This window comes from Anabrus simplex, chromosome 3 (genome assembly GCF_040414725.1).
Source record: "Anabrus simplex isolate iqAnaSimp1 chromosome 3, ASM4041472v1, whole genome shotgun sequence".
Taxonomy (NCBI): domain Eukaryota; kingdom Metazoa; phylum Arthropoda; class Insecta; order Orthoptera; family Tettigoniidae; genus Anabrus; species Anabrus simplex.
In genome coordinates this window covers 6,821,113-6,940,676 of record NC_090267.1, presented here as the reverse complement: position 1 = coordinate 6,940,676, position 119,564 = coordinate 6,821,113, and the positions used below count along the sequence as shown (strand labels likewise).

At 39.3% G+C, this 119,564-nt stretch overlaps 1 protein-coding gene across 1 annotated transcript; it reads right to left on the bottom strand.

Annotated features, from left to right (window-relative positions):
* Positions 1-45,370: 45,370 nt before the first annotated feature.
* On the bottom strand, positions 45,371-105,781 carry LOC136865919 (zinc finger protein 39). The gene is made up of 5 exons (XM_068226910.1): positions 105,776-105,781; positions 101,190-101,319; positions 88,996-89,091; positions 79,893-79,975; positions 45,371-48,588 (listed from the first exon to the last, which is right to left on the bottom strand). The coding sequence occupies exons 2-5, from the start codon at positions 101,253-101,255 to the stop codon at positions 47,589-47,591; spliced, it is 1,245 nt and encodes a 414-aa protein (XP_068083011.1). The 5' UTR covers positions 101,256-101,319; positions 105,776-105,781; the 3' UTR covers positions 45,371-47,588.
* Positions 105,782-119,564: the final 13,783 nt, after the last annotated feature.

Sequence of the window (119,564 nt, the reverse complement as noted above, 5' to 3'; positions counted from 1 at the left end):
CCGAAGGTTGCCCTTGCTGACTTGACTTCCGTGATGTAGATGCAGGCTCGGTAGGAGTAGCAGGTATCAAACGCACTACTGGAGTGCCAGAATGTTCTGGAACCGTCTTCATATTACTTATCAAATTCAGATATGATGCCCTGTCATAACCTGGTTTAACGGGTGGGCGGGGAGGGTTACTAACCACCATAGTAAATTTACGCTTTCGAAGGAGAGTTTCTTCCGATTGGGAAGGTCTATTGGGTAAAGGAGGGAAATGTTGTGGCATCATAAGGGGGTTGGATATGGACTCTAATGGGGCAAAATAGCTTTTTACTTCTAAATATGATTTGTTTCCAACACTCATAATGCGTTTGATTTCTTTCTCTTGTTTGTGGATTTCACAACGTTCATCAGCCGCAGGATGATTTTCTGCACAATTAGCGCATTTAACTAGTTGGTGAGTACAATCTTCGGTAGAGTGATTAAGGGAACATCTTCCACATCTCGGCTCCCTGGAACGACAATTAGTAGCGGTATGTCCATACCGCTGGCATCGATTGCATAATAAGGGAGAGAATATAAAGGCCTGAACCTCTAAAATGACCTTAAAAATGGACACACTTTTCGGAAGTTATTGACTTTCAAATACAACTTTCACAGTACCTGTAGGGATATATTTAGTTTTTCCCTTTTTGTATGATCGTCTATTTAGACGTTGTACTTTCACTACAGGATATGGCGATTCTAAATAGGTGAGAATGTCGGATTCGGAAATAGCAGTGTCTACTCCCCGTACTGCCCCTACTCGATGAATATTCGAGGACGGAATAAAAGCTTTCAATTTCTTTTCCTTAAGAATGGGATGAGAAAGAAAGGCGTTTGTAGCCTTACTAGACATGAAAGTAATTTGAATCCTATTTCTTCCCTTCTTATGGATGGCCTTGACTTCACCAATTTGCCTCTCATAGAAAATCCGACCTAGAGTCATGGGGTGAATATGTCCTATTTTATTTTGAGATTCGGTCGATTCTACATAAACTATGTAGAGGCCAAAATTAGTGTTAGAATATGTAGATACAGGAACGTGCTGGCGCTGATCCATGTCACGTATTGTATCTTGAGAACTGTTTCGTTGGGTATCAGTATTACTAGCGTCCATGTGTAAGTCCTCACTCAGGGAATCATTGCCAATATCAGGAGGTCTTCCTAAAGGGCCACCGCCACTATCTATAGACATAGTACACCGAAAGGTGATTACACTATACTAGCACCGAAACAACTACAAGAGAAAACTTACTAGGACACAAACACAAACACAAAACACTCTACTTATCTACAGACGTGAAATAGCCGCTGCACCAGTGACTGGATAGAGACGTGTGCACTGCACAACAGCCGAACACCAAAAATGTCTCAAGCTTACCTGATGTTCTAATTCTTCTTCTACTTCTGATTATTTGAATGCTCTTGGCATCTGACACCCAGTTCCAATATATATAAGAATAAAACACTTAACAACACTATCAACCACAATTTATGATGGTTGATAAAACACTGTACCACAATTTCCGTATTTGACAAAAACTGTGAACGTCTTGGTAAAGGCTGTATAGGGGGTTTCTCATTAGTATGTGGGATTAAGGCAACTATGCAGAAAGTACTCTGATCTAGTGGTGGGGATGGAGCGAGTAGAACTACAGAGTAACTCGTTTCTTCAGGTTTACGTGACGTCACAGCGGAGCACCGATTCAACTCGAATAATCCGTACAGCGCTGCGGATGCTTCAGTAAACCTTCCAGCCAGGCTACACTCGCAACACCACTGTGCTGTTGTTCAGACTCCAGACTCAGACCTCTGTTCTATTTGTGTTTCCTTATACTACATATATCTTTGTTTAAAGTTGTTGCGCTATATTTTACCTATATTTGTAATAAGAAAGAAGCAAAAGTGCCGTGAAAGTCCTCCCAAGAATAGCAGTATTTTACTAGCAGTCCAGGTAGAAACTTCGTTACTTGTAAAATGTTCAATCAAATTCATTGTACAGGTGGAGGAACGTCAAATTTACGGAATCACATAAAACGGGCCCATCGTAAGGACAAGGTACAAATACAGTTGCACATCGTGAAAGTAAATCCATTCCTACGTATGGATGAGACAGTGCAGGAAAAACGAAATTTGCATAGGAGTTTGGTTAGAACACTTTTGTATGCGAAGACATGCATTTACCGAGGGTTGTAGAGGATAGAGCGAGAACTGTAGCTTAGATCCTTTCCAGGAGAACAAGAAAGAGCTAGGCCACCATAGTTCAATTGGTAGAGCTATCAACGCGAACTCTGGAAGTTGTGGGTTCGGATCCCACTGGTGTCTGTTTGGCCATTTTTTTCTGTACATAACATATCTTCAACACGTACTAAATGTACGTATCACGACCTAATAGGTTGAAAGTCGATTTCGATTACAATGCGGCCTTGAAAATTCAATATTCATAGACCCTTAAGTGAACTTGCTCTTGCTTACCTTAGCGTACCTACTACATCTGTGCCCGCATAGCAGGTGTTTTCATGTGCTGGACAAATTCTTTCAGCCCGAAGGTCGTCGCTTTCTGCAAAACGAGATGAAACTCTGATATTTCTGAATGGAAATGCCTCCTATATAACACCTGTTCCATGTAATACAGAACACTAACGCTCTGTCTGTGTACAAGGTGTTGTGTCGTGATTTTAATGCTTGTCACAAGATGAAGAATTGAGTTCATTTGTATACTATACTTATTTCCATTACTGATGTTATCTTAATATATTGTTCATTTAACTCCTTAGCACGTAGTTATAAATGAAATGTGTGACGTTATATGAGTTTAGGTACATTTCGTCAATTATCACATTATGAAATACGGTACGTTTATTCATATGCATTAATATTTATAGTATTTACACTGACTGACAGAGCAAATGCAACACCAAGAAGGAGTGGTCAGAACTTTATGCCAATTGCAGGGTAGACTGACGTCACTGAGGTATGCTCATGATGTGAAATGCGCCGCTGTGCTGCGCACGTAGCGAACGATGAATGGGACACGGCGTTGGCGAATGGCCCACTTCGTACGGTGATTTCTCAGCCGACAGTCATTGTAGAACGTGTTGTCGTGTGCCACAGGACACGTGTATAGCTAAGAATGCCAGGCCGCCGTCAACAGAGGCATTTCCAGCAGACAGACGACTTTACGAGGGGTACGGTGATCGGGCTGAGAAGGGCAGGTTGGTCGCTTCGTCAAATCGCAGCCGATACCCATAGATGTGTCCACGGTGCAGCGCCTGTGGCGAAGATGGTTGGCGCAGGGACATGTGGCACGTGCGAGGGGTCCAGGCGCAGCCCGAGTGACGTCAGCACGCGAGGATCGGCGCATCCGCCGCCAAGCGGTGGCAGCCCCGCACGCCACGTCAACCGCCATTCTTCAGCATGTGCAAGACACCCTGGCTGTTCCAATATCGACCAGAACAATTTCCCGTCGATTGGTTGAAGGAGGCCTGCACTCCCGGCGTCCGCTCAGAAGACTACCATTGACTCCACAGCATAGACGTGCACGCCTGGCATGGTGCCGGGCTAGAGCGACTTGGATGAGGGAATGGCGGAACGTCGTGTTCTCCGATGAGTCACGCTTCTGTTCTGTCAGTGATAGTCACCGCAGACAAGTGTGGCGACGGCGTAGAGAAAGGTCAAATCCGGCAGTAACTGTGGAGCGCCCTACCGCTAGACAACGCGGCATCATGGTTTCGGGCGCTATTGCGTATGATTCTACGTCACCTCTAGTGCGTATTCAAGGCACGTTAAATGCCCACCGCTACGTGCAGCATGTGCTGCGGCCGGTGGCACTCCCGTACCTTCAGGAGCTGCCCAATGCTCTGTTTCAGCAGGATAATGCCCGCCCACACACTGCTCGCATCTCCCAACAGGCTCTACGAGGTGTACAGATGCTTCCGTGGCCAGCGTACTCTCCGGATCTCTCACCAATCGAACACGTGTGGGATCTCATTGGACGCCGTTTGCAAACTCTGCCCCAGCCTCGTACGGACGACCAACTGTGGCAAATGGTTGACAGAGAATGGAGAACCATCCCTTAGGACACCATCCGCACTCTTATTGACTCTGTACCTCGACGTGTTTCTGCGTGCATCGCCGCTCGCGGTGGTCCTACATCCTACTGAGTCGATGCCGTGCGCATTGTGTAACCTGCATATCGGTTTGAAATAAACATCAATTATTCGTCCGTGCCGTCTCTGGTTTTCCCCAACTTTCGTCCCTTTCGAACCACTCCTTCTTGGTGTTGCATTTGCTCTGTCAGTCAGTGTATTTATTCATTTGTATGTTTATTTCTTTATTTACGTCCACTTGATATGCCTCATATTAAGCACAGATTTTTAATTACACTATTTGTTACGTTATGTGTTAAATTTATATTACATTCTAAAAATTATCCAAATAACCAATAATAGATAGTTCGGAGCATTGCACCAGTGCTAATAATTGGTAATCTTCTTTATGAATGTTAACTGTAGTTTGCAGGGCAATATAAAGTTTTAATTTACCGCTATTAAGTTGTACTCGGTTGTGTACTCGGTTTTACCGAGTAATGACGTCACAGTACCGCTCCGCCCCACCACTACACTGATCCTATAATCTCTATACTGAAAGTCAAGTCAAGATCTTAGGAAAAGTATCCTTCCGCATGTGAGCACGTCCCCTATTCCCCCTTCCCGTCTCCGCCACTGTGAGAAACCAGTAATATGTGTTCCTTGTGTGGTTTACTTCCTTGAACTTGGTGATGTACTCTTTGGAAATGGAGAACTCGGGGAGTGTGTAAAAAGAAAATGGTGTGATTGTTTGTGGTTTGTGGATGTCTGGAGAATTAAATCTCGTGTGAAAGTATGTTCTGTCTTTTGAACTGTGTTTGCATATATTGATGACGTCCTGTAGTTATTAATGTTGGTGCAAGGATCTGTGACTCGGGTAGTGCGCGAGTGTCTAACCCAGCATTTAATTTGGTGACCCCGACGTGATGAGTATAACTGTACGTACCACAGTGGAGAATTTGTGTAAGAAACAATAAACTGTGAGGATATCATTCTCGAAAACCTCCCGACTTTTACTAGATGAGCTAAATAAAGGCGCGATAAATGACGCAGATGTTAGGTTAATGTCCGTAAAATTGGAACGGTTATTTCAAGAACTTTCGATGTTAGATGAGCAAATACTGGACTTGGTTTTGCAGGAAGAAGGGAGTGATAAGAAATATGAAGATGAGTATACCAATATTGAAGAATATAGGGAAAATATGGACGCTATGAGATTCAAAATAGAAGCACACACTCAGAGGTTAGGTGTAACCCAAGAAAATGATAGGTTTGAGATGGCATGTTCCGTTGATTCACACAAAAAGAAGATTAAATTACCAAAAATAGAGTTACTTAAATTTAGCGGGGACATAAAGGACTGGCTTTCCTTTTGGAGTCAGTTTCGAAGAATTCATGAAGATGAAGACATAGCAGCAGAAGACAAATTCCAGTACCTCATCCATCCGACAATTCCAGGAATAAGAGACGAGAACTCATCGACAGCGATCCACCGACTGCAGAAAACTATCAGAAGGCAGTGGATGGACTGACTGAAAGATTTGGTAAGAAGGAGTTGCTGACAGAGTTCTACATCAGAGAGCTCCTAGGTTTGGTCATAAAAAATGCCACCAGTGTGAAAGGTAAGGAACATACTTTACAACTGTACGATAAACTTGAGTGTTACTTAAGAGCGCTGGAATCCATTGAAGTGACTTTTGACAAGCATGTTGCAATTTTGTTTCCACTTGTTGAATCAAGCATTCCAGAGGAGTTTTTGAGAGTCTGGATGAGGAGTAGTTCAAGTGGGACTCAGGCAAGTGATTACAGTGAAAAATTGAAGATGTTGGTAGAATTTCTAAAGGCTGAGGTGGAAGGGGAGAAGAGGATAATGTTAGCTAAAACTGGGTTTAAATTGACTCATAGATCAGGTAAAACCTCCATTGAAAGAAAAGATTCAGAGGATGAAAGTGTACCTACTGCATATAATCTGTTGACTGGTGAAAAACAGAATACACGATCAAATGCTTGTGTATTTTATGAGAAGTTTCATGAAAGTAAGGAGTGTTTTAAAGCCCAAAGGATGTCTCTTAGGGAAAAGACAGACATGTTCAAATCTAAACGGGCTTGTTTCACATGTTTAAAACCCGGACACAGGTCTGTAAGGTGCAAATCCTCACTAAAATGTTTGATCTGTGGGAAAAAACATTATCCGATAATGTGTTCTGATCTGCCTAGAAATAACGAGAAACCAATATTGTCAGAAGAAAATAGGAGGGAAAACACGAATGTCGTTGGTACAAACCACTGTTGTTCTCCAGATGTCCTGCTGCAGACTCTAATGGTAGTTATCACAGCTAAGGGTTGTCAACGTGTGGTAAGGGCGATAATAGATACGGGATCTAACGAAATACAGGGCATGGTAACGCGGCTAACCTGGTAACATCCTTACTAACACATAGTGAAGATCGGGCAAGACTCTGGAGGTTAGATGTGCTCGGAATTACAGATCCAGCAGACAGGAAAAACAGAGAGGAGGTGGAGTTAGCAGTTCTGAATCATTTCAAGAGAACAGTCGCTGTTAACAAAGATGGTAGATATGAAGTCTGTCTACCCTGATGTGAAAGAAGATAGGATCTTGAGAATAACAGAATGGTGGCAGAGAAAAGACTTGCATCGATGACTTCAAAACTTGTCTCCGAGAACAGATACGAAGAATATCATTCAGTATTACAAGACTGGCTACAAGAAAATATAACTGAAGAAGTTGATGATGACGTTGGAAACAACAGGGATACTTTATGCCTCATCGTGGAGTTTTCAAGAGTGATTCAACTACGACGTGCCGACCCGTGTTTGATGATTCCAGCAAACAAGGAGGAAAGCTGTCCCTAAATGACTGTTTGGAGAAAGGCCCCAACTTGCTGGAACTTCTACCATCCATCCTGCTCCGATTTCGAGAAAGGGAAATAGGAGTAGTGTCAGATATAAAGAAGGCATTTCTGCAAAGCTCTGTTGTCGGGGATTGAGACGCCCTCTATGTCCTCTATCAGTGTAGCATTCTATGACAGAGACTACAGGGAGTTGTCTATCTGTAAAACCAGAGAGTTTGTACTTACTAACAATGATAAAGGGATTTGTTTATAACTTGTAAACGGTCGTTACTCGCGAGGAACAAAATATATAATACTGGTGCCGAAAACCCCGGGAACGAAGAATCATCAACACTGGCATTAAAGAAGACTACAATGAACGGATATCTGTAAGAGATTTTCCTTTCTTTCACGCCGCGAGTATTTATATCACAAGAGAATCAACATCACGACAGACGGCAGATGAGTAGATCGCATTCTATTTATTCTGTAATAGTTAATTAGGAATGTTGTTGTAAAGGAAATAACGTTGAATGAAAAGGGTTGTAGTAAAGGGAAGCATGCCTATTGAGAAATGGTCAAGCTTACATCGCAATAGAAGTTTATAAGTGCATGATATCTTAGAAGCAGAGAGCAGCCATCTTGAATATTATTACATACGTAATCTGCTGTTATACGAAGGTCATCCACGAATCAGTAAGGTACAGGTGCTGCCATCTGTCGGAAAGCAATACAATTACATTTCATAAACATCTATCAGCGCACACTCACAAACTTCTCCATCACTGCCATACTAGCCCACCTCAGGTCAACTTTCCCTTGAGTTTCACGATGACGGAAAATGAACAGCTTCTTAAAAAACTTAAAAGGACACGAATGACCCACCGGTCGACTGTTACACGTTTCTCCACGTACCTGAATGAAGTTAACGACTCGACGGAACAGGATGAAATAGCTCACGCTCTTGACCGCTTACAAGACACTCTACAAAAACTATTAATCCTAGACGAACAAGTACACGATTTGTTGAATGATGATGAGTACGAGACGGACGCACAGGATTGCGAGCAATATATTGACCGCACGAAGCGTGCAATACGGAAGGCCACTAATCTCATTAAAGAGAAGCGTGAGGACATCACTCAAGCCACCGCTGATTCAATTACACAACCTCCAATCACTCAAGACGTTAAACTACCTACTATCAGACTTGAACCTTTCACAGGCGATATCGAGACATGGCCCAGGTTCTGGGAACAATTCCAGTCTTCTGTGGACAACAACGCGCGTCTTTCAACCATAAATAAACACGTGTTTCTCCGAGGTTACCTAGAGGGTGAACCTAAGCTCCTGGTTGACGGAATAGCGGTCACGGCAGATAACTACGACCGAACGAAGCGGATTCTTCACTCGAGATACGGCGACACGGACCGAATCATACAAAGCCACCTAGATTTCTTGGAAAATTTAGAACCCGCCACCTCGGATAGCCCAGCGATGTTAAACACTACCTACATTGAGTGCCATCGACGTTTAGAAGCACTAAGAGCACTAGGGGAAAACATAGACGCGTTCGGACGGATATTAGCACCCAAACTGTTGAGAGCATTCCCAGAAGACCTTTGCCGCCGCTGGCTAATTCATGCAAAAAGAAATGGCTTACAAGAAGACAACCTTACACGTTTAATGGAATTTTTAAATGAAGAAATTCAAGGAGCTCTAGCCGCTCAAAAGATACGTGGTGATGCTACTCAACCACTGAACTACATGCCAACGGCAGCCGCTCTTCAAGTAAATACGAAGACCAATAAGAGTAAGAAAGGGGTCAATTCCACACTACAGCCTTTCTGCGTGTATTGTGAGAAGAATTCCGGACATTGGGGTCAAGACTGTCATCAAATGAAAGATATCCGGTCTAGAATCGAAAAAATGAGAGCTACGAATCGTTGTTTTCTATGCTTAAGGCGAGGCCACAACAAAGGCCAATGTTTCAAACGCGGGAAGGCATTCTGCACTAAATGTAAAGAGCAACACCATGTCTCCATCTGCAATAGAAACGACAGCTTGCAGACATCAGTTGGTAAGATTTCAGTTACGACTCCAAACTTCACGTACTTACAAACAGCCCGCATATGGATCAAAGGCCCAACAGGGAGAAATAAACTAACGCGCTGCATACTGGATTCGGGAAGCCAGTCGAGCTTCATTCATAGTTCCTTAATACATTCACTGGAACTTCATGTCACCAGTAACACGAGTCTAGAAATCACTGCTTTTGAAGCGCCCTCTAGCACTGCAGAAAAAAAGAAGAGAAGTCAGCTTTGACATCATGGGATACTCAACAAAGGCTTTGATTACCGTTAAGGCTTTCGAAAGTAATAACACATATTCAGCGCAACCAACACCGCCGCAAGACATCGGAGTTCTGGCTGCGGTCAGGAAGGTAAAACTAGCTGATCCACGAGATGAATCTAACGAAGACCTACCTATAGAAGTTCTTATAGGTGCGGATTACTATTGGAAGATCGTGACTTCAAAACAGCCAATTAGAGTGTCACCTTCACTGGTCCTGATTTCCACAATTTTCGGACACATACTTAGTGGGAACAGATCAAGTACTACAGTCAAACAAACCACAGTACATCACATTTCATTGCACGAAGACGTGATATTGGACAACGTCGTTAGACAGTTCTGGGAGCTAGAGTCTAACGGGATACAAGAGAAGGCCACCAGGACACCCCTGGCGAAAGATAAGCTTATCCTTCATGAGTTTCATGACAGTTATTGCATTAAAGATGGAAGGAGAGTAGTGTCACTTCCTAGGAAGAAGGATGTTCAGTTTTCAAATAATCTCCCCACAGCAAGAAAACGGTTTCAAGCCCTAGAGATGAGACTGAAGAGAGATGGAGATTTTCGCGACATGTATCACAAGCATATGCTAGACTACTTTGCTAAAGACCAGATAGAGAGCGTGCCTGCAAACGATTCATCTGAAAATGTGTTCTACTTGCCACATCATGCCGTGAAGAAGAAAACTGGTAATGTTACTAAGTTCAGGATTGTATTTGATGCGTCATCACATGAAAAGGGGTCACCGTCCTTAAATGATGCCCTAGAAACTGGACCAAACTTACTGCCCGAAATTCTTGCTACCCTATTACGTTTTCGGCAGTATCGTAATGCAATCGTTTCAGATGGAAGCCAAGCATTTCTCCAACTTTATCTAAATGAGAAAGACCGCAACTTAACTAGATTTCTGTGGTATCGCATAAATTCAGATGGCTCCGGAGACTATCAGGTGACGGAAGAGATCATAGCATATCGCTTCACACGCCTTCCCTTCGGTCTGGCAAGCAGCCCATTTCTATTATCTGCCACTTTAAGGGAACTAGCTTCACTTCATAAGGAAACGTACCCATTAGCGACAGCTCTTATTGACAAATCAACCTTCATGGATGATTTCACAATCAGCCTAGAAGATAACAACGAAGTGATCACAACCTACTACGAGTTGAATAGTCTTCTGAGACTAATAAAACTCCCGCTTTCAAAATGGGCTACGAACTCAATACCACTTAAGGAGATATGGAAAGCAGAGGGCAGGGAAACAAAAAACGAAACTACTGTACTTGGAGTTAGTTGGGATACAGACAAAGATTCCCTGACATTCGATTTCAAGCACATCTTAGAATATCTGGCAGAAGAGCCTGGAACCAAACGTAGCGTTTTAAAGGGAACAGCTAAATTCTATGATCCCTTAGGTTTACTTGCACCGATACTCATCACGGCGAAGATCATCTTTCAAGACACTTGGCGTCGAGGACTCGCATGGGAAGAAATTCTCCCACCAGATCTGGCGCAAAGATGGCAATGTTGGTTGTCAGAACTAATTCACTTATCACCAATATACGTTTCCCGATGGATTGGCATTTCAAAAGGCAAAGGGAACACTGAGATACATGTATTTTGTGACGCAAGTGAGAAGGCATATGGTGCTGCACTATATTTGAGGTCAGAGTCTGATAAGTTGTGTTCCGTATGCCTTGTTTGCAGCAAGGCACGACTAGCTCCTGTGAGGAAAGTAACGATTCCCAGATTAGAATTGCTTGCTGCTCTAATTGGTACACGCCTCCTCTACTACATCTGCGCGGAGACCGATCTCAGCATAAACAAGGCCACGCTATGGAGCGACAGTAAGATAACGCTTGGTTGGATTCGCAGTGACCCAAATAGGTGGAACCCTTTCGTTGCTAACAGGGTTAATGAAATTCTAAGCTATACAGCCCCTAGTCAATGGCGACATTGCCCCGGCGACACTAATCCCGCAGACTACCTCTCGCGGGGACTCTCGACAAATGACTTACGCTCAAATGATACTTGGTGGCATGGTCCTTCTTGGCTCGTTGGTGAACACACGTCATGGCCATTGGAAAACCCGTCAGACATAACATCTCTACCAGATGCGAAAAAACCAACTAAGCAAATTCTACTAATCACTTCGCATGAATCACTGCTAGACACATCACAATTCAGTTCGTACTGGAAACTGATACATGTTACTTGTTGGGTTCTACGTTTTATCAGAGTGATGAAAGAAAGAGTACGATACCCCAAGTATCTCACAGAAATAGATATAAATAACGCTCGACTTTACTGGATACGTCAGACTCAAGAAGAATGTTTCGGTATGGAACTCACCGCTTTGAGGCGAAACATTCCGCTTCCAAATAAGTCCAAGATTGCAAGATTCAATCCATACATCCAAGACGACATCATTCGACTTGGTGGACGACTTCAATACGCAGACCTGACGCATAGAGAAAGGCATCCAATCCTTTTGGATGGATCCCACATTTTTACCAGACTTTTTATAAGGCAGACACACATCAGGCTTCTTCACTTAGGTGTACGGATAGTGCTGTCAGAGCTACGATCAGAATATTGGATTCTTCGCGCCAGACAAGCCATAAAGAAAGTTCTGCGCACTTGTCTGCCGTGTAAAATGGCGCACAACAAATTTGGTGAAGCTATTGAAGCACCCTTGCCACCTGACCGTGTAAAGCCCTTACGGCCATTCGAAGTGACTGGCATTGACTTTGCAGGCCCCTTATATATCAAGGTGGGGAATGAGTCGAAGAAATGTTATATTGGTCTCTTCACGTGTGCATCAACGAGGGCCTTACACCTAGAATTATGTTCAGACATGACCACTGAAACATTCATCCTCGCATTACAAAGATTTGCAGGAAGACGAGGGTTGCCGCATTTAATCTACACGGACAACGCTAAGACATTCCACGCTACAAACATAGAATTGTCTTCACTCTGGCAATACCTCACCGCATCTTCCGTCCACCAGTACCTAGCACATCATTCTATCAAATGGAGGTTCATTCCTCCACGGGCGGCTTGGTGGGGAGGATGGTGGGAGAGGATGGTTGGCACTGCAAAACGATGCCTGAGGAAGGTGTTAGGCAAGGCGTTGATAACCGAGGAAAGGCTTAACACCATTCTAGTAAATATTGAAGCCGTTATCAACTCACGACCCATCTCTCAGAAAGAAGATGAAACAGAAGCTCTGACTCCCGCCCATTTCTTGACCGGACAAAGATTAACGGCCATACCAACTGGACCAGAACCAGCATTAAGGACGAACCTGACAAAGGAGTTAGCAGTACGACAAAATATCTCAGAGGACTTCTGGAAGCGCTGGACTAAGGAATACCTCATGGAGCTGAGGAACTTTCACGAAGTAACAGACCACAACTGAGAGTTGGAGACGTAGCACTCCTTCAAGAAGACAACCAATCACGACACATGTGGAAGAAGGCCCGCGCTGGAAGAGACGGAGTGATCCGAACCGTGATTCTTAAGGATTCAAAGGGGACTGTGATAACTCGTCCAGTGCAGCTGGTCATCCCCCTGGAGATAGAGCAGGGTGGGGAGGATGTCGGGGATTGAGACGCCCTCTATGTCCTCTATCAGTGTAGCATTCTATGACAGAGACTACAGGGAGTTGTCTATCTGTAAAACCAGAGAGTTTGTACTTACTAACAATGATAAAGGGATTTGTTTATAACGTGTAAACGGTAGATTTTGAGAGTCTGGATGAGGAGTAGTTCAAGTGGGACTCAGGCAAGTGATTACAGTGAAAAATTGAAGATGTTGCTAGAATTTCTAAAGGCTGAGGTGGAAGGGGAGGAGAGGATAATGTTAGCTAAAACTGGGTTTAAATTGACTCATAGATCAGGTAAAACCTCCATTGAAAGAAAAGATTCAGAGGATGAAAGTGTACCTACTGCATATAATCTGTTGACTGGTGAAAAACAGAATACACGATCAAATGCTTGTGTATTTTGTGAGAAGTTTCATGAGAGTAAGGAGTGTTTTAAAGCCCAAAGGATGTCTCTTAGGGAAAAGACAGACATGTTCAAATCTAAACGGGCTTGTTTCACATGTTTAAAACCCGGACACAGGTCTGTAAGGTGTAAATCCTCACTAAAATGTTTGATCTGTGGGAAAAAACATTATCCGATAATGTGTTCTGATCTGCCTAGAAATAACGAGAAACCAATATTGTCAGAAGAAAATAGGAGGGAAAACACGAATGTCGTTGGTACAAACCACTGTTGTTCTCCAGATGTCCTGCTGCAGACTCTAATGGTAGTTATCACAGCTAAGGGTTGTCAACGTGTGGTAAGGGCGATAATAGATACGGGATCTAACGAAATACAGGGCATGGTAACGCGGCTAACCTGGTAACATCCTTACTAACACATAGTGAAGATCTGGCAAGACTCTGGAGGTTAGATGTGCTCGGGATTACATATCCAGCAGACAGGAAAAACAGAGAGGAGGTGGAGTTAGCAGTTCTGAATCATTTCAAGAGAACAGTCGCTGTTAACAAAGATGGTAGATATGAAGTCTGTCTACCCTGATGTGAAAGAACAGAGGATCTTGAGAATAACAGAATGGTGGCAGAGAAAAGACTTGCATCGATGACTTCAAAACTTGTCTCCGAGAACAGATACGAAGAATATCATTCAGTACTACAAGACTGGCTACAAGAAAATATAACTGAAGAAGTTGATGATGACATTGGAAACAAGCAGGGATACTTTATGCCTCATCGTGGAGTTTTCAAGAGTGATTCAACTACGACGTGCCGATCCGTGTTTGATGCTTCCAGCAAACAAAGAGGAAAGCTCTCCCTAAATGACTGTTTGGAGAAAGGCCCCAACTTGCTGGAACTTCTACCATCCATCCTGCTCCGATTTCGAGAAAGGCAAATAGGAGTAGTGTCAGATATAAAGAAGGCATTTCTGCAAATCTCTGTGAACGAAGTGGACCGTAATTATCCGGAATTCCTTTGGTGGGATGATTATGCGACTAGGAAGATTACGATTTTTCAGCACTGCTGCGTTGTATTTGGTGTAAATTGTAGCCGGTTCATTCTAGGAGCTGTTATAGAGCATCATCTTGATAACTGTCCTGCTGGTTACCGCGAAACTGCAGAAAAACTCAAGCATTCATTTTATGTGGACAACTGTGTTGCTTCAGTCAGTTCGAAAGAAGAATTAAACTGTTTTATACAGGAGGCTTCTCTTTTGATGACCACGGCAAAGTTTGAGTTAAGAGGTTGGGCGAGTACTGCACTAAATGAAAACGATGCGATTCAAGAAACCATACCGGTACTCGGATTACTATGGAACAGAACAACTGATAGCCTGTCTTGTGTAGGGAAAATACAAAATATAGAGCCACCTGTAACAAGAAGAAAGATTTTGTCTGTCTGTCAGGCAGTATTTGATCCTGTAGGGTATACATGTCCCGTCACTGTTGTACCGAAAAAACTATTGCAGAAAAGTTGGAAAGAGAAGACAAGCTGGGATGCTGAGGTCTCGGAAGATCTGCAAAGAAACTTCGAGAGGTGGTTAGAAGAATTGCATTGTTTGGCTGATGCTGAAATTCCTAGACGATTTACTTCAAGCAGCGATCGAACATCATACACTTTACATGTCTTCTGTGATGCTAGTGCTTCAGCCTATGCTGCTGTTGTATTTTTAAGAAGTGAAAGTAACTGTGGGATGACAGTGCAGTTGTTACTAGCGAAGTCACGAGTTGCACCGGTGAAGAAAGTAACTATGCCTAGACTAGAATTGTTATCTTGCTGCATTGGTGTCCGACTGCTAGTCACTGTCAAGAACAGTTTAGGTCTCATCGAGACTCCTCAATATTGTTGGAACTATTCGACTATTGTATTGAGTTGGATTACGAGGGATGGAAGATGGGGAACCTTCGTAGAGAATAGAATAAAGGAGATACTAAACTTCACACAAAGGAACGAGTGGAACCACGTTCCTGGGAAACAAAATCCTGCTGACTTGCCGTCGCGAGAATGGTCGGCTAAAGAACTCTTAGAATCTGCCTGGTGGGAGGGACCAGCATGGCTAAGGCTACCTGAGGAGGAATGGCCTAGTAATATGGCTGTGGACATAGAGTCCTCTTGTCAGGAAGAGGAGAAAGGGGTAGTGATGACAGTTAGTAGTACTACCTCATGGTTTCTGGAGTACTTTTCGAAGTATATCAAGATAGTGCAGATGGTGGCATGGATATTCAGATTTGTGAAGAATAGTGCAAAACAAACAAATGAAAGATATAATGGGAAGTTAACAGTGCAAGAGATAGAAAGGGCTGAAAAGAAGCTTATACAACTGGTACAAGAGGAAACGTTCACCAAAGAAAGGGTTTCTAGTTTGAAATCTCTATGTGTCTTCAAGAATGCAGAAGGAATCCTGCGGGTGAGGACGAAATTTGTGGAAAGGAACTTCAAATATCCCGTTGTATTGCCAAACAAGCATAAACTAGTTCAGCTTTTGATTCAGGAGGAACATGAAAGAGTGCTTCATAGTGGAACTCATATACTACTAGCTCACTTGCGCCAGAGATACTGGATACTGAAAGGTCAAAGAACTGTTAGAAATGTGACTGCATCGTGCAAGAAACGCAGACGACATGAAGCCAAAGGTATGGTTCCAGAAGTGCAGTGCCCTCTTCCAGAAGATAGAGTGAAGGACGCACCGGTGTTTGAAGTTGTGGGAACAGACCTTGCAGGTCCACTAATCTTCAAGGGAGGACAGAAGTCGTGGATTGTACTATTCACTTGTGCCGTGTATAGGGCAGTTCATCTAGAACTAATAACCACTCTGTCAACAAATGGGTTTATTATGAGTCTTCGTAGGTTCATTGCGCGAAGAGGAAGCCCAAAGATAATTTACAGCGACAACGGAAGCAACTTTGTTGGGAGTAATAACCTGCTCAGATCCATTGACTGGAGCAAGATAGAAGAAGATGCCCCGTAGCTACGAATCCAGTGGAACTTCAACCCTCCAACCGTTCCCTGGTGGGGAGGTTGGTGGGAACGGATCATCCAAACAATCAAAAGAGCCCTTCGTCGTGTGCTGGGAAGAGCGTCTCTAAACTACGAAGAACTACTGAGTATAATATGTGACTGCGAGGCTCGACCTCTCACTTACACGTCAGAAAATCCTGAAGATTTGAGTCCAGTCACGCCTAGCATGCTTCTACAAGACCTGCCTAATGTGAGTACTCCTGATTTGGACTTGATAGATGAGAAGTGTTTAACAAAAAGGGTGAGATATATTCAGCAACTACGTCAGGACTTGAGGAAGCGATTCAGGGATGAATATCTGGGTCAGCTTGTACATTGTCATCAGAAATCAAGTGGTGAAACTACAAAAATCAAGGAAGGGGACATTGTGCTCTTTGGTTGCGACCAGAAAAGGCGGATCGAGTGGCCTATTGCCAAGGTGCTTGAGGTATATCCTGGAAGAGATGGTGTGGTACGAGTGGTACGGTTGAAGACTTCTTCTGGTGAACTTACCCGCCCTTTACAGAGACTCTACTTGTTGGAGAGATCTTCACCTTCAGATGTTAGTCCTGTCATTGATGTTGGTGACAGAGTCCGACAACCTTCAATGTCTCCACTGAGGGAGGTACATGTGACGAGAAGCGGAAGGAGAGTAAAATTTCCTGAGAAACTGAACCTTTGAGCATAGTTGATTGTTGCTTCGTGCAACAATCAAGGGGGAGGATGTGAGAAACCAGTAACATGTGTTCTTTGTGTTGTTTACTTCCTTGAACTTGGTTATGTACTCTTTGGAAATGGAGAACTCTGGGAGTGTGTAAAAGGAAAATGGTGTGATTGTTTGTAGTTTGTAAATGTCTGGAGAATTAAATCTCGTGTGAAAGTATGTTCTGTGTTTTGAACTGTGTTTGCATGTGTACATGACGTCCTCTAGTTATTAATGTTGGTGCAAGGATCTGTGACACGGGTAGTGCGCGAGTGTCTAACCCCCACAACCAGTTTATTTTTAACGTCGCGCGTCTATCTGACAAGTACTTCATTCTCAAATAGTGAGCATCAAAAGAAATCACTTCTTTTCACATAGCTGTACTTTGATTACGTACCATACCTATTTATTGCTTTATTGACCATATAAAACCTACAGGTTACCGACGAATATCGAGGCAAGTGAAGCAAGGTTTATTTTTATTTCATAAAGCAATTTGTGTGAGGCACATGGGGGCTTACAAGTATATGGTTCCGCTCTCGTACAACGACTGTCAGTGGCAGTTTCTCACAGTTCAATAAGCTGAAAAACCCACCTGTGAGTGGGATTGCGAAATACAATGTTTCCAGGATTCTTGTTAATATTGTAGTCTCGTCATTCGGAAGGTAAAACGAACTCATGATTCCCTCGTGACAACATTTCTGCAGGTAGAGGGTGGTTACGAATATAAAGTACAAATTATTATTATTATTATTATTATTATTATTATTATTATTATTATTATTATTATTATTATTATTAGATGCGAAAAAGACCAGAAAACTGATTACGCAAAGCTCACTTAGAAGTTGTGCATTTCCTTCTTTGCCAGGCAGCCTTCAGTTTTTCTCTCATCGTGGTTCTTCGTTCTTCTGTCCACTTAGCTCCTGTCTTCTTCTTGTGGTTTCTCTCTGACTCTACCTCCCACTTGTTGATTTTCGTTCTCTAGCAGCTTCGGTCAGCGATGTCGGCCACTTTGATTCCTGATTTTTACAGGTCTTGGCGGATTTCCGTTGTCCACCTATTTGTTTTGATGTTTTCTGTTGCCTCAAGTAAGATTCTTGTCAGTCTGTTTTCTGGAAGGCGTTTGATGTGTCCGTAAAATTTCAGGCGTCTTTTTCTGATGTCGACCGCACGGTTTGAGAGCTCCTCGGTTTTTGTACGAGATTGCAGTCTACATCCTTCGTCATTTTACGTTCCTCTTTCAGGATGTCTTCGAGTAGGCTACTGTTTTCCTGTAGAGATCCAGTGTTTCACTAGCGTATAGTATTTCAGGTTTGATCACAGTGTTGTAATGTCGAATTTTGATAAATATTGAAAGGCATTTTTTGTTGTAAAGGTTTTGTGTTATTTTTATTATTATTATTATTATTATTATTATTATTATTATTATTATTATTATTATTATTATTATTATTATTATTATCGAATACCCCAAGGATCATATTCCCATATCGTGTTAAGGCATTTCCTGTTTTATTTCCGGCGAGTGCATAGTTCGAACTGAACTGACACATAGGCCTACTGACGTACAGCCAAACGACCAAACGTTTCCCTTCACATAAATGTGGCATGCAGCTTAGTTGCGCGCCATTTTCCTTATCACTTTGATTGCTTGTTTACACAAACGTGTCATCAGAAAGATTCACGACATATTATATAAACAGCCACAGGAGAGCATACGATATAGTACCGTACCACAAGAAAACATAAGAATTCCCTATCGACCTTTCGCTGGAGACTTGGATTTTCCGTGGAGTTTAAATTCCACGCGAGCGGCGTAAACACTGTACCGGTACACAGAAATGCCGATCAGCTGCGCTGCCTTTTCACGTCTTCAACAATCCAGAGCGGATTCTAATCTCGTAGGCTACTGTAAACGTTTAACACAATTTGTTTAGTTTTCCTAATTATTTTCACTCCACTTTAGTTAGCTTTAAAGTATTTTACAGGGGAATCAAGCGCCACAGCATCACACACATGTTGAATAGTAATGCTATTTGCTTTACGTCCCACTAACTACTTCTTCGGTCTTCGGAGACGCCGAGGTGCCGGAATTTAGTCCCGCAGAAGTTCTTTTACGTGCCAGTAAATCTACCGACACGAGGCTGACGTATTTGAGCACTTTCAAATACCACCGGACTGAGCCAGGATCGAACCTGCCAAGTTGGGGTCAGAAGGCCAGCGCCTCAACCGTCTGAGCCACTCAGCCCGGCACACACATGTTGATCACACCTGGCAGCCATTATGAGTACTGAACCTGCTGTTGCAACCAGTATTGCCAACAGTTTTCTGAGATCCATCTTCAACGTCGCAACTATTATGAGAACTTGTCAGCAATGGAATGAACTCGAACATAGCTTACAAGTACACAGTACGATAAGATATCAATCTCATACTAAATTAGTATTAGTTTGCAACATGCACCACTGAGAACAATAACTATTCATTGCTATCTACGTATGAAATATAAGAGTTGGTAACGAACCCGAATAACATACAATCTGGGATATATTTCCCATATTTATACAGGGCAAAAGTTTTTAATTCGTCAAGTCAGTTCACCCGAATATCTAACCATACTGAAGGAATCTCCTGACTTCAGAAACAAGTAAGAAACCTAGGGAAGTATTTAGCGCTGCGGAGCCTTTTCACCCACCAGAAGTCTGACTAAGGTCTTCAGTTGACTCTCAGTAGGAGCGAGAATCAAGAGAAAGCACATGGACAAAATATTCTACCCTTTACGCCGAAGTGATCCACACGAACATTGGGACAGGAGACACCGACATTACAGGAGTTCATTTTGGGGAGGGATGACATTTATGTAATGGTCAAGGCATATGTGAAAAGTACCGGAAGGGTGTGTTCTGAAGATCGACTTGATACCCTAAAGACGTAACGAATAATGTTTGGTCTGGCTGACAAAAGAATGACTCACCAAAACACGTGTGGTAGGATTGACAAAAGACGGTAGCAATGCAACGAGAGTCGCAGTAGCTGCAGTAGGTATGGAGAAAATAAAAGAACCGAAATGAAACCAGAATTGGCGAAAATTACAAAGAAGATGTGAGAAGATTTCAAGGACAAGACTACCCATTAGTGAGAAAGGTACAGCATAATTTCAGCTTTATCCAGAAATCTGTTTAACATGTGTAGTATCTCGGGAGTAGCGTTGCAAACCGTGTTCGAGCGGGGTTACGTAACGAGCATTGTAAAATCAGATGATTTGAGTCCTCATCAGTTGAACCGTATGTCAATACATACAGGCTGGTTGACAATGTTGATGATGATGATGCTTGTTGTTTAAAGGGGCCTAACATCGAAGGTCATCGGCCCCGGTTAACAATGTTGAAGCGATATTTATAGAGGTGTGAGGGCATGGTTGAAACGTAGACGAATTATATTAATTATATGACGCCTTGTGTATGTTGTCTGTTGATACCAGTGTGTGGTACGAAGGGAAGGTTGGAGTCTGTGATAGAATTTCCCGTTTGTACAGGCGGATTCATTCCAGAACTGTTGCCATGATGATGTCTGATTTCTCTTGAGCACCGGTATTAAATCAGTTCCTGGAACCATAAATGTCATGGGAGTAGTGGTGAGCATTGAAGCTTCTTTGGCGGATTTATCCGCTGTTTCGTTACCCGGAATGTTTTTATGAGCCGGAATCCATATAAGCGTAATATGTACGCCAGATGTATGCAATTCACATAGTAGCTGCTTAACATTATAAACATACCATTTAGGAGTGAATTTAGAGGACGTTATTGACTGTGACGCTGATAGGGAATCTGTGAAGATACTTGCATTTGATGTTCTAATTAAGAACTGCTTAAGTAAATAGTCACGGTGTATGGGGACGCCTTCGCCGAGACCAAGGTTCACAGAGAAAATGCTTCATTGTTTTACCACATAATACAAGGCCTTGACAGGAGCCAGAAAAAACCAACCGCCTTGCATTGCTCACTTAAGTCGCAGACATGTTACGCATTCACCCGTTCCACTGGAGTTGTATTGAATTATTTCCCACATGGTTGAGAAATTACGGACAAAATATTGTAATTATTAATAACAATAATAATTTATTTATTCTCGGCTGTGGTCAACTTAGGGCCCGTAAAATAACCCACTGCATTCATTTTCGTGTGTTTCTTGATTCCTTTCTTCCATTCTTCATTATTTCACTGTGACTTTTCCGCTGTGCTGATGATATTATATTCCTTCTTTTCTTTCTCCTGGAAATCGTTGAAATTTTTTATGAATCTCCTGAAACGTAATTTCTCCTGCATTCAGAGTTGAGAAGTAATTACGGTACCTAAGTGGAAGTCAATTGCGTAGCCAGGATCGATGGGGGGATTGTTTATAGTCACAAAATGCTGATAGAACATAGTGAAGTTGCGTGTATACTTGTCACCGAGGTGACGTGTTTTGACCTCTCCCCACTACATTTTGGTCCGGCTATTTCGCCGTTGAAATCTGTGTCATTTGAGAATTACTCTGACTTGTGTTCTCCTGCAATTTTCTGTGCGGCTCTATGTCGTTAATTTTTTTCGTATCCACTCCGCCCTAGGAGTTACATTCTACCTTAATGTCTTGTGTATTTATCTACTCACCAACAGTTATATTCTGGCGGCCCGTATCGGGTCTCCTTTGGAGCGAGTCTATCTGGAGGCTTGTCTTTGCTCCAGCCAATCAGATTCGCTTGTTTCGGCCCGGAGTGGCTTCTTCCTGATCGGCTTGCTTGCCGAGCTAAGTTGATTGTTAGCCCAGTTCGCCTTGCACAGTGGTAGTGTGCGGTTGTGTCGTGTGACATAGTGCAAGCCTTTCGATAGTGGGGGTGGCGGTACTAACACTTCACCGGACATGGACATCACGCCAGCTCTCGATGGTGAACAACCCTCATCCAATATGCAAGCTGACAAGACCATTACTACTATCCAGGACATCGCGGTCCGTCTGTAATCTATGTGGAGTCGGCTGGTGAGATACATGTCGGTAATATTCAGCCCATGGCGCTTGGTAGGCTTTTCTAGGATAATCACATTGTAGGTATAACATCTATCAAACCGAAAGGTACAAAGCGCATTCAATTTAACTCAGCTGATAATGCCAACCTTTTTCTAACACACCACATTTTGGATTCTCATCACCTTAAAGCTTTCATCCTGGAATCCAGCGTGTTTCGCATTGGATTAATTCGGGATTTCGATAAGAATTTAACCGGGGAGAACATTATCAAATACACTGAATCCCCCGTTCCTATAGTTAAGGCCCAACGGCTCAGCAGACGTGTGACAGTTGATGGACAAACTAACTCTGTTCCCACGGGAATGATAAAACTAACCTGCAAATGCCAAACTTTATACCAGGATTCGTTGCTCTTTTCCACGTAATACTAGAGGTCCAGATATTCATTTTCGACCTTACTATCTGAGGTAAGTTTCAACGCTATGGGCACCCAGCCAGGAACTGCAGAACAAAACTACCGCGATGCGGTAACTGCTCTATGTCTCACGAAAATCACAACTGCTCCGGTGCAATGCGTAAATGCCTACATTATGGGCTGAATCACAGTGTAGGATCCAATAGATGTGAAGTCCATAAGCAACAAATTGCAACCAAACGCATGATGTGTGTGGACAATGTTTCCTTCCAGGAAGCCCGCTCCACCCGAAAGGGTTTTCGTCCCTTAGCGTCCCACATCTCCTTCCACAGCTTACTGCAAGCAATTTGCCGTCTCCACGTAAGAATCCCCGCAAACGAAAATTCACTGAATTGACCCAAATACCAATTCGACCAACTCCCCTGCCAGGATTTGATAGATCAGGCTATCATGCGATATTGCAAAATCCTATCTTGGAGCATGCTCCACGGGTATCTAGTTCGCAGCGCCAAAGCCAAAGGTGCAAGTGGAACCGTCAACTAGCACATCCTCCCTTTCAGCGTATCATCCGAATCCATCCGATCGCACTACACTCCAGCGATTAACTAAGAATGTTCAAGCAGAAATTCAGCGCGATTTCAAGCGATTAGACGAAATCTTGGGTGAACAACCTCAATAGGCTCATTTATTAAAAATCCTCTTTACCAAAGTTAGTCAGATGTTCGTAGAGGAGGATGCGAATACTGTAATGGAACAGTAGGAGTATTACTCCAAAAAATCATGAATTAATACTCCTCATTTAAGAATATAATCCCCATATTATCATATTACAAGAGTCATGAATAAAACCTGAATCTACTTTTTCCGTAACGGGTTATAATGTTGAGCGACTGGATGACTGTGGGTATGGAGGTGTACTCACTTCAATAGCATCGAATATACCATATACTACCATCTTTCTACCTTATGCGATTCCTAACACATACTCCTTGGCTGTGAGGGTACACTATTTCGTTATCGTGAACCTCTATTGTCACCTTCAATGTAAGGCAACGCCCTTCAATGGCCTCAATATTTTTCCTAGTTTCCACCCCAACATCGTTAAATAATAGCAGATGATCTCAACGGACATCACACTGACTGGGGATGTGTCGATAGCATAACAAAAGGTCCTAATATTTTTAATGGAGTCTTAGGCTCCCCTACGCGGCTATCACCACCCGGCCACCCTAATAGCGCAGTAGATCTATCAATTTATTCCGAAAATATCGCCTATAAATCAATGTGGTCTACGCACAAAGACACTCATCTAAGTGATCATTTTCCGTCATTATCGACATTACTACACAACTTCATCCGCAGAACATAGCTGCCAAATCTAAGCGTATAACTCGGAATATGCAAGATTTTTATTTCGGCCTATTTCTCGATTATTTTTTAAACCAGATTAAAATTCGCATCACAAACATCTTCCAGCTATACTTCCTTATATCAGCATATTCAAAACTACCTAGATATATATCACACCCTTTTCATTTTCGAACCTATGGCAATACTACTAGAAGTCCTAATATTCACTGGTGGAATAAGAAATACGCTGCTATGGTGAAACGAAGACGAAGCCTGCTCAAAAGTTTCATATCAAAATTTCACACCTGACAAATATGAGCAATATAAAAAGTACACTGCTCACATTAGAAATTTTTTCCACGATTGACGCAGAGAATCTTGGAAATCTTTTATTAGCTCCCTCAGTAGAAACACCTGCTTAAGGATATTTGGACCGCTTTCAAAAAAACTAGCTCATACGGGATGCAACAAAATCGACCAACCACACTTCGAAAGCCTCTCTCAATTTTATGACACCTTAACACCGGATTTTGTTGTCCAAGTATACAGGCAATATACTACAGCGCCCCTTCCTGATAAATTTCTCACGGTCTCCCAACCTATATGTTATCTAGAATTCTTTAACCTACTCCACAAGAAACCTACTTCTGCTCCTGGACCAGACTATATTACCTATAAAATGCTCAACCATCTTCCATAACATGCACACGCAATAATCGTCGCATATTACAATCAAATACTAAACTCAGTCGTCCCTCCTTCTGCACGGAATACATTTACGTTCGTGCCCATACCGAAACCTAAACTCCCGACCTTAAATCTCATCGAATTTGGAGGAATCTGTTTAGAGTCATGTATACGGAAGGTCTTCCTCAGTATTATGTTGGAAAGGCTTCTATGGTGTCTCGCTTATTACAATTTGCTACCCACATATAAACGTGCCTTTATCAAAGGGAGAAGTACAGCGGACCCCATTAATATATTATTAACGGATCTATTGTTAGCAAACACGGCACAGTTGCTGCTCTTCTTGATATCAAAGCTGCCTATGACAACGTGCCCGTACACATGTTACTGTCACAACTCCCTGATAACTTTCTCAAAATGCTCCAACATCTCCTATATTTTCGGCGAATGGAAATCACATGCCACACCTGCACTAATAATGTACGATATGCGTCTAATGGGTTGCCTCAGGGTGACATTTTGAGCGACCTATTATTCGCTCTATACTTAAAAGGTTTAGAAGGTATCGTAACACGCGATGCAAGAATACTACTTTATGCAGATGATATTTTAATTTGTTCTTCTAATGAAAGTCTGGAAGACTGCAGAAGTAATATCACTAGAGCTTTAACTAATGCTAAGGCAAGGTTAAATGAGCACGGCTTGGAATTATTCTCTACCATATGGCCATGATTTTTACACATAAACGCAACTGTAATACAGACTCTTTCAGAAGCCCAAATATTACAATTCCAATCGTAAGGATGCACAAATATTTAGGTATTTATTTAGATAATAAACTGTCCTGGAGATCCCATTTTGAATACCTTTCGAAGAAGACTAAAAAATTACCAATCTATTGAAAATGACAGTTCGAAGGAAATGGGGTGCTGATCGCGTAACGGCTTTACTTTACCGGCATACCATACGCTCGCTTTTGGATTATGGATCCTTTTATTTTAATGTTGCTTCATCCACTCTTTTTCACAAGCTCAACGTAATTCAACATCGAGCACTACGATTATGTATAGGCGCTTTAACCTCTATTCCGACTAATGCGCTACTTGTTGAAACATGTGCAATGCCTGTACATTATCGCTGCTTGTATGTAGCTTCTAAATTTTTCCTGCAAAGAATGGCGCTAGCTAAACATCCTATCCTACCCAAACTAAAATTACTGGCGGAATATCGACAACGTTCACACCAGCAATCACGAACTCCTGCTTTGTTAGACGCCTTCCAATTGACGAGACAATATCCCAATAGCATTCAACAAAATATTTCGCTTCCACAGAATACAATGCCATACAATGTTGTGCAGTGCAAACCTAATAATTTAGAGTCTCAGCAGATTTCTTTTAATAACGGTACAATGCAACTTTCCGATATACCTAACCCACCAGTTAAAATGGCGATAAATAATCTCACCCCTAATCTCATAATATATACAGATGGGTCCGAACAAAATATCGGCACGGGGGCCGCATATTACATTCCGCAGTTCAACGTCAGTGAGCAATATGTTCTTCCAAAAAACGCCTCAATATTTACTGCCGAGGATTTCGCTATCCGGCATGCGTTGCTATACCTAAAACACCACAACTTCATCGAAGCGATCATTTTTACAGATTCCTTCAGTGTACTTCAAAGCTTAAATTCACACAAGTCCTATAAAAATTGGTACATCTGCAACATTCGACGACTATTATTTGAACTGGGTGAAAATTGAGCTGATATAACTTTAATATGGATCAAGGGACATTCGAACATCGCCGGTAATGATCAGGCCGCATCTACGCTTCCACTGCCCTCCCCTACACAGACTTCACCCTGACCATAAAACTTGATATTCAAAACAAATGGCAGCACAATTGGTCACAATCGGCGAAACTAAAGGGAAAATATTATTATCAACTGCAACCGAACATTGCTGGTCACCCATAGTTTTCAAAAACAAAATATTCACGCAGACACATTACTACAATTATCAGATTACGCTTTAAACACGCATTGACTCCGGATTATAAATTCAGATTAAAACCGACGGCTTCACCCATGTGTTCATGTAATCATAGCATGGCCGACGCCAATCATATTTTCCTTCACTGTTCCCATTTCACCCTACAAAAAAGCGATTTTTCCAAACTGTACGCTCGCAAAACATCCAAGTACTCACAACAGTAGCCAGCCTCGTTCAACAACCTTTCTTTCTATTCTGGAATTCTTGGATAACTGTAACATTAACATCTAAATTCGTTTGACTAGTGAGGTAGTGAGTATTATGAGCTTATTCAAGTCGCATCCGCCTATACATAACTGTAACACTACGACGTCGTCAAGTTCTCGTCAGATAATCCTAGTGTCTCTACAAGTGGTGAACAAATCCATCTATCGCCAGTAAAAATCAAAGTCTGTTTCTCTGAAGATACGCGAAAACAAGTGTAGTGACTGGGTGATGGCTTTACAGCAGCACTCAAGAAATTCCTCATAAGAAGAAGAAGAACAACAAAATTGTTAGCGATGATGAAAGACGGATGTGGTGTGCGGCCGCTGGAGCGCAAGGCTTCGACCTACGACATAATGCCTGGTTAAGGCATTTGGAAGCATGGCTTTAAGCCCTGGGGTTTTTTGATGTTTTTTCGTTGGTGACGTCCTCATCCTTATTTATTGTATCCTGAATTCCCGGGCCTGAGTGAGTAACTGCATCACTAACGCCAAGGCGTTAGTAATTTTCCAAGGACTCCATGTATGTTATACTACTTCAAGCTTATCCTTCCTCCTGGGATGGTCAGAAACGGCTCGGATTTAATCTGTTCGTCGGAAATGTTTTTGACCTTTGAAAATCAATGAAATTTGCAACTTTCGTTCGAACTTCTATTCAATTAAATTATATAAAATTTGGTAAAATATAAATAGACTACTGTATTATGATTTATACTGTTAAAACCCCCTAAAGACTGAGGGTAAATTCGAATTCTGTGTGTTACTACATTCTTCTGGGAAATTATGCTTCGTTATTGACGTCAGAAAAGTTGGATGGCGCAGCCACGCGGTAGAATGTTGAAGCTGCAACAAAGTGACTGGTGAGGTTTATTTACATGGCGAAGCATTGACGTCGTGGTGGAAACAGAAAGAAAATTGTCAAATTTGAGGACGTACTGCTCTGTATAAGGTTGCAAATCGTATAAAACGGATGCGAAATCTGTTCACTACTTTCCTGTACAAAAAGTTCAGAGTGAAAGATGGGTTTTGGCGCTGTCAATTGGAAAACTCGTTACGCGATACATGACAGTGTGCAGACTGCATTATCGTGAAGACGACTTCTTTGCACAGCGTAGGTACCGGTACTGTCTATTGTACTCATTGATAGTTATTGTCGCTAATCTGTATTCACAAAGATTTAGCTACATCAAAAATACTGATAAACTTGTAGCCTAATACTTCTGTGCCGCACATAGAATGTAATCCGCTCTTTGTAAACTTCTTCATATGTGTAACAGCCGGCAGTAAATTAACTATCTACATGTGAGTAATATCTTTAACTGGTAGTAATTAAGCACTGCATTTAAATTGCCTATAAAATACTTCTATCAATGACAGAAAATATGTAGTATTTTGCCATCATAAATGAGCTTTTTTTGCTATTTGTTTTACGTCACACCGACACAGATAGGTCTTATGGCGACGGTGGGACAGGAAATGTCTAGGAATGGGAAGGAAGCGGTACAGCCCCAGCATTTGCCTGGTGTGAAAATGGGAAACCACGGAAAACCATCTCCAGAGCTGCCGACAGTAGGGTTCGAACCCACTATCTCCCGGATGCGAGCTCACAGCTGTACGCTCCTAACCGCACGGCCAACTCGCCCGGTCATCATAAATTAGAAGCCATAACCTAATTATTTGGTAGAATTGGACAAACCAAGTATTCTTCAACCCCAAACAGCTGTGACTGTAGAGGTTATAGTACTCTTAAATTATAATTTTCCAATTTTGCTCTGCATATTCTGTAGGTAGTTATAATTTTTATACTTATTGTTCTCGGTTCTAAGTTCTATATTTTGTGCTGATGGTAAAAATGGAAGAACATTAAGTTAATGTGGGCTGTTCCAACACAAGCCTGTATAAAGCCTAGGATTTATTTGCTCTACAACATTTACTTAGTAGAATTATTATTTTCTTTCTTCCCCAAAATTACAGTTTACAAAACAGGTAACTCCCCCGTAACCTGGCTAAAGCTTTGGCATGGACCAAATCAGCAAGAACCATAACCATAACCATAACCTCTAATAGTGGAAAATTACAGTAGCTTAACTGTTAAGGTGAATTAGCGTGTCAACGGTAACATTTCTCTGACAATCCCGCTTTACATATACAGTTGCACTTCACATTTTCACCCCCTTGTTCAAGACAACATTAACTTTGTGTGGTTTTGAATCGGTGTGGGATGATTGCAAACACAACGCTACAACACCAGTTTCATGCTCTGTTTCAAACTTTTTACCTACACATATCAAGTAATTACGCTTGAATATTTCTTCCCCTTCCACTAATGGACACGTGAAATCTCCGACAACTCTCAACAATTGCGCATACGACACCAAAGACATTTTGAACACTTAATAAATCCTACAGACGCACACCCGTCATCGAGAAATTTAAAATATTAGGATTAAAAATCAAAGATTAATATTCAAAGGCTAGAATTCCTTGTAAATAGTGTAAATAATTCTCGTGTGCCTTATTGTGAATGCTGTGTGTGTGATTGATATTATTTCAATGCATTGTGATACTTTCGTTGACCATGATTTGGACCAGACCACGTGCTCGTTACGTTGAGACCTGGTTGTTTGTGTTAGCATAACTTTTTGAAATTGAAATCTTTAGTGAATTTTAATTGGTATTAAATAAAGGAAGGTTCAGAGTGTCACACGGTAATGAATAAGGAAGGATCATTTCCGTGGACTTGGTTCACTATTTAATTTTGTAAAGCATACGATGTTAGAATTATCTGTAAAAGTGTCAAATACCAAAGATTGACTTTACGTTTGTCAAACGGAATATTAGAGGAAGATTGAGAGGAATAAGGCACAATGGACACATTTTGAGTAATATTTTTGATAAGATTTTTTTGAGGTAGCGCTTCAATCAGCACATTAAAGAAGGAAGGATTTATTTGAAATAAATGTTGAAATGAGAAAATCTGGTAATTCGACATTCAAGATAAATAGGAATCTGACAATTTTCGCTTTCTTTTAACATAAAGAATTATATCATTACTGAGAGGAGGTCCTCCTACAAAAATTTTTATTTTATGATTACTTCATTAAGCCAGAAGTAGACTAATACACGTTATGCATACTTACAGAAACATTGTCGACCGAGAATAGTGGAGATTATGTGCAGTTAAGAGGAACTGGCGGAGAAGAAAATTTATTTTCTTATCGAGATTGTTAATTAAATTTGTTATTGTTAAATGTGTTAGTTATAATAAATGTCAGAACCTGTTGTTTTATATTCTTGTGTTATTGTCGCTAGTCCTTGTCTCTTACCGTGCCTTCGAAAATAAGTAAAGCCGGACAACGAACGTCCACCTTCGGGACTCTCCTTCTCCGGCTGAGCTATGTCCGGTAAGAAGGGGGCAATACCAATAGGAGGGAAATACCATGGTAATTGTTAACATGAGTCTTGTCCCATTTTTTATGCAGTGGGTGAATAAAGGCAGAAGTCCAGTCACGTGGAAATTTCTCAATTTCCCAAATCTTTTTCATGATGTCAGTCAATTTATCATTCATTTTATTAGCAGCATACTTCCACAATTCAGCAGTTATCGAGTCCTCACCTGGTGCCTTGTTATTCTGAAGGGACTTGATAATCTGTTCGATTTCTTCTTTCGTTGGAGGGGATGAATCTAGGTGGACGTGCGTGTCTTCAAATGAGAAAGTGGATAGTGAAATTTCACAATTAAGAAGAGATTCAAAGTACTGTATTTCGTTAGAATCTGGCAATTATCTTTGTCGTTGTAAGCTAGTTTCCCATCCGAGTTTTTGAACTGTAAGCTTTTCTAGATTTTGTTTGAATTTGCTGTAGAAGTCCCGTGTGTTGTTCCTCTGGAAGTCTTGTTCAGTCTGGTATGCACGTTTCACTTTGCGAGTAGTTTTGTCGCACATTGTCTCTCGTTCTTTACCGAATTCAATTTTTTGCCGGGCGAGTACCTTTGTTGTACCACTGCCTCACATTCATCATTCTACTAGACATGCCTCTTTGATTTAATCAGTGGGGCTGTTTCCTTTGCTGTTGTAACCAAGGTCTGCTGTAGCTCCTCCAAGTTCTGGGAATTCAGTTATTCTAACTTCATCGAAAACTCAGGACATGAGCGTAGCTTTTCAGTATCAAATTGATTGATCTTCTTCAAGTGAATCTTTCTGGTGTTTGTCGGAATCAATTTAACTTTGATTCTGGATAAAAAGTGATCCAAATCTAGATTGGCATTCCTTAGAACCTTCACATCCTGTGTCTCTCTTCGAGCCTTATGGGAGACGGCGACGTGCTCAATTTGGAGCTCCCCGAGATTGGGATTCGGTGATGTCCAAGTATTCTGCTTCCTGAGTACGTGTTTGAAAGCTAATGTGGTATTATTATTATTATTATTATTATTATTATTATTATTATTATTATTATTATTAATGTACCCTGAGGTAAACCTTACCCCGTGCATTTAAATGAAGCGCACTGAAGAACACTAACAACAACTATTTCAAAATGTTCGGATTTTCCCCCATAGATGTCTATTAAAAATTAAAGTCATGCACTCTGGTGTAAAGTGGAACGACTAAAAATTTGAAGACATTTTGTATTTATAGGTTTTCTAAACTGAGTCGATTATTCTTTGTTTTGATATTTCTACGGTTACAACTCTTCTAGCTCTTCCCGCCATCTTGGGATCTCAACGAATAGAAAAATTCATGTATTGTTCTGCCAATCACATGCTTCTTGAAACTTTTCAACTGTCCAATAAAATGGGGGGTGTCCGGTCTTAGTCCAGAGCCTTCTCGAACTTTCCTCTCGGGTGTAAAAGCTGACGCCTTTTCGAGTTAACTTGTCTTATTGATCGTCTTGTTACTGGGTGTGTGTGTTTTCTAACTCAGTAATTATCTCTGAAAGCTATCTCGAGGGGAAGGTTTCCTAGCTTGAATAATGCAACAGTAAATTTCCTAAAATGTAAATTTTTCTTTCTTCTCATTTATAAGTTCAAATAAGTCAAGTGTACTTATCTGAAATCCGGGGATAGAGAGTGCGTTACTCTCTCGAATTCCCCTTCAGTTTAATTTGGAGGCGACTACGATTTTGTAACTGTTTCTACTAATGTAAATTGTAACTTATTTTGTCCATCTGGTCTCCTCAGTAGTTTGGGGTTAGCCTCTGTAGCCCAAATAGTGTTTTAATCTTTGATTTCAAGGAGCGCAAGTTTTCGCCTCCATACATTTTTGATTTTTGGGCCAGTAATTGAACCTGTTGCTTTCCACAAAGACCCAGTAGAATGGGTAATCGATACCCCTGCATTATTTCTTCTATGTAGAATTAAAAATACCTAATACGGTCTTTTTAAATATAGGTTGTGCCTAAAGAGGCCAGAAAGTGTAAATTTTGTTGTGAAAAAGACGCTCTAATCACAAATGTAAAAGTAAAATGTTGCCTTGATTAGGCGCAATGGTATTGGAGCGCAGTCTCCTAGGTAAAATTATAGTGCATTGTGGCTCTTTCTTGTAACGTAAAAGAGATTTGAGTGAATACTGAATGGTGCATTTGGAAGGCCGTATCTTGCTATCTATTCGAGCAAAAGATGCTCTTGAAAATGGTGTGATTTAATTGGGAGATTCGACTCAAACTAAGCTGAACTGTTGTGATTTAGGAACTTCGTAAATTGGGAGTTTGAAATTCAAATTTTAGCTGATCACTTCTTGGTTATTCTTTTTATACATTTGACAAAACTAACTCTGTACCTAAAATCTTGTTCTGTCGCCAAGCGAATTGTTGTGTTAAATTTTAATACGGTTCCTGGAAAGAAATCAAAAGAAGAATAACCTTTATTTTTAAAGTTTTAAATTAATCTTTGACTGTCGTCGATAGAGCCATTCAGGCCAGCACCTTCTGTAACAAGTGGCAGCATTAGTTACTGAATATGGTGTAAAGGCAAGTGTTTGCTTAATGTTCAGCCGACATGAATTGGCTTTTTGGAAAATATTACAACTAATGTGGACAAAATTTATTCTTCATATTTTTTATAGACTATTTATTGACTGATCATAAACGTCTCTGGCTTGAACTGTCATGGAAAAATTATCAGCAAGGTAACACTAACCAAATCGTGGAAGAAGGAAACTGAGAAACACACTAATATTTTAATACTGAAATGTTAAAATTAATTTAAGCTCTTCTCCAAACGAATACTCTCCAGAAAAACTCAGGTATTACAGAACCCATAGCACTACTCTAAGGGAGCATATTATTAACAGCTACATTCCTTATCTTGCAAGTAACCAGAAAAAAATCACTGAACAGCTAAGCAGGGCACTTATAAAGGAAAATGGTGGTAGAAATCTAACAAAATACTGTACGAAATGGAAATAAAAAATTGCCAATCACAAAATTATTCTAAATTCCAAGATTAAGGTAACACAGCTTGGAAAATAATAAATTATGAATCTGTTAGGAAGGTGAACAGCCATTTGACCACCCAAACTGAATTACAATTTACTTGCTATTACCATCAATTGCGCAGCAAATGATGTAAGTTTTATGTGGCATGAAATTACATGTAAAAGGTCCGTCCGTGTCGACTAGTGGTTAGTAAATAATATACATACATTATCATTATAGACTGTTATGCCTTTCAGCGTTCAGTCTGCAAGCCTCTGTGAATTTACTAAACGTCGCCACAATCTTCCATTCTAGTTCAGAACATTTTAAGCAAGTAAATAATAATTAATAATAAATAATAATTTCCGTGGTTTCCACTTTTAGACCAGGCAAATGCTGGGGCTGTACCTTATTTAAGGCTACGGCCGCTTCCTTCCAAATCCTAGGCCTTTCCTATCCCATAATCGCCATGTGACCTATCTTGTGTCGGTACGACGTAAAGCCACTAGCAAAAGGAAGATGAAGAGGATTTGGCCTTTGTTTTTGCTACTGTTGATTCTTGTTATGATTTAGAAATGGAGTTTTGTTAGGCACATTTCCTCCCCTCATCCTGCTCATTGCTTTGAATGCAAAGCACATTGAAGTATAAACTTCGTCCACTTTTCTGAATTTTTTACAATTCACGACTGTACTGGGAGCGGAGGGACGCTAATTCTTTTTCGATGCACTAGCAGGAACAATTATAGATAATTCAGAGTTCCTAGAAACTGTCGACTTTCATCGCTTTATCTCTGTATTCCTTTGATGAGACATTCCACAAACAAAGCCTTTCTAGTATATCATTAATTAAGTCCGGAGTAATCTCCTTGCTCCAATCCATTTCTGACTATAAATATTAGTACCGGTATAGTGCAGAGAGAAAGACATGGGTGCGCGTAAAGTATTTGTTGCTCATAACGAAGAGGATGAGTTTTGCGGAGTGTTGTAACTATAGTCCTACTTCACGAGAACTACGTCGTTTACGTCGTTTAGGCTATTTGTTGGAATGGAAACAGCACGGAAGTTGCCGAAGCTGTGCCGACATCTCACGAACAACGAATTGACTTGACATGTTTTCCACTTGGAGCGGAAAATGCGTCAACCTGTTAAAACTGTTAACCTCAACATTTTGACTTAACATGCAAAGTCAATTGGAGGACACAATCACAATATGCATGTCAACTGTAACATGTTGGTGTTAAATGTTAATCAGTGGAGACCGACCTTTAAATTTCCCGAAATTATTTCTAATAAATCAGTTATAACTTTTGCCTTAGAAAAATTCTTCTCATGAGTTTATGACGTTCATGTATTATTTTTCTTCTTCTCCTTCTTCGCGAATGGGTCACTAAATCGACTCGTTCTAGCATTCCTTCATGTGGAAAAATTGGATCTGTTTTCGTTGCTCTGACCATGAATGTTGTGTAGTCTTCCCTTGTTCCTCGAAACCCCTTGTGTGAGATATTTTCTTTATGTCATTCCGGTCAAGTAGGTTTGGAGATCCTAATCCCTTCAGGGCTTCTTCTGTAAGCTTGTACTAATTCAGTCTAGTAGCCTTGATCTTTATGTATTTTGTACATTAGTCTGTTCGGGTCCATTCTTTCTAAATGCCCCACGAATTGAATTTTTCGCATTCGCATTGTGTCTGTGTTTTTGGGAATATTTTTGTACATTTCTGTGCTTTTTCCAATTATTTTACGTTCTTTCAATTCTAATTGGTGTTCTAGTGTTTTGTGTTGGAGAAGCATAGAAGCACAGTTAGTGGCGGTACCTCGGCAGTGTCTGATGCACATGTTAGTGGTGGCTGAATTAATAATCTCAGAAGTGGAAATCTGAGCTCAATCAGACTGGGGTCCCAAACTCAGTCAAAAATCCATTCTATGTAAATCAACATGAATACAGCACCTTCGAAAGAGAATGACCACAGTGGGTTAAATCCCACGGTTGAGGAGCCCCAAATGTTGTATTTGGATTCTGGAGTGGCCACAGATGTGTGCGGAGAGGTACGTCGGAGTGCCTCGAGATCGCGTAAGAACAAAATCCAATCGGAATCGAGAATATGGCTTATTTCTTCTGTAATATTTACATTTTCTATTTTTTTTACAAATCTGCTTTTCTTATATTTACATTCTGAACAAAAACCTTGAATTCTGGTTCGTCTATTTTTAGTCCCGATTCTATGAGGATGTACTCTTTCAGTAGTATTTTTGCATTTCAAACACCAAATATGATAATGCATTTATTAGGAGGAAAATATTATACACTTGTTCAAAAAAATTAGGAGAACATGTTCTTCAACGTATGCCAAGCTCCGCAAAACAATCCGATAGCAAACACTCGTAATCGAGTAGGTTTGTCTTCCAGGTAGGTTGTCTCTTCATCTATATGTTCGGAGGTGACTATACAGTTACACAATTTGCCACAGTGGTGACAGGTAGTCCCACGTGGAGCAGTCATGTCATTTCTATGTCTCCTCAGCACTTCTTTTTCTTTCCTACGTTGCCTCTTGTCATTCGCTGTACGTCGGCACTTTTCTTCAAAAGACAGTGTGCCGTAATGGACTAGTAATCTCCAGGATGAACGGTCAAGCGCTAAGCTCTCTCAGTTATCAACATCAATGTTACATCTCTTCAAGTTAGCATTGATTACATCTTTAAATCGCTTCCTCTGATCGCCTACACAGCGTTTACCTACTGATAGCTCAGAGTAAAACACCTGTTTGGGAATGCGATTATTGGGCATGCGAACTGCGTGCCTTGTCCATCGTAGCTGGCGTCTTAAAACCATCAAGTCTATACTGGTGGTGTGTGCCTCTTCAAGAACGCTGATATTTGTGCGCCTGTCTTGCCAAGTTATTTGCAGTATTCTCCTCAAGCAGCGCTGATGATACTGTTCCAGCTTCTTAAGGTGTCGACTGTAGCATGTCCAGGATTCAGATCCGTAGAGTAAGGTTGCAACTACAACAGAATTGTACACAAGAATCTTTGTTGTGATATTGACATCGTGATTGTCAAAAACTCGAGATCTTAACTTAGCAAAGGTTGCTCCTGCACGGTTAATTCTGTGTTGGATTTCTGAATCTATATCTGCGCTTGATGAGAGGTTGCTGCCAAGGTATGGGGCGGTGTTTACAACTTGAAGACTCACTCCATCAATTGTGACATTGATATCTCTTTGACCTTCCCCAGGGGCTGGTTGGTATAGGATCTGTGTTTTGCTGGTATTCAGTTTGAGTCCGATCTTGTTGTACGCAGCAGAGAAAGCATTCAGGATTCTCACAAGCTCTTCTTGTGTCTGAGCTACGACAGCATTATCATCAGCGTACTGTAACTCAACTAATGCAGCAGACGATGTCCGAGTTCCTGCCTTTAAACGGCTCAAATTAAAAAGTTTACCATCCACCCTGTAAGTTATATGACTTCCTGGAGGGAGATCATCTCTGACAAGTTCCATGACAGTGGCAACAAACAAGGAAAACAAAGTGGGGGCTATCACACAGCCTTGCTTAACACCGGTATTGATATGGAATGGCTTTCCAATAGAGCCGCTGCTAATGACATCTGCCATCATATCAGTGTAGAGCAATTTCAAAATGTACTAAATTTCTGCGGAAAGCCATATAGAGCTAAAATTTTCCACAAAGCTTCTCGGTTCACAGAGTCAAATGCCTTTATAAGATCAATAAGGACAATATAAAGAGGTCTATTTTGTTCTCTACATTTTTCCTGGAGTTGACGAGCTGTGAATATCATATCTGTGGTTCCTCTAGAAGGCCTGAAGCCACACTGACTCTCTGGAAGTATTTTCTCCACCAGGGGTACAATACGATTTGCCAAGAATCGAGCAATAAATTTTCCCAGGCACGACAGTAAGGATATTCCCCGAAAGTTACTGCAATTTGTTCAATCCCTTTTCTTAAATATGGGAATTACCAGACTGTCTCTGAAATCAGGAGGCATTTTTCTGTGCTCCAAATTTTGACAATCAGTTCATGTATGTGTCTTATTAGTTCCTCACCACCTTCTTTGAGAGCTTCCACTCGTATACCATCAGGACCAGAGGCTTTGTGACGCTTTGCTTGATTGACAGCATGCTTAACTTCATCTAGTGTTGGTGGGGAGCCAAGTTCTTCATGGATGGGAGCTTGTTTCAATATATCATACACCTGTTCATCAATAATCGAATCCTGGTTCAAGAGGTCTTCAAAATGCTCTTTCCACCTATTCATGATGGAGTGCTGATCTTTTAAAAGTGTACTCTTATCGCTGGACCAAAGAGGATTCCTCACAAAGGTGGTGGGATCATAAACTGCTTTTGTCGCTTGGAAGAACTGTCGTGAATCTTTATCTGCTAGATATTCCAACTCTTTTGCCTTTCCTGTCCACCATGCATTCTTGAGCTCACGGGTTTTTCTTTGGACATTTGCTTTGGCAATACTTACGGCTTGTTTCTTAGAGTGGGAGTTCATGTCCCTTCGCCATGCTTGCAAGGCTTTTCTTTTCTCTGAGATCAATGCTTCAATTTCTTCATCATTTTCATCAAACCAGTCCTGATGTTTTCTGGTCTTATATCCTACTGTTTCTTTGCAAGCATCTTCAGACTCTCCCAGTGTTGCGTTACATCAGGTTGATATTCCTTCGGCAAAATCCGATGAAGGAGCTCTCTGTATCTGAAGTAATTTCTGTATTGCCAAACTTCTCGGTGTCTAAAGTATGTCTGAAGCTCTTCCGTTGTTTCCTCCTCTGGGTGGACAGTGACAAATGCATCACTGATCCAATAAGTCGGTGATCTGTCCAACAGTCATCAGCTCCCGTCATTGCTTTGGTGATGAGAACATCGCGTAGATCTTGCTTGCGGACGATTACATAGTCAATGAGGTGTCAGTGTTTCGATCTAGGATGCTGCCATGATGTTTTGAAGCGATCCCTTTGACGAAAGATGGTGTTGGTGATTATCAACCCATGCTCAGCACATTTTGAGAGGAGTCTAATACCATTGGAGTTTTCACTGCCAACTTCCTCCTTGCCAATGACACCATTCCATACTTTATGGTCCTTTCCCACTCTGGCATTAAAATCACCAAGCAAGATGATTTTATCTAGTCGATTGATGTTTGATAGGATGTCATCCAGATCTGAATAGAATGTTTCATTGATGTCATCATCAGTCTAATGTGGGGGCATATGCGCAAATTACTGTGGCATGCTGGTCGCCATTTAATCGAAGTCTTAATGTCATGATGCGTTCATTACGTCCAGTTGGAAGTTCCTGCAGGTCTCTGAGAAGCTTATTCTTGATAGCAAAGCCTACTCCATGTGTTCGGTGTTCGCTGGTAGGTTTACCCTTCCAGAAGAAAGTGTATCCTGCTCCATTTTCATTCAACTGACCTTCTTCAGCAAGACGGGTCTCCTGGAGTGCTGCTATGTCGATATTGTATCTTCGTAACTCTCTACCCACAAGGGCTGTTCTCCTTTCGGGTCTCTCATTTGAAGGGTCATCATTAAGTGTTCTTACGTTCCATGTAGCAAAATATAATTTCTTTCTTGTTCGACCGCATTGAGGTGATACCATTGGACGCGGCTATCCAGTCGGTACTAGACGTGGCTGACTATGTTTAGGGCACCTTTTCTAGCCCCTTCCCCATGTGAGGTGAGCAGAGTGGACCCTAAATAGGACTGCTCAGTCGTAGATGCAGCAACTGAATTGCTCTACAGCCACAAGACGACCGATCACACATCTACCGCCCACGTGCCAAGTTATCACTAGAGACACCGCAGGACTTTTGGAAGAGTCAATCTGTTGTAGGAAGACTGCTGTGCGTGAGTGTGAGAGTGCTGCTGCACTTCAACAAACGCACTGTACTTGATGACTTAAGAACTGTTTTCAATGGCAAGCCGATGCAAGGCGACTGAAGGGTTCTTAGTCACTGCAGCCTTCGTCCGCCATTCCAGCCGAGGAGGGACTTACTGTCCTTACGCCTGGTCCGCCGTTGAGGACTTTCTATGCCGTTGACCAAATATGGTTCATCCGCCTTTAGGGGAAGTTTTCCACCCCAAGGGCAAGAGAGTGCCCTGAAGTTGATGAATTTATGTGTCATTTCCTACACAAAGGCTTCATCAGACCTACCAAGGGAGAGCTCATCCGTCCGTAGCCGTTGGTTCTCCCCTAGTTTGGCAGGTTTGGTACTGGCCGCCTGACCCTCGGCCAGACAGTCGCAGGTAGTACCGTCTACTGTCACATAAAATACCTCATATCTCACAGTGCATTGGCACCGCTGATGGCTCCACGTAGCCTACGCAGTGGCCTCCATAGTATGCACTAGCCATGTGTCTTGGTGGGTGCACTATTTACCAACTGATGAGCCCAACTTAGCACACTGGGGCGAAACGCTGGCAACCAGGAATGAGTTAGCTGGAAAATTTACAATGTCAATAACGGACCATCTATATTGGTATTATTAATTTACTCTTTCGGAAAAAATTTAACGTTTCCCATTGAAATCAACATCTTTATCACACATAAAAACAATCGACGCATTTATGTCTTCCTCGAGTAAAATATTCACAAACAATATCTTGGTTTTCCAATATAAAATCTTAAAAAATTACAACTGAATTTTCTTCACATTCATCTAAGGGAATTGTGCTTTCAAAATCACTAATAAATTGAACAATTCATTTTCCTCATTTATTACATTCTTTCATAAACTGTTGTTACTTCAGTTGATCTAAACTTCTAGAATAAATATAAAGTTTAACCACCCAGGTTTTAGAATATAATTATCGATCAGTAAATTTGTTCATCCGCAGCACTAGCTCCAATGTTTCCGCAAGGAACAGAATTGGATTAATAGGAATTTATTCAACTTTCTTAACTCCAAATATTACAACAAAATATAATAAAGTACTCCGTGAAAAAGAATCCGGTACGATAACTGAAATGCTTATTCCAACAGGACAATATCTTTGTATTATTTTTGTCCAGATCTACAGTAAATTACCCAAGTGATCTGTTAAGTGAGAAAAATAACATTATTCAGCCTATATGCCAGAATAAATTACACTAAAATGATCAACAGTAAGTAAACGGAACTCATTCTCCCTATACATTGGCATATGGCCACTGAACAACCCTTATTGGTGATCCCATAGACCATGGCAATATGTAGAAAATTAGTATAAAATAAGAATAATGGAACGGCATAATCGGATCTTTGAGGTGTACAGACCTCTACATTCCCTTCTGGCTAAACTCGCATAACTGGCACATTCCATGACTTCCATTTTCCACTCTCATTGACCTACTCCAGTACACTGATTCAGCCATTACATAACACCACTGTGGCGTTAGTGCGTCATAAACTCCTCGTTTTGCAATTTTACATGAAATACTTCATTTCCCTAGTCTTCATCTCCTCACTCCACTCACATTATCTTAATTTACATAATCAAACAGCAGCATATCACTGTATTTATAATTACTCTCTTGCAATGATCCACTTACCATATAATACATATCATAATATTAAATTATATACTCACAATATACTCTCACATTTCACCATCAACCGTCAAGCACATCATTACTATCTCTCATATCATTCAGACTTACAAACTCAGATCACTCTATGACCAACATCCAAGCCTTTCCGCTGACCCTCAGTATACCCATCCATTTACACTCATCCACGTTCTTTACTTTCTACCACATCAACCTCTTTACCATCATACCATACATTATATCATCCCTTCTTACTCCTTCAATAATTACCATACTCCATTCACTCATAATTTCAAATATCCGCAATCCTTTCAAATACATAATTCACTCCAAAATATCCACGAACAACCACCGTCCAACTCACTATTACACCACAATCAATCCACCAATGACTTTTACTCTTAGCCACCCTCCCTCCCATCATTTTTTGTCTACATATGACATACCTCTCTTATCATCTATCTCTCTTTCCTTTCAACCTTCACTTGCTAACTCTTAGCCATCATTACCTCTCTTATCATCGCTCATACCTTTCATATTATACGTTTAACAACCAAGACACTGCTCCACCGTTCACTTCCGTAGCTGCCATCTAAATTTACTGCTTCGTTAATCATACCTCGCCATTCAACCTCTCATAATTACAGCCCAAAGCATCTCCTATCTTAATCGTACTCCATTCATTAATCATTTTAAATATATATTTCAAATATCCCTCATCAAATCCATACATAATTCACTCCAGAATCATTTTTATCTCCTCTAAACCATCAATTCTACCTCTTACATATAACAACACATCAACAGCAAACCATATCCACACTATCTCCCTTGTCAATCAAGCATTACTCTCCTCTCCTTCCCATGCCACATCAGCCATTTACTAGTTCACCATCTCTTAATCATCCTCCACATTCCATCATTCACCACTTCTTTCTCTTTCCATTAATAATATCCTATACCAGCAATCACAACCTATTAACTCCCTCTCTCCAATATAATTATATACATCAGTTACCAACCCTAATCTAACTCCACCAAGATCATTAAACGATTTTAACTACAGTAACAGCAATAAGACAAACAACAACCATCCAAGTCACAATACAATATCCCACTTTCATTTACCACCACTTACCCGCTTATAATTTACAAACCACACCTACTCTGCCTTTACAATAACAAACCATGAAACCACGACTTCTTCAACAGACCATCTTCAATTCAACTTACACACACCACATTCCACACTTAAATTCTGCCCTCACTTTTCCATTATGACCGTACCCTACTACAAATCAATCACTTTTCTCTCCATTACACTACCAACTCTACCTCTTTCACTCCCACATGTTACCAATTTTTCTACCCACACACACTCTCTACATGCCTTTACCAAACTTATTAATATATGGCTCACTTACTAACACTACATACCTTTACTCAATCATCTACTGACTCTCTTTACTACACTTTCTACTTCTCGTTACCATACTCTCCTTCTTTTTGCCTTTCTTATCCCACAGATCTTTTAAACTCAGGCCTGTCCCTTTCCTCAAAGACTCCTCTTTGACAGGTGTCCCTTTCAATTTTTCAGCCCTTTGTGCACATTTCGCATTTCTCCTCAACACAATCCATAATAGATCTAACCAGAGTTGACACAAGGCTTGTCTAAATATTAGATTCACATAACACACAGCCTCCTATTGCCCTATCTTCCAAACCATCTTCTCGTGGAATGATTTCTGAATCCTGTCTTTCATCTACATGTACATCCTCATCTGCATGGCTAATTTCTTCTTGCTTCAAACTCTCATCTAAGGCTTTCAATTGCAACACTGACCACTCCGGAGTCCATTTCCTGTAACTCACCACAAGTATCTGGCTGCAAATATACGCCCTCAACACCTGGAATTTAGCTCTCACTAAATGTTTCCTCAAATTTTGAAATTCATATTCTCTCTCTTCCCAGATCCCTCTTGATCCCTGTTCTCTCACTCCGTAGATTATCAGCGCTCCTTGTCACTATATGTGCCATTAATGAAAATATCAGCGCCACTTTTATGGGTATGCGACCTCTCACCTTGCCTATTGTCTCCACATTGTCTATATCTACCTCACAAAAAGTTAATTTTCATTTCCCGCTCTATGACATCCAGAAATTTGTAAATGATGTCCAATTTAGTTTCCATCTTTTCTTCTTCCACCCGGTAAATAAATATGGATTTCTTCCTATGATCCAGAGAGCAGGCTGCTATTTCTTTCCTCAAACTTACCACCTCTTCTTCAATATATTTTATTTTCTCCCTTAGTGTCCACAATTCTCTCTCGTTGTCTTTCATCTTTCCTTTAGTGCCCTTCGTATATTCCTGGATCCACTGCCTCGTCTTCTCTTGCTCCTGGGCTTGTTCCTGTAGCATCTTCTTTAACTTCTCAAATGGGCATATCTCCTCCACTAACTCCTTCATGACTTTCCTTATAATTTCTATACCTTCCCAGTTCATGCTGCCACTACTCTGCAGACCTTGGTTTAACTCCACTCCTCCAATAACCAGCAGCATAGTGACCACCACCAATGCTAACAGCATACAACATCTCATTCCCTACCATCTCAACCTTGCTTTCTTTATTAATATTCGTCCCCTTCTTCATTCTTCCCTGCCATCTCCCAATCGTGAGCCTGTGCTGCTCAATACCGGTCATCTTCAGAGCTTCCTCCACACACTTCACTTGACTCGACCGCTCCCCACTCCTTCACCACACCATTCAGCCGACTCACCTCATACGACATGACCGCTCTTCTTGCTGGTTTATGCTAGGAGCAGGAAAATATAATGTAGACAATTTACGAAAAGCTATGTGAAGTCCAGAACCCAAAGATAAGTACTGAACAAAATAAAATCCTTAATAGATTGGAAATAGTTAGTGATTATAAAATATATTTTGTTAAAGAACATATTGGCTCAGTTTTAGGTTTGAATAATCAAATTGCAGAACCAAAACATTTGCTAACAACTTACCAAAAATAATTCCTTTTGAAATGATTAATTATGCTGATGGCATGTTATAAAGTATTCCGAACATTTTCACCGTGAAACAAATATTATTGCTTTTTTAAACCTGATTGAATATTTGGTACACCAATAATTTTTGAACTAAAATATCCAATTTTTTGTTCAGTTTTCAACATAACTCAAAAGATAAAAATAACTATAACCAATGAACATGATGAATTAGTATATTTGAATTTTGCAACTAGGCCTACTACAGTGATTTTAGAAATGAAATAAAAATAGTGTAAGACATTTGAAAATTTATTTTATTACTTTTCGTAATAAATGAACAAAGTCGAATTTTATCACCGGCAGTCATTTCATGTCCATAAAAAACGAATAATAATACAAATTTGCCTAACAATGACGCAGAAATAGGTATTAAGGTTGGAGGTGGTTGGATTGATAAGAAGACCTACTTTCGATACAACTCATGCTGATAAAGCTGATTATACTAATTATGAAGAAAAATCAAATGTGAAAAGGAGTGACAATTTTCCATTCAATTGCGCTAACAGTAACAGTAAAAAAGCGAGGATATACTATCTGTCAAATTGACCACCGAAATATTTATGCAACAGTTCATTATGGCTAACTTCCAATGAAAGTGATAATTCAATGTATGAAGGCAATTTTATTAATAATAAACTGCAGAAAATATGAAATGAGGTCTTGTAACCGTTAAGGTTTTTATGTGGATTTTAAAAAATTACAATAAAATAATGTGGGAAGGCGATTTAACTATTATGTTTACTTTGAACCAAAATAAAAAGGTGCTTTATATAGATAGTTTAGTCAAAATTCCGAGGTTCGGTCCCACAGTGTAGGGGGCAATGCGTTCGCCTGTCATCCAGAATCGATTCTCGGATGGATCAGGGGTTTTACTTATAAATGAATAATATCCGTGGCTTGGGGACTGGGTGTTTGTGTCGTTCTTAATGTTCCTTTTCTCACATTCAATACTTTACACTTCCACAACTTCCACATACACGCAGGTTAACATATGGTGCAAAAGAAATGCAGAGGGAGCTGATATCGCTGGAACTTGACCTGAGGAAGGAAAAGTTGCTATACATTCAATGGAGAAAAAAATGTCAGTTGTTTAACACGAGCCAAATACAGATATACAATTAAGAAAAATACAAGAAAAACCAATAATACCTATAAAATACTATGACCTTCAAACTGAAGATATTTCTGGCATTAGTGGGAAAAGGAACTTTAAAAAAGGTATTACAAATTACCACAATTCAATATGCTGTATTTTATTTTTGTTGTGTTTTGAACTAATAGGGAAGGTAATCAAGATCTAGATCATTCTAAGTTTGACCAGGTTCACCTTCAAAATATTTACCTGCAAATTGGAAGAAACGAGATATCACCAGAATAAATGTGTATTTTATGTCCTCCTAACACTTATCTGAAAGCCCGTAATGCTTTTACAGAATGTACGAGTATAGCTCATTTAAAACTGGATCATTCTGTTAATCCTCTGGAGTTCATTATTATCTTAATTATGTTATCAATAAGAGTAGGCAAAGAAATGTTACAGCTCAGAAAACTACTATGAAACTCTGTGCGACATTTAATGCTAATATTCCTGATAACACACTTGCTTAGATAACATGTATGGTAAAATATATTTAACTAATGATATTAAACATGGTATAGTAACTGAAAATTTTTAATAGAACGTTAATTAAAAGTTAAATATATACATATATTTTTAGATATTTTTATACATAATAATGAAATAATAATAATAATTTAATGTAATGTAATATTTTAGTTCTTTAACATTATGTGCTTATTAATATAAATTTCAATAAACTTTGTTTTATTAAAATCGACCTTCCGCCTTTGTAATTAGTTGGTATACAAGCGGAGCATGGCTATGATTGACCGGAGAAGACAAGAGATAACAACGAGCATAAGAAAAAAATAGACTTCTGGCAATATGCACGCACTCACTTTTACCCTATCTGCCATGTCAGCCTCTTTCAGACTGCCAATGTCATAGCATCAATCCAGAATTAACCTTTGTTATTTGGAAGAGCCACTGGCACAGTGGGCCCACTGTTTCAATTTCGCATTCCTAGCAATTGCATCTACTTAACCCTAACAAGAACTCAAATTTTATGGAACTATTATGATTCGAACCTTAATATATGGGCGCCTCATATATAAATGAACGGATATCGACAGATTTCTGCCTCAACCGACTGAACTATTGGAGAGGAGGAGAAACAATATTGAAACAACAGATTTAGAAAGTTAAGAATAGTATTGAAAAGGATATAGTTCTGAACTATATTCCAAAGTGGGCTCTGATCAAAACATTATTTCATTTCGCTCATACATCGCTCGAAAATAATTAAAACTACTATAATTTTCTGAAATATCCACCAGATGTCAGTAGCTCTCGGGTTTCCGATAGCCATTATAACCCTGAGGTTGAAGTTATCTGTTATCTGCGAGTCATTTTCTGCTTCATAATAGCTCCTCCTTCCTGGTTTATAAAAGGAAATTGTGAATAAAAACTAGGCATTTTTAAATGAATTTGGATACATTTGGTAAATAAGATTGTAATTACAATTTAAATATTGAGACAATTCTTTCAAGCTAGTTCAGGATGATTTTTCATATTTTCGTGAAATTATTAATCTCTGGAGTTTCTGACGTTACTTTTTGTACATATGGACGATTTTTTGTTTTCTCCTTATTTCTTGAATTTTTTCGTATAGGCACGATCAGTGCAAAAATGATGATTTTGAGGTGTTGGGAAATTTTTGGTCAAAATGTGTCTTTCTTTACTTTTTGCATAAATTTTTAGAGATTTGTTATGTTTTGCTAATTTGCGCTGGTGTTCTTAACATGCATTTACACAAATAAACTTCTAATTTACATGTGAATATACGTACAGCCGCATACTGTTGAAGTTTCTCCATATTGTCTGCATGTCGCAACTACATAGACATGTAAGGAATAGGACACAGGTGGGAGTTTGAATAGTGTCCAAATAGGAAGTAACAGAAAACCACATCCAGAGCTGCCGGCGGTGGTTTTCGAACCCAGTATCACCTGAATGCAAGGTGATAGCTATGTGACCTAAAGCCCATGGCTACTTGTGCGGTGTCTGCTTGTCTGATTTCATTCGTCTAGTAACCCTTTCCTTATGAATCTCTACATTTTACTGGGAAATTTCATTTTCCTTTTTATGTTCCTCCCTCTCCACTTATATTCAATGTGTGGTATACGTTAGATATAAATTTATCCGCCGCGTCTGAGCACGATATGTTGTCTGCAATAATAAAATCCGGGCATTTACAAAGAAATCTGTCATCTGTGTGGAGAAAATTGCTTAGTCATTCAAACACCAGAGTGATGATAGGAGGTGCGTTTGAAGATATCGTCCTGTATATGTCCTTCAGCAGAAGAAACAACTGCACAGTCGATCAGCCGACTGAAAAAGCGTTTGTTCTTTAAGTGAACCACAAACGGAAAAGTGAGCAGTGACATAGGACGTGTTTTTCAGATGGCCCCCTCAGGAGAACTTCATCCTGCAGTCATATATTTCCATGATTATTTCTCGGAATGAAATAGCAATCGTTCATAAGATTGTTTGATTCAATGAAAGAATATTGCAGACAAGTTAACTGTATGGCTATTAGTCAGAGTCCGATAGCACATGTTTTTCAAGCGTTTTTCTCGCAGGCAGTACACTGGAGTGGCTTCACAACGCACTGATATACAAGGCGTGGTTAATGATGTGCTCCTGTGGCAACGGACTTAGAAGTACACTAAGCCCTTTGTGCAGGATGAGAGAGAATGTGTCTATTAAGGTTGTCATTGTCGGAAAACGACTGTTCGCAGATAGTACATTGATTCGACCGTTTGCTATAGTGCGAGAGGAGGTGTGATTTAAGATGTTTTTTTTTGACAAAGGACTTTTCGCAGGCGCTACAATTATATTGACGTCGGGCAGAGTGAGAAAGTAAATGAATTTTAAGGGTACCTTTTAACGCATACTTTTTTTCACATATAGTACAGGGGTGTGGTCTTTCTCCGGAGTGGGATAGTGTGTGCGTATTAAGGATGCTCCGTGTTACGAACGACTTTTCGCAGATTATACACTGAAATGGCCGTTGGTCAGAATGCGTAAAGATGTGTGTTTTAAGGGCACTTTTTTTTGCAAACGACCTTTCGCAGAGACCACATTTAAATCGCCGGTCTTCAGAATGCGATAAGAAGTGGGAATTAAGTTGGCCCTGTGTAATGAAGGACATTTTGCACACTGTACACTGGTATGGCCGTTCACCAGAGTGTAATTTCTGATGAGATTGAAGATGGCTTCGAGTGAAGAAAGACTTTTCGCAGACGGTACAGTGGTAGCCCCGATCCCCAGAGTGCAAACTTATGTGATTTTTGTAGGTCGATTTCTCTACAAAACAGTTTCCACAAACAGCACACTGGTAAGGCCGAATGCTGGAGTGAGTGCGCATGTGTCTTGTAAGACTATTTCGTCTGACAAACGACTTATCACAGACGCTGCACTGATTTAGCAGTTCGCGAAAACTCGAAGGCCGAATGATAGAGTGGGCGCCCATGTGTCTTCTAAGACTGGTTTGTCTGACAAACGACTTATCACAAACGCTGCACTGATTCGGCCGTTCGCCAAAATTCGAAGGCAGGAGGTCCTTGACAGGAAGATATTGGGAATAGGAATTCTCGCCAACAGTACACTGATACAGTTGCTTTGATTGCAACTGGGCTTTGGTCAGTATCGGAAATTTCTCAACACTGAAATATACACAAAACACATTACAAATTCTCATGCTAGAACCATGTACATTACAGGAGTGAATCAATAAACAGTGCTTACCATGTAACAATGTAACTGTCAGATAAGATTTCAGAAACAAACAAGCCGGGATGGTAGTAAACTACCTGGAGATGGAGGGATTACCTTTACTAAGTGAAGATACTGAGGAGACATACACAGGACAAAATGAAAGCAGCACTATTGATCTGATCTTCTGTAACGGTTCAAATCCCGTTACAAGATGATATCTGTATTTTTATTATTTTATCTGCATTATTATTATTATTATTATTATTATTATTATTATTATTATTATTATTATGTCAGTATTATTATTATTTTATCTGTGATATTGTTACTATTATTGTAATTATGTCTTATTCAATTCAGTTTTGTAATGCTAGTTGCTTGCAGGATTGTACTTAGATGTATGCATGTATACGTATGTGTAGAATAACATTCAATACATGTACAGTGAGAATTGTTATATATCAGATGGTGGATATGGCATCATTGCATTGTGCAATATTGCTGGCGATTCTGCCAAGTCATTGCCACGTCATGGCTACGTCATCGTATTCAGTTAGCACTGAGCTCACTTTCTTTGAGAAACCCAGCGAGCCGGAGAGCATTTCACCATTACATGCAACAGTTTGAGGCGTTGTGGGAGTATGTCATTGTTATTTCTGGAGATTACGTAGCTGTGTCAACCAACGTCTATAAAAGGTGGATGCATATTGTAGCGTCAGTCATTATCTAAACGGAAGCAGTACAGTGAAGAAGTCTACTAGATGAAGAGGCCTCAGTCGGTCAGTCAACGAGTGTGAACGAGAGATGGAGATGACTCAGTGAGCCATTAATCATTGGTCATTGAGAGAGTGAGGCCAAAGGTTGGTCGGTCACTCAGTTGAAGACACGGACATAAGGGCTTACCATGGAGTCAGAGAGGGCAACCCTGGACCTGCCAAGAGGTAATACCATATTGACTTACAAAGAAGTCAGATGATATGGAGAAGAAGCAGTCACAAGGATGTATCACCAAGTTAGTCGTGACACATCTACAGTAAACACCAGAGCAATGGATTACGTCGTAATTACACTAAAAGTGTTGAAGGTACAGTCAAGTGAATCAGTGAGGGAAATATTTCGTAAACACCAGAGCAATGGATTACGTCGTAATTACACTAAAAGTGTTGAAGGTACAGTCAAGTGAATCAGTGAGGGAAATATTTCGTATAAATTGTTAAATGTCCGGTCAAAAAGAATTCAAATTCATGCCTAGTTTCTTTCAGTTGCAATGTCATAATTTCATATTCTCATCTGTTTTATCGCAACAAGACTCACTACATTTTATATATTATTTTAAGAATATATTTTGTTCTATCAAACGAATTCATAGTTTTATTTCAATGACAGTAAAATATCTTAACCTCTAAATTAATGGGGAAACCGAACGCCAATCTCCTTTTCCCAGAACTTATATGGTATGTTGTCAAAAGTAAGCTTATTACCCCACACCCTAGAGATAGTCAAGATTCTCATTCTATTATTGCTGCACTGAGTGGTAGCTGGTGCCCTTCAAATAACGTATGTGTAAGTAAGCAGGTAACAAGTAAGTGTGAGTACAAGGTCCGACGAGTGTGTATTTTATTTAATGAATGTTAATTTTCATATTAAATGCAGATATTCAGATTTTCAAGTTAAATGCAGTTTTATAATATGTTTGTAAATTCAGTCAGCGAGTTAGGTAAGTCTCAAAGTGTCGATGTAACGTGGGACTCGAATAAATTCAGAACTTGGTCTGAATGACAGCATATCATAGGTTCATTTTGGGAAGAGTATGCACATTTAAGCCAACGGAATTATTACCGGTAAATGTCAGGAGTGTAATTTTGTGATATATATTTGTATTTTGGGGATATGTCAAGGGATTTGAAGAGGGAAATTAATTTGAGATCGCGTACTATCACTAGTGAACCAAAGATGGACAAAGAAGACAATAACAAGTCATGTGATGACGAGGTCGTTGCTTCTGCGGACATCCAAGGTGAAATTCAGAGTAGGGAGCAGGTGAATACGATGGAAGCTGCTGAGTTAATTCAGGAAAGTGCAGAAATTGAGAAGTACACTGAAACTCAAAAAGAAATCGCGGGGGGGATGAACCAAGATGTTATAAATTTGCTGATGGCCAGATTTACAGAGATCAGTAATGAAAACTGTAAGAAAATAATTGATAATAGTAGTGAAAAAATAAGAAATAGATGAAAGAATTAATTAGTACTAATAATGAAAACTGTAAGAAAATAATTGATACTAGTAGTGAAAATAATAAGAAAGAGATAAAAGAGATGAAAGAATTAATTAGCACTAATAATGAAAACTGTAAGTAAATAATTGATACTAGTAGTGAAAATAATAAGAAAGAGATGAAAGAATTAATTAATACTAATAATGAAAATTGTAAGAAACTGATTGAAAATAGTAAGGAAGAGATGAAAGATTTATTTACTAGTAGTAGTGAAAATAATAAGAAAGAGATGAAATAATTAATTAGTATTAATAATGAAAATTGTAATAAACAGATTAACTCACTAAGTAGTAAAATGGAAGAATTAATTGGTAGTAATAAAGAGAATTTTAATGGGATTAATGATAAAATAGATGGGTTAAGTTAATCACTAAATTATAAAATAGATACTAAGATAGTAGAGGTAACTAGTCAAATATCTACATTAGAAAATAAGTTAAATAAAGAGTGTGTTGACCTTAGGGAAGAAATGGAGTGAGTCGGAGCGAGCTTCATACTCAGATTGAGCATGTCAAAGGAACATGTACAAACAAGATCGTACTGTTAAGTAATAAAATTTCGAGTAATCGGGAAGAAATTCATGAGGTAGTCGAGAAAAGATTGGACAAAATTTACAATGCAGTTAGTGAAGATACGAGGGAACAGATTAGTAGAATTGAACAAACTGAAAGCAAACTTGTGGAAGTCAGTGAACTACGGAACGAACAGGAAATGCTATCACAGCAGGTGAGAGAGAGAGAGAGGAAGAATTGCAGGAAGAAGTGAGAATAGAGGAAGAGAATGCTGAGAGAGGAGCGGAAGAAGAAATTTTGAGTTGCCAGGAAGTGATACGACAAGAAGGTACAGGTGAGATGACAGAAGAAGTGATAGTAGTGAGTGGTATGTTCAGTAGGGATTGTCATTTAACCGGGTTTTCTGGAAAACAGTTCAGCACTACAGAATTTGTGAAAATAGTTGAGAAAAGATTTGCAAGTAAGTTGAGGAATAATATTATTGAATGGGAATATGTGTTGGAGATTTTGTCTAATGTTTTTGTTGGTGAAAGTAAAATGTGGTTTCAAGTGTACTGGGATAATGTGTCTAATTTAGGAGAAATTAAAGGCAAGTTCATTGATAGGCTTTGGAAGGAATGTGTGCAAGGGCGCGCGCGAGAGAGAGAGCGCATGATGTCTGGGGAAAGTAGTATAGTAGAGAGAGGGGGAAAAATGTTAGCCGTGTATCAGAGGAGAGGTAGTGATCATGATCCGCAGAGGATTAATAGTTGTGTTGATGGTGATAGGGGTCAGAGGAGTAACAAGAGAGAATCGGAAGATGGGAGGCATATGTATTTGAGTTATGAGAGAGAAGGTCAGAAGAGTAATCAGAGAGAATCGGAAGATGAGAGGCGTATGGATTTGAGTTGTGAGAGAGAGGGTCAGAGGAGTAACCAGAGAGAATCAGAAGATGGGAGGCGTACGGATTTGAGTTATCAGAGAGACTATGATAGTCTGAATATGAATGTTATCAAGGTGTCGTTATCGAGCCAGAGTATTTCAGATTCACAGGGAATCGGGTAAATTAAGTGAACAGTCCGAAGGTAGAAGTTGAACAGGTATGTAGTATAAGTAGTTATGTAGTGAAAGTAGATTTAAGAGTAGTATGATTGTGACCTAAGTAATGTTAAGTGAGACATTTAAGTAGTGACGTAGTCGTAGATAATGAAGTAATTAATAGTAGTAGTAAGTTAGACGTAAGAAGTGTTCTGTTACGTGATGTAAGTACTTATAATACTGAGAATATACTGTAAGTAGTGAAGTAGTAACTCCGATGATTGAAATTATGATATGAAGAAGTTAAATGGAGGTTCTATTAGATATTGAAACAACCGTTGGGTAAGTCAAAGTGAGTAAATAAAATGATAGCGGTACCAATCATAATTGAAGATAATTGTAAGTTTCAGTCATGCCTTGTTGTACCAAAACTTGTGTACTCAGTTATTTTAGGAGCTGACTTGGTTGCATATCATGGAAGTAGAATAGACTTTGATTTAGGTAGTGTGTGTTTGTTCTGGGAGTAATCTAGCAAAGAAGTACGTATTAATAATGATGGTCTGAGGTAAGTGTGTTGGTGACGTGTGTTCTTTGAAAGATATGAGAGGTAAGTGAAGTTGTTCCTAGTGAGAGGAAATGTTAAGGTGTGTTACGTGTCTGTACGACTAGTATCCGAGGGATCGTCGGTACGAGGCAGTGACGTGAGGTAATTTGAGTGAATTACAGGAGGAGTAATTGTGTTCGATGTTAGGTAAGCATGGAGATGTATTTAGTGGTGAGTGAGGAAGAACACGTATATGAACATAAATTTGTAGTACATGACCATTCATCATTTGTGGGAGGTAAGTACCCCTTTCAACTTAAAAATGTAAGTACCCCATTCAACTAAAAAATGCTAGTGACGACTAAGAACAAATACACATTATGCTGGATTACGGAATAATTGAACCATCTTGTAGCCATAGTATTGATTCTTTAATTATTGTTACCAAGTAGGATGTGATTTTTTGATATATGTAAGTTTACAAGGGTAAAATTGGACGAATTCAATTTGGGTGACAAGGTGCTACTCAGAGTTCCATTCCCATCATCTGCAGAGGCGGGAAATATGTCTAAATTCTTTCTTTTGTATCAGGGGTATTTCACTATTGTGAACCGTATCGGGAAGTGTGCATATTCCTTAAGAGATAAGGAAGGGAAGATTGTCGGTACTTACAACATTAAGAATTTAAAGAAGTACATCATGTGAGATTTGTTGAGATAAAAAAATGATTAATTTTGTGAGAAACTGGCAAAACAAAACTAACATCTGCGATTTTCATGTGAACCAAGTGTCGTATTGGTGCATTGGAAGAATAAGTGCTACATTTCATGTTCTGTGTAACAAAAACGGAGAACATGACAATAGACAGTTAACTGCGATAACAATATGTGAGAAAAGTTCTCATATAAGTGAATTTTCACAAAATGTTTTGATATGTTAAAAAAAGAAGAATGTTGTATATTGATTTAAAATTATTTGTGCGTGTTAAATTAATTAATTAATTGTGAATTGTATGAGAATGGGACACTGAACAGTTATCTACGATGGCAATGTGCGAGAAAAATTCTCATATTTGTGATATTTTATAAAATGTATGGATGTTGAAACAGAAAATTATTGTTGTATACTCATTTAAAGTGTTTATCTGTGTCAGTGTCATATACATAATTTTGTTCTTAAATCAATCGATTCTTTGTTCTTCGATTTATTTATGAGGGAGGCGAATTATAACGGTTCAAATCCCGTTACAAGATGATATCTGTATTTTAATTATTTTAATTTATCTGTATTATTATTATTATTATTATTATGTCAGTATTATTATTATTTTATCTGTGATATTGTTACTATTATTGTAATTATGTCTTATTCAATTCAGTTTTGTAATGCTAGTTGCTTGCAGGATTGTACTTAGATGTATGCATGTATACGTATGTGTAGAATAACATTCAATACATGTACAGTGAGAATTGTTATATATCAGATGGTGGATATGGCATCATTGCATTGTGCAATATTGCTGGCGATTCTGCCAAGTCATTGCCACGTCATGGTATTCAGTTAGCACTGAGCTCACTTTCTTTGAGAAACCCAGCGAGCCGGAGAGCATTTCACCATTACATGCAACAGTTTGAGGCGTTGTGGGAGTATGTCATTGTTATTTCTGGAGATTACGTAGCTGTGTCAACCAACGTCTATAAAAGGTGGATGCATACTGTAGCGTCAGTCATTATCTAAACGGAAGCAGTACAGTGAAGAAGTCTACTAGATGAAGAGGCCTCAGTCGGTCAGTCAACGAGTGTGAACGAGAGATGGAGATGACTCAGTGAGCCATTAATCATTGGTCATTGAGAGAGTGAGGCCAGAGGTTGGTCGGTCACTTAGTTGAAGACACGGACATAAGGGCTTACCATGGAGTCAGAGAGGGCAACCCTGGACCTGCAAAGAGGTAATACCATATTGACTTACAAAGAAATCAGATGATATGGAGAAGAAGCAGTCACAAGGATGTATCACCAAGTTAGTCGTGACACATCTACAGTAAACACCACATCAAAGGAATACGTCGTAATTACACTCAAAGTGTTGAAGGTACAGTCAAGTGAATCAATGAGGGAAATATTTCGTATAAATTGTTAAATGTCCGGTCAAGAAGAATTTAAATTCATGCCTAGTTTCTTTCAGTTGCAATGTCATAATTTCATATTCTCATCCGTTTTATCGCAACAAGACTCACTATTTTTTTATATATTATTTACAGAATATATTTGTTCTATCAAACGAATTCATAGTTTTATTTCAATGATAGTAAAATATCTTAACCTCTAAATTAATGGGGAAACCGAACGCCAATCTCCTTTTCCCAGAACTTATATGGTATGTTGTCAAAAGTAAGCTTATTACCCCACACCCTAGAGATAGTCAAGATTCTCATTCTATTATTGCTGCACTGAGTGGTAGCTGGCGCCCTTCAAATAACGTATGTGTAAGTAAGCAGGTAACAAGTAAGTGTGAGTACAAGGTCCGACGAGTGTGTATTTTATTTAATGAATGTTAATTTTCATATTAAATGCAGATATTCAGATTTTCAAGTTAAATGCAGTTTTATAATATGTTTGTAAATTCAGTCAGCGAGTTAGGTAAGTCTCACTTCAAAATCAGAAACTGCAATAAAGAAACATTTACGAGTAGAAATTATACCAACTGGAAACTTAAATCAGTCAATCAAAACCAATCACAGGAAACCAACATCTAGAAAATCGTCAAGGATAAACTGATGGCCTATTCTGTAACAGTGTCAATAATTGTGAAAAAAATATGCCACAGTAACTTAAACGGATCCCTTCAATACATAGAAGACATAACCAAACGTCGGTAGCACAAGATATCAAAGAAAGGAGGGCTAGACCATGGCTCAACCATATCTGTTACAGAATGTTTTGCAAGATGGGGGACAACTGTATGGGTGTTCTGTTTCCTGTTAATAATCGTGTTTCTTGTCCAAGAGCTTTCAACGCGGTTACGTGTGAATGAATGTGTACTAACTAGCATATATTTTGATGTTATGTGCGGTATTAGTTGTTGGAAAGATATGCCCTGAAGAATAATATCCCACATGTATATGAAAGGCAAGAAGTAGCAAATTCTATCCAGTCACTGTTTAAAGCACATGCCTATGGCCAATGACACTTCTTCCACCAGCCTGATGCTGAGAATTTTACTATTAGCAGTTGCCGGCGATGTCCAGCTGAACCCCAAACCGAAGGTAAATTCCAGCCTTAGGATATACCACCAGTATGTCCCCAGTCTCAGGATAACACTCGTGGACTTACAACGTTGCTCTGAGTGACACGAAATGCGACTACGTGTGTCTATTGGAGTACAGGTTTGAATCATCGATCGACAATAGCGAAATATTGCACGATAAATACGTTTATTTCTGCCATGATATGCAAAACAAATTATTTCTAAGAACAAGGGAAGTGGAGTTTTAATAGCAGTGAACTCTGCTTATGGCCCAGTGGAAAGAACCGACCTAACGGTAAACAGGGAATGTATTGTTGTGAAAGCCACCCGATTCCCTGGGCGAACTTGTATATTGTCTACAGTTACCTGCCCCGGCCGCAGTTAAAGTATGGCTCAGAGATTTCCGAGAAAGCCTAACTCGAATCAATCGCGTAGCAAAACAAGATGGCACTATGATCATGAGCGGTGAATTCAAAATACGTAAAATAGCCTAGGCGTCAGGTAAAACGTTATCTATTCGTCATATCCCCACTCATGTCAACGAAGAAGCCTGCTTTCTTATGGAGACAACCAGTGAATTTAACCTTAACCATGTTTACGATTGTCCAATACGAAGAAACAGCTCTCTGGACCAAGTTTACTTGTCTAAGAAAGTCACTACTAATATCCTGTGTGATGCAACAGAACACTTAGTACAAGCAGATCATTCTGCTCTTGAACTCGGACTTCATATTCCTCCGTTCTCTGTTTAAGCAGAGACTGCAAAATCATTATTGGACAAGAGCAGACTTTCCTCACGTACGGAATCTATCGTCCCACCCTTCGTGGAACTTGCTAGAATCCTGTTTATCCCTTGATCTGTTTTATGATTTTGCGCACACTGCCCTTGAAGACGCCATACATTGCCGCATAATTAAGACTAGGAGTCCTCCCTTTTGGTAATGACTGCGAACTTACAGACAAAATGCGGGCAACGGAAACGAGCTGCCAGTATTTTGCTTCTCTCAGATTACTTCCGAACTCTCAGTGCTAGGAAAAGAATCCAAACAAATGCAGTGGGGAAAGTACAGGGATTATGTCATGCTTCATGAGGAAGGTATCAGACATCCACAACGATTTTGGAAATTTATTAATTAACGAATCAAAATCTAGCCAGCTACATTATTGATGATTAGAAGACAAGGAAATTAGTTCTCCGAAATTAATACTGAATAATTTAGCACACTTTTAAAAATATTCATTCGCCCAGTGTTCCATATAATTCTCACACCGAACAGTTCGGTGAAATCAAGAAATGATCAGTGATAACTTCGGCATCGGAAATCGGTAAATTTTTAAGTCCACGGACATGAAGAAGTTATGTGGTCCAGAACAAATTTCAGAAAGAGTGTTACGTGAGTGTGCTGAGGAGCCCACTACTTCACTACCCACGATAATCAACTGGTTTGCTTGTACAGGGAATTTCCCTTCTGAATGGTAGAAAGGATACGTCATTCCAGTATTCAAGAAAGGTTACGCTGAAGATGGTTTTCCGTCGTTTCCCATTTTCACACCAGGCAAATGCTGGGGCTGTACCTTAATTAAGGCCAAGGCCGCTCCCTTCCCATTCCCAGGAATTTCCTGTCCCATCGTCGCCATAAGACCTATCTGTGTCGATGCGACGTAAAAAATAGCAAAAAAAAGGTTACAAATCATTATTTGCCAATTACAGACCAGTAGTTCTTCTTTCACTCATTTCCGAAGTAGCGGAAATAGTCTTGTAAAAACCATTATGGTTTTGTCCAGAAACGCTCAACAACCACCAATCCTGCTGTGTACTTCCACTGGACAACTGCAAGCAGATCGATGCCGTGTACAGGGACATTACCAAAGCTTTCGACTCCGTGCAGCATAATGCTCTTCTGACTAGGCTGTCAGCATTGGGAATTCTTGGAAGCCTGCTTGACTGATTTCAGTGCTATCCTTACAACAGCTGGTATTCAATAAAATACGAGGGTCTCATTTCTCTTCCTTATCAGCCCAAGTCTGGAATTCCACAACATTCACCAATGGGACCTTTGTTTTCCTTTTTATTTGTTGATGATCTTAAAGTCTACAAGGTATATGAAAAGATGAGTGACTCTGATATAAATAATATTAATGATTGGCGCAAAAAGTGGCATTTAACCCTAAATATTTCAATGTGCAGTGCAATATCCTTCACGAGAAGATCGCAAATTACAGTCGAGCCGCTGGCTGTCCAGCCCTGACGTTTATCAGACAGTGTTCCCGATTTTGAACCATATGATATAAACAGACACACACACCTAAAATATTTCACGTGTACGTAGATCAGATTCTGAGTTAATGCGACGGAAATATGCGAAAAATACCTCTAATATATTGAAAACCAACACTAGTATAATCATAATAATAAAACGTTCCAATTAAAATTAACTGCACTCCAAACCAGCGTAAATATAACAAAACATTCTAGTCGAAAGTTATGCACATTCCAAGAACAGCGTAAAGATAATAACAAAACACTGCAGACAAAATTAAGCACACTCAGAGAATTGAATAACCATAACTGAAAAACAGTAGGCTACAGATGTAATATAAAATAACATTAAAACCGAACTGTGTGAATAGTATCACCATAATTTTAATAAGTCAGAATAAAAAAAACCTGAAAACTGTATCAACGTGGCAATAAAAACGTCGCTGTTACAATAAAACTTCAACATTAGTGTCGAAATAATAAAATATTGTAATGAAATGAAACAACTTATGTACTCACAGGGACTAATCCAAAGGGAATACGCCACACTCTCCGAAAATATCGGTGTCTTCGTCCTTGTCTTTAATGACATTGGAGTCACTGCTATCATCCTCATCCAGGGAAATAAGTTCTTCCACTCGACATTCAACAATTCCATCAGCTTCTTTTGCATTGTGTAGATCTTCCCAGGTGTGACTCAAAACACTTTTCCACTTATCCGCTGTAACAAGTTTGTCTGCCTCGTGCACTAAGCGTTCAACATGAGTCAGACGGAAAGTTCTGTTATTTGCAGCAACATATCCTTTAACTTGTGCCCAAATTAATTCGATTGGATTAAAGTGGCAGTGGTAAGGAGGAAGCCTAATTACCCTACGACCCTGAGCCGCAGCGATGGAGTCCACTTCGTAGGTGCAAAATCTAGGCTTATGGAGTTTTACACTTTGTAGCAGCTCCGCCTTTGTCATTTCTGCAGATATCCCCGGTACATTATTCCCCACCAACCACTGAAGAATGATATATTTTCTGTCTTTCATTGTCGGTGCTTTGTTTAGTTGCACAGAGTGATAAGGGGCATTGTCCATAACAATTACGGAATTGGGACTTACGTTTGGTAGCAAAGAATTTTTAAACCACGTTGTGAAAGTTATCCCATTCATTTCTTCGTAATAATCACGAGTGCTCTTTGATCTGAAAAGAAGCACAGCTCCCGGAACAAATCCATTAACGCCACCTGCATGAAGCAAAATGAGCCTACTTCCCTTCCCAATAGGTGCTTTGAAAGTCCCTGCTACAGTTTCATCTGTCCGGCATTTACCCACGTTTCATCTAATCACACCACTCTATTAGGACTAATCTTCAGAATTTCCCTCAAGAATCTACCTCGCCACACTAGAATTTCACTTCTCTCCATCGCAGCTTTTCTCCCTGAAAATTTCTTCCAACGAAAGCCAAGTTCTCTCAGTACTTTACTGTCTTTCCTCCACTGAATAAGCGAGATTCTTTCAAAGAGTCAAGTAATTCCTTCCTCTTGTAATAACTACAAAATATGTTGCCTTATCGCATCCTTTGAAATGCATCTAGTGATGTCTTGGGACAATGTCTTGGTCTTCCTTTTTCAGGAGTACGCAGAACTTCAGAGGGTGTATTAAGATCCACTGGAAACTTTTCTTTCGTAACACTTTTCACGGTTGTCCTACCTACTTTTAAAGCGTCACAAGCTCGATCCACCACTTTTGTAACAGGAAGAAGAGGACCACCGTTATCACGCTCTTTCTCAAAATATTCACGTAGCCGGTATATAAATTCACGGCCTTGGCTTTTATAACAACTGATTTTTTTCTTAGTCGTTTCCGATGATCCACTGGCCATGTCACACGCAGTGAACGCATGCACTTCATGCAGGCTAGCGAGCAACTGTGGCCACATGTTTCTCTTCAAAGAAGTGGCATCACCGCACTAGAAGTAGAAGAGAGTCATGGCGACATGAACGGTGATTAGCGCATGCTGTTAAATCTTAAATCTGGCGCGCCAGTGACGTCAGGCATTGCAAACCGTGACGATTATACTACCACCAGCAGAACTCTTAGTATTCTTTGTGGTAAAATAACTTTAATTAAAACAAAAATATCAAATCGACGAGGGGTGTGGGTTTCAATTATTTAATATTAAAATCATACGGCACATTGTAAATTCATAATAGTATTTTCAAGGTTATGTGTATAGTTTCAAATTGCCGCAGGTTGGCAATACTCTTCTCTACTATCACAGAACTCATGGATCAATGCATCGTATAAGGAAAAGTACCAGGAAAATGGAGAAAATCAACTTTAATGGTGATATACTGTAACAGTAAATGTGGTACTTCGGTAAACATGAGACGCAGGGCGTGTACCATTCGTTGAAGTGCGTACAGAGGGAGAGGGTTTGTTTAGAAATAAATCTTAAAATTTTTCCTCTGAGTTTATTAATAAATTCAAAGTCATGTACAGTAGAAAATGTTCCTCGTCCTAGGGCTGGCGATGTCCTTGGATTCCGGACGCTCCTCCTCTTCCCATACCAGTGAACCGCCATTCATCCCCCGATGGAAGTTCTAGAAGATCCATTCGACGTCTTGAAGATCCATACGGTGCTGATGAAGGGCGTTGAGGTAGTCCTCGTGAATGATGAACGTGAATGAACATCGTTAAGCCTTGGGGCGAGTTAATGCAAAGACTGCTTCTGCACAGATGAGAGGAAAGTTTATCAATATTTTAACAAGGTTCAAACACGAAAAAAAAATGTATTACACGGCGAAATGTCACTAAATTTTGTCCCGTGTTAAATGAAAGAGGGCCACTAGACTCGAATGAGCATGTAAGTTTAATACTCATAAAAATAAAAGTCCACTCGAAACTTATCGTCGAATTTTAACAGAGTCACTTGAAGTTTGTGGCACTTGGCATAATGTAAAGTAATGCCGCACAACTTAGTTCTTAGTTTGAAACACTGTTCAACGTAATTTAATTGGATAAGAAAATAAAAAATGTTTCACTCGTGAATTCGAACTCATTCACGTATTGATAATAACATGAAATTAAAAGACGAAATTAATCGAGTATTGACAGTCCTCGGTTCGACTGTTCGTAAAACTGAATGTTCGTAGAATTGAAATGTGCTGTTTAGTAGAATTGAAATGCACAGTTCACACATGCACAGTTCATGACCTACAAATATTTACACAGTTCATGAAATGGTAAATTAGTGACGTAGTCATGCTTGGAATCGAGTAAATCTGGATTTAAACACAGTCTCATAAACTTGAAGTATTTAGTACTCTGTAAGGAGCAAACTGTTCTAAGTCCTGTCCAGAACATTAAAGTTCAAATTACGAGCACTCGAAAACATTCCCAAGTCTTAGACACTCGTGTAGAATAACAGTCACTTGATAATGTTCAGACGAAGCACAATTTACATCACGTCCCGTCGGAGTAAAAAGTTGTCACTCACAGTATAAGGATATCCGTACAAGTCCATATTCGACGCGATTGGGTTAAAGTCCACGGACTCGAAGATTAATAGCTGCTTCACGCTAGATGACGGTGCTCGCGAACCGACTGTGTGAACTCCACTGCCTAGCGTGCACATACACACTCTGGCCACACACTCAGGCCACACACTGCCCTGCTGAGTGAAGCAGTACTGTATTTATATCTGATCCGGGCCTTCACATCTCGTTCCATAACTTCATCACCTCATGTCAGATTTACGCGAAACTCTGCAGGAACGTAGATCAGGGAACGGGTTACACGATGATATTGTTAAATTTGTTTAATTATTATTGTGGGGAAAGTTATTACCCATAGAAACTCGAAGAACATTCCACATCAGTCAAGTCTCTGTATCGCGGCGAGGCATGCTGTGACGTCACCCGCTCTCTACGTCACATGCACACAGCTGTTGCTCGCCGTCCAGTCAGTCATTCGTAGCCGGCCTGGAGCGTAACACGTAAGTTTTTAAAATTCCTATTACGGGGACTTAGTTTTGTACCGCCGTTACCGGTACAATACAAGGGCAAAGGAGATGTGAGTGACCCAAATGCCTACCGTGGAATTGCCTTAGATTGCATATTTTTGAAGCTTTTAACAAACGGACTGAGGGATATAGTAGATGATAAAACACTACAAGAACAATTCGGATGTAGAAGAGATAGACCAACAACCCAGACAATTAATTGCTTAATTGAAGATATACAGGAAGCAATCAAGCCACAATAAAGGAATGCTATAAGCAGTGTTTGTCCACATTCACAAAGTCGTTGACTCCACAAACAAGAGGACAATCCTTCAAAAACTGGAGGAGATAACCGGGAAAAACATGATATAGAAAACTGATCAAAGTGTATCTCCTGAAAACTATGTGAGAATATTCAATGATTTAGCAAAATAAAAACCAATTCTTCCGACTGTACGGGTCCTTCAAGGAGATCATGTGAGTACACTTCTTTTCAGTGAAGTAACACCAGATGTAACAGAAACAGTTCCTGAAAATCTTTTTAGCATTTATCTATATGTGGACAATAAGGTCATTACGTAACCATGGCAAAATTAATTTCAAAAAGCCATCTCCAACCTGTCAAAAGAGTCCAAAGAAAACAATTTCGAAGTTACTGAACTGGTTTTCAGAAGGGGAGGAAGTAACGAGCAGCAACAGGTACACGCACCTTTAAGAATTGTAAATGCATTCAAATATCTCGGAATGAGACAACTGGGGCTACATTGACACCTCTCATAAAAGAAAGAACTCTGGCAGCAATAACAAACATCATATTAGTCAACATCCTTGAAAATTCTCCATCTAAAATTACACAAATCATGACCTACGGCATTGCAATCATATTAACCTTACTGAGAAAGGAAGATCCAAAAGACACAGAAATGGTGAAAGCATTTATTCTAAGGAACACTATGTGTATCCGAACACACACCCTCAAGACTTGTATATGAACTGACTCGAGAACTATCCTTCATTGAGGACCTATGACATACTATGAATCTACAAAAGAGCTGATACATTAACATAAATGGAAGAAGACAGAAATTTGGAGCAAGTTTTATATAACGGATGCAATGACAACAGACAATTGATGCCAAAGTTGCTTCGATCTCAGACATACAGTGACTCGTGCAGTGGTCAAAGGTTTCTATCAGAAGGCATGTTGGTTTCTTTGCTATTTGCTTTACGTCGCATTGACACAGATAGGTCTTATGGCGACGATGGGATAGGAAAGGCCTAGGAATGGGAAGGAAGCGGCCGAGGCCTTGATTAGGGTACAGCCCCAGCATTTGCCTGGTCTGAAAATAGGGAACCACGTAAAATCATCTTCAGGATTGGCGACAGTGGGGTTAGAACCTACTATCTCCCAGATGCGAGCTCATAGCTGCGCACCTCTGCACGGCCAACTCGCCCGGTACCAAGGCATGCATTGTACTCAGTTTTCATGAACCAAACCGTGAATTTGTGCGCCGATTGTGTGAAAATTTTGTCATCGTTTCCATGTCCTGGAGTGCCCGAACAGGCTTTTTACTGTGACAAATCTTTGTAACGAATAAGTTTATATTCTTGCATTTTAAGTGCTTTTATATTTAATACTAATGTAACTTAAAATGGTTCATAGTGTGGATTACTGTAGTCCCATCCCTGGTCATGAACCATGGGCAGCGGCTGAGTGGCCTAGTAAGTGGTCCTGAGAGTCGGGATACCAGTTACTACAGAGTGGGAGTGGGCATCATGGACATATTTCAAGTCACGGTCCTCCTTGTGCTCAGGCGGCTAGGACTATAAAATCCACCATGGTCCCTAACCCGTTAGAGGAGAGATCCTCACTTGGACTATATGCAAGTAGGGTTGCATCCTGCTTCACGAATTTACCAAATCAAAACATTTTAACCAAGCCTCAGACATATGGGAGTAACAGAGACCCACTCCCATTTGACAGGTGAGGGACACATTGGGAACAACTTGGTGAGCGAAATGAAATTCGATGAGGGGCTATCAAAATTAATGGAGCTTATGGAAGAAAGTACAACTGGCTGAGTCAGCAAAGAGGATGCATCTGGATGTGCTAGGAGTAAATGATACTCTGGTAAGGTGAGATAAAGAGGAAGAGATAGGAGATTATGAAGTGTACTTGACAGGTGTTAAAAACGGAAGGGCAGAGTGTGGGGGAGGGCTGTTCATCAGCATTACTGTTGCATGCAACATAGTTTCTGTTAGGCACGTAAATGAGTGAATGATGTGGGTAGATTTGGTAGTTGGAGAATTAGGACGAGAATTGTCTCAGAGTATTCACCATGTGAGGCTGCAGATTACGATGAAGTTGACAAGTTTCACGAAGCATTGAATGACATTGTAGTCAGGGTCAACAGCAAGGATAGGATAGTGCTATTGGGTGATTTCAATGCGAGAGTTGGAAATAGACTGAAGGATATGAAAGGGTGATTAGTAATTGTGGGGAAGATATGGAAGCTAATAGGAATACAACGCATTTGCTGGACTTCTCTGCTAGTATGGGTTTAGAAGTTACAAGTACATTCTTCAAGCATAAGGCAATTCACCGCTACACATGGGAGGGTAGGGGTATGAAATCCATAATATACTATATCTTAACCGACTTCAAATTCAGAAAATCCGTTTGGAATATATGGGATTTCTAGGGATTTCTCAATAATACAGACCACTATCTGATCTGTAGTGAACTAAATATCTCTAGTCCAAACGGTAAGGGTAGAAATTCTCTATGGTGAGGAAATTAGACAGAAGAACATGGATAGGATTACTGAGACGTTCCGAACAGTAGACAGTAAGCAGGTTCAGGATAAAGGAATAGTAGGGTGACATACAGGGATGCTGCAGTAGACACAGCAAGGGAAAGCCAAGGAACAACTATATGCAAAGATGGGAAAAAGTGAACATCTTGGTGAAATGATGAAGTCAGACCAGGTTGTAAATGTAAAAAGAAGGCTTATTAGAAATGGCTTGAAACAAGGACAGACAAGAAGTCACTGGGGAGATTCTGGTATTAAGCTGGAAAGGCTAGTTCAAGCAGCAGAGAAAACTTTCTGGACTGCAATAAAGAATCTTAGGAAGGGCGGGGGGGGGGGGGGAAATTATAATGAACAGTGTTTTGGGTAATTCAGGTGGTCATAATATATCACCGGGCAGGTTGTGGAAATATTTTGAAAATCTTCTTAACACAACAGGAAATTTTCCTGGTGTTGTTGTGAATAACCGAGTTCATGGGGAGGTGGAAAATAATGCTGGTAAAATTACGCTTGAGGAAGTGGAAAGAATGGTATATAAAGTCCATTGTCAAAATGCAGCAGGAAAAGATGAAATTAGATCTGATAAGATGAAGTGTAGCTTGGAAGGCAGGGATGAAATGGCTTCATAGAGTAACAAGATTAGCATGGAGTATTGGTAAGGTACCTTCAGATTGGACAAAAGCAGTAACTGCATCTATCTATAAGCAAGGGAACATGAAGGATTGCAACAACAACCGAGGTATCTCATTGATTAGTATACCAGGAGAAGTATTCACTGGCATCTTGGAAGGGAGGGTGCTATCAGTGGCTAAAAGTAAGTTTGATGAAAACCAATGTGGTTTCAGATCACAGAGGGGGCTGTTATGATCAGATTTTCAGTATGTGCCAGGTAACTGAAAAATGCTACAAGAGGAATAGGCAGGTGTGTTTATGTTTCATCGATCTAGAGAATGCATATGACAGCGTACTGAGGGAAAAGATGTTTGCCATGCTGGGGGACTATGCGATTAAAGGTAGATTATTAAAATCAATCATAACCATTTATGGTGACAATTGGGCTGCAGTGAGAATTGATGGTAGAATGAATTCTTGGTTCAGGGTACTTACAGGGGTTAGAGAAGGCTGTAATCATTCACCTTTGTTGTTTTTAATTTACAAGGATCATCTGCTAAATGGTGTATAGTGGCATTCAGTTATGTGGAAATGTAGGAAGCAGTCTGGCCTATGCTGATGACTTGGTCCTAATGGCAGATTGTGCAGATGGCCTGCAGTCTAATACCTTGGAACTTGAAAATAGGTGAAATGAGTATGGTAAGAAAATTAGCCTTTTCAGGAATAAAACTGATGTCAGTGTGTAAGAAATCTAAGAGAACTGAATGTCAGATTGGTGATACAAATTTGGAACAGGTAATTAATTTCAACGATTTAGGATCTGAGTTCAGCGAGGATGGTAATATAGTAAGTGAGGTTGAGTCAAGGTGCAGTAAAGCTAATGCAGTGAGCTCGCACTTGGAATCAATAGTATTCTGTAAGAAGGAAGTCGGCTCATGGACAAAACTATCTTTACATTGGTCTGTTTTCAGATCAACTTTGCTTTATGGGAGCAAAAACTGGCTGGACTGAGGATATCTTATTCATAATTTAGAAGTAACAGACATGAAAGTAGCGAGAATGATTGCTGGTACAAACAGGAGGGAACAATGGCACGAGGGTCCACAGAATGAGGAGATAAATGCTAAGTAAGGAAAGAACTAGGTGGATGAAGCTGTACACATAAACCAGCCTGCCTGGCATAGAAGTCCTGTACTTGCACGAAAAGTATGTACCGAATGTCCTCAAAACATCGTGGATTATTGAACATTTCTATGACGAGGAGAGAAAGTCTCTCCCTTCAGTCTGCATTACAAAACACAGTATAGTGACTCTATCCTTGTATGATTTCCCGCTATAGTACTTCTTTCGAAATTCTTCTCGTAATTGCCGCATCACAAAGAATTCTAAGACCCATTAATGCATGCATTCACCTATGTCACAGTTTAAAACTTTCAAATGCCATAGAAAAAGCTATTTCTAAAATGTATCCAACAAGGTGCATTTACGTCATTCAAATAATGCACTTGGATAAATCACTGGGAAACATAACCTTACAAAACGGAAGAAAAACACATATGATTCAAAGACGAGGACAAATATATGCAGGCTCTGTTGTGTAAATGCTTTATTTTTTGGGTTACTGAACAGTTTGTATTTATTACATGCCTTGTACTAGCACAGGCTGTGCCCGACTCCCTTAAAACATCGTAGCTTCGAACATTGCTATGACGAGGAAGGAAAGTCTCTCACTTCCAGGTACGATTTCCCGGCTGGCGTTCTCTCCTTTAACATCAAATCCATTTGGGCTCGGCATTAAAAATGCAGTTTCATTGGCATTTACAATATTGTTCGGTGCAAATGAACTGATTATATACACGCTTTTTCACCAACTGTCAGCATGGCCAGTGAACGCGGATTCTACTTCTCCGCACACTGCCTGCTACAAGATATTGTGGCGTTCCTTAAAATGCTGAATACAAAAGAATTGCCATTTTACTTGAACTTAACAAATATGAAGCACACTGTAGACATACCAAAGTGAGTGAAAGTATGGAAAACTACCCCGGCAGTTTCCCGTTCTATCATGACCTAGATAACTTAAATTACTTTCAAAGTTGAGGCAGTTTTGAATTAAAAGTCCCACTTTCAGTAATGGGGACCGACACTGTTTCTTGAATTACGAATTATCCGTATTTGGAATTAAACAGTTAAAATAACATGTAAAACAGTACCTCATGTTTCCGGGAATGGGAGCTGCTTCAAATGAAGGGGAATTTTGAATTAACCGATTTTGAATTATCAAGGTTCTGCTGTATATCATTCTAGAAGAGTGTTATTACTTCTGCCAAATTTTTTTTTTTTTTTTCGCTGTTGTCGATCTTCTGATGGGATCTTGGTTGAATCTTTCATTATTCTGACAAGTAGTATTTTTATAGAATAGATAAAGTTTAATGAGTTATGATTTTAATTGTTTGGTCAAAGACTCATACACCACTTAGTTTCTTAATGGTGATAACTTGTGACTTAATGTCATTTGAGAGCATGTGTTACTTGATAAATTATTCTTTCTGAGGTGATGGAGAAAATTAATTTTGCTCCAATTAAGTTCAAATATTCTTCTTCCCTCTCTTTATCTTGATCTACTCACAACTATGTTGAGCAATTTGTTAGTTGTAATTGCAAATAACTGTTATTCCATTAAATTTGGTTTTATATAAAAAGAGAATTCCTTATCATTCAACAAATTAATAGACAGGTTATGTAAACATACCAAAGACATGACCGAAACCTTCCATGATTTTATCCCTGTCAGCCGATTATTATTCTTGGTAAGTACCTTTGCCTTGTGTGTAAAATTCATTATTTAATTATTGCATCATTGTGATGAATGATTTATTTATAGTGTGTTGTCTTGAAGTTGTCACGATACAATGTAAATATGGGATAGTTTCATTTATTACAGTTAATTAACCTCACACTGTCATTTAAATTAACTGATTTGATTGCTTTATATCTCACTGTCCCTATAATAATTCCTTTGATTCCAATGCGTAGACATACTATGACAGATAGGGATCCTTCAACGAATGAAATAGGTACAGAACTATAGTCACAAATAATATATACTGAGTGCAGGACCTATTTACCATTTGAAATGACACAGAAATATAATTGATGTATATTAAGATAAAAACCAAAGTTACTTGTCTATCTGGTGGTCTAAAATTTTGCACCAATTGCAATACAATGAAGAACATCTCTCTTATAGTTGATAATGTATCAAGTAATAATGCCGATGATAACCCATGAATTAAGATTTGGAGAATAACAGCAATATATAATAAAAAACAGATCTACATTTAAATAGACAAACACAGGAGCATGTAAATTTCATGAACATTCACAATTTAACTTCATATAACTCTGTTCCAAATTGTAATGATAGAATGTAGGATTTAGTGTTAATTAGTCGGTTGGTAAGGAACGTAGCATGCATAAGGCACGATGATCCTATATTGTCTGAGCACGCTCACCAGCCCGCCCTGGAAATAGAATTCCAGGTCACTTCAGATCGTAGAAAAGGCTATGGAGCCTCCCAAACAGCTTACAATTTCAGGAGAGCTGATTTTGAAGGTCTGTACAATGAGCTACGAAGTATAAATTTGGGAACATTATGCAAATGCACTGCTGTCGATAATACAGTAGACTGCTTTTGCACGAACGTATACTCAGCAACAAATATAACGGTTCCTCTAACATGCAAGGCAAAAGTCTAGAAAGTATCCAGTTTGGTTTACGGACGACATAATAAAAACAAAAGAAAAAGAAAACTTCAGAAAATGAAAGCACACTTCGTAATATTGCAATAGACAATTTAAAATATTAAGGTCGGAAATCAGTGATAAGAGCAGCTTATAAAATGTATATAGCATCAGTAGAACAAGATGTATCATGTACTACAAAATATTTTTGGCCTTGTGTAAAAAAATAAAGGAAAAATAATGATAATTGCAATGCATTCAAATACGGGGATAAAATATCAGATAACAATCAGAATATAGCAGAAAGATTTGCAAATTTCTTCTATTCTGTATATGCTCCAGACATGGCACAATATATTTGCCCAAGCAATTCATGTGTTAATACAAACTGTTTAAGCATCAGTGCTATAGACATAAATGATTTTGAAATGGCAATGAAGAAACTTAAACTGAAGACATCCGCGGGGCCATATCAAATTCCACCTTATGTAATTAAAGGTTGCATGCAGCTTCTTAAGTACCCCCTTCTCTTCATTCACAGTTTTATTTTTAAAATGTTTAACTTACCATCCTTATGGAAAGTGTTGAGATTGTGCCCAATATTCAAATCAGGAGACCCCATGCTGATTAATAACTACAGGTCAGCAGTGTCGAAATTTTTTTAAATTTGTACCATATCTTTGAATATAAAAGCACATAAGACCTTTAACCCTGGAACCGTCAAGCGGCATGCATTTAGGCGAGGTTTGCAAGCAACTTTTAAAAAATTCATAAAAATGTTAATTTTCAATTAATTTTTTTGTATAACAAGTCATTTTATACAAAAAAGACTGAAGAATACTATGGTAGAAAATTAAACTTACCAATGTAGTATCCTGGAGCACTATGGGTGAAGTATCCAAACACATGTTAAGTATTCCAAAATAATCCAAAAGTTCTGGGCAAGGTGTATGTAAAAATTTAATATTATATAATGATTTTACTATATACAAAATTTGCACAATTTTATGCTGATTAAAAATATGTAGAAAGATCACTACCTTGAAGTATTATAATGTAAAACAGAACTGAAATAACACAAGCACATCGGACCAATATGTGAGTCTACTTAGCCAGATTCATCCTCGCTAACTTCGGGGTGGCTCCTCTTTCTTCCTGCTTTCATAGGCCTCCAAAAATATTCTAATTTTTGGTAGCACTGTTGATGGACACCACAATTACATCCTGGGCACCAGAAGTGGGTGCATGATTTTTTTCTGCAGTCGTACCGACATGGCATAACCACAATTTCTTTCCTGGGAGGTGTACTGGCTGATGTCCCATTTCTCCTGAAGGTCCAGGTTGATTGTTCTGAAGAGTTTCTTCATCTACAAGACCTTCAACATTACTAATCATAAATTCCTCACATTCAACGGGTTTGTCGGTGTTCAAACTATAGAGTATATAGGCATCAAAAATTACCATATCCAGCAGGTAAGAGAATATATTTTTTCAGTACCTCCTTGTTGCTCTGTCACATGTTACATGCACTGACTTATCCTTGCAGTCTACTCCCCACATGTTTAGGTTATAGTTACGGATCAGAACTGGTTTTATGTTTTCCTTTCCACTTTTGCTTCGAATGATTTTGTCCTCCGTGTGACAGCCGGTTGTTATCAGATAAACTGGTTTTCTTGTATGTTTCTCTTTGAATCCTACAAAAAGTATATCTTTTTTTTTGTGAAATATACTGAGGTCTGAGGGGCGAGTTTTGAATTTAGAACTGATTTCGATAGATCTTTACAATTTTGATTCACTGTGCCAGTAAGAACAGTGTCATTCGCAAAAGTCTTTTAGCTAAAGGCATTTTTGTGTAAAAGTTTTCAGTGAAAATGATACCCCTTGTTCAAAAGATTTGAGACAGTCAACAAATGCACAACAACACATTTTCTGTAAGAAGATCAGTCGAAACAGCCAAGGATCGTTTTCCATTGTACAGTTCCGTATGGATTATATAATTATACTTGCTGTCTACTACTTCAAATTCTTTTATTCCGAACCGAGCAAGTCTCTTATTCTGCATATACATTATATGAACAAATCTATTCTTCATTCCTATCATGGATTCATCAATAGACAAATTCTGATGGGGAATAAAATACTTCTTGAATGAAATGTTAATTGAGTTCAGGAATGTTCTTACATTATACCATGCATCATGTCCTGGTTGTCCTGGGGGAGTATATTGTTGTGAGCTAACGTGTAACATAGAGTTTTTATATTGAAATATTTTAGTGACATGACTTTAGAAAAATATGGAAATATTTGCAATTTTGAAGTGCACCAGTATTTTCCAGTGTTGTTCTTAGGGTTCATGCCCATATTTATAACTAGAGAAATGAATTTTTTCATTTCTGATACTGTAACATCAGACCATCTTTACAGACGAGAATAAGGACCCATATTTCTGGAATTCATTTTATTTCAAATAATTTCCTGTGTGTATTTATTAATCTCAGTCACTAAAAGATTCCAGATAGCATTGGAGAAAAACAAATAGAAATACGTTAGAGGAGGACTGTTTCTCGGACGGCATTTACGTATACCTGCGTTTCAAACCTTGAACTTCTCTTCCACTTTTATTTCTGGGTCTGGAGGATAAACTCTTGTCCACTTCGGTTCTGTTTGGTCAACTGCATTACCGTCATTATCATTATCATCATCAGTGGCTGGTTCATTGTGTTCCACATCATCGTCAATATCAGTGTCGAAATCACTTAGCCTAGGCTCATATAACAAGCCACTCTCTGATGAATTATTGTCAAACTCATCGTCAATTCCTTCTAAAAATACGTCACTATCACCTTCGCCATCCAGACCAAACGAATAGTTACGAATTTTACTACTTCGTGACAATTCAATAATTTTGCACCACAAAAGCTAATGCACATTCGACAACCAGAGCAAGCACAACAGAATGACTGTCTGCAAAGCGTTCTTGCTTTTCCACGTGTATAACGCACACTCTGTCAAATAAAACTACTTTAGAATTGTGCATTGTTTATAGAGTAGAGTTTATTCTTCAATATGATATAAGATATGTCGCAAAGATGTTGAGTGTCAAGGCGCTATCTCAAAATTAGTCAGCGCTGGCGTCGATAGCTACTCTGCTGGTTGAGTAACAAGGAGATGAGTCACGATAGCGACGAGTGCCACTTCCAGGGTTAATATAAGAAAAACAGCATGGATTTCTTTCAAAGCGATCTACAGTTACAAATTTGGTTAATTTAACGCAGTTGGTATCCACTGCTCTCAAGAGTGGTGATCAGACAGATGTCATATTTATGGATTTTGAGTAAGTTTTTGACAAAATTAATCAGGATATACACTGACTGACAGAGCAAATGCAACACCAAGAAGGAGTGGTCAGAACTTTATACCAATTGCAGGGTAGACTGACGTCACTGAGGTATGCTCATGATGTGAAATGCGCCGCTGTGCTGCGCACGTAGCGAACGATAAATGGGACACGGCGTTGGCGAATGGCCCACTTCGTACCGTGATTTCTCAGCTGACAGTCATTGTAGAACGTGTTGTCGTGTGCCACAGGACACGTGTATAGCTAAGAATGCCAGACCGCCGTCAACGGAGGCATTTCCAGCAGACAGACGACTTTACGAGGGGTATGGTGATCGGACTGAGAAGGGCAGGTTGGTTGCTTCGTCAAATCGCAGCCGATACCCATAGGGATGTGTCCACGGTGCAGCATATACATATACATTATATGAACAAATGAACAATGGTTGACGCAGGGACATGTGGCATGTGCGAGGGGTCCAGGCGCAGCCCGAGTGACGTCAGCACGCGAGGATCGGCGCATCCGCCGCCAAGCGGTGGCAGCCCCGCACGCCACGTCAACCGCCATTCTTCAGCATGTGCAAGACACTCTGGCTGTTCCAATATCGACCAGAACAATTTCCCGTCGATTGGTTGAAGGAGGCCTGCACTCCCGGCGGCCGCTCAGAAGACTACCATTGACTCCACAGCATAGACGTGCACGCCTGGCATGGTGCCGGCTAGAGCGACTTGGATGAGGGAATGGCGGAACGTCGTGTTCTCTGATGAGTCACGCTTCTGTTCTGTCAGTGATAGTCACCGCAGACGAGTGTGGCGTCGGTGTGGAGAAAGGTCAAATCCGGCAGTAACTGTGGAGCACCCTACCGCTAGACAACGCGGCATCATGGTTTGGAGCGCTATTGCGTATGATTCCACGTCACCTCTAGTGCGTATTCAAGGCACGTTAAATGCCCACTGCTACGTGCAGCATGTGCTGCGGCCGGTGGCACTCCCGTACCTTCAGGGGCTGCCCAATGCTCTGTTTCAGCAGGATAATGCCCGCCCACACACTGCTCGCATCTCCCAACAGGCTCTACGAGGTGTACAGATGCTTCCGTGGCCAGCGTACTCTCCGGATCTCTCACCAATCGAACACGTGTGGGATCTCATTGGACGCCGTTTGCAAACTCTGCCCCAGCCTCGTACGGACGACCAACTGTGGCAAATGGTTGACAGAGAATGGAGAACCATCCCTCAGGACACCATCCGCACTCTTATTGACTCTGTACCTCGACGTGTTTCTGCGTGCATCGCCGCTCGTGGTGGTCCTACATCCTACTGAGTCGATGCCGTACGCATTGTGTAACCTGCATATCGGTTTGAAATAAACATCAATTATTCATCCGTGCCATCTCTGTTTTTTCCCCAACTTTCATCCCTTTCGAACCACTCCGCCTTGGTGTTGCATTGTCACTGTCAGTCAGTGTACTTTTAAATATATTAAATAAGTTAGGATTCTCTCATTCATTGTTATGTTTCCCATCTTCCTACACGAGTGTAAGGAAATAATATGTGTTGCACAGAACACTTAATTCTAAAGAATTCATGGTAAAGTCAGGAGTACCGGACGAGATGGCCGTGCGCGTAGAGGCGCACGGCTGTGAGCTTGCATCCGGGAGATAGTAGGTTCGAATCCCACTATCAGCAGCCCTGAAGATGGTTTTCCGTGGTTTCCCATTTTCACACCAGGCAAATGCTGGGGCTGTACCTTAATTAAGGCCACGGCCGCTTCCTTCCAACTCCTAGGCCTTTCCTATCCCATCGTCGCCATAAGACCTATCTGTGTTGGTGCGACGTAAAGCCCCTAGCAAAAAAAAAAAAAAGTCAGGAGTAATTCAAGAGTCTAATTTTGGCTCATCAATATTTCTCACATTTCTAAGTGATGTACCTGATCGAGTGATTTATTCTGATTGCCTAATATACGCTGATGACTTCAAAGTAGTCAAAGCCATTTCAAACATTAGCGACTATGAACATACCCACCTAGAAATGAATAACATAACAGATTGCATGATAGAAATCAAATTATATCTAAACATTCCAAAATGTTTGGCCATGTCGTTCACCTGAAGTAAAGCACCCTCCCTCTACACTTACAAGTTAGGGTGCGATGACCTGAGAGCTGTAACTGAAAGGAAAGACCTCGGAGTATTATTAGACCGGGAGCTGACCTTCACTCCTCGGGTACAGAAAGTGGTCACTGAAGCATGCAGAACTTAAGGGATTGTGACAAGAAATGTGAAACAATTTGAAAACATAAAAACACGTATTAAGTCGTACAACACCTTGACCAGGCCACGAGCATGGTTTTGGAGCCCTAGGTACAAAATGCATGTGTATCAACTTGAAGGGGTGCAAAAGAAATACTTGAAATATTTACATTTTAAAGGAACATCTCAATATCCTCAAATGTTTTTGTACAACAAGCTTTTTTAAAATTTAGAAATGGAGAGTTTAGAAGATCGACAGCAGAAAGATGTGGCAAAGTCCATTTATAAAATAATAAATCAGCAAATTGATAATCCTGAGTTCCTTCCCTCATGAATTTCAATGGAACATGCACAAATTCTAGGTTTCATTTACCACTTTCAAATAAAAAAGATAGAACAGCTGCCCCTCAAAAATCACCACTTTACAGACTATAACAGTGCATCTCGGAAAAATAATGCTCTTGATTTCAGTACAAACATAACAATAATTTTAAAAGAATTCATGACAGCAAGAAAGGCTATGAAATTGATCACACAATCGGATTGGAGCATAACACCGGCCGGGCTTTGTATTCCCATTAATGTCACAATAAGCTTTGTGTTACTCTTTGATATTTTTTTGTTCCCAAATGTTAATGCTTCAGACTGTATCATGTGTTATTAATTGCGATACTTTTATTTATGTAATTAAACATTGTTCTTATTGCATTGCAGAATGTCTGGAAAGTCGTTCTATTTTTCAGTGAAAAAGATTAGATTAAGATTAGTTTAGATTTTAGGCCAGGTAATAATAAGTAATAATTATTTGTGTTTTCTCTGTTGATCACAATGAATGCTGCCATAATTGGGATGAAAATCCTGTAGCAAGCAATGAATTACATTAAGATCTACTAGCGAATCTCTTCTCGCTCCTAATGTTCAGACTGTTCGTGTTCCAACTGTAGATGCATTACATGTTTCTATGCTATCAAGATTAGAAGTAACTTCCATTACTGCAGGTGACCTGCCTCTACCATCAGGATATAAAAATGCTAGAGCGCTTCCATCCACAAAACTTAGTGATCTTGAACATCAAATGAGAGGATCATGTCACCAACCTTGCAGTTATTAAGAAAGTTCATGCTATAAGCACTGAGGCTACCATCACTGGCATTTTATGAATCACAGAGCATCGGCTTACATTGGAAACTTGGAACTTGGCCACCGTCTCATATGGATCGGGCATGTCCGTCACATGAGCAAAACTAGACTTCCCTGTCAACTCCTGCATGGTGATCTCTGATGTGACTGATGTGTGAAGCGTTTCTAAGATCAGGTAAAGCATATGATGAAAAGTGCTGGAATTAACATACAATCTTGGTATATGCCTGCTGAGCATTATATACCTTGGCACCACCCAGTTTCTAAATCAGTTATGGTGTTTATAGAGGAACGATGACTGGGTGAAGAGGATAAACGACAAGCATGGGAGCTCCATGAAGCTCCACCAGCCATTCCATGTGATCAGTGTGGACGTATGTTTCATGCCAAGATTGGGCTACTAAGTCATACGAAACATATTCACAAAGCATTATGAATGTGAGAATGTAAACTGCTGAAGAATATGTTTACTCAGATACAAGTGGCAGCTGACAATGGTAATTAGAATCTCTGTGTGTATGATTGTGTAAGAGAGAGGGAGAGCTCCCAGCACATGACATCAAGAGGGTCCCAAGGGGAACAAAGTCACACAGAAACAGCCCTTTACAGATATCCCCTGCACAACCAATAAAATGCCAAATGATATTCATATTCGTTAATGTACAGTATACTACTGAAATGCTTTTATGCACGTGAGAGTGTTTGTGTTATTATAATGCAATTCTCTTAGCTCATAAATCTAGGTGTAAGGCTCATTTCCAAAGATAATAGGCAACTTGATGTCTTTGGAATGTACATAATAATAATAATAATAATAATAATAATAATAATAATAATAATAATAATAATAATAATAATGTTATTTGCTTTACATCCCACTGCCTAATTTAAGGTCTTCGGAGACGATGAGGTGCCGGAATTTAGTCCCGCAGGAGTTCTTTCACGTGCCAGTAAATCTACCGACACGAGGCTGTCGTATTTGAGCACCTTCAAATACCACCGGACTGAGCCAGGATCGAACCTGCCAAGTTGGGGTTAGAAGGCCAGCGCCTTAACCGTCTGAGCCACTCAGCCCAGCTGGAGTGTACAGACCACGAAAGGGTAGTGCTGACACGGATTCAGAATTATTTGATAAGATAATCAGCTATGTGGGAAACGACATGGAAATGAATGTGATTTTAGCGGGAGATCTGAATTTACCAGATGTCAATTGGGAAGGAAATGTGAATGACAGGAAGCATGACCAACAAATGGCAAATAAGTTAATATGGGAAGGACAGCCAATTCAGAAAGTGATGGAACCAACAAAAGGGAAAAATATCCTGGATGTGGTGCTGGTAAAACCAGATGAGCTCTATAGAGAAACCGAAGTAATAGATGGTCTTAGTGATCATGAAGCTGTTTTTGTCGTAGTTAAAAATATATGTGATAGAAAGGAAGGTCTCGAAAGTAGGACTATTAGGCAGTACCATATGGCTGATAAAGCAGGCATGAGGCAGTTTCTAAAAAGTAACTATGACAGGTGGAAAATGGTAAATAAAAATGTAAACAGACTCGGAATGAGTTTAAAGCAATTGTTGAGGAATGTGGAAACAGGTTTGTACCTTTAAAGGTGGTAAGAAATGATAAAGACCCACCTTATTATAATAGAGCAATAAAGAGACTAAGAAGGAGGTGCAGATTGGAAAGAAATAGAGTTAGAAATGGCTGTGGAAGTAAGGAGAAATTGAAGGAACTACTAGGCAAAGAAGGCAGCTAATGATAACATGATGGCAAGCATAATTGGCAGTCATACAAATTTTAGTGAAAAATGGATTGGGACATAGTACCATATCTGAAGTACTTATTTGATTATTGTTTGGTTGAAGGAGGCCAATCTAAATATCTGCTATGCCTTGCTGGAATCCTACAAGTTGAGCTTCAGTGAAATAACCTTTCCTAAAACTGAATTGCCTTCTATCAAACCAGTTATTAATTTTGCAAACATGTCTAATATAAACAGAAAGAATGCCTTCCCAAAGCTTACATACAATGCATGTCAAACTGACTGGCCTGTAATTTTCAGCTTTATGTCTATCACCCTTTTCTTTATACACAAAGGCTACTATAGCAACTCTACATTCATTTGGTATAGCTCCTCCTATACCATATCTGAAGTACTTATTTGATTATTGTTTGGCTGAAGCATTTCACAGGGTGGATCATGGGAGACTACTGGCTAAAACGAGTGCAATTGGACTAGACAAGAGAGTGACTGAATGAGTTCATATTTCTAGAAAATAGATCTCAGAGAAATAGAGTAGGCGAAGCTTTATCTGACCTTGTAATAATTAGGAGGGGAATTCATCAAGGCAGTATTACTGGACCTTTACGTTTTCTTATATATATAAATGATATGAGTAAAGCAGTGGAATCAGTGGTAAGGCTTTTTGGGGATGATGTTATTCTCTATAACGTAATAAATGAGTTACAGGATTGTGAGCAACTGCAAAATGACCTCAATAATGTTGTGAGATGGACGGCAGGCAACGGTATGCTGATAAATGGGGTTAAAAGTCAGGTTGTGAGTATCACAAATAGGAAAAAGCCTCTGGGTTTCAATTAGTGCATTGATTCCTTTCGGAGATCATTGTAAGTATCTGGGTGTTATTATAAGGAAAGATCTTCATTGGGGTAATCACATAAATGGGTTTGTAAATAAAGGGTACAGATCTCTGCACATGGTTATGAGGGTGTTTAGGGGTTGTAGTAAGGATGCCAAGGAGAGGGCTTATAAGTCTCTGGTAAGACCCCAACTAGAGTATGGTTCCAGAGTATGGGACCCTCACCAGGATTACTTGAATCAAGAACTGGAAAAAAATCCAAAGAAAAGCAGCTCTATTTGTTCTGGGTGATTTCCGACAAAAGAGTACTGTTACAAAAATGTTGCAAAGTTTAGGCCAGGAAGAACAGGGAGAAAGGAGACGAGCTGGTCGACTGAATGGTATGTTCCGAGCTGTCAGCAGAGAAATGGCATGGAATGACATTAGTAAATAAATAAGTTTGAGTGGCGTCATTAAAATAGGAAAGATCACAATATAAAGATAAAGTTAGAATACAAGAGGATAAATTGGGGTAAACATTCACTTATAGGAAGGGGAGTTAGAGATTGGAATAACTTACCAAGGGAGATGTTCAATAAATTTCCCATGTCATTGAAATCATTCAAGAAAAGGCTAGGAAAACAACAGATAGGGAATCTGCCACCTGGGTGACTGCCCTAAATGCAGATCAGTACTAAATGATTGATAAGAAGTTGTTTCTTTCTTACAAATACCGTCGACCAAAAAATGTATCTGTAAATGTGGTTAAATGTGGGAGGGGACCAGGTGCCTTAACATCAACACTTGGAAAAAGCCATAATAAAAAATATATTCTTCAATGAAAAATTGGTTTATAGATGTGTATTCTTAATTCTGATAGCCTGAAATAATAGGTAAACAACATATTCCATATATGGTTAGTGGTGTACTTACTTGTTTTCTTCTTTGACATACGGGACAAGTTGATCAACTGTAAGTTGCTGTATGAATATTTCATTCTTTACTTCTGCAGAAGGCTATAAGTAAGAAATACGGAATGTAAATCAATGCAAGAAATGGAAAGCAAAATATATATAAACAAGAAACAACAGACAAAATAAATGTCATGTATGCACAATAAAAGTATCAATAATTTACCTTCCAAAGTAAAAAATATAAGAATGGAAAGGAACAAACAAGTGATAAATTCATAATTACAGAGAGAGATATGAACATGAAAAGGGACACATAATAGGATAGTACAAGAAGAGGAAAGGAGAAACCTGAAAGGACGAGGACAATCTCCACAAGTTTACTCAATACCATCTCCTTCTTTCTCTTTCCTCAATGAAAAGGTAATTTTTTATCCCATTATATCCACTTTTCCCTGCTCTCATCCTTCTATACATAACTTGCCTCATCACTTGTCTGTCCCTTTACAATGTAAAGAGGATTCTGGTTATTAAGCAATCATGTAATGGTCCTCATCCCAACCAAGCTCTCCAGGTGGCCACTTGCCTACCATCATTTCCACACAGATTTATCAATCATTTTCTGCAAAGAGAATTGATGAATTACTTTTATTTCCCAGTAAAAATTTTTCCCTCACTTCTTTGTTCTCAAACAAATGATTGTAAAACCAGTTAATCCCACAGCACTCTTATCCTATCATAGCTCCTTTCAAACAAGCCCGCCTTGTGGTACTGATTGGAAGGCATCTACTCTGTAGGGTCTCACTTCGAAGTTAGCTGGTTCACTTTCCATTGGTAGAAAACATGTTCAACTGATAGTTGGCTCGCTGGGTAGGATATGAGGTAGTATGCAATTTGCAATCATTAGCTTACACGGCAAAAGCATGAATTCAATTCCAAACATCTTTGCAGTGTTCATACTGAGTGAGGGCATATGATGCTGTTGATTGTGATTCATCCATTGGATAAGAAATGTAAGTCATGAGCAGATAACTTGGTATTATTGAACGGGAGTAGCCTCTGCCAGCACTGGATTTTGACCTCTCCCTTCCTACCATCATATATAACATCATTCATTTCTTCTCATGCTGGAAAAGGCATCTGGTTGTAAAAACTCACCAAGAAGATCCATCTCACTTCAGACCCGACCCAATAGAGAGACGAAACAAGGGTTCAATACGCATAAATCTTTCAAAGCAAGGGGAAGATTCTTAAATTACGACCCTGAAAATATTATTCAGAATAGTTGGCAGGCAGCATCCCTCTCTGTACAGCACATCAAGAGGGCCCCAAGGGGAACAAAGTCACACAGAAACAGCACTTTACATATATCCCCTGCACAACCAATAAAATGCCGAACTCAAAAGAAGTTGTTTCAACTTCAGAAAAGGATGAAATCACTTGTGCTAGAATAAGACATACTGTATTTTTGACACTGTAAGGCACGCAATTATTTTACGACACAAATTTATCATGGAACATCACTCTTTAAACACAGGCACAGAAATTGTAGAATAAAACAAGGTAACTCATTTTAATTTATAAACATATTCATTTTCACTGTCAAGTTTTCACTTCCCTAGACCTAGTAGATTCGGCCCTGCAGTTAAGGGTAGTGTGCTTGACTTTTACCCGGAGGTAGCGAGTTTGTTTCGATAATGATAATGCTTGTTGTAGAAAGGGGCCTAACATCTAGGTCATTGGCCCCTGTGGTACAAAATGAGATGAAATGTTATGACAATTTAAAAATCCATAATTCTCCACTGAGCAGAATTTGAAAATGTGAGGATGAAGAATGAATGGGTGGATATGAAGTTAATAATAATAATAATGTTATTTGTTTTACGTCCCACTAACTACTTTTTAAGGTCTTCGGAGACGCCGAGGTGCTGGAATTTAGTCCCGCAGGAGTACTTTTACGTGCCAGTAAATCTACCGACACGGAACTGTCGTATTTGAGCACCTTCAAATACCACCGGACTGAGCCAGGATTGAACCGGATATGAAGTTAAAACAATCAGTGGATCTGACCCACAATGCCTTACATTCCCAGGAACAAGCATTAAACAATAGTATTACTGACCAAGGGACTGTTTCTAAAGCACAATACTGAATTGATTATGCTTGTAGTCGAAACATGTCCAAAAATCCAGGTCAATGGCCCCTCATAATGGTACTTATTGCTAGGAAAATAGAACCGTGCTATAGGTCATGTTACGGTACTGATAAAAAATAGCGTAGACTCGTGGTATTCCACACATTATGGTACTACTCACAGGTAATGAAATTCGCACATGTAACACAGATCTATGGTGTTTCGCACAACACGGCGCTATTTACAGGCAATGCAAACCTATAAAGGCAACACAAACCTATGGCGTTCCTCACATAAGTGGACTAACCACAGGGACCCACACTATCCCGTAGTGTTCCTCACATAGTGGGTACTAAACATAGGCAAGGCAGAAACATAGTGTCGCTCACCCCATGGAGTTGCTCATATAGGAGTATGAATTACAGATACTATAAAATGCATCCTGAGCCATACACAGTCGCTACTAATCTCAAACCTATTTTGTACCTAACATAGTGGTACTATGCACAAGTAAATGCGACCCATTGTGTCACCCTTTTTAGTTGCCTCTTACAACAGGCAGGGGATACCGTGGGTGTATTCTTCGTCTGCGTCCCCCACCCACAGTGGGTCGAGTTTGTTTCCTGGCCAGGTATGTGATTTTTGCCTGGATCTCAGGGCAGATTTACAGTCCACTCACCTGACATGATTAAAATCAGCAGCTATCTGATGGTAAGATAGCAGCCCTCGTCTAGAAATCAAAGGAAAATACCAGGGAACATTCGCCATGCTTACAACACATCACTTCATTATAAGCAGGACTACAGGCTGAGCAGCGGCTGCTTGTTAGGCCATGGCCCTGCAGCGCTGTTGCAACATTGGATTTGGGTTTTAGACCTAATAGCAGGCTTCTCCTCTTTTGCGACTGGCAAGTCAATTTTTCCACAGATGGTAGTCCAAAGTAGGTTTTGCTGCCTTATTGGCATGTTGGTTTGCATATTCTACCACTTCCAATTCTAGTGCTACATAATACAAAAAGCTCTCAAACTTCTCAAAACAGCATGTATCATGTCTGCAACCCTACAACATCACTGAGACAAAACACTTCTTCATCTCCCACCCTCCCTGCTGGTCACTACACCTAAAATAAATTTTTTTAGGTACCATGGTATTATAACTAATGCATTTCTCTATAGTCAGTGACAAGAATCTACAAATCTTCACACCGAAAGATGCACGGAATTCTCAGTCAGCATTTCCTGGCTAAAAAAGTGTATCTTATGGCCCAAAAAATGGTTATAAAGAAGAAATTAGGAATCATGATTGTTTCAGAACATTAAGGTAAAAGTTTAAATGGTATGTTACAGGCACTACACTAAAAAAACAGACACACAAAAATTGTACTTTATCAAATACGTTGGTCTAATGATTTCATGCTTTATTAATATTAATGCATATTGCAAAGAAAAAACATATTGCAGTAGAGATACAGGGAAAATTCTGAATGTGAATATTGTCAATTGGCATCAATTGAACCACAGAAAAACTATGTTGGGAAAATTTGTTTCTGGGAGGAGAGAACTACAGAGAATATCAGGTTATCAAAGTTCAGACAATCTGATATATTTATTAATACTGAGATAGATTCATATTATTTTTCATCAAATTTTAAGTGGCTTGGTTTTTGTAGTTTAAAACCATCATAAGAATGAGCACGATACAAATTTTTATAATTTTCACTCAAAATACAATTAATTACTTGGCTATGCAATGTTTTGATTGATGACATATACTTGGAGCATGAATGAGACAAACTACAGTGCAACTCCCTCAGAAGTGAATCACGACTGTTCTAGTAATGGTGAAAATTTGAATGTCATTGAACAGTGGTTAGCAGAATCCATGACTTTATCAAGAAAACATAAGCTAGCAAAAAATTGGATTGTTTTAGATGATTTTTACTGTTTATCACTATGAAGAAACAATTGCTAGAATTATTTTTATTCCAATCCATAGAGTTGAGTGTGCCTATAAGGATTGTTTTAATATGTATTTTCAAAACATACACTAAAAAGGAAATATCGTGTTGCCATTAATGCTTTCACGGCCCGTACTTGTTGACATGATACTGTATAGGCTTTTGGGCTTATGCCGTGTCAAGAAAATAAGGTGAAATTCTTAACGTTTCCCAGAAAACTGTGCTCTGCATCCTCTGAGGAAGTATTTTATTTTTAAAATTCAATATGTGAAGTGAGCTTGCATTTTCGAAAAGCCAGGATGTGTATGTTTTCATATACATGTCCATAGTTTCTTTCTTTACAACTGGCTTAAAGTTGCGTGACACAGGTAGTCTCATAGCAACAATCAGATAGGAAAGGGCCAGGAGAGGAAAGCAAGCGGCCGTGGCCTTCATTAAGGTACAGCCCCAGCATTTGCTGAAAACCATCTTCAAGACTGCTGACAGTGGGGCTCAAACTCACTATTCCCCGGATGCAATCTCACAGCTGCATACCCCTAACCACACGGCCAATTGACCCGTTTTCAGAGTTTCAAATAAACGGAAACCCTCAACTTGCAGCTTTCAAAATTCAAACTACAAGCACGCTTTCCTCCCATGCAGTCAAGATGGGCTGCCAGCCAATGCTATAGGTTCACCTTCTTAACATTGTACCCCAGGATCGAGGTATCCCATACTTCTCCATGTGTGAATAGTTCAACCTACATCCTTTTAACAGATTTATCGAACATATTGCCATAATAATTCAAGGGTACATGGAAAGAAGGAGTTCATTGCATTTTTGAAAAATGATTATTTTTCACCCTGTCTGCTGACGTTCACTTGAAATTCCTAGTAGGCAACTCTACTTGTGAAAGAAGAGAAATGAGCTGAGGAAACTAGAACATGAAGGGATAGAAGGGGTTCATCGAGATATTTGCAGGGGAAGAAGGAGCTTATTGTATTCTTGTCGCTCTCAGTGTTCGAGCAGCAGGAGGTTAGCAAAGCAGCACAGAAGGATTGTATGTGAGGCAAAGAAAAAAAACCAAACCAAACCAAACAAACCCCATGGCACTACAGGCCTTGTAGGGCCTTGGCCTACCATACGACAGCTGCTCAGCCCGAAGGCCTGTAGATTACGAGGTGTTGTGCGGTCAGCATGATGAATCCTCTCGGCCATTATTCTTGGCTTTCTAGACCGGGACCACTATCTCACCATCAGATAGCTTCTCAATTCTAATACCGTAGGCTGAGTAGACCTCAAACCAGCCCTAAGGTCCAGGTAAAAATTCCTGACCTGGCTGGCAATCGAACCCGGAGCCTCCGGGTAAGAGGCAGGTATGCTATCTCTACACAATGGCACTGGCACAGGTGCGACAATAACAAAAGTATATATGGAAAAGTTGATGTGAATTTCTTTGAGTGTGGGAGAAATTTGGCTGTTTCTAACATCTCCATGAAAGATGTATCCGGAACATGAAAGCAAAAAGGGAAGTGATGATGTATGCTCCTTGTTGTATTACTTCATCTGCAACCATTCTTATGTAATGCACCTCAGTATGTTCTGTGACTCCTGTAGCGGACAACAAAAGATATCTACCTTCCTTCAGTTCCTCTTCAACATGGTGAGCATTGAGTAAAAACGTACCGAGTAAGTAAGTTGTGCATTTAGGGGCATGCAGCCGTGAGCTTACATTCAGGAGATGGTTGGTTTGAACCCCACTGTCGGCAACCCTGATGATGGTTTGCCATGCTTCCCAATTTTCACAACAAGCAAAGGCTACGGCTGTACAATAATAGTGCCAATAGCCAATTTCCTTACCACTTTCTGCCCATTTTTATCATTGTCACCAAAACACTTATCTGTGTTGGTATGATGTACAAAGAGCCCAAGTCAGGGACCATTTCAATGTTAAGAACTATAAGAAAGCGAGTCTGGTAAATTCAAAGGTCCACACAATTTTTCCTAGTGACTGGATCTCTGTCATCAAAACCGTTTGTCAGAAGCCCTCACAGTTGGACGTTGTAACACCTGACCATATTATGTTTAGGAGTTGGAAGAACTTTTTGGTTCAGAGGTATCTAAATAAATCACCATTTTCACCCGTGCCAGTAAAAGAGATGAAGATAAAGAGAGAACCACAGTTGAGCTTCTGGATCACATACAATAGAGCTTGGCAATCCATTTCCATAGAAGAAAACGGAAGAGAAATGATGCTTCAAATCATTCTGAACCCCAAATTGTCCAGCCAGAGGAAGCTCATAAAGCTAAGTGTACCATTACCTTCATTGCATAATTCTCACCTTCACTTAATTAAATCAACAGAACACGCTTTTTTTTTCCTAGTAGTTTTGCCCATAACTGCTGTGAAGTTCACAGACTTACAAGAGTTAAGGAGATTCTGCGATGAGGCAAGTGATAATTTCTCAAAAATTACTCATTGATAACGAACTGAAGCCTGTGTCACAGGATGTGTATAGATGTAATAGTTAATAAAGTAACTGGTGTTATAAATATTGTAAAGTGTGCTACTGTGCCCATCAAGGGCTTGAAAAATGTCCGTAGGTTATATAATATTCTCGTTATTATACAAATAATGAAAATAAACAATAATACAGGGACTTAAGATAATAGTTCAGTGAGTAAGATCCTACATATGTGCATAGCCAGAAAATATTTTAATTTGTTTTTAATTCCACTATGAAAATAAGTTACAGTCATAATGAATGCATCAAGATTTGTGAATTTCTGGACTTTAAAATCAGTAAAAGAACAGGTTTTATGAGGTTCTGAACTTCAAAATGCTTCTATTGAAATGATGGTAAAATGATGATGAGCTCTTTTATACCCTTCCCTGTACCAGCATCCTCATTACAGAAACTGCCACAGAGATGATGCCTGCAGATACACGGTGACTAATCTACAGCAATTTGAGCATAACAGAAAGCCAGTTTGTAAAATCCACTCTAAAATTCATTTCATTTCACATTTGCCGACAATTATAAAGTTCACAATATTTTCAGTACCACATGATACAATAAAACAATTCTCCCATCCGAGGTAAGTGCAAAAGTGTAGTACCACAATAATACCATGAAACTTGACTGTCAAAAACTTGATAACAAAAAAATGTGCATGAGATAAATGCAGACTTCTCTATGTTAAGAAAATGATGCGCAATATTTTCAGAAGTAACAGACCTGTACAAAATAACCCCATTGTATGTGACATTGACTATGCTTAAGTCAATGCACAGAAAAAAGTAAGAAAACACTAGCAGATTGTTATATAACCTGAATAGATTTCAATGAACCTTGTGTGAATGATCACTGAACATATCCTACATTTAATGATTATTATTTAGCTGTAAAATCAATGGTAGTGTTAAAATATTTTCCAAAAAGTAAATAGGCAGCTCAGAACAGTTAACTTTTATGACGCAGCAAGAAAATGAGTAAGCATTGTACAAATCTGCGGATAGCTTTATTTCCAATTTGGTTTAACATTGTACTAATACAGAGGGTTTTTGACAATGCAGGGCTGGGAAAGCAATATGATTGGCAAGGAATCAGCCATGACATTATGGTACAGGCCCAGCATTTGCCTAGTGTGAAAATGAGGAAAATAGCCAATTTATTTTCCAGGTTGCCACCTGAGAGTTTTGAACCATTTTCAAATTGCATAAAGCAATTTATAGTAAAAATGATATTTTTGCACCACGAATAGAATTTCTACAAAACAATTTTACTGACTCATGCATCATAACAGTATATAAAAATATGTTGCAATTTTAATACTTCTGTATCATTTATAAAGGAAGAAAAAATCGTATATATCATTGTATGAAATAATCATGTACAACATACATACATATGCATGATATTCACATAACATTTGATTAAAACAAACGAGGTAAAGCTTGTTCAAAATCAATTCTTTTGTCATGCTGTGGAGAAATAAGCAAGAATGGCAGCAGTTAGGCAATGTTCTGAAGCTCCTGTTGACCACCTCAGCAAGATTCATTGCAAAATATACCTCTGATAAACCACATTATATTTATAAGTGCAGCAAAATATTACTAATTTTAAGTACTAATACATTACATTATAACAGGATTATTATCATCATCAAGTTTACTGTCTTCATTGACCATTCTACCAAGTCACATTGTATTCAGACTGGTCCATCCCAAGCAATCTCTACAAGATCAATCAAATGGATGGAGACATCCCGTAACAGAAGTAGTATTAAATGGCTTTATACAAGCAATGTTATATACTCAACATAACTCTGTCAGTTTGTAATATCAATGAAAACACACTACTGTCCTAACAACAAGCCACTGCTTGCAATATACTGCTTGTAGCAATGATACCAGACGACATACACAATGTACACTGCGAAGAATCATGGAACTCTATCAGCTGTTGTATTGTATGGAGCATTGGGCCTTAGAACAAGGCTACTTGTCACTCAACACCTGGGTGTGTTTTACAATATCCAGTAAAGTACGTTGAAACAACGCTGAAAAAATCAGAGGATTAAATAGGAAATCTAGCAGTCATATAAATTCTACTACTTTACAGATGATCTTCAGATTTAAAGCTTTAAAATAATAGATCCTTCATTGAAACCAGTTCAAGAGTTTTATCCTATGATACAGTAGTATGCAGATCAATAACACTAAACAAAAGAACAGTAACTCATAATCTCTGTATACTAACATATTTACATGGTCAAAAGTATTAGTAGCAATGATACTAGTTCCCACATGATATGTGGAGTTGGCCTTAGGAACTATACCATCTGCCACGTGATATCTAATGCTAAATCTTAAACTACTGGAAGTAGGTATGAAAATCAGATAAGGAAACTATCTATCTTATAGAAATGTATATTTTCTTAAGAAGCCAAATAGTAGGCATTGAAATAAATGGTTGGCCACAGAAATCTGTTCAGCAGTTTGCTCACTACTTCTATCATCAGGCAAAGACTTATCAAATCATGTACATTACCCGAAGTGCATTTTCCTGTGTTGGCTCTGGCTCTGTTAACTCTGATTTGGTCTCTACTTTCAGAGGTATAATTTCTGATACATGTTCAAAATGTTCCTGTGGAATAGAGTATATATTAGGCATGTTCTCTGCAGACATCTATCAATCTAGTCAGTAATAAATGAGCATTATAATTCATTACCTGTCAGTATATGAGTTCATTTCAAAATTTACTTATGATTAAGGTAAATTTCTACATGTAGAATTTTATAATCAAAGGGTGCAGTTCAGGAGAGGAATTTCCAAAATATACTGCTAGTAGCAACGATACCAGCACACATACACAAACTATGTACAGTGAGAAAAATCAAGGAACTATGTCAGCTGTTGTATGGTATGGGGCATTGGGCCACGCAGCTATGCTAGTAGTCACATAAAACCTAACTGTACAGTACTCAGTGGAAGACCTTGGAACTACTTGAAGGAAATTAGAATATTATGTAAGCAAACTACCAATCCTATAAAAACTACTTTTTGGAGGATCTTCAGAATTAATGCTTTATAATAAGGGGCCACTCAATGAAATAGTTTAATAGTTTTTTCACTTCATTCTACACAGCATCAATAACAGTAATAGAAGAATTATAACACATGCATAATGTGTTCATACAGGCAATATTAATAGCAACGATACCAGCTCCCGCATGATATGTAGTGGTATACCATCTGCCAGATGATACATAATGAGAGATCTTGGAACTACCAGAAGCAAGTACCATATAAAAATTAGATAAGAAAACAGTCTATCATATAAAAATACATATTTTCCCAAAGACCTTCATATCGTATGCACCAAAATGTATGATCGCCCCTGAAATCTGTTCAGCTGTTTCTTTAGTATTTCCATAGCTCAGATGTGTTTTCCCGTGTTAACATTGGCTCTGTTGACTCTGATTTGGTTTCTTGTTTCAGAGGTATCATTTCTAATGCAGGTTTAACATTTTCCTGTGGAATACAGTATATATTAGGCAAGCTCCCTGCATATATTTGCCAATTTAGTCACTTACAAATGAGTGCTTTGATTCATTACCTGCAAGTATTTAAGTTCATTACCAAATTTACTAACTTTTAATTATAATTTCTATATGTATAGGATCCTTTAAACTAAAGGGTGCAGTTCAGGAGAAGAATTCCCAAAATATACCACTAGCAGCAATGATACCAGCTGTCACACACTAACTACATTGTAAAGAATCATGGAACAGTTATCACCTATTTTATGGTTCAGAGCACTGGACCCTGGAAAATTGCTATTTTTCACATGAAACCTAGCTGAGCATTAGAGTACCCAGTAAATTAGAATATCATATAGGACACCTAGCAGTCCTGCTAAAACTAAAACTTATCACAAGATGTTCAAATTTAATTCTTTAAAATAAGGATTCTCTTATTGAAATCAGTTCAATAGATTTCTACATAGTGCAATAATGGCAACAAAGGAAAAATAACTGATAGAAATTCATTTATAATTGTTAGGTTTGTTAGTCTATTGAAACTGAAAAGAAATGGCTTCATATATCCCAAATCATAGAAATTCTGAGTTCAAAGTATTTACACAGTCCAAAATATTAGTAGCAATGATACCAGCTCCCACATAATATGCAATATTGGATTTTGGAGCAATACCATCTGCCACGTGACAGCTAATTCAAGATCTTGGAAACACTTAAAGCACATATTAAAACTAGATAAAAAAACTGTCAATCAACAATAATTTATATCTTTCCTAGAACCTACAACTCATATAACATAAATATGACTGTAAATAAAGGGTACTGATCTCTGCACATGGTTATGAGGGTATTTTGGGGGTTGTAATAAGGATGTAAAAGAGAGAGCATATTTATCTCTGGTGAGACCCCAACTAGAGTACGGTTCCAGTGTATGGGACCCTCACCAGGATTACTTGATTCAGGAAGTGGAAAAAATCCAAAGAAGAGCAGCTCAAATTGTTCTGGGCGATTTCTGACAAAAGAGTAGCGTTGCAAAAATGTTGCAAAATTTGGGCTGGGAAGACTTGGGAGGGCCGGGCTGAGTGGTTCAAACGGTTAAGGCACTGGCCTTCTGCACGTAAAAGAACTCCTGCGGGAATAAATTCCGGCAGCTCGGCGTCTCCGAAAACCGTAAAAGAGTAGTTAGTGGGATGTAAAACAAATAACATTAAGACTTGGGAGAAAGGAGACGAGCTGCTTGACTAAGTGGTATGTTACACATTATAATTCTCATTCTTTTTCTGATCCTCTAACAGGAGTATTCAAGGAGGCACATTTCTGTTTCATTATAAAGACTGAGCTGTTTATTACTCTACCCCAACAAGTTTTTCAATGCTCCAGAAAGTATAATCGTGTGAACTTTTGACATACAGCTTGATACTGCAATTTTAGCCAAGGACATTCTAACAATTTGTATGTTTGGACAGACACCTACAATGATATCATCTTTTTATGACTTGTAAGAGCAATCAGGATCCTGATTTTTCACCATACAGGTTTGAGTTTGAGGCTGATGATGCCCTTAATATGGGCGAAACATGTCCCTTAATATTTTATAATAATACTTAATTTCTAGAAAGATCTCTTTGTATTGAATAGGTGGATATAAAAAATAATAAAACTTGTAACATACTTTGTATTTAAGTGGTATGTTCTGAGCTGTCAGTGGAGAGATGGCGTGGGAGGACATCAGGAGACGAATAATTTTGAGTGGTGTCTTTAAAAGTAGGAAAGATCATAATATGAAGATTAAGTTGGATTCAAGAGGACAAATTGGGACAAACATTTGTTTATAGGAAGGGGAGTTAGGGATTGGAATAACTTACAAAGGGAGATGTTCAATAAATTTCCAATTTCTTTGCAATCATTTAAGAAAAGGCCAGGAAAACAACAGATAGGGAATCTGCCACCTGGGCGACTGCCCAAAATGCAGATCAGTAGTGATTGATATGCACTTAAATGAATGGTTGCCCACTGAAATCCATTCATCTATTTTCTCTCACTTTCATAATTAGAAAATAGCTTATCAAATTCTTTGTACAATACCTCAAATTCCTTTTCAGGAGTCTGAACTGGCACCATCATCAAGAATTTGGTTTCTTGTTTCAGAGGCATCATTTCAGATAGAAATTCAAAACTCTTCTGTGGAAAATAATATATATTCGGCACAATCATTGCAGACATCTGCCAATCTAGTCACCAACAAACGACCAAGATGATTCATTACCTGCCAGTATTAGAGATAATTTCAAAATTCACTAATGTTCAAGGAAAATTTCTATATGTAGAGGATCCTACATATAGAGGATGCAGTTCAGGAAAAGAATAGCACCCTATCTCAATGCTCAGGGATACTATTTTATTGTGGAGCAATTATATCATACATTAGAATATCACTGTGACATCATGAAAATTGTACATATTTAGCGATATTTATTCTTATCATCCAAAAGAAAACAACTCTATCTTTTTGGTTGGAATGTAAAGCAAACTAAAAAAAACTTTCTCTTCCAAGACAGAATGTGTTATCACACATCTACCAAGACTACTGAAATGTCCTTTACTGTTCGTTTTACATCACACCAAGACATACATATCTTGTGGGGTTGAAGGAATAGGCAAATCTGGCTGAAGCAACTGTAGCCTTAATTAAGGTACGGAAATGGGAAACCAAAGAAAACCAACTTCAGGCTGCTGAAAGAGAGGTTTAAGCCCACTATATCTTAAACGCAAGCTGCCTGCTTATGATGCAAACCGCAGAGCTAACTCACTTGGTCTCTATGAAATATGTACACCAAGAAACATTAATAGTCAAAAACAGTGACCTTAATGTCAACAGTAGAAATTTCCTACAAACAGACAAACTTACATGATACTACACCCATGGATGGCCTTTGTTTCCGAAGCCACCACTATTCAACCTTAGGCCAGCACATTACAAGGTGATGAACGTTCAGCCTTTTGGATAACATATTTCAATTTTCAGATCATCAGATATTTCTTGCATTGTCTTTAAGTACGATAAGTGGATATCAGATCTGTGTAAAAAAATATCTAACCAGCTGGTAATCAAACCCAGACTCTCCAGATAAAAGGAAGGCTCTGTACCCCTTAAGCCAAAAGCTGGCTGGTACTTAGAGTAAAATGTATAAAGTAATGAGACCTCACAGGAGTCACTGAGGGGGCTCATAGCCACAGTTAGAGCACAATGCGCATATTACATCCACATATATGTTAAACAATCAGCCATCAGCAGGCTGGTCTGGGAACAGCCAAATCACAATAGAATGTGTGAGAAAATGGCAAAAAAATTCATGTTCCATAGTCAGCAAATACCCACAACACTGAATGTTCCCCAGTATTGCATCACTGCTGCTCTGATAGCCAACAGCAGCAAAACATCACAGCCTGTATTAAGCTAACTAAACTACCACCTACAGGTGTGCCATGTGACGAGAGGAACATGTACCACACTATTTTGTATGAAAGACTTCTAGCATGGAGTTTTAAAATTAAGTGAACTATTTAGAATAACTAGGTATCTTCATGAAGAAGAAACCAGTTTCTTGCAAGATTTCAGCTCCAACAATGGCACAAGAATTTAATATAAATTTAATATTTACACAAGTTTGACACTAACATTTTGAGAAATATCAAACTAGAGTTGTTGAACCAGAGTGTACTAGTACATCAGGTTAGAGCTTGACACAGAAAAACAATAAGAGATAGCAAATCTACAGACGTTCAGCAGGACTGCGCTTGTATGTCGGATATGTTTAGATGACACTCTCTTCCACAGTGCTTGGACCTTGGAACTCATCCAGTACACATTTATTCTGAAAACACTTAGAACTGCAGAATTTTAGCTCCCCACAACTCTTGGGAAATATAACATCTTTGAAGCAGTAGTTCACAGTCTATGAATAGATTAATACTAGCAAGTCACAGTTGATTTTTGAACATCCGTCTATAAACTTTTAAGGTTTTCAAAGACACCTAGGTGTTTGACCGAGATGAAACTGATGTTTTGTTTCCGATCTAACCTTACCTCTGGTGGTCGCATATGATAACCACATAATAAAGTACTTTTGGAGGACCACTTAAATGTTATTAACAAAATACAGTATGTAAAACATAAAGAGCACACAAGTCATTTATTTATTCAGTTGTGCGTGAACTAAAAACACACCAGCACTGTAAGTACTGCTTGTACATATACCATTATATATTTACACATGAGGTACACACTGACACAAAACACACTAGAAATATTCCTTACACTTGAAAGAAAATAACTGTTATTGTGCCAATGGTTTGGCTGCACTTGAAAAATGTTAGCACTGTTGTGCAATTACATTATTTTATGAGACTGTTGTCTCCACATGTTACTTGTGTCCTGTCTGACGCGTTTCGCATCGCGTCCCTAGCCAGTCACTCCTGCCAGACATGCCGCGAGTAACGTGGAGTGGGCATAATTTGCACACAGGTCTCCTATAAACTCCTGAGGGTGTACGGACATCAACGACTCGCACCAACCCGTCCTTGCCCGGGAATGTTTGCTGAATGATGCCTAATCTCCAGTCCAATGGTGGAATGTTGTCATCCTTAATTAGGACAACAGTTCCTGTAGATACACTGGGCTATGCTGACCTCCATCTCATGCACTGCTGCAAGCCGCCCAGATAGTCGGATGACCACCTGTTCCAAAAATGTCCCTTCATCTTTTGAAGATGATTCCACCTGGAAAGCCTTGAAGTATTTGATAAGGTTAAGTCTGGTTCAGGTATGGCCATCATGGGTTCTCCTATCAGGAAATGCCCTGGTGAAAGATAGGAGGTATCATTTGGGTCATTGTTCAGGACAGTAATTGGACGTGAATTTAAAATGGATTCAGTCTGACAGAGAAGAGTAGTCATTTCTTCGAATGTCAAGTGAGCGTGCTTGGTAACTCTCGTAAGATGAAATTTCAGCTTCCCAAAGACCTCCGAAATTTGGTGCTCGTGGAGGAATTAATTTCCAGGTAAATCCTTCTTGGATTCCAACATTATCAATCTCACGTTGGTGTTGCTCTGATTGAAATAATTTGTGAAGTACTTGAAGTTGATTTCAGGCTCCGAAGAATGATGAACCATTGTCACTGTGAAGTTGAAGTACCTTTCCTCTCCGGGCTATCATTCTCCTTAAGGAAGCAATGAAGTCTTCAGTGATTAAATTGCTTACAAGTTCCAAGTGACTGCCTTGGTGGCTAAGCAGACAAAAAGTGCAACGTAACATTTTACTCTTGAGTTACTACATAGAGAAGCTTGTTTAATGAAGAAGGGTCCCGCAAAGTCTACATCGCTACATGGGAAAGGACAAGTGGGCTTAACTTTTTCAGCAGGCAGCTGGCCCATCAATTGCGATGAGCTCTCGCCCTTGAACCTGTAACATCACACATTTGCGAAAGACACCTTTCACAGTTGTCCTGGTGTGAGGAATCCAATACTTCATTCTAAGTGATGCAACTAGTAGCTGTGTGCTAGCATGTAGTAATCTTATGTATTCGTCACAAATAATTAATTTCGTGACATGGTGATGCGCTGGTAATATAATCTGATGTTTCTGGTCAAATGCTGCATCTGCATTACGTAATCGCCCGCCCACTCTGAGACACTCGTCTTTATCAAGAAAAGGAGCTAGAGATTTTAAATGACTTCTCTTGTCAACTTCTTTTTTTCAGTTGAAGATATTGAATTTCCTTCTGAAATTCCTGGTGTTGAATATATCATACACAGCAAAGTAGTGCATTGTTGCATTCTTCTGTGCTTAGATTTCCTGTAAACTTCGCAGGAGAGTGCTGTACATTGTAGATGAATCTTTTACAGTACGCAAAGACACGTTTCATTCTTCATAACGAGGAAAACCTTGTAGTGCTGTTGATTGCACATGTAGTGGGTTTGGATTCGAGTGCTTCCGAGGTACATTCTGCAGTACTGATTCGCCATAATTCTTCAGGCTGGCACAACCAGGACGGTCCATGCCACCAGAGATCGTGTAATTTTAATGCTTGAGGCTTGCTTCCTCGTGACAGTATGTCAGCTGGATTCTGTTGTGTAGATACATGATGCCATATGCAGTTTTCAGCTGTGTCCTGGATTTCAGAGACCCGGTTGGCGACGAATGTTTTCCACCTTGTCGACGGTGATGAAATCCATTGTAAGACAATTGTAGAGTCTGTCCACGCATGAACAGAACTAATATCCAGGTTGAGACTCGTGAACGTTAGCTTATGTAATCTTGCTAACAGGAGAGCGCCGCACAATTCTAAGCATGGAATTGATAATTGTTTAAGTGGAGCGACTCTTGATTTAGAGCATATCAAATTGCATGAAAAAAGCCCTTGTTCATCTGTGGTAAGAATGTATGCGCACGCCCCGTAAGCATGTTCCGAGGCATCGCAGAAACCATGTAATTCACAATTTACCACTTTAGTCTTACTTAAAATGTACCTGTCAATTTTATGTCGTTAAGTTCTGGTAATTGCGAGTAAATAGCATTCCAAGTGTTAAGAAGCTGACTCGGCAGGTCTTGGTCCCATTTTAATTGAAAAGTTCAGAGTTGTTGCATAAAGACCTTGCATGAGAGAATAACTGGACCCAATAAGCCCAGAGGGTCCAAAATTGCAGCAATAGTTGAGAGTACACTTCTCTTGGTTGCATGGGAAACCTTTTTAACAGTTATGTCGAATTGAAACTGGTCCGTAGAAGGGTGCCAGAGTATTCCCAATGTTCTTACTGTGTCTGCAGTGTCCAGTCGAAGTGGTGATTTGGTTTCTCTATTTTCTTCTGGTATTTTTGACATGACCTCACTGCTGTTAGAACACCATTTCTTAAGTTCAAATCCTTCTCTTAACAGTAATGCCTCTAATTCTTGCTGTAAGCAAATGGCTTCTGATTCAGTACTGGCTCCGGTTAGGAGGTCATCAACATAAAAATCCTTTCTAAGGACAGCTGCTGCTTGTGGAAATTCCTTCGACTCTTCATCAGCTAACTGTTTCAAACATCTCACAGCGAGAAAGAGAGCACTTGCCGTTCCGTAAGGAACTGTCGTGAGTTCATAACACTGGAGTGGTTCGGTGCTAGTGTTTCTACATAGTATTCATTGTAGTTTCATGTCCTCGTTGTCAACTTGTATTTGTCAATACATTTTTGTAATATCTGTGACAAGAGCATTGTGTGATCTGAAACGTAGTACAATAGAATGCAGGTCGTCTTGTATGGTAGGACCTACGAGTAACTTGTCATTCAAAGATACGCCACTGTCAGTTTTAGCAGACGCATCAAAGACAACACAAGTTTTAGTGCAGGTACTTGTTGGTTTGAATACGGCATGATGTGGCATGAAGTATCCTCCATCTTCAGTGCATGTGGGTACCGGTTTCATGTGGCCAAGTTTCAGATACTCATTCATGAATGATGAATATTCTTCTCTTAATTTGGGATCACAACTAAGTACTGTACAATCTCACTACTGCCTGTGGGTATGAATTCCCTAACTGCAATCAAGTCTGTTTAAGTGGCAGTAGAACTTGGAACCTTCCTGTAGCATCTCGCGTTGTGTTCTTGGTGAAGTGTTCTTCACAATCTCTTTCTTCTTTGGTGATTGGTGGCATATTCAGTTCTTCTATTTCCCAGAATCTTTTAAGTTGTGGGTCTAGTTGGTCTACCTGGATGAATAGTGATGTTGCATGTTCACCATGGTGTTGTTGTATGGGTGCCTGGCCAGCTACTACCCAACCCAATTTCGTATTCCGCAATGTTGGATACCCATAACGAGTTTTCTTGCTCTCCAATATAACCTTAAAGAATATGTCTGCACAGAGTAGCAAATCGATCTTGCTTGGAATGTGGAAATTTCGGTCTGATATTTTATATTGGTGGGTAGATTCCATCTTGAAATGTTGATTTTTCTACTTGGCAAATTGTTTGTGGGCACTAAGCATGTGGCATCTATATTGAAAGGGCTGACCACAGATTGCAAATGAACTGTAATGCAGTGTGAGATTTGAACTCCTGCACCGTTAATTCCAGTCACTGGTGTAACATGTTTTTGTTTCCTGAGGCATAATAATTGAGCTAGTTCTTCACTCACGAAATTCGTTTGAGAATCTGAATCCAAGAGACATCTAGCCTCATGCATATTACCGTGAATGTCTTTAACCTTGACTATCGCTGTTGATGTCACGACTGTAGACAGATCGGATTCCTTGACAGCGCAGTGAGTAACATCTGTTGAACGGGTTGTATGATTATTAGCTACTGCCTGGCGCGAGCTGTGTTCTCTCTCTGTTTCCCGTGAACTAAGCATTGGCCTGCTGCGGTCACGTCTGGTGTCATCATGCAATAGTGAATTGCGATATTTTCCACACATCTTGCACAAACCCGATTGGCACTGATTGACATGATTATTGCCTAAGCAGTTAAAGCATAATTTATGATCTCTCACAACATTATGTCTCTCATGGACATTGAGCCTTTTGAAGGACTCACACTTATATAGGTAGTGTGAACCCTTGCAGAGTAATTAACACTAGCATGCACATTGCTTACTTGATGTTTGGGTGTAGTTCTAATTGACTGTTTAATCTGCTGAACAGGAGAACCTGGCTTGATTGCCTCAAGTGCTAAACACCTCTTTTACAAAAATGTCCACAACGCCTCCAGAGATTCTAACTCAGAACCTGAAGTATTTCCAATGCCTTCCTAGTCACTGGATCTAATTTGTTGATTAACAATTGTGACAATAATAAATCTTCAATTGAAACATCTAAGTCAAAGGCCTGTAATGCCTTCACATTGGCCTGACTTGTGTTTATAGTCACTCAGAGAATTGGCACTCTCTTTCTGGACTGAGTCTTGTTCTAATACCCGTTTAATGTGAATTGACGAAATTAATTTGTTGTTTTGAAACCTATTAACCTTTGCCAAACTATGCTGTAGTTTTATGCAGAAAGACGTAGACTTGTGCAATTGAAAGAGGTTCGTTTCTTAAACTGCTAAATAAGTAGTGAAATTTCTGAATATCATGCAAATCTTGATTGTTATGGATCATAGATACAAAAGAATCATGAAATCCTCTCCAGTCTTTGGACTTGCCTCCAAATGGATTCAGTGTAATGGTAGGTAACTTGATGTGCGCCCCATTGTAATTATTGCTTAATGAGATATTCCCTTGAGTGGAGTGTCTGGAAAGACCTGCTATTTCATGCTGGGTGATTATTCTATCTATGTCAACCTTTATCTGATGATATGTGTCTTCATATATTTCTCTACCTGCTTCGTATGTTTCTCCCTCCTCACTGATTTCTAGCTGGGATTGAATGACCTCATACTTTTGTTTCAATTCCTCTAAACTTTCTCTACGAGAGATAATAGCCACAATTCCCTGCTCACTGTTAAACCCATCTACAAAGGTTTTAATTCATGTTACGCTGCCCCTTATTACACCACGTTTGAATATTAGAATTTTTATCCTCTCCTCTGCCATAATGAAAGGATAGGAATAAAGATATGAATTGGATCTGACCTTCTAAAGTGTGGAAAATTGTTGTTGTCATCAGGGAGCCATCTTGACGACTCAGGGTTGCTACTGCCAACAGTCCACAGGTTGTACGTTCCACAGCGTGGAAGATTTGACCGGCGCGGTTGGTAGCTCTGATTTAGCGGCGTAAGTTCGCGTGTAAATCAGCTGTGTGGCGAATTGCATCATAAATTGCACCACGATACATCACACAATATTATCGGCATAATCCAGTCATTGTAAATGCACTACGTTTGTTGTCACACAAAAGGAAAGCTCGAAGAACCGGCCCAGAGGACCAAAATGTTTGACCGAGATGAAACTGTTGTTTTGTTTCTGATCTAACCTTACCTCTGGTGGTCGCATATGATAACAAATAATAAAGTACTTTCGGAGGACCACTTAAATGTTATTAACAAAATACAGTATGTAAAACATAAAGAGCACACAAGTCATTTATTTATTCAGTTGTGCGTGAACTAAAAACACACCAGCACTGTAAGTACTGCTTGTACATATACCATTATATATTTACACATGAGGTACACACTGACACAAAACACACTAGAAATATTCTTTACACTTGAAAGGACGTAATTGTTATTGTGCCAATTGTTTGGCTGCACTTGAAAAATGTTAGCACTGTTGTGCAATTACATTATTTTATGAGACTGTTGTCTCCACATGTTATTCATGTCCTGTCTGACGCGTTTCGCATCGCGTCCCTAGCCAGTCACTCCCGCCAGAAAACAGTCCCGGAAGCGAGGTGCTGCCTTCTAATCACAGCTTCATTAATAAATACATTTTATAAATGAAATACTACGATAATGTAGATTGTTTAAAAACACAAATAAATGACATAATTTCTAGATATAATTGTTAATGCGATATGTGCAGTAACACTTTTTTCTTTTTTTCTAGTTGTTTTATGTCACACCGACACAGATAGGTCTTATGGCGACAATGGGATGGGAAAGGGCTAGGAGTGGGAAGGAAGCGGCCGTGGCCTTAATTAAGGTACAGCCCCAGCATTTGCCTGGTGTGAAAATGGGAAACCATGGAAAACCATTTTCGGGGCTGCCGACAGTGGGGTTTGAACCTACTATCTCCCGAATACTGGATACTGGCCACACTTAAGCGACTGCAACTATCGAGCTCGGTTGCAGTAACACTAGGTGCCAGAATGATGACATGCAAGAATTTACTTACATACCAGTATACTAGCCGTATGTGCTGGGAAATTTCAGCATTTTTAAATCTCACTGGACCAAACCATGATCACACTCACCAACATGAAATTAGCATGCCATTGCTTTACCCTGTAAACTAATCTAACTGGCAATTTACCTGTCATGATTAAGTGCCACTGAACCGCAAGCCATGCATTCTGAAGATTACAAGATTACAATGCTGAGTGCAGCAACAGACAGAGCAAAGAGAGATAATTAAAACTCTCACTTCTTATCCAGAATCTTTCCCTGAAACATAGCCTTCATCAGGGTGTTTGTTTTGAAACATGCTATAGTGACAGTTATCTGCCAGACTTTTCTTTAATAATACAGGTTAAATTCTAATCACTATACACTTATACAGAATGACACTTACAAGAGAAGTATTATCAGTTCCTTCAAGCCAGACTGGTTCCTCTTTGATCTCAATTTCTTGGTCCATTTCACACAGCAAATGAAGTAGTTCGAAGGTGCTGAGGTTGTAAATTGCTTCCAATGACCCCTTACTGAAACATGAGTCAGAAATATATTATTATTATTATCATGGGTCCATAGTTTTAGGAAGCCAGGCTCTGCCTGTCACAAGTTAGGACAATGTGTGAATGACAGAGGAGTTAGACCTCTTTGAAAAACCTTGGTGCAGTTTCTTAGTGCCTTATAAGGGTCCCTTGCCAGGGCCATAAGTGATCTGGTCAACGATCTGAAAGGTGGAAGAGGAAACTCACTCCTAATGACTGAGAGAGCAGAAGAACATAGTGGGGTAAACCACGAAAAACCATCCTTGTAGCATCTACTCTCTGGGTTGGGGCAGCTATAGACAGCGTCTACTCTCCAGGTTAGGCGCATCATCAACTACATGCAGAAGACAACGGTAAACCTCTACACAACTTAAAGCCAAGTTAAGCAACCATGATATTGTCACAGCAATATGTATTATTTACTGATCATTAGGCACAGAAACCAAGATCTGGCAGTGGAAGGAACAAGGCTCTCCAGGTTAGCATTAAGCTAAATCCTTGCAATATCAACTCAATAAAAATTGGAACATGTAATGTGAGAATATTGCTGGAAGCAACTAAAATGGAAGAGGCCAAAATTGTCATGTATAAAAGAGAATTATATACTCTAGGTTATTTTAAATAAAGTGGCCAGGAAATGGTGATCTCTATAGTGATAACTTCAAAATGATCTATAGTGATAGTACAAGAGGGGTAGTACTGGAGTAGGACTCATAATTAGACATAACAGGGCAAGAAATGCAATGAACACCTATTACGGTAATTTAGGTATTCTAGTTACAACAATCAGAACCAATTTCAGGAATAATGTTATTGTTCAAGTGTACTTTCCAACATCAAACACGTCAGATGAAAAAATAGAGAAATGCATGAGAACACTGATGAAATATGGAATCTGACAAAAAAGTCAGATAATGTAATAATCATAGGAGATTTCAAAGGTATTGTTGGAATGCAAACAGACCAAGAAGGAATTGGGAAGTTTTGTCTAGTTGTCAGGAACAAACAAGGCGAGAGGTTACTAGACTTCTCTGTTCAGTACAATATGATTGTGACAAACACTTACCTGATGTTCAATTATGCAGAAGATACATCTGGAAAGCCCCAGGTGACACTGCCTGTTATTAAAATAACTATATCCTTGTCAAGAAAAAAAAATGCAATCAACTCAAGACAAGTCACAGCCATCCTGGACAGTGACAATTGCCTAGTCATGGCCAAATGGCACATCCAACTGAAAAGAATTGATCATCAAAAAGCAAACTCTTAAGATTTAGCCAAGCTAAAATACCATAAATCTATGGATGTTTTTGTACAAAAAACAAATAGCTAAAGGAAATGAAGAATTGGAATGGGTTACCATAAAGAAAAGCTTGCTAGGTGTAGCTGATGAAACAATGGGGACAAAGAAAACTCTGGATTACCAGAGAAATATTGGAACTGATAGTGAAGAGAAATCACTACAGGAGAAGGGAAAATTGTAGAAAGCCAAGAACAATATAGAAAAGTCAAAAATCAAATTACAACCCCGTGTAGAAGCGCAAAAGAAGCTTGAATGGTTGAGGTAACTCAGAATATCAGAAAAGATATTGTTGAACCTAAAGTTAGAAGCTCTACAGTAAGAGATAAAAATGGGCAAATATTACTCAATCAGTGCATGGTGGAAGGAATACCTTGAACAACTGTATGAAGGAGGAAACATGCTAAATGATCTAAGGTGTATTGAACAACAAGTAGAGGAAATGATGGAGTCCTACAATAACAAGGAGGGAGTTTGAATCACAACTTCAGCAATTACATAAAACTAAACTTTTTTTTTTCAATTGCTTTACGTCGCACCACCATAGATAGGTCATAGGGTGCATGTCTTTAGCAGACAGCCTGATAAAGGGAGCTTCATATTCCCCAGGTGCTAGAGTTTCCTCAGTTGGCAATTTTGGAAAAAGTAATTAATTTTGTGATATTTTACTACAAAGGTAAACATAATATGGCAGATGAACTGGTCTTCAGCTACTGACAATGAATACTTATATTTCTCCCACATGAAATACGAGATATGATATGACTTTCAATGTGGGGGACAATACACGAGCGCACGAGGTTTACATGTCCTGCCCATCACTGTTTATTCTGTTAATATATTATTGCCTTCTACGTGCAAATAACTACATATTACGGTTTCCAGAGGCAGAATTACGTCCTGAAGATGTTCTTTTATGTACTGGTAATTCTCAGGAAATATATTGCAAAATAGAGTATATCATAAATCAATAAAACGTTATGAGTGAATACTGGCTATCAACTGAATAACAGCCATTGCGGGGTATTGATATGATCGTGAAGAATTACCAAAATAACATTGATATAGGTACCACTGTAACATAACCTTACAGATAAGCTCAACAGCACAACCGTCAACATTTCAAACCTAGAGCATTAGTACTAACGTGTTTTGTAGCTTACAAGGCAAGAAAGAAATAAGCATTCCGGTATAGGCCTACGTCTTCTGTCGCGAACACAGGTGAGTTAAATAACACGCTAATATAATAATTAAAATTATACACTATATCTAATCATCCTCAAATCTTCACCAGCTTAGCACTTCAAAAACTTCTCCGTACAAATAAATACATATACGGTATCCGAAGCAGTGAAACTCGGATGTCATATACATTGTTACAACAGAAGACGGAAGGACTTGCTCGCAACCGTAATGAAAAATATATGAATTTTCAGAAAGAAAACACGGTGTATGGGTATAAATTTTCAGCGCTTAACCGTAAAAAAATTACCGCTAATACAAAAATGTGTAGATTTTGGAAATAGTTTTGAATCATACCTGATTAAGAAATATTTATATTAAATTCAATATTGAGATGTAGAAGATCTGCAAAAGTACCGGTAAGTGATTGAGACTTGCCCTTTACAGACAATATGCTATAGGTCAGGGATGGCGAACCTATGCCACGCGTGTCACTAGGTGACACGCGAACACGATTTCGGTGGCACACCACATGAACATAATAATATTTTCTATATACGTCTTGCACTGCAGACAATACATATAAAGTTTCACGTGTAAGAAATAAATATCGAAAATCTAAATACTAGTTCCATTCGAACGTGCAATATGGCAATACTGCTACACTGGTAGGTCCGAAAGTCGAGTGAGATAGTGTCGTTTTCTGGTGGTTTTGTATACGGACATCACAAACATGTTTTCGGTGCCGAAAAGAGCAGAAACTTAACAAAGGTGGTGACCGTATTTTTCAAGAACTCTGGCTAAGGGAATTCGGACTGATAAAAAGATGTGCTGCCTGTGTTCGAAAATAATTGTATCCCCCACATTTAATGTAAAGTGCAACTTCGAGACTGATCATTCGAATATTTGTTCCATTTCAAATGAAGAAAGAAGAGAGTTCGTTTAACAAAATATCGAACATTGCACAAAACAAACTAATTCTTTTGTATCATCTTTTCGGCCAAGGAATAATATCAGTGCGGCTGTTTCCATCTGTCTCACTGCATAGTACAGCATGCATGGGAAACCGATTTCTGACGGTGAGTTGTTGAAACAGTTTCTTATTGACGTCCGACACATTATTTGAAAACTTTCCTAACAAACAACTAATAATTAACAGAATTAAGGGAATGCCAGCCAGCTGAACTGCTGTCAAGGATAGAATATTAAAAATGAGTGAAGAAGTTTCGGAGCAGTTGAAAGCTGATTTGGATAACTCCCACATGTATGCAGTATGTTTTGATGAAAGCAGAATGTGATCTTACAAAAAAGGATACCTGTTTTTTTTTTTAATTTTCCATTTTGTTATAGAAATGTGTTGAGGGAGAAATTAGTTTAATTGTTGAGCATACAAACTTCAACATGGAATGATAATGAAGCTAATGGAGGAAGTTAAGTCCATTCGCAATATCAGTACTTTTGAATTTTGTATCTAATAACTATTTTTTTTTTACAATTTGTTTTACGTCGCACCGACATAGATACGGTAGGTCTTGCGGCGAAAATGAGATTGGCGTACAAGTGGAAAGGAAACCGCCGTGGCTATAATTGAGGCACAGCCCCACGGAACATGCAATCAAATGTATTTATCAGATATATGTATAATAAATAAATAAATGAATCTGTAAAGGAATAAATAAATTACATATTATGAAACATAATCGGGAATTTATAAAGGAAGTCCCGGGGGGGGGGGGGGGGTTGTAGATATCCCCTAATGGAAAATAACAAGTGGCACAGTCAACAGATGATACTAATAAACCAGACTTAAAATGGCACACTAATTGGAAAAGGTTCGCCATCCCTGCTATAGGTTGAAACACTGTAAAATGATATAAATCACAATCCCTTCATGAAAATTATCTTGAAGTGGCACAATTAGTGGAGTAAAACTGTACAACGTATTGCAATGTCCCTAATTACCATCCCTCCTTGAACCACTGGGACATTCTATAATCATTAAACAAGTCATACAGAACAACTGCTCTCGTTATAACATAACGACATACCCCCCACTTGGAAACTAAACCGGATACTGCGAAGCGTGTATCGGTAGTAATCCAAAGTTATAAACTATTATCCCTTAAAGCAAACGCTTGGCGATTAAACTTATATTTTGTCTGCCAGTAGAACAAGCTGGATTCAGAAAAGGATTCGGCGCCCAACTGTAAATTGCGATCAAAATGCTTCTAGAAACAAACAGGTGTAGCTAACAAATTCAATGACTCCCAATGACCTAAACTGATTCTTCTTCTTCTTGGTTAGTTGTTGGACATCGTCGTAAGACGCTACGTCCAGTCACTGGTTTGCGGGTTAATTAATGTCGGGGAGAGGTGCCAACAGTAGAAGAAAGTAGTACACTACGAAAGAGGAGGGAGAGCGATGTAAAAAAAGCGAATTGCAACGGTTAATGATGAAACTTAGGAAAATACCAATGATATATAGACTAAACGATCAGGGAAGAACACAAAAACACTGGGACACAGGGTTCTAATTCTTCACGTCTGTGTGGTCTGTCACGACGTCTTACTACAAACAAACAAAAACCGGACCACATATAAGGGTAAGTATGTGCAAGTCCGTACCCAGAGGAAAGGAAAAGGTTACAAATGGATGTTACATACAACAACAAAATTGATGATTAAGTCCACAACGTGAAAAGTCGGTTAGGACACGAAACTCGAAACGTTTAACGGCAGTTGGTAACCCTCATGAAAAAGCTTACCTATGCATTCGCGACGGTGATGTTCATATGTCTGACAGTGAAAAAAGGTGGGAGTTACAGTACTGACTACTCGGCCCCCAGTGACTGGACGTAGTGCGCTGCGCAGAGTCCAAGAACAAACAAAGAAGAAGAAGACTACTCGGCCACATGGACAGAAGGTACTGTCAAGAAAAGTAAGGCAAGAGAGATGTGTAAGCTTACAGACACGATTGAGGCGGAGGCGGATGTGTGGAAAGTGCTCCTACAATTCTATTACAATAGCCGTATGTTTTACTTGGAAGGAGGGGAGGGTAAATATAAAAGAATATCTTCCTGTAATGACCGTAACAAATGCTTCAAGCGGACATTTTGTCTCACGTCTGCTATTAAATCGTCAATTTTCTTAGAAAAGGTGCGACATTGGTCGATAAAATTAACATTGGAATTACCGTGTAAAGCCGGGACAGAGGGAGATGCTGAAAGTGGTGCGTGGGAATCCGAAGGTTGCCCGTGGGGACTTGACTTCCGTGATGTAGATGCAGGCTCGTTAGAAGTAGCAGGTATCAAACGCACGACTGGAGTGCCAGAATGTTCTGGAACCGTCTTCGGATTACTTATCAAATTGAGATATGATGCCCTGTCATAACCTGGTTTAACGGGTGGGCGGGAAGGGTTACTAACCACCATAGTAAATTTACGCTTTCGAGGGAGAGTTTCTTCCGATTGAGATGGTCTAGTGGGTAAAGGAGGAAAATGTTGGGGCATCAGAAGGGGGTTAGATAGGGACTGTAATGGGGCAAAATAGTTTTTCACTTCTAAATATGATTTGTTTTCAACACTCATAATGCGTTTAATTTCTTTTTGTTGTTTGTGGATTTCACAATGTTCGGCTCCCGCAGGATGATTTCCGCCACAGTTAGCGCATTAACGACTTGGTGAGTGCAATCTTCAGTAGAATGAGTAAGGGAACATTTTCCACATCTCGGCTCCCTGGAACGACAATTAGTAGCGGTATGTCCATACCGCTGACATCGTTTGCATAATAAAGGAGAGAATATAAAGGCCTGAACCTCTAAAATGACTTTAAAAATGGACACACTTTTCGGAAGTTGTTGACTTTCGAATACAACCTTCACAGTACCTGTAGGGATATATTCAGTTTTTCCTTCTTTGGATGAACGTCTATTTAGACGTTGTACTTTCGCTACAGGATATGGTGAGTCTAAATAGGTGAGAATGTCGGATTCGGAAATAGTAGTGTCTACTCCCCGTATTACCCCTACTCGCTGAATATTCGAGGACGGAATAAAAGCTGTCAATTTCTTTTCTGTAAGAATGGGATGAGAAGGAAAGGCGTTTGCAGCCTTACTAGACATGAAAGTAACTTGAATTCTATTTCTTCCCTTCCTATGGATGGCCTTGACGTCACCAATTTGCCTCTCGTAGAAAATCCGACCCAGAGTCATAGGGTGAATCTGTCCTATTTTATTTTGAGATTCAGTCGATTCGACAAATACTATGTAAGGGCCAAGATGAGTGTTAGAATAGGTAGGTACAGGAACGTGCGGACGCTGATCCATGTCACGTATTGAATCTTGAGAACTGTCTCGTTGGGTATCAGTATTACTAGCTTCCATGTGTAAATCCTCACGCACGGCATCTTTACCAATATCAGGAGGTCGTCCTAAAGGGCCACCGCCACTATCTACAGACATAGTACTCCGAAAGGGGATTACACTATACTAGCACCGGAACAAACACAAAAGAACATTTACTAGGATACAAACACAAACATAAAACACTCTACTTATCTACAGACGGGAAAAAGCCGCTGCACCAGTGACCGGAGCGAGACGTGTGCGACCTAAACTGATTATTGACACGCCGCATTGTATTTATTTTTCATTTATTATATTATGTGTACTACAAATAACAATAACTAATAATAGTAAGTTAATTAATAATGATAATGACAAATTGTTGACTTTTAATTACAGTTCACTTTACGTCGCCCCAACACGGAATATACCTAGGTCTTATTTGAACGATGGGCCAGGAATGGGAAGGAAGCAAGTAAGGTGGGTTCGACCCAATGCAAACAGATAGCTACCTCCGTACCCGCGTTATTGTGTTCCAGTGTGTTTGCATCGAGCATTTATGTGTGTGTGTCTCTGGTTGTAAAATAATTAATTGTTGTGTTCCTGTCTGTATATCAAAGCAGGAAACCCAAATTCTTCAGGTGTAAGGATTCCTGTTATCCCTCCAAGTAAAGTATTTTGGGAAAATTGGCTTAACGCTATATCAAGGCAAGGATCAACCAAGGCTAATCAATGCATTCCATCCGATTATTCCCGTGTTTGTAGGCTGAATTTTAGAGAAGCAGATGAAAGATAAAACTAAAATAAAAATATATTGAAGGCAGAGAGCGTGCCTAGTCGGTCTTCGAATTAACCCCATTACCTTCAAACCAGAAAAATAGCTCTACGAAAGACCAGACAGCGACAAGATATTTCTTCGGAAGAAATCTTGATGAAACAAGCTCTTCAACCACAGGAAATAATATATTGGATGACGAGTACGAAATTCATGTGAATAACGACTTATCAATCCAAGTCAGTATTCCAACGAATAAGAATGACAGCAGTGAACAGAAAATCAGACATTAGAGGCTCCGATCAAGAATCTGAGACTGCGATAACATGTGATGACTAACCATAATTACGTTAAAAGACTACAGAGACAATTCGAAGACAACCCAGAAATTGATCGTCTGAATAAAGTAACGGAAGCAGCCAAATATAAAGGAAAAACGACCCTTTTTAAAAATCAAATCCATAATTTTCGCTAGACAAAATCCGGGCAGTCAGAACAAATCACGCGGTACTATGTGGCGTGGGGAATAGTATTCCAAACGGTTACGTATATGGCAGGACTCCTGGTCTAGTGTCAGCTCCGTCACAACGTACTCTGGACAGGTAGCCTAAATGGAAAATGTTGATAGTGTTTGTCGGAATTTCTCAATTAGCGAAGGAAAGACTTAGAGCTGAATGTAAAACTCTGAGACCAACAGAGAGGAGTGTAACAGTGATCGCCGATTAAATGGCTAATTAGGTACGGCTCCTCTACGACCGGACCTGTGACAAGTTCGTTTGCGTGTTCAATGTTGAAGGTGTATGCGGTACAGATATCTCCTGCTCTCGCGAATAAACTGTTGTATTTTCTTGTAATCCGACTTTGAATAAAGTTCTCTAGTCCTGCTGCCTACATCCTCGTTCAAGGCTTAGAAGTCCCCGATCTATCCCTTTTAGTTCAGAAATTATTACTGTAATGCCTTTCTGCAAAACAATCCAGATTATGTGTATTTCTATTAACCAGTTGATAAAATGCTTACAATGATTGAATGATGATTTCATCGATTACGTTAAAATAATTCGGTTGGAATCAAAACGTGAAAAACTGAAGTGTCTGACTAATGGGACGGCAGATGCTGTCTCGCTAACTGTGAAATCTACAGTGGAATGTGTGTCCTGTCTGTTACAAAATCGGTTATTTTATGTTCTCACCAGATGATTTTCTGGAGACGGAAGAGAAGCTCTATTTAGTTCAGTGAGATTGGGTGGTAGATTTAATGACATGACGAACGCACGCACTGCATTGTGTGCTATAAAACGTATCGTGAAATCTGGTCATGAACGAAGGGACAGCGAAATAGTGATAGGAATCTTTTTGCGTCCACAGCTGGTAAATAACAGTAAATAAAGGGCTGAAACGGTGCTCCGTTACCCGTGTTAAGAACATTTTGAAATTGGTATGTACCATTGCAGCATAGGATAATCCTAATATATCTACTGTAAATGGTAAGATTTTATACATTTTACGTTTCTATATTTTAAGCCAAGCTCAAATGTGAAATGTTAGTTTCTGTATGTGCATTATCTGCTCAATTAGTAACATGTTAAGGATTATTTTTCATTTTATATTGGTGTTATGGACCAACTCTCATTTAACCAACGTGTGCTCTGGGTGCGGTAAGTGCTGCCATCTGCAATGTCGCTGTAAACGCAATTCTCGCGGCACAGAGTAGGCAGTATATAGAGATTGAGATGGCAGTGATATGCTCACTATGCCATCCAGTGGCGTATGCTGGCATTAAGACATGGGTTTGGGTTTAGGAAAGGTTATTCCACTGAAGCCCAACTTGTAGGATTCCAGCAAGATATAGCAGATGTCCTGGATTCAGGAGGTCAATTGGTCTGTATCGCGATTGACCTGTCTAAGGTATTTGATAGGGTAGATCATGGGTGATTACTGGCAAAAGTGAGTGCAATTGGACTTGACAAATGAGTGACTGAATGGGTGGCTCTGTTTTTAGAAAATAGAACTCAGAGAATTAGAGTAAGTGAAGCTTTTTCTGTCCCTGAAATAATTAAGAGGGGAATCCCTCAAGGCAGTATTATTGGACCTTTATGTTTTCTTACTTATATATCAATGATATGTGTAAAGGAGTGGAATCAGAGATAATACTTTTCGCAGATGATGTTATTCTGTACACAGTAATAAATAAGTTACAAGATTGTGAGCAACCGCAAAATGACATCGATAGTGTTGCGAGATGGACAGAAGGCAATGGTATGATAATAAACGGGGATAAAAGTCAGGCATACTGCTCTTCACAGAAACTTTCAGCATGGAAGAAATATACATTAATGGCTTCTACGGTATTCAACTCCAGCCAAGAAAGGCGTCAGAGGCCGCCCCTCAGGCGGATTAAGCTGCTACATAAAGCCGCAGCTGCAGCCTATCAGTCAAATTATCCGCACACTCAACACTTTACCGGTAATCGTTAATAGGATGAACATAATAGGAGTGTACTTCACGCCCAATACAGATCCTGATTTCATAATAGATGAGCTAGGGAAGACACTGGAGAACACAGATAATAACAAACCATCCCTGTTACTTGGTGAACTGAACTGCCGTGTAGACGAATGGGATACAAAGTCTCAAGCGATCACAGACTTTCTTCTAGACTACCATCTAAGACTACTAAACAGGAAGAATGATTACACATATATTGCTCCAAATGATAGAAGCACAATTGACTTAATCTTCTCAAATGTAGAAGGACACGTGCAGGTGAAGACCGAAAAAGAAGCAATCAGGAAACACCTTCCAGTAATAGCGGAAATACAATTAACTAATGGAACACTGCGTCAGTCAGGAGAACTCCCAAGCAGAGAGTCTCTAGACATATAGATGAGGAAAGATGGCAAAAGAGCAGAGAAATAATTCCAACAATCATGCATATGCTAGGGCTGGGGAACCTGGATGGAGCGACAGCAGCATTGAATGACACAATTCGCCACGCTTCCACCATATTGCCTTCATTTGATCGCCCTGCAAAGCCATGGGTTGATAAAGAATGTTACGTCATGAGACAATGAACGTTACATTTACTTCACTCTGCTAGGGTATATGGTATGGGCGCGCTAGCGGAATATGCTGAGGAACTCTACTAAAGGTAAAGAAAACAAATTATGATTTATATATAGAACAGAAGTTATTATTCGAGGCAGAAGCGAAGCCTTACAAAAGATCAACTCCTCTTGTTAACGTATCGCAGTGGGAGACACATTTTCGTCATCTTCTTGGAGAATCGAACATAAGGACAAACGGCTTCACTCCGCAACTGACAAACATCCAAGACACGCGCCCAGTCACAACAGATGAGGTCAGCCAAGCTATAAGCAATGGGAAAAATAACAAAGCGGCTGGACCTGATGGGATTGGGATTTACATAGAACATTTAAAATACACACTCCATGACCTGCTAGATCCGCTAACATGCCTATTCAATGAATGGCTAAAACATAAGTCAGTTCCAGAACAATGGAGGCAGACATTCAAAATTGTGATCTACAAAGTAAAAGGGAAGAAGGAGGATCCAAACTCTTACAGGGGAATTGCCCTGGAAAATGTTATGTTCAAAACCTTCTCTAAACTCCTCCTAACACGGATGGAACAACGTCTACGTGCTAATATACCATCGAATCAATACGGCTTTGCCCCGGGGAAATCAACTCTACACGCTGTGCAGGATCTTCTGCAAGAAATAATAACGACCTTAGCGCAACCTGGTAGACCGCTGTATGCAATCTATATAGACAATTCAGAGGCATTTGACAATATTAACAGAAGGATACTTATTTATAAGTTGGAAAACATATTAGGCACCTCCAATAGTGAATTAGAGACATTGAAATCGATTTTAAATGTGAACTATATAACAACCTATGATGGCATCACCACTTTAAGGAGTATCGCTCAAACCAAGAGTGTTCTACAAGAGGATCCGATGAGTCAATGATATCGGATATTGGGCAATTTATAGACTCAAGATCAGTCAAACTGCTTATGTATGTGGATGACATGGTCATCCTCTCAGGATACCGTGAAGACCTACAAACTGCCATGGAGAACATTAGGGTATGGGCGAAAGATAATTCTATGGAAATAAATAGTTCCAATTCAAAGGCTATGAAATTTAGAAGGGGAGGAAGAATATATTATATGGATCAACTAAAATCCGGAGAAGTACCTTTAGAATTCGTACCCAACTTCAAATACCTGGGTGTCGTATTACAAACTACTGGAATTGGTTTCTCCCTACATGTACAGGAGCGAGCTACAGCAGTAACGAAAGTCTCATACGACATCCCCAAACTCTAAAACCTATCCCTATCAACAGCGACGAAACTATTCAAAATTAAGGTTATGCCGACTGCCACATATGGTATTCAATTAATTTGGCCTTACTTGACGATGAACAACCTTAGGTAGCGTCAAAGGTAGATTTATTAAGAGAGCTATAAAATAGCGCAGGAAACCTTCTTCATGAAAGACATAAACCACATTTTTTATCTACCGGAAACGCATGCATATAAAACTATCATCGAGGAGAGACGAAAAAAAGCCGACGAGATACCCCAAGATATAATGGAGACTGATGCAATGAAGTCAGAATTTTGGAAGGGACCGAATTTCAAACTTCGACATCTACATACACGATTCGCTGTTCACGGGTTTCATGGAAGGATCTGCCAGAATGAGGCATTCCATGAAAGCAAGGAGAATTGCGTTTGCAAGAAACGCAATAATCCATCCTCTAAATACCATTTAGTGGAATGTGTAAACAGACCTCAATCTCTAATCACACAAATGACAGAGTGATGATAAACTTGATTGTACACATTGTGTTTAATAAATAAATAAATAAATAATCGAAGAAAAACATCAAATTTTCCTCATGAAAAAGTAAGGCAGAAAGTCTTTATCCCGATGTCTGTACCATGCAAAACATGTACATTTCATCAATATTTTTTACTTTAATTCTAGAACCAAGTAATTCAGCATATTGCTTAGTTATATCTCGGTCCTTCACCAAATCATTGAGTTCCTCTTGCGAGAAAAGTTGTGGTTGGTCAACTTCCATTATTGAACAACTTGACTCATCCTCAGGCTTTAGCACAGTTCCAGTCCCATTAGGCAAATTGGCTTCGTCCCCGTTTGTAGGTGGGACGGGCACAAGGGCGTCTGTACCAAGGGTAATGGGACGAATATACGAAGCAAGACTGGGGTACGTGATGGTGCACTTTCACTTTGAATTGTACCCCTTCATATTAAAGGAACAGAAACAGCTATTATCACTCTGATTCTTTAGTTCGCGCCACATCATAGGAATTCCTGATCGAAAAGCATTTGTCTTGCCCTTTGACCAGTTACGAAGGTCATCCATGCAACGCTTACGTACTTTATGAGGAGCCCGCACTTTATCTTGGTCACCTAGTTATATTCTAGATTAAACGAAGTAACAAAATCCGCAATATTCTCTGCTGCTTTTTCACCATGAATTCTCCACATATGAAACAAACTGTCAGGCGAATGTACTTATTTAAACCGCACAGACAAGAGCACTCAAAAATTGTTTTCTTTTGAGAGATAGCGGGAAATTGAAAAAGCATCTGTTCTATTATGCTACTGAATTCACGTTCTTGATGCCAAAACTCAAAAACTGGTCATTATTGACTTTCCCAAACAAAGAAGTCAAATCATTGAAGTGAAATTTTGCGATTTCCAGATACCTGACAGACCAAGTTACATTTCGATTGTGAAAAAACCTCACGCTCCACGAAGAAACGGTGGTCATTTTCAAATTCGGCGTATCCACAAACATAAGAATCAGACAAATTATGAAAGCAGCTTTTTTAGGTTGCAGATCTGTGGTACATTTTGCAAAGTTATCCTGAATGAAAACAGCTTGTGATTTTTTCAAAAGATCGTTTAGTACTCCTTATTAAACTTGCAGTTTATTTTCTTCGCCGCTTAAATTACTCAAAGTGTTCTTTCTTTCCAGAGCATTTCATTTCGTCCATAGTTAAATTTCATTCCACCAAACTCTCTTTTTAACTTTTCGCTGACCCGAATGCATTCCTTACCCCACTGTTGATTGCTTGCCAGTTACCATACTGAGTTCCTCGAATTCCTTCTTGACAATATTTTATTGTTTTCTGTGTGATGTTGAGCCTGTGTATGTTGCCTTCTTTGATTTCTATGAGAGAAATGTTTAACTTTAGAGAGGCGGTGATCAGTGCGAAATGTTCTATTTCTTACCTCTTTTACATTCATTATTTCCTTCATAATCCATGCTCCAGTTGGAATTCCCCTAACATTGGATTCGGAGATATCATGGTTTCTCTTCTTCGTAGTTTTCTGAAGAAAGTCGACATTAATTTCAACTGAAATGTTCTATAGAAGTTAATTAGTCTCATTCAATTTTTGTTCGTTCTTTCATGGGCTGCACATTCCCCTACTCTTTTCCGAAAAGCTTTTTCTTTCCCTGTTTGTGCATAAAAATCCCCAGTTGTATCACAACATTTAATGTTGGTGTTTTGTATATTTCCCTATCCAGAAGTTCCCACAATTCTTCTACATTACCGGGATTTTTCTTGTTATCTTCATTTATTTGTGCATGGCAATTTACAAAGTTATACTCTTTATTTTTTGTTTAAATGTGAGAAGAGGTATTCTTTCTGAACTAGATTTGAATTCTGTTATATTACCTATTACATTCTATGAACATGAAAACAGTACCCAGTAATGGCGTTCCTTTCATAATTCTGATAGTTTGTTCACCCCCAAAAATTATATGGTTCTTGGTTTCTATTATATTTTCATCCAAAAATCTTGTTTCTTGTAATGCTGGAATTTGTACTTCATGTTTATCCAAAATAATTCCCAGTTCATTCTGTTTAAAGAAAGAAAAGTTATCTCCGTACTGTACCGTTCCCGTCTTAAAATAATCTCCCGGCGCCGTCGGAGAGCTGCGTGTTCGTATATTCAGTTATTACGAACTTTCTCTAAATACACTTTGTCCTCTTGTATTCTTATGCCAACAAGTAATATTGAACTCAGCACCTTAGACTCAATTGTCTACAACGTTAGGTTGCCAGCTCACATGACACTGTATGGGTTTCGAATAGGAATCTCAGATTTCATCATGTATCATTCGCCGACTCGAAATTACCTCTACCTATCTAAATTTATGAATATTTAAGCTCAGGTATCCATCACGGACATTCCCAAAATTTCGAATTCCAAAATCATATAAAAGCCTATATAACAACTTTTTATGTGTGCGAGGAGCATCATTCCATTGGCTCCAAAATAGGTACGACGTTTTTTCACTATTTATGGTTTCAACACCAACATAATAGCCTTAACAAAAATATATAACGTCTGCCTACTTCACAATTAAATCGCACATTCAGGGTTAACAGTATAAGTTCAAATAATATACTACTCCGTCCCTAAATAACAGTATTCGGACATAGCAATAATAATGGGCAACAACAATACGCTATCGTGGCTATGGAGCTTACCCGATCAACATTATATCAAGCCCCACGTTACGGAAGCCAAGATAATTATGTACCGTTCCCATCTAAAATAATCTTCCGGTGCCTGCGCGTTCGGTTCGCAAAAGTAAGATCAGGATAAAATATACTATGGGTATGTGAACGGGAAACAGTAACATAATTCCGAAATAAAATTCAAAATAGGGGGTAAGATACATCTTTTGTCTAAGAACATTTTTGAAAATTCGCAAAATAAACACATAAATAAAACAAATAAAAATTTCTCAAACACCTGCCAAAGTTACCAATATGTGCCGTGCACATTGTTAACACAATACCAATACTTGACATGAAAAGACGGGCAATATCTCGTATTATTATAACATACTTACAAAATAAATCTGAGGAAGAATACTCACTTCGCTTCGAGTCGACGCAGTTAAATTTATCTTAAGAAATCCTGAGGGATATCATTCAATTCATGTTCATAGGACATAGAATAGAATTATACTAGATCCGATCCATATTACAAGTTATATTTGCAACATTTATAAACAGTTCACTGTTCTAGGGGTCACTAACTTAAATCTATACTGATTTTTCAAACAGACCGTTCTGTTACAAGTTGGACGGCTAGAAGGCCGACTCCCCAATAAAATAAGTTCCGGACTCATACTTAATAAACAGGTCTTTAACAACGATGACAATGACATGAACATCAAAATAAAATGTAATACAAATCAATAAATGACACACTTCAAAAAACCTGTAAATATCATGCAATAAAATAAACAAAACTTATCACTGTGTATCCGCATATCTGAAATACAATGTATAAGATGCTAAATTCCTCCTTATTATAAACCAAGGGAATCCTGGCTCAGCTACACATGTTGATGGTCACCTTCACGTCGTATCATAAATCTTCTGGCACTACTCTTATCCAGCTATGAGTCAGCCTCCCTCGCAAGGGAAGATATCAGCTAATTGGATTCTTAATTCCTGCCTGAGAGATTCTAATATATATAGGGGACACATATTACGCCACATATCAATGCTCTGTTCATTATACACACAACAGGCCTCGAACTCAACTTAATGAATTTAAATACACATTACTACGGCCTTAAACACACATTTCAATTTAACACGGCTACTAGATATGACGCACGGCACATCTGGCCTAACACCTCGGAATACAAGAGTTCGACTCTCGTAGTATTAATGAACACTCTAGCCAAATCAAGTCTTTCTCTCACAACGCAGTTAACACCATTATATTTTCCCCTGATATTAATTAGCAGGCACTTCCGTCCTGACTTAACACACATTTATACGAATCTCAGTTTATCATGGTAATTTCGCCTTTCTCTCGTAGTATCACAACACAATCACAATTAGCTGATTCCCTTTGCCTATCTAAAAGAGACTAATTCAACGATGCACTTTCGAGCTGGTTAATTCTCCCATGCAAACACCTGTAAACATGCTTCATGCTTTAAAATAAACTATTCCCTGCTAAAATTTATTCCCAAACAAATTTAAGGCCGTGCAGCCTCCTTAATGAAAGAAACTACATCCCGTAACATAAATTGGAATACACAGTAACCACATGAAATATATATACTTATCTAGACCTAATAATTTCCCTCTTTCCTATCTAATAAAAAGGAAAAGTAATAATAAGTAAACTTCAGGGTTCGAATATGCACTTTCCCTGAAACATCCCATTACTTTACAATAAATAAACATAGCTCAGCCACAAAAAGACTGACATTTACAATTAAACTACATCAGGATCGAACTAGCCTAATTCCTCCATCTAAGCATGCCTATAATTTAAGATAAACTTAACTGGTGTCGTCTCAGCTTTCTTCATGGTCCCCAGCCACTGCGTCTGCGTAATGTACGCCATCATTGCACAACACATGATAGCGTTACAAGACACAGTGCTGGTCTTTGCTTCTTCCATCGCCATCTTTGAAATATAGCGCTCCGCACACACCATTCATTTATTCCGAACGATAAACGAGGATTCGCAAACGCTCTTCGCGATCACGCGAATGCAACTGCGTACATGGGTTTGGAGATATCGATAATAAATACCGACTTAGTTATTAACAATCCCGTGCCAAAACCGCACTCTGGCATAATGCAACGTAAAACATGATTTTATATGTAGCAAAGGTAATAGCTTTGTAAATTGTACTCTACACTCCCGTGATTAAATTATATCACTTGCACTTAGATAATGCATATAACGTGTTAAATAACGTCTCACATTTCATTGTATAAATATGTCTACTCAGTTGATGAAAATCGTTACTGTTACTGTTAACACCATTCAATACAGGCTTAGTATAAGAAATTCCGATCCGCGCGGTACACAAGTTCAGAGCAGAGTGCCTGCCCTATTTCCTCAAGCTGCACGCGTTCACCAAAGATCCTGTATTACTAATACTTCGGGGATCTCCACTGATAGATGATGCGATTTCCCAGCCGCCTACTTGGTAGAAAACGCTGACTCAATGAAAATATATGTATTACTTAAATCAAAATTAAGTGCTGTTTCTGTCTACAGGTAGTTATAAATACATTATTAGCTCCTATTTCATATCAAAAACGTGGAGTATGGCTTTAAAACAGATTGCCTAATGAAATCATTGAAGGTGCAGCACTGTAAAAATCAAAATTGGTAGTTCTGCATTCGTTTGTTCTGTATATTCCTTCATTCCGCAATTTCGTTCCAAGCTTGTGATTGGTCTCCTTCGAATCTGCCGCTGTCAAACAAGTTCGTAAATTCCCCGATTGACTCATGTGAAATATACGAACTGCTTGCTGTTGCTATGGAAGATAACAAGTTATTTCTGATGCCACGCGCTGACGAGATCTTGCACTGCGCGACTTCCTCATTACACCAAGACTTCTTTCTTGTAATAGAGCCCCAGCATTTCACAATATTACATATTTTACTCTTGGGGCATACGTGATATGGCACAGTACACACCATGAAGGCCCATGGAGGGATGGAGGGTAAAGGCTTCCACTATCCGTAACCTAGATAGGGTCTTCTCTGTTATTAAATTTGAATACC

Excerpts from the sequence above, each read along its gene's own strand:
- LOC136865919 (XM_068226910.1), bottom strand. The coding sequence starts at position 101,255 with ATGGACCAAGAAATTGAGATCAAAGAGGAACCAGTCTGGCTTGAAGGA. Across the intron at positions 79,976-88,995 it reads CACAGGAAAATGCACTTCGG|CCTTCTGCAGAAGTAAAGAA; the intron begins GTAATGTACATG and ends TCTTACTTATAG. Across the intron at positions 48,589-79,892 it reads TATGTCAAAGAAGAAAACAA|TGTTGAGAAATTTCCGATAC; the intron begins GTAAGTACACCA and ends TGTATATTTCAG.